The sequence below is a fragment of the Dermacentor andersoni genome, chromosome 6 (genome assembly GCF_023375885.2).
Source record: "Dermacentor andersoni chromosome 6, qqDerAnde1_hic_scaffold, whole genome shotgun sequence".
NCBI lineage: Eukaryota > Metazoa > Arthropoda > Arachnida > Ixodida > Ixodidae > Dermacentor > Dermacentor andersoni.
The window spans coordinates 121,259,739-121,403,917 of NC_092819.1; the positions used below are offsets into that span (position 1 = coordinate 121,259,739).

The 144,179-nt window shown below is 46.2% G+C and overlaps 1 long non-coding RNA gene across 1 annotated transcript; it reads right to left on the reverse strand.

The window, feature by feature from the left end:
- Positions 1-41,888: 41,888 nt before the first annotated feature.
- LOC129382337 (uncharacterized) lies at positions 41,889-93,946 on the reverse strand. The gene is made up of 3 exons (XR_008610418.1): positions 93,858-93,946; positions 67,270-67,348; positions 41,889-42,160 (listed from the first exon to the last, which is right to left on the reverse strand). It is a non-coding gene; the product is annotated as an uncharacterized lncRNA (long non-coding RNA).
- Positions 93,947-144,179: the final 50,233 nt, after the last annotated feature.

Consider the following 144,179-nt stretch of genomic DNA (forward strand, 5'->3'; position numbering starts at 1 on the left):
TGCCGTTCGGGATCACATCCGTACCAGAAATTTTTCAAAGAAAGTTTTCGCAGGTCGTCGAAGGCCTAGACAGCGTACTGAACTACATAGACGACATTCTGGTGTACGACAAGAACAAAGTGGAACATGACAACCGCCTTTGTAACGTGCTCGACCGACTGGAACAAACAGGAGTAACCCTTAGCAAGGAAAATGTTGTTTCGCTATTGAGCGAGTAGCATTCCTGGGCATGATCTTTGGCGCCAATGGTGTACGCCAAGATCCTGAGAAGATCAGAGCAATCAAGGAGTTGCCTCGACCCTAAAACGTCGCTGAGGTTCATTCCTTATTAGGCATGATGAACCACCTCGCAAGGTTTCTTCCTGATGCTGCGTCTGAGAGGCCTCACGTTTTTATTTGATACAGACCACAAGCCCCTCCTTCGCTATGGGGTCGCGATCCTATCGATTCTCTTCCACCAAGAATCCAAAGGTTCAGAATGCATCTTATGCGGTACTCGTTCACGCTCCCGCACGGCCCGGGTAAACCCATCGCTACAGCGGACACCCTTTCTCGAGCCAGAATGATGACCATGGGACTGTCTATCGGGGAATTGTCTGAAGCTGACGTGTCGGCTCACGTGGATGGAGTCGTTCGATATGCGCTCTCAGATGACATGCTCGACTGCATACGCTCAGAGCAGGCAACGGACCCCGAGTGTGCATCGTTACTCGAAGCTTGCATGCAAGGTTGGCCCGCAAAGGATTGGCTACCGCAAGTTCTCAAACCATTCTGAGCGCATGGTGGCAACATCACGGCTTGCAAGCAGTTGCTTCTAAAAGACGCCAGACTAGTAATCCCATGATCTCTGCGGAAAGAAATGCTTCATAGAATCCACGAAGGGCATCAAGGCATTGCCCGCTGCCGCGCAACCGCTGGGGAATCAGTCTGGTGGCCAGAAATTAGCCAGGAAATTGCAACAACCGTAGCCAACTGCCAAATTTGTGCTGCAGGTCGCACCCAATATTCCGAACAGATGATGCCATCTGAAACAACTGAGCTTCCATGGGAGAAAGTCGGAATTGATTTATTTGAGATGAAAGGAGCTGTCTAACTTGTTGTTGTCGACTACCATTCCAGGTATGCTGAGCTGGCCCTACTGGATCAAGGAACATCGCCACAGGTGGTCATCCAGCACCTGAAAAGCATCTTCGCCAGGCATGGGATACCGACAACGGTAATATCAGACAACGGACCATAGTTCATCTCATTTGCTTTCATTGTTTTGCAAGAAAATATGGCTTCAAGCACATCACAACGAGCCCTCGTTACCCACAAGCTAGCGGGCAAGTTGAGCGCATTGTAGGGACCCTCAAAAGACTACTGAAGACAGCGCCGGACCCATACATTGCCTTGCTGAATTATAGAAACGCTCCGGGTCTAACCATCTATAGCCCAGCGCAACTGCTAATGAGCCGTCACTTGCGCTCACGAGTGCCATGCATGCCATCCGCGTTAAAACCGCGAGTGGTAACCGTTTCTTGGAAAAAGCAGGACGTAAAATACAGACGGAAACAAAAGATGTATTTTGACAGACGTCATGCTCCGAGACCTCTTCCCAGTTTATCCGCAGGCAACAAAATATGGCTGAGAGACAGATGCGCCGAGGGCACAGTCCTTCGTCCTTCCTCAACACCAAGTCCCTACTTGGTCCAGAGTGCAGGGGGGACCGTACGCAAAAACAGACGCCTTCTTTTCCTGCTCCCAAACGGAGGCGAAACCTGTCCTGTCCCGGCCGAACAGCCTCAACAAAGCAGCCTGCCAACGGACACGACCGACAACGCGGATATCGTGGCTAAGCAATCGTCCGACACAAAAGAGACCCTTCCGCTGAACGAAACTTCGAGACTAAAGCAAAGAACGACGCGATATAGGCGCGTCTTAAGAGCGCCCAGAAGACTCGGCATTGATGACTGATTTGTAGAGTGCTTTCCTTTCTTGGTAGGCACACAGTGCTTGTAAAACGGGGAAGATGTGACGTCATCCTGATACACACTGTATGTGCCTTAGCCACAGACACGCGCTGAGATAAGCGCTATGCTTTCATTCCCTTTAAACAGTTCTCACACAAGTCATGTGACCATTTCGGCTGTATGTATTTCACGACGGTGCATTAAAAGGGATTCATTCTCGGATTCATTTCTGGGACGACGAGCGTCTGTCTGACTGTCTGACAATCGGGACGTCTAACTTCCATTTCTCTGCCCCTCCGTAGTCCGGGAGAGATTCACGTCCAGCGGGAGGGATGTACCAGTTCCTAACTTCTTCTAAGAGTTCCTTCTTAGTGTGTTATAAATTATAGCTCCGTTATTTCCAGCTGTTATGACGCTGACTATGCTATCCGAATCTAAGAGGTGGCGAAGAATTTTTTACATCCCCGCAGTATTCATATTTCTCTCCATCTAATCACAGACGTTCCCCCAATTTTTCTTTGTGAGAGCGATTGCGTGCTCTTTTATTCGCATCTTTAAAGCTGCTATCTCTTTCCCTATATTCGGAGCCCGTCTTGTCTGTCGAAGACGGTTCTCCAACTCTTTATTTTCCTCCAGAGATTTCATATTCTCCCGTCTACATCTAAGTTGTCCCCTTCGGTTTCCACCACTTCGCTGGCCTTATTAATGGTCCCCCCACCCCATCGCACCCTTCCGATATGTCAGAGATGGAAGCTAGGCCATGCCTGTGTGCTGTGAGTTTACGGCCTACCGCCTCCATTACCGAAAAGTGGCCGGACCCCCTTCTACCACCATTTCTATGAACTTGTTATCCCTGCCTAGGTCCTCGTTTGTAGGCGAGGTTGTGTGTAGTGTCACCTGCGACACTAGTTCCTTCCTCGTGGGCTGCGTCCCGTCGTTTATTAGATGAAAGTTATTGAAAGTTGTTGAAAGTTTATTTAACATAATTAACGTATACAATTGCAAAGTACAACTTTTTGGACCCAACAAATTTCTTAAAGGCTTCCTACCATTTGTTATTAGGAAAAAACACTTCTATGCAGCTGTTTATATACTGTAAAATCACATAAAACTGAAAAAGCTGAAATTAGTAAAACAAGAAAATACAGTAGTATGGAAAATTTCACAAATGTGATACATTTTTCTGACAATTTTTTATATCATCAAGATCATCGGCACAGGAAAAGAAAAAAAAACTAAAGTGAGGACATGTGCAAACATGCGCCGTGTTATGCATTGTCAATAAGTGAGTGTTTTATTATTTAGGAGATGTATGCAATGTTCTTATAGTGGTCAGGTCACTATCAAGCTTCTTCCAGAGTGAGGCGGCTGTAAACTGTAATGCAGAGCGACCGCAATTAGTATTTACCTTAGGCGGTAAAAAACGACAGCGAGATGCGTCCCCAACATTGTGAAGTGAGGGATGGAGCGAGAATGTTGTCAAGGCTAGTTTTTCATTAACTATTTGATGCATGATGGAGGCGATGTTGCATGTTGTCAAATCGTAATTGTGGAGGATGCTTGGGGTTCTGAATACATTTTCACTCTTAATATGCATATTGTGTGTGCTATAATGCGAATAGCTCTTTTTTAAAGTGTAAACACCGGTGACAGATGAGTTTTGTATGTGCAAGCCCAGATCGCTTAGCAGTAATTAATGTCAGATTGAAGAAATGCGTAGTAAAGATTGGAAAGTCTGTGGGGAGGGAAATAGTTTCGACATTTCGACAGCACATGCAAGCCATTGAACCTTATGAACCTTATGAACTACAGAACGCACATGAATGCGGAATTTTAAATGGTTATTGATAATAACACCAAGAATTTTTGTCTCACTAGATTGTTTTATGGGATATTCATTGTAAACGATATCTCAATGAATAGTCATTTTCTTTTTTCAGAGTTAAATAAGATAAAAACTGTCTTCGATGGTTTAAGGTGAAGGGAAATCCGTGTATACCAACGGTGAAAAACTTCTAATGCAGAGTTAAGCTTATTAATTAGGTTGCATTCATCATGATCAGCTATTATAAGGTTAGTATCGTCTGCATATAGTACAGGCGTAGCACACACAACCTGTGAAGGCAAGTCATTCATATAGAGTAAAAAAAAATAATAAGGGTCCATGCATGGATCCCTGGGGAACGCCAAGGTTAATAACGGCGCTGTTGGACTGAAAGTCACCTAGTTGAACAATTCGTTGCCGATTTTCTAAGTAACTGCGAATGAACGTCAGAGGTATTCCATTAATTCCGTAACGAAGCAATTTATCGTTGAATATAAAATGATTGAGAGAATCGGAAGCATTCGCAAGATCTATGAACAATCCGGCGACTAGATAATCATGGTCTATTGATCTTCTAATTAGGTCTGTAAATGTTGAGACTGCAGTTCGTGTGGAAAGGCTGTTTCTAAAACCAAATTGGTGCCGAGAAACAATGTTGTGCTTGTACTAGCAGTCATTAAGGCGCCTCGCGAATATTTTCTCAGTTATTTTGCTGAAATGGGACCGTAGACAGGCAGACAGACAGACAGACAGACAGACAGACAGACAGACAGACAGACAGACAGACAGACAGACAGACAGACAGACAACGAACTTTATTTAGTCCTGAGGAGCTACTGTCAGGACCTCCTAACGGGAGGCCACTGTAGCCGCTGGCCGTGATCACGTAAAGGACAGAACGCCGTGACGCTCCGCTCTTTCCTGGGCCCACTGGATAGCCTGGGCTTGCTTTCGGAGTACCGTGCTTCTGATGGCCTCCTCCCATTCGGCCTCGCTGGAGAGGAAGTCGTTAGGCAACGCAGGACATCGCCAGAGCATGTAAGCCATTGAGCAAAAGGTTTCAGTGCAGTCGGGACAACTAGGGTTCACATCCGAGTACATCCTACTGAGGAATCCCCGCAACGGGAATGATCCCGTCTACAGCATTCTAAGTGTAGCTGACTGACCTCTACTGAGCTTCGGGTGAGGCAGAGGATAAATTCTCCGACCAAGCTGGTAATGTTTATTAATTTCATTAAATGTGAGGAGTGGATCGTTCTGCTGAGTCCCTTCCTGCCCCTCCGGAGCCTCCAGACCATCGCGGCGCGTGAGTTCTCGCGCACGGTCGTGGGCAAGCTCGTTGAGGTTTGGGAATCCCTCGAGAACGTTCATCCCCATATGTGCGGGGAACCACGTGATTTAATGAAAACCGGGGCAAGCCTTTTTTCTAAAATAGAGGCCGCTTCTCGTGCGAGGTTACCCGACTCGAAAGCTCTGATTGCGTCTCTCGAGTCGGTGTAAATGTAAGAACGCTCTGGATCACCCAAGGCCAGCGCAACCGCAATTTGCTCTGCTATACTCGCGGTGGCCACTCTGACCGAGGCCGACGACCGAAGCGCCCCCCGCCCGTCTACAACCGATAACACGAACACTCTCCTGTTCCCGTACTGCGCCGCATCGACAAAGACCGCGGAGTCTCTGTCATCTCTAACTTTCTTCAGTATGGCTCGTGCACGGGCTTTACGTCTACCCTCGTTGTGCTGCGGATGTACGTTCCGCGGGAAGGGCCTCATTAGGTAGGTCGCCCTCGTTCCTCGTGTCAATGTTATACGCCGGTCCTCCAATATCCTAGGAGCCATGCCGACCTCGTTGAGAATTCGCCTGCCAGCTTGGGTCGACGATAGCCTAACCACCTGGGCAGTGACCTGTGCCTCTATGATCTCGTCTATGCTATTGTGCATACCGAGTTGATCTAGCCTGTCGGAGCTCGTGGCAATAGGCAAGCCTAGCACTTTCTTGATGCTCTTGCGCATGAGTGTACTTAATTTGGTCTTTTCCGTTTTTGTTCACACTAGAGCTGACGCCACATAGTTAATATGGCTCATGAGGAACGCGTTGCACATCCGAAGGAGGTTGCCTTCACCTAACCCCTTCTTTCGGTTAGACACCCTAGCAATTAGCCACAACATATTCTCCGTTTTTGCTGTAACGTGGGTAATTATTCTGGCATTACAGCCCATCGCGTCTATAAGCAGGCCTAGGATTTTAACTGAGTCGATTCTAGGAATTTTCTGCCCATTATTCGCGTATAATGCCTCGGGTAGCTGGTTGAGGGGTGTCAGACCCCGAACCCCTTGCCTTGCGGGTCTGTAAAGCAACATCTCCCATTTACTCGTAGACAGCTTGAGACCCGTGTCCGCGAGGTAAGCCTCCGTCTCCTCCAAGGCCACTTGTAGAGCTTGCTCCATTTCAGCTAGGGAGCCCCTTGGGCACCAGATCGTGATGTCATCTGCGTAAAGTGCGTGACTTATGCCCTGGAGGCCGCCCAGCTTATCTGATAGACCTTCATGACTATATTGAAGAGCAGTGGCGAGATGACTGATCCCTGAGGCGTACCCCGAGTACCCCAATCCGCACACGCTCTACCGAATCTGCCCCACCCGAATAGTAGCAGTTCTATTCATGAGAAACGACCTGACAAAGGCCTGGAATTTGACTCCCAGGCCTATCCCGGCCGTGGCTTGCAGAATGTATCTAGGAAACACTGTGTCGAGCGCCTTAGTGAGATCCAGGGCGAGAATCCCTCTCACGCCTCGGGTGCCGCTATCAAAGATTTGCTTCCTTAGGATTAGCATAACCTCCTGCCTCGATAGGCCGGGCCAAAAACCAACCATATTATGTGGGAAGAGGTTTCTGCGCTCTATGTACACGGAAACCCTGTTCAAGATCGCGTGCTCCGCTACCTTGCCTATGCACGAGGTTAGTGATATTGGCCTCATGTTGTCCAAATGAAGGGGTTTTCCTGGTTTAGGGATGAGTGTCACTATAGCCTACCTCCATCCGTCAGGCACCTGTCCTGTCTCCCATACCCTGTTGACCTCCTTAGTAAGTAGTTCCACTGCTTTATCGTCCAGGTTTCCTAATAGCCTGTTAGAAACTTTATCCGGACCCGGAGCCGATCTGCTGTTTAAATTGTAGATCACCACCCTGATCTCTGATTCCGTGAAAGGCGCGTCCAGTTCCTCTACCGTCGCACACTCGATCTGCGGATAATCCTCTTCCTGCGTCGGCCCTATAGGAAGGTATCTATCCGCGATCGCATTCAAAAGTGACTCTTCAGTACCTCCCTCCTGTTTGTGCCGGTGTATGACTTTACTAAGTGTTTGCCTTTGATTATGCTTTGTCTGCGCGTCACCCAGGAGGTGCTTGAGGAGGTTACACTTCCCTCCTGAGCGCATGGACCCGTCTACTGCCGCGCAGACCTCGTCCCATTGTAGCCTATTGAGCTCCACACAATATCTCTGAATCTCTCTATTAGGCTCCGCAACCTTTTTCCTCAGCCTACGATTTAACCTTTGTCTTTTCCACCTCATCAGAATTGACGATTTCGCCTCCAACAGATGCTCTAGGTGCGGATCCATTCTTAGGACCTCCGCTTCTGTTTGTACTACCTTACTAGCCCTCTCGGCGTCCTCCGTTAGCGATTCGATAGCCTCGTCAAACGAGGAAAATGAGCTCGTTCGCTCCTTCCTAAGTTTCCTGAACTCCTCCCAGTCCGTGACTCGAAATACCCTGGCCGGTCGGGCTTCCACCTTTAATGTTACCGCTACTATGAAGTGGTCACTGCCCAGGTTCTCCTGCTTATTGGCCCACGTTACGTTACCTACGTTCCTTACACAGGCCAAATCAGGCGTTGTATCTCGCGCAACTGACGTGCCCAGCCTAGCGGGGAACCCTGGGTCAGTAATTACCGAAAACGCAAGATCATCCAGGATCCTCGCCAGGTTCTCTCCTTTTACAGTCCGTCTGACGGAGCCCCATGCATTATGAGGGGCGTTAAAGTCCCCAGCAACTATCAGAGGAGATTGTTTGGCTATCGAAGTCCCCTTCCTAAGCAGGGAGTTAAACGTCTGTCTCTGGTCCGACGGCGGGCTATAGACATTAAGCAAAAAGACGCTCTGCTTGAGACGCCCGTGCGGTATAATCTCCACGAAAAGGGCCTCCATCTTACCCCGTCCCGATTGGATTGAATGTTCAATAAAGGCTAGATTTTTTTTTGATCATCGTAGCTAGTCTCTGCCTCCCTCGTTCCTGACCGACACAGTGTTGAAGCCAGAGAGGGTAGGATCGTCACTTTGTGTCTCCTGTAATAACAATATCTGCGGTTTTTCCACCTCATTCGCCAAAAGTTGTCGTAGCGGAGCCTTGCGCCTTTGAAAACTAACGCAGTTCCACTGCCATATTACCAGCTCTTTGTGATCGCCCGCCATGATGCTACAACAACATACCTTGCTCCACAGCCGGAGCAACCTCGGAGTGATTCATTGCCTTGCTTTGCGCTCGGACCTTGGCTTTGGCCTTAATCGCCGCCTTTTTTTCTAGTACGGTCACTCTTTGGACCAAAAGCTTTACGCTTTCCTGATTTTTTCTACTTATCCTAAGTAGTTCCTCCAACATCTTTCTTTGCTGGACCTCTCCCTCAGACGTTTCCGAGTCGCTCTCGTCGTTAGGAAGGGGGGCCTTACGCTTTGCTTTAGTGAGCCCTACGCGGGGTATATGTTCGACTACCTGTGGCGTCTGGCCGCTCGCCTCTATTTCAATGGACTTTGGATTTGCCTTGGCGGCTTTTACTCGGCGTACCTCCTCTCTAAGCTCCTTAACTTCCTTAAGTAATGTGTCCACGTGCGACCTACTACCATGCTCTGGCGAAACCGACCGCGTTACTTCCGTGGGTGTCTGTAGCTCCTTCTTTTTCTTCCCTTTGACACGATCCGCCCAGGTAGGCTCCTCCTGGATCCGCACGCTGGACACCGAGCGCCCTCTTGATCTGGAGCGCTGCCTGATTGCACCGCGCTTCTGCGCAGCTGGCGTGCGAGAGCGGCTTCTTCCGGTGCTGCGCTCCTGCACAGCTGGCTCACGCGAGCGGCTCCTGCCGCCCGCCGTGATGACGTCGGTTCTCAGCTTCAGCTGCTCGGCGCGTCGACGCCGCTGCCGCCGTCTACTTCTGACAATATATGGAACTTGAAATTTGTCCCTACACTCTTTGGCCGCAGTGGGGTGCGGGCCACCGCACAACGTGCATTGCGGATCGCACTGGTTCGCACTGGTGATCTTCCGCCGGCGATCGTTTGCCGCAGGGGCGACACCACTTGCTTCCCGGGTTGGGACACACGTCAGCCCGGTGTCCCAGTCCTCCGCAACCGTACCAGACTTCCGTGTGGCGTTGGTACAGCGAGCAGCGAAACATGCTCGCGCCGCATGCCACGTAGTTGGGCACCCTCATTCCCTCGAAAAGTACCACCACCGCTGTAGTGTTCTTGATCAGCCTGGCCTCCAAAGCGCCCGGATTCCGATTATTTACAATTCTCTCTCTGAGTTGAGCCTAGCTGACTTCCACGTCGACTCCTCTTATGACTCCTCTACACGTATTCTCGGGTGGGGCCAGGTACGCCGCCACCCCAAACGTGCCTTCACCGAGCCTGACTTGCTGCACTCGGGCGTACACGTCCGCGCTTTTCTCCAAGAGGACACAATCCAAGAGGACACATCGTGTCCTCTTGGATTGCGGCCATGGCCAAGCATGCCGGCATGGCCAAGGCTTGCTCAAAGCGTATTTTACTGACCTTGTTGACATTCAGGCCGTCGCGTGGTCTGACAATAATGCGAAAAGTGTCGCTCGGCAGTCTAGGCAGCCTGGAAGCAGCGGTGACGCGTCGTATCGCGTCACTTGGTGCGGCGGTGCGGCCGCCGTCCCTCCGTCTGCCACTTGTATTTCCACCGTCTTGACCCGAAGAATATTCTTCCCTGCGCCTGCCGGGCCGGCGGCCATACGCCACCTTCCATCCCGCGTCGCATGCCTCTTTTTGAGTAATCTCTGCTCTATCCACAACGTCCATCCTGGATTCAAAGTCCCACATGCGCGGGCGTAGGCCTAAGCCTACCCTCGCCATGTTTTAAACACTCGCAGAACGGCAAAATGTCCTCCCACCGACAAAAATCCGGTATCGGTAGAGTCCTCTTGACATGCCACATCGATTAAGGCATAACTCGCCCGGTTTCGCAGGGAGACCCACAAGAAAATATTGATGAAAGCTGGAGCCGATGTAAAAGCGTCCGCACTAGTCGACTTCTCCCGAAATGGGACCGTAGTTGTCGATTTTATGCTTGTGCTTTAACTTGTAAAGTGGCAGCTCCTTGGTAATTTTCATCCGTTCTGGAAACAGCCGTGACAAATTTAGTATTGACGATATGCGCGAGAACTTGTGACACGATGTCAGTTACAACTTAAACAACATGCGCCGAAACATTGTCAATTCCAAAGGCTGTCTTTCGCAAATTAGAATTAACTGGAGCCACTTCAAACTCATCTGTAGGGCAAAGGTAAAAAGAAGCATTTCTACTTGGAATATACCTTGCATCAAAATCCTTACCAGTTGAGTTATTGTGGTATAAAAAATAGGCACTGAAAGCATTACAGATACTTTCGGGTGTAGTGTACACAACTTCATTGTATATTTTTTTTTCTGGGGGATGATGTTTTACGTCTCGCCTTAGAAACTGGTTGAGAAGTAACCAGCTCTTTTTTCTTTCGAATCCTTCCAGTTCTGTTTAGTGCAATCGCTAAAATAAGTTTGCTGCATAAAGTGTCGTAATAAAAGTTTGCGAATACGTAGAGTATCGTTCCTTCAAGAAAGTGTTATAAGGTTGCCTTTTTAATTGCCTATACATGGTATATATCGTTTTAATAGAACGCAAGGCTTGGAGAGGATTGTTTCGGGTGAGCGAAATGCTGCTCCAATGTTCTTTGTTGACGACTACTGTGGCTGTTGTGGCTGCGCGCCTGGGGCAAGACCCCGCATCCGTGTAGGATATAGAGGGTTAAGTCCCGTAATGCTTGTGTATGGCCAGCGCCCGGGCCTCCCTTCGCTGTGCGTGTTGCACTGGGTGCATGTTGCGAGGTAGAGGACGTGCGGTGATATTGCTCAGGATGACATGGCATGGGGTAAGCTCACAGTCTGAGGCGGCGGGTGGCTGAGAGGGGTAGAGAGCCCCAGGCGTGGAAGGATGGACCTCCCCGCTTCCGTTGCCGCCCGCCTTGTTCGCTGACTGGATAAACGTGCCTCGATCAGCTCCTCGGCCGTGTTGTGCACTCCTAGACGTAGTACGCGTTCTGTGGACGTACTGGTCGGCAGGCTCATCGCCTGCTTATATGCCTTTCTGATCATTGTGTGGATTTTTTGAATTCCGTCGCGTTGAGTAGTGTGTATGGAATAGCGCAAGTTGTTTGAGACACGACGAAGGCTTGGACAAGTCGAAGCGTGTCCGCCTCACCCATGCCTCTTGTCTTGGTTGTTATTAACCGGATCATGTGGGTAACTTGTACTCTTGTATTGTTAAGCTTGTGAAATAACATTGTGTTGGTGCGATCCGACTGGAAAACCATTCCCAATATCTTTACGCTCCGAGACGGAACGATGGTGTGTCCCTCCAGTTGTATGTTGATAGTGGGCGAGGCGGATACGTGCTTATTTCGCGGTGCGACCAGAAGTAGCTCCGACTTTTGGGGGGCGCAGCTGAGGCCGTACGACTCAGCATAGTCACTCACCACGTCTGGCGCTTCCTGCAAGCGGCTCTACATTGCTCCGATTGACCCTGTGGACAACCAGATGGTAATGTAGTCGGCATATAGGCCATGCCGCATCCGCGGGATATTATCGAGGAGCGACGGAAGGCCTACTAGGGCGATATTGAAAAGGAGGGGGGACACCACAGCGCATTGTGGTGCGCCGCGCCCGCCCATTAGGAAGAGGTTTGTGGCTTGGTTCCCGACCTTTAGGATGGCTTTTCTATCCGAGAAGAAATCTCTGATATAGGAATACGTCCCAGCGTGTTTAGCCTGTGTGAGATTGATGTCTGCTTGAGGTTATCGACATTGGCAGTGATGGCGATGGCGTGCGGACGCACGCCATCGCCTCAACTCAAGCGCATTTATTTCAAGCGCATTTATTTCGACCATACTCAAGCGAATTTATTTTTCCAGTTGGCGGCCTGGTTTTTCCTTTCTGTAGTGCTCGAAGAGGCCTTCTTTCACGCCTGCGACGCATCCTCCATTTCCTCACCTTTGAGGCGACACTGCATTCGCACCGCTTTCAATATTGTCAGTGACGCCATCTGATAGAAGAGTTAAGAAAAGTGGAATCGCCGGGAAGAGTGGGCGTTGTTTTCGTGCGGCGAGCATCACTTTGGCCGTCACGGCGATGGCGTGCGGACGCTGAATACTCAAGCGTATTTATTTTTGCAGTTGGTGGCCTGGCTTCTCCTTTCTGGAGTGCTGGAAGAGGCCTTCTTTCGCGCCTGCGACGCATCCTCGATTTCCTGGCCAGTGAGGCGATACTTTATTCGCACCGCTTCCAGCATGGTCAGTGACGGCATCTGATACAAGAGTTAAGAAACTTGGAATTGCCGCGACGAGTGGGCGCTGTATTCGTGCGGCGAGCATCACTTTGTCAGTGAGGGCGATGGCGTGCGGGTGCTGAATACTCAAGCGCATTTATTTTGCAGCTTGGTTGTTATTTCTTTGTCTTCTTGTAAACGGCGTCATCGCATTGCCGTCGTTATTGCTGCCGAGTGCATTATGGTTTGCTGGTTGTAGTTGGAATTGGGCTGTCGTTCGACTGTCCTGGCCGAGTTACTAAGCGCTGAAATGGGGGACCGTAACATGGGACTGCTAAATGAGGTCACTAAGGCTCTTACAGAGAAACCCCCGAGTAGTATCAAAGAAGTTGTGAAAGTACTAAATGAACTAGTAACTAAGCTGGATGCGTTTGCCTCTGGTTGATGACTAACGTAGAAAAAATGGGGAGCTCCAATACAGAAATTTGCGCTGAACTCACAGGCATAGAGCAATCGATCGATTTCATGAATGAAGGGTTCGAGTGTTTCAAGGGTGATGTTAAAACCTTTCGTGGTGAGCTTGCTGAGGTGAAAGCGCAAAATGTTCAGTGTCAAAACACAAATGAACTGCTCCGCACAGAACTGCAGGAAGCTAAGAAAGAAATCCTGCAATTAAAACAGTTCGGTCGGAACTCAAACCTTGAGATCAAGGGGCTCCCTGTTGTTCAGCGTGAGGACCTTTTAAATGCTGTGCAGAAAGCGACTACTTCCGTGGACGTTGAGATTGCCGAATCCGATATTGACATTGTGCATAGAGTTCGCTCTAAAGATAAAGCCAAGCCAAATGTTGGGGTCAAGTTTGCAACCAAGTCAGCCCGGGACAGGGTGCTCAATGCCGCTAAAAAGACTCAACTGAACGTGGGCCCCCATGGTTTCAACGGGGAACAGCCACTGTATGTCAATGAGCATCTATGCGTTGAAACTAAGGCACTCCTCACTAAAGCGAAGCAAGCGAAGCGGGACAAAGGATGGAAGTTTGTTTAGATGAGGCAGGGGAACGTTTTCATGCGCAGAACAGAAAATTCCGCTATATTACACGTCACATGTGAGGCTGATCTGATGAATGTTGTGCGAGTCTTGTTTTCCCATTTTTTTTTTGTGATGTGGAATGTGCTTGTCCTTCGCCGTGGCTTATTCATTTTCTGAAGTTGATGAATTGATGAGCGATAATAACTTCTTTTCAGATTTTCATTGCAAGATACGCAGCGTTAGAAAAAACCTAAATGATTTGGTTGCGCATTTGTCAAGGTACGAATCCTCTTTTGATGTCATTGCATTGAGTGAAACGTGACTCAAGGATGATGAATCAGTCTGTCTTCTGGGTTATAAATTCTAGTCTCGACCTCGTGAATCACACACCAGAGGAGGCGGCGTTGGACTCTTTGTGAAAGATAACCTTGTATGCGAATGTTGACAGTGGCATCTCTTTGTGATAATTGTATTGAAATACTTTTTATAAAGCTTTCTAGTGGACTTATAGTTGGGGTATTATACCAGCAACCTAACTCATTGACAACGGTCTTGAAAAATTTGAAACTATCCTTGCAGAAATATTTGGTGGGAAATGCATCGTATTCATTGTGGGAGATGTTAATATTGATCAATCATCTGGCACAGAGAATAACTATACCCTTCTCCTCGAATGATTCACATTGCGTATTCTCATCTCAGAGCCAACCCATATAACGAGCACGTCATGCACTTTAATAGATCATGCCCTATGCAACATTAACACAGGTGTGAAAGCTGGTACTTGCGCTGATATGATTGCTGACCACCTGCCAATTTATGTCGTATTCGAAACAGGGCTACGTAAGCAAAAACAGACATCACTCAGAAAAATGCGTACTAAAATTAATTACGTTTTACTACGCAAAATGCTTAAACAAACCAATTTTACTTCTGCCTATGACAAGGATGTTAATGTTGAGTGCGCACAATTGCTAGCTCTTCTGAAAACCGCTATTACCCCGAGCTCTTCGGTGGCCAATAAAAAATATAGCCAGCCAACATGTCCCTGGATGACAACTGAGATCCTAAACATACTGAAGGAAAAGGACAAATGGTACCATAAATGGAAGCAACTAAGAACGAACAACTATTATCTAAACCAGTTTAAACGCTACCGCAACCTATCTGTGCCTGTCATGAGGGAGAGGAAAAAAGAATATTTTTCGTCACTTGTACAGGAGACTCGGGGTATTACGAAAAAAATTTGACATAGTTAATGATGCAATTGGCCTTCATTTAAGAGTGAATGTGTCGCCTGAATCAGCTAGCGAAGACAAGGCTCAATTATTTAATGCCCATTTTACCTCCATAGTACCTTCGCTGGCTTCACGGATTAATATTGCTGTAGCCTCGTTAAGAATTTGGAAAGATTAGTTGCGCTTTCTAGACGATCACAAGGAAGAAGACAGGACAGGCGCAAACTAATAACTGAGGTTTATTCGAGGAAAACACTTAAATATCAGACCATGCCAGCTCAGGCGCATCAGGGTATCAGCAGCAGAAAAGTAGAAAAAACAAAATCAGAAAAAACCAATGGCGTGGCTCAGCTAAACATATTATCTAGGAAACGTGGCTCCCTATTGTAAAGCATGACCGATGTGCCACTGATGCATGCTTGTCCCTTCTTTTTTATATGATATGCCTCTAGAAGTTTTCGTGCGTTTTCGTTATTGCACTGGCGCAGGATCTTAACCTGGTTGAGCAGAGGCCTGCATTTATGATCTAAGCAATGCATGGGTAAATGACGTTGCTCCCCGTTTAGAATTGATCTTTCGTGTTCGCGGATTCGCACGTTCCAACAACGGCCCATCTGGCCTATGTAGGTTTTCCCGCATGTCAGGGGAATCTGATAAACAACGCCAACTTGACAATGTAAATAGGGGTTCTTGTGTTTCGTGCCGCAGCCACCTTGCTTTTTTCTGGCGTGAAGTCTCCCAATGCGGGCGCAAAGGTGACTCAGCTTGCAGGGAGCCGAGAAAACGAGTGGGACACCTTGCTTGGTTGCTATCTTCTTCAGATTGTGTGCAGTTCTGTGAACATATGGAATTACGGCTGGCTTTGAAGCTTTGTTGGCAACATCTGAGTTTACTTTTTGGGGCGCCTTTAGCCTCTTTTCGAGCGTTTCAACCACTGCCAACACAGCCACATGAGGGAAGCCAGCCTCTTTCAGCCTAGAAATTTGCATGTCGAAGCTGGCCTGCATGGCATGGGTACATGACTTCTTCAACGATTGCTCAATAATCTGTTTAGCAATGGCCCTTTTGGTGATTTTAGAGTGAGCTGAATCATATGGTAATAGTTGTTTTTGTGTGCGAAGGCAGAAACAGCAACAAACGTGCTCTTTTCCAAAGTTAGGTTTGAGGTCAAGGATCTGCAGAATGTTATTGACAGGGAGCTCATGTGCAAAGGTTAGACCTAAGGCATTATTCTCAAAGAGATTTAAAATGTCTGCAATGGCATCTTCATGCATAAAATCATTTCGTTCTTTCAGCAGCAGAAGAAAATCGTCAACATACCTGAAAACGTGTGCTACTTGGTCATTGTCAAGTACACCAAACAAGGTGCGGTCAATACACGATAAAAAGATATTGCATAAAACTCGTGCTACGCACGACCCAACGCCCACTCCCTGTCGCTGCAAAAAGGTTTGGTTGTTAAAGGTGATAAAAGTAGCTCTGAGATAAAATTCTAAAAGAGCCAGTAAACTATCTACCGAAATGCCTGCTGAATTTTGGAAACCAATGACACCGTTAGCTTCAATGCAGCTACGCACTGATTCAAAAAGTGGCTGGTGAAGTATGGAGTAGAATAAATCTACATCAACGGAGAACCCAAGACTGGTTACAAGAAAGACCCAACAAGCTTTGTTTACGACTTCTTCGTAAGGAATGGCCTCCAGCTCGTCGAATCTGACAAAGAAGGTGGCTTCGTCGTTCTGCCCTCCGGACTTTTCAACGAAAAAGCAACTGCAGCTGTGCTCAAGAACTTTAAAAAGGTACCCGTGAAGCGTACTCGCGCAAAGCAAGCCGCAATCTCTTTATGCGATAACCTAGAGCTAGCCAAACTGTCTCATGTTGTTACCAATAGAAGAACGATAGCTTGCCTGTGTTCTTTTTCCGCTAAAACGCACAAGGCTGATGTACCCTTCAGAGCCATTGTAAGCGAGAAAGGCACATGGCAACACGAAATTAGCATCTTTCTGCAGAATCATTTGAACATGTTGCATATTGATGATCCTTTTGCCACGAAGAATTCTGAAGATGTTATTTCCCTTCTGCAGACAGTTGACTCAATCGGATTTGGGTTCTCCGTTGATGTAGAAGATTTATTCTACTCCATACCTCACCAGCCACTTTTTGAATCAGTGCGTAGCTGCATTGAAGCTAACGGTGTCATTGGTTTCCAAAACTCAGCAGGCATTTCGGTAGACAGTTTCCTGGCTCTTTTAGAATTTTATCTCAGTGCTACTTTTATCACCTTTGACAACCAAACACTTTTGCACCGACAGGGAGTGCGCATTGGGTCGTGCGTAGCACCAGTTTTAAGCAATATCTTTTTATCGAGTATTGACCGCACCTTGTTTGGTGTACTTGACAATGACAAAGTAGCACACGTTTTCAGGTATGTTGACGATTTTTTTGTGCTGCTGAAAGAACGAAATAATTTTATATATGACGATGCCATCGCAGACATTTTAAATCTCCTTGAGAATAATGCCTTAGGTCTTACCTTTACACATGAGCTCCCTGTCAATAACATTCTGCAGTTCCTTGACCTCAAACTTACTTTTGGAAAAGAGCACGTTTTTTGCTGTTTCTGCCCTCGCACACAAAAGCAACTATTACCATATGACCCAGCTCACTCTAATATCACGAAAAGGGCCATTGCTTAACAGATTATTGAGCAATCTTTGAAGAAGTCGTGTACGCATGCCATGCAGGCGAGCTTCGACATGCTAATTTCTAGGCTGAAAGAGGCTGGCTTCCCTGATGTGGTTGTTATGGCAGTGGTTGAAACACTCGAAAAGAGGCTAAAAGCGCCCCAAAAAGTAAACTCTGATGTTGCCAACAAAGCTTCAAACCCAGTCGTAATTTCATATGTTCACAGAACTGCCCACAATCTGAAGAAGATAGCAACCAAGCATGGTGTCCCACTCGTTTTCTCGGCTCCCTGCAAGCTGAGTCACCTTTGCGCCCGCATTGGGAGACTTCAAGCCAGAAAGAAGCAAGGTGGCTGCAGCGTGAAACACAAGAACCCCTATTTAGATTGCCAAGTTGGCGTTGTTTATCAGATTCCCCTGACATGCGGCAAAACCTACGTAGGCCAGACGGGCCGTTGTTTGAACGTGCGAATCCGCGAACACGAAAGATCAATTATAAACCGGGAGCAACGTCATTTACCATTGCATTGCTTAGATCACAAATGCAGGCCTCTGCTCAACCAGGTTAAGATCCTGCGCAAGTGCAATAACGAAAAAGCACGAGAACTTCTAGAGGCATATTATATAAAAAAGAAGGGACAAGCATGCATCAGTGACACATCGGTCATGCTTTACAATAGGGAGGCACGTTTCCTAGATAATATGTTTAGCTGAGCCCCGCCATTGGCTTTTTCTGATTTTGTGTTTTTTCTACTTTTCTGCTGCTGATACCCTGATGCGCCTGCGCTGGGATGGTCTGATATTTAAGTGCTTTCCTCGAATAAACCTCAGTTGTTAGTTTGCGCCTGTCCTGTCTTCTTCCTTGTCATCGTCTAGAAAGCGCAACCAATCTTTCCAAATACAATGAACCAACTTGCCCAACAACGCATTCTGTTAAACTTCGTTAAGAATTCCTGAGCGTGTTCACAATACTTTCGCATTGCCTGACTTATCAATAGAGGAAGTGACAGCGGCAGTAAGCAGTCTCTCAATAGGCAAAGCAGCAGGCCTAGACGTAATACCTGAGACTTATAAAAAACAATATTGATATTCCAGGTACCCATTTGTTGCATCTTTTTAACAATTCCCTGAGAAGTGGAGTGTATCCTCATAAGCTCAAAGCCGCTAAGGTCACGCCTGTCTTTAGAGGTGGTGAGCGGTCCATTCAATCAAACCATAGGCCAATATCGGTATTAAGAGTAATTAATACAGTATTCGAAAAGGTGCTCTGCAAGCGAATACTCATATTTTTAACTAAGTACAATGGCCTCTGTCCAAATCAGCATGGTTTCCGACCCCAAAAATCCACTTCCTCGGCAGTTCTGGTCCTTATACAGCTGATAAATACCGCTTTAAATAGCAACAAACTGGCCGTAGTTGTTTACTTAGACATGTAAAAAGCCTTTAATACGGTTGACCATTCGATATTACTACAGAAAATAGAGACTTATGGTTTAAGGGGGGAAATTTATGATTTAATTAGGAGTTACTTTTCTGGTCGAGAGCAATGCGTTGTTACTAGAGACTGTATCGCCGCTCCTAAAAAAATCACGCTTGGCATGCCACAGGGCTCTGTACTCGGGCACCTTCTTTTTTCTATATACATCAATGACTTTCCATTGTTTCTGACCTATTCTGAAGCTGTTATATACGCTGATAACACTGGGCCATTTTTTACGGGAGATACATTAGATGATCTGGAGGGCAAAATTAGCGAGGAACTGAGTAAAATTTCTCAATGGTTCGTAAATAATCGATTCATACTTAACACCGAGAAAACAACGTATACTTTATTTCACTCAAGAATAAAGAATATTAGCTGTGATAATTTATTTTTAACCTTAAACGGTACATATTTGCCTAATGCCCCTCACACCAAGTACTTGGGTGTAGTCTTTGAGTGGGACATGCATTGGAAGCAACAAATTAAAAATGTTTGCTCTAAATTAACTTATGGCTGTGATATTTTTTCGAAAATCATTCTCATGTGAATCACAATTATTAATATTTACTCACAAACTACACCAAATACTTGACTGTTCTCTTGCCGATTGCATCTTTTTAGATTTTTCGGAAGTCTTTGACAAAGTGTGTCATAAACTTTTACTTAATAAACTAAGCAAGTTAAGCCTCGATCATAACGTTCTCAAATGGATTGAGTCATTTCTCGCTAATCGTTCTTAGTTCGTAACAGCTAATGCCCATGACTCACTTCATAGCGACGTTCAGTCCGGTGTGCCACAAGGCTCCGTCCTGGAACATCTATTATTCCTTATCTATGTTAATGACTTACCTTCAGCAATAACCTCCGACGTACATTTATTTGCAGACGACTGCGTAATCCTCAGAGAAATAACTAATGAACACGACATCACCCTGCTTCAGGCCGATCTTAATAATGTCAGCAAATGGCGCCGATTGTGGCCAATGAAACTCTACATTAACAAGTGCAAATTTCTGAGAGTGTCCCGATGTAACGATAATCTGCCTGTATACTACTTAAATACCGTTGCTTTAGAATCGACTAACACATATAAGTACCTAGGCCTGCATGTAACATCTAAATTCACATGGAATCAACATGTCGAATATATAATTAATCAAGCCAACCGCTTCCTGGGATACTGAAGCCCTAACTTTTCTCATGCTCCCTCTCCTTTAAATTTACTACTTTATAAAACACTGATACGAACAAAATTAGAATACGCTGCAGCTACATGGGACCCTTTCTACGAAAACCTAATACATTCCCTTGAACCAATCCAAAACAACGCCACTCGTTTTATTCTTTCGAATTACTACCGTGGTGCGGGCGTTTCTTTAATGAAATCGAATGTGGGTCTTGAACCGCTAGCAACACGTCGAAGACTTTCCCGCCTTTCATTTTTTCATAAGCTGTATAACCACCCTACACTACATCCAAAACTCATTTCGCTACCATATTACTTACCTCACCGTACTGATCACCATTATTATGTTAGAATAGGTGAATGTAACACGACACACTTTTTACACTCATTTTTGCCACGTACGTCGAAAGACTGGAATGAACGTCCTTATGGCATTGTTTCCATTAATAACAATGATAATTTTCGAAAAGCACTTGCTAACAATGTATAATAGCAAAGATTTGTACGAACTGCTCTTGGTGTTTTCCTTTTTCTTGTTTAATGTTACTTCATTTAATGTTGGTGTTTAATGGTGTCATGTTCTATTACTGCATTTATCATACTTTCAGCTAACATTGTATAATTAGCAAATATTGCGTATAAGCTCATGATTTATTTCCTTTTTATTTGTTGTATAACACACTCCCCTCTCTAATGCCGAAAGGCCCTGAGGGTAAATAAATAAATAAATAAATAATATTTTCTTAGGGGCGAGGGAATGTTTTCGTGTACCAATTTTACGCATATTGACACGTGTACTTATCTGGCGACCACGTTTCGCCACCTAACAAATGTAATCGCACAGCGCGGGGCGCGCCTGCATGTATCCGAAGTTTCTGGAAAGTTATCGATGCTTCTACCCGGCTGTCTGTTGTCGCCGAACGTTGTGTTATCTGATTTCATCGCGTGACGCGATTGGTGTAGAACATTGTGGAAGGCGCGCGGGTCCGAGCGATTAGTCTGGAACATTCGACGCCTGCTGTATAAAAGCCGACGCGCTTGCCTCGCTGATCAGATTTCCGACGATCGCCGACTGTGTTCGCTGCTTTCGTTGTGCTATAAGTGTAGCCTGTTTTGTGGGCACAGGTTCGCCCAATAAAATCTAGTTTTGCCTTTCACAGTATTGCTACTGTGTTCTTAACGTCACCACCACGTGACAATATTGTACTTCGCGTTTGTCCATAGTCATTTATGTTACTGCCTAGAGACATGGGGCGGTACTTATAAAACGTATTTAGAATCAATTTTACGCTTGCAGAAACGCGCTGTTCGTACCCTAACCTTCGCAAAGACAACCGACCCTAGTCGACCACTCTTTCAAGAACTGAGAATATTACCGGTATCAGTTGCATACAAACTAAAGATAGCTCAAATAATAAACACAGGAATAAGAACTAATGATCCAATTCCTCTTACGCTGTTTCTATCGCCACTGAGACAAACAAGAGCCGCCGCTAATAATAGATTTAACCTACCGCCTTGTCATAACACTTACAGTCAAAGGCTATTAAAGTATAATGGTGCTCAGATATGGAATGAGATTCTTGATGACATCAAATTCAAACATAATTTTCGGCCCTATTGAAAAACATTTTTCTTGTATGTCCAGAACTGTGGGACTAAATACCTTTGTTTTTGGTTTTGTATTGTCATAAAGCCATTTTTTGTTGTTCTTCAGAATATGTATGCGCTTTACGTATTTTCAATCCCGCTATTTTAGTATCTCACGTCTTTTTGTGCATGTAGTTTGAATGTCTGCCATTTCTTTAGTGAATATATGGTATTTGGACCTTTCACTAGCCGAGCTAGCTATGGGTCCAAGTATGTTTTGTTGTAATGGCTTCATAAAATAAAATGATGTTGATGATGATGATCAACGTCCCTTTAAAATCTAAGGCGAGGATAGCCGTGAGGGAGTTGCGTGTCGCTGGTACAATCACCTCCTCTTTCAACTGAAGTAGAATGTCTTGAGTTGAGAGGTGTAGACAGAATCCTATCATCTGTTGTTGGGTGTTTCTCCGAGTCCTCCAGGAATGATTAATGCCGGTTCAGAACGATGTGCTCTTGGAGCTTTCGAAGTGAGGGAGATAGGTCGTAGGTTCTCAATGGCTGGTGGCTTGCCTGGCTTTGGTATCAGACGTACCTCGGCCATTTTCTACTCCTCGGCAAGGCTTCCTTCCCTCCATACTTTGTTAAGATGAGCGCTAAGCTCTAGTAGCGAGGGGTTGCCAAGATTGACAAGTACCTTATTGGTAATTTGGTCCATTCCCGGGGCTGTGTGGCGTCTCAAGCCAATTACCGCCGCTCTTAATACATGTAGATGAATGTCCTCATTTAGAAGCTCGTTTGGGCTTCCCGCGTAGGGTGGCAGAGGCTCCGATGGCTGTGTGGGGAAGTACTTGGCTTTGAGAGTCAAAAGGAGGTCCGCCTCATTTCCTGGAAATTGGTGGATTACGTGGGCCATATTGTGAGGGGATTCCGTTTTGCAGCTGGCCGGGTTGATTAAATACCTCAAGAACTCCCCACATCTGGGAGCACTCAGTCTTTCTCTCACGCTATCGCAGAGGGATAGACAATTTTCTCGGCGTAGCGTGGTAGCGTATTCCGCAGCCCCTTGTATGAGTAGTGTGATTCGCCTCTTCAGCTTGCGATTTAATCTTTGCCCTTTCAAAAGCTACGGCAGGCTACGCCGGGCTTCCCACAGGTGGAGCAAGCGAGCGTCGATGTTCGGAGTGGGGTCGGATGTTTCAAGCATTTTGGTGTGCGCCTTCACATCCTCGTGAAGCTGAGTGATCCAGTCCTTATTTGACTGAAGCTGTTGGCTCTGTTCGTTTGTAGCTCTTTGTTCTCTAATCCCCCGCAGCTTGGTCCCATCCGTGAGGCGAGCAGTGCCTATCCTGGCTTTGTATTCGAGCCAATGGAGAGTGGTGGCTAGCAGCGCGTAGTCGCTGCCTAGGTACTCCTCCACATTGGTCTAGCAAGATTGGGGGATACTTCTGGTGAAGGTTAAGTTGGGGTTCTTGTCTCTTGTAACACTTGTGCCGAGCCTCATGCTATTCCTTGGATCGTTGACGAGTGTGAGATCAATGTCCTCAATAACTTTGTGAAGCAGCTTTGCCCTGGGGTTGGTGTACGTATAACCCCAGAGGGGGTGGCCTGCATTGAAGTCGCCCACTATTAGGAGCGGATGGTTTCCTGGTGCGTGCGTGGCTTGCTCCAAAACCTGTTTGAGAACTGATGGCGCGTTTTTCGGCCGACAGTAGAGTTTAAAACGAACATCGGACCCTTCTTTGTGGCCTACAGGATAATTTCAAGCAGAATGGCAAGCGGTTCGGATTGTTGGAGATGGTGTTGAACGGCCACTAGCTTCTTACTGACCAGGGTGGGAAGGCTGTCAGCTGTATCGGTGCCATACTTGACGCATCCGGGTAGGCGGACGTGTGTGTTCGCTTCTTGCAGTGGGATGGTTTCAGGTGGTCTTGTTGATGCACCAATGTATTGTATAAGTGATCCATACTTATTCGAGCCCCGGCAATTGCACTGCCCCACCGTGGTTTCGGCTCCGTAACCCCCCCGCTTACTGCTTATATGTTGAGGAGAAGCCATCTTGGTTATTAAGGGTTGGTGTTGCGTGCACAAGATGGGGTTCTGGTGAGCCTAGAGAATTTGGCAAATCTGGTAAGGTCTGATGAGCTGTTTTCTTGAGGCCCCGGCTTTGACGAGCTTCCAGTGCTAGTACGCGTTCCTCTAGGCTCATGATGTGTTCCACCATCTGAGTGCTAGAGTATTGTTGAGTTGGGAAATTTAGTTGCGCCACTGACTGTTCTATAGCTGTGAGTTGTCGCATAGTAGCTTGTAGGGATGTCTAAAGGCTCTTAATTGCCTTTGCTATTGTCTCTTCTACCTTCTGAAGAGTGGCATCTTGGACGGGCATGACTTTGTGCTACAGTGGGCTGCGCGGCTGCTCGTTGCGGTGTCAGATTTTGGAGTGACTGTGTGCGCTGGCTGCTCTCCCTGTTTCCGCTTTTCCTGGGGTGGGGTTGAAGTGTTTTGGGTAGGGGTAGTGCTATTTCTTCCATACAATTTATCTTTAAGTGCTACGAACTCTCCGTGTACGTTAGTGATTCCTGCTTTTAGCGTTGCGTTCTCTTTAGTGAGACGCCTAATGTGGGCATATGCGTGTAATAGCTCTGTGTCAACAGGGAGGAGACGAGCTTTGGGAGAAACAACCTGTGCCCAGCTCAACTGCTGCGTGACCTGCACTGCCCCCTTGCTTCCTCTCCTGCTACTTGCGGAACGACCACGCAACGAGGTTGACGTCCGTCATCGCAATGAGGTCCTGCGTCTGGAACCGGAACCGGAACGTGGCCTGGAACTGCTCCTCTCCAGGACAGCTCCGCGTCGTTTCGGAGACCGCGACTTGCCGGATGCTGAGCGCTCGCCACGTGGCCTCGGAGACGAGGAGCCTGCTCTCTAGGTCTGCTGCGGTTTCCGGCGAACGACGGGCGGCTGGAATTTGCTGGCGCAGGTTTTGGCTGTCGTCGGGTGATTCCCGCTGCACAGAGAGCACTCAGGATGGCTCTCGCGCTGCTCCGTTGCTTCCACCCTGTGAAGGTGGATGACTAGCGAAGGTGTTTAGCACACGGCAAAGCGGTAATATAGGAGTTTTAACAAAGGTACGAACACATTTATTCCGTTCATCGATGGTCATCGTGACTAAAGGCACGCATAGTGACCCACAAAAGTTTATTTGTGCAATTTATTCATTCTATTCCTTTTGCAGCGCCTTTGTTTGATAAGGACGCCACAAAATGACTTGTGTGCTCATCTACCATGTAGAAGCATGCGTGACCAATTAACTTTCTTACGCCGCTCACCCTCTCACCAATTGACAACCGCCCTGGGGAATGTGTCAAACACCTGAACACAACAAGTGATGAGGGGAGTGACCCCGCGAATTCATCATGAATGCCCCAGTTACCGAGGAGTGAAGCTCCTAGCCCTGGGAGTTTCCTTCTTCACATTTCCGTTTTTACGCATTCTATTCAATTTGATAGAGACACGACAAGATGGCGTGCTAGTGTTGGTAATATCGATGAATAATTAATCAATTGATCGATTAAATGGGTGCCACAAAACGATCAAACTTCATCAATATCTCCCAAGTATTTACAGACTTATTCTATTGCACCTGTTCAATGAATTGTTTTCGTGAATTTGACAGGAATGCCCCGAAAATTTTCATATCATACTGGAATGGCGACGCACGAGAAATGACTGCGGCTGTGGCAGAGCCACTGAGCCCAGCACTTCCCCTCTCTTCCGCCACCTCGCCGCCCGAAGCTGGAGGCTTGAAATGCCCACTCAATTCAAAGCACACTGTAGCCCCTCAGTCTTCGATCGTCGTGCCAATTCCAGTCCTTTAAAGCCGTCGCAACGCATGCGCGCTGATTGGAGCATGTATTTCGCACAGCCATGGAGTTCATGTCGATTCCAGCAATTCTGCAGCGTGGGAGCATCTATTCTAGCGTGCTGGTTGTGGGGCCTTTCAAAGAAGGTGTCAGTAATGTTCCTTTTCACTGTGCATATTGCAATTTATTGCATATTTCAAATTAACGTCAAATTTAATTTTAGCCAATTTTCTCATTTCTTTTTTGAAATGTATTGTGCAGATACACACTAGCACCATGTATCTTTATTTCTGCGCTAAGAGGCATGTTATAACATATATTGCTTATATTTTCAAAAGCCACTAGCACCAACTATATTTAGTCTTTAAGGGGCAGCGCAAAAAGACAAAGACAGAAGGCAGGATGAAGACACAGGACAGCGCTGTCCTGTGTGTTCCTGCCTTCTGTCTTCGTCTTTCTGCGCTGCCCCTTCAAGACGTTCAACGAGTGCCAGCTTGGCCAAATGCCGATCCTTCTACTCTATATTTAGTGTTTAACAAGTTGAAGGTTATCTTCTATCAAACGTTTACAAAATTGTGTTTGAAACATTTTTCCGCCTCTCAAACATTAAAATATGGTCCACAAAAGTCGATAACTGTGTTTGAGCCTTTTAGAGGTCCCCGGCAAAAATTTTGGTTCATCAATTATTGGATGAAAAACCCTGCATCTAAAGCCATCAATTGATTAAAGGCTAAATGATGAATGATTGTACGTTAAACGAACAAAAAATTAATTGACCATCTCTATCGTGTACGAGTTCGTCGATCACACACGGGTAATGGCGCACGTAATGGGTACCATGCCAACGGCCCGTACGCAGCCAATCAAGAGAGGAGGGACGAATGCGCTGTGAAAAACCTGTGTAGTGTACATTACTCCTAGAGCCTCGCGGTAGAAGAAGAAGGGACTTATTGTTTAACTGTCACTGGAATCGCTCCCGTTGCCCTCAAGTTGTTTTCGGTCAAAAACTATTGGACCAATGAAACGTTCCCCTATGCTAGGTGGTCTTACTAAATTCCTCGGTTCAAGATGCTAAAATTGAATTTGATGACATTTTTTTCAAGTAATGCTAAACATCTGCCATATCACTATCTAAATAGTATTCAGGAAGACCACCTTGCACACCTAGGTACAAACACTGTTATTGGAACTAATGCTTCCGTCTGTGAAGAAAAGGCATGGTGGGCATTGTATCACATCTCAATTCGTCTTTTTCGATTCGGCTACCTGACTTCACGTCTATTTATCGGGCGGAATTATTGGCAATTGTCTTAGCATTACGGAAATTACCACATCCATGTCATCAGCCATAATCTTAACTGATTGCCTTTCTGTCTGCTCTTCACCAACTACACTCAAATTGTCAGAGTCGTTAAAAACTTTCTATTCTCTTCTCCCAGGACACCTACGTCTCGTCTGTTTATTGTGCATGTTAGGTCGCAAAGGCCTAGCATTAAACGAACATGCAGATACACTCGAAGTAGCATCCTACGATTGTCCTATAATCCCCATTTTACTTTCGTCAGCTTTCATCACTGAGGCGCGGCTGAGAAATTATACTGCTACAAATAAGTTCGCGCAATCATCATTGCGAAGGTCTGATTTTTCGCATCTCAGTTTTCTTTGGAATAACAAATGATGTTCCTCTAGAAAAACTGAAGTGATAATTACAAAATAACGGTGCCGGATCTCCCCACATAACGTTTACCTCCGCAGGTGTGGTCTGGCGATATCGCCCTTGTGCCCGTTATGCAATGAGAGTGAATCTCTGGAACACTGTATTTTGACATGCCGCTGTTTCATTGTTCAAAGGAAACGATTTTTAGAACCCATCCGAAAGCTTGGCTTCAATTTGAATCTTCTTATAACTCTTTCCTCTGGGACTGCCCAACTGGGAGCCACAGGAATGTTTGTGCAGCCCTCTGCATCTTTCTGCCTGAGACAGAACTAACTGCACGTTAGAATTCTTCAAAATTCTTATAACGTTCACAAAATACACAAAAATATCTACATAAGTGATTATTCATACTTGTAACAGTAGATATCTTCAATCCCAATTAAAAGGTACATAATTCATTTCACCCTCATTTATTCAGAAAAAGAAATGTTAACGCTACCTTCACCACCCGATTCATGCCGATCCCCCAGAGTGGGTGGCCCCATTTCACTAGGGAAGAAAAACAAGAAGAATATAGGCCCGACGATGGTAGCCGCGACATCAAAGCAGTTATCCGTTTAATAAATGGCTATTCTTTGTGGGCGTTCTCTTCCTACAATTTGGTGAACCGGACGTGATACCACATTACAACTGTATGCGTCTACCGAGTTTCCTTTCAGCGCCATGGAACCGGCCGCCGAATAACGACGTCTAGAAGAAAACAGAACGTCTTCCATTGCCGCACTGAACCTACCCGATTTCCGGACCTCGGACTGCGAACTGTGGTTCATCAACATAGAGGCGCAATTTAGCCGTCACCAAGTCACATCTCAGGCGGCCAAGTACAACAATGTCGTGCGTTCGCTTAACCTGGCCACGACATCGGTCAGCGGCATTTTGCTAGCTCCTGCGCCTGATGATACTCTTAAGCGGGTGTTACTACGGCGCACTACAGACTCTGAGTCGCGACGGATTCAATAGGTTGTGTCACCAGAGGAACGTAGCGACAAAAAACCGACTCAGCTGCTTCGCCGCATGACACAACTCCTGGGAACCAGTCCATCATCAATAGACTGTAAAATATTTCGGGATTTCTTCTTTCAGTGTCTACCGAACCAGGTACGCATGATTTTATGCGCCTCACCTACTACGGCATCTGTCGAGGCCTTAGCGACGATGGTAAACCAGATTATGAATTCTCTCCATCCTATGATATCCACCGTTGATCGTTGTTGTGCACCCGTTGCGATACAACCCAAGTAACAGCCGCACTTTGACGAACCCGACCGTTCAAGCACGCACCTTGCTGCTCAAGTAGATGAGCTAACAAGTCGGCTGTCTTACGCTTTCCGGCGAATAACCATCAGCAGCGGTATCGCCCTCATGACCAAAACCTGTCACACCCTCCGTCTCCCTTCATTTTTCGGTATCACGTCAGATATGGCACTCGCGCATGGCAGTGCCGTCCGCCTTGCAACTTTCAGGGAAACGGTCGGGCCGGTTACTGGTGACGGCTACTGCTATTGGCTCTACATTAGGCAGTCTCTTTTACGTCACCGACCATGCCACGAAAGTTTGCTTTCTTGTAGACACTGGTGGGGAAATTTGTGTCATTCCCCTTGCTTTTTAAGACAGCAGGAGACATTGTCATGACACGTCTTTTGTCACTACCGTCAACGGTTCCAACATTAAAACGTACGGCAAGAATTCTGTCACTCTTGAGCTTTGTCTGTGACACCCTTTTCGATGGCTATTCACTGTGGCTGACGTCCGCAGGCCGGTCATCGGCACTGATTTTTTGTGGAAATTTAACCTTCTGGTCGACCTTCACAACTGCCGCCTTCTTGACTCATCAACAAACCTGTCCGCAAAAGGTATCACCACGTCTGCACAACCTTTGCGTCTCGTACAAGCACAAACCCAGGTGCCGAAGCCGTAGTCTACTTTACTGCTGAAATTTTCAGAGCTGTTCGATCCGTCCTCACCAGATCGTCCAAAAGTGCACAACGCCATGCACCCCATTGTGACTAAGGGACCAGCAGTATACGCTTGACTTCGCTGCTTAGCACCAGAACGTCTCAAGATTGCAAAGCAAGAAATCCATCACATGCTCGAGTTGGGCTTTGTTCGTGCTTCCGCTAACACTTGGTGACATAAGTTAGACATAGTGCCCAAGAACACGGGTGATTGGCGACCGTGTGACCATTAGCGCACCTTAAACAAAGTGACGATTCCCGTTAGGCATCCTTTATCTCACATCCACGAGTTCACCTCATGGTTTCATGGGTGCTGCATATTTATCAAAGTCCATCTTAGATTGTCCTTGCTAACTTTCCTGCTTCTTGCCTACCCTGGCATTGAAGCCGCCCGTCAGTAGAGTGTATTTTGTTTTGACATTACCCATCCCTCATTCCACGTCTTCATAGAAGCTTTCGACTTGCTGGTGATCATGACTGGATGTAGGCGCGTAGGCCTGTACGACCTTCAATTTGTACCTCTTAGTAAGTTTCACAACAACACCTGCCACCCTCTCGTTAATCCTATAGTGTTCCTGTATGTTACGAGCTATATCCTTACCAATCAGGAATCAGACTCCTAGTTCTCGTCTCTCTGCTAAGCTCCGGTAGCAAACGACGTGGCCGCTTTTTACCGCTGTATATGGTTCATTGGTCCTCCTAACCTCACTGAGCCCCATTATGCTTCATTTAATGGCCGGTAATTCCTCCCATAGCACTTCTAGTCTCGTCTCACTCGACAACGTTCTACCGTTAAGCGTTCCAAGGTTCAGATTTCAATAGCGGCGTGTCCGGATCCACAGATACTTAGCACCTTCTGCTGCGTCACAGGTCTGACCTCCACTGTTGTCAGTTGCTTCGCAGCTGCTGGGGACTGAGCCGGGTTTGATTGTTGTACTTATATAGGAGGTAGTGGCCAAGTACTGCACCAGGGTGGCCAATCCTACTCTGGTGAGGGAGTGCATTACTTTTTCCGGTTACTGGGATCAGGCCACACTCCAGGTCTGTTTATTTTATTTTATCAACACATGTACTTTATTCAGTCCGTTGGAAAATTGCGCGGCACCGGGATTCGAACCGCTATCCTCTTGCACGCGAGGAGGACGCTCTACCTCTCACCGACCAGAAACCACCCATTTATAATATTACCTCTAACAGTTTCGCGCACTCCTCGCGAAATTCGCCAGCTTGCATACATCTCCGAATTCACTACTGATAGTCGGCATACCAGTGGTGCCGATAATCACGTTGCTGACGCTCTGCCACGTATTCCTATAAATGCAAGCCTAGTAAATCGTTCTTGCATTGACTCCGTCCGCTTCGCCACCACTCAACGCACAGACCGTGAAGTTCAAACTTTAAGGACTACCAACGATTCTCTGTGCTTCGAAGATAGCTTACTGCCTGGCTAAAATGTCACAGTGATATGTGACATGTCTACGGGTCATCCTGAACCGTATGTTCCACAACAATCTCGACAGAAAGTTTTGACGCACCTCACCCTTATCGTACCATGAAAGGCGTGTCACACAACTTCTGGTCACTTCCCGCTATCTGTGGCCGCGTATGAATGCTGAGGTTCCTTGCTGGGCTAGAGTATGCATACAGTGTCAGCGCGCCAAGTTCAGTCGACACACTAAAAGCGCGCCTGGTCATTTTTCCTCACCAGACATTCGTTTGGGCCACGTTCACATCGATATCGTTGGTCTGCCACCATCGTCCTGGAACCAACGATACATATTCACTTGTAACGACCGCTTCACACGCTGGCCTGAAGCAATGCCACTCTCCCACATTGCTGCCCATGGCCCAGGCCATCTTAAATACCTGGACTTCTCGTTACGGCGTATCGGACCATAATAACAGACGGAGGAAGACAATTTGACTCGTCCCTCTTTCAAGCTTTCTCCCGTCTTCTGGGTGTAAAGCACATGCGAAGCACACCTTATCCCCCAAGTTACAAAGGCATGGTAGAACGCTTCAATTGTCAACTAAAAGCAGCACTTCGTGGCAATGACTCCATGACTCCGTGGTTACATGGACAGTACACCTGCCTTTGGTTCCACTAGGTCTTCGCACAATTCTGAAAGCAGATGAACAATGTTCCTCATGAGAACTCGATTTCGCCGCGACACTTCGCCTACCCTGAGAATTCTTCGCCTAGGAACCGTCACCTGTTGACCTACAATCCTATACCGACCACCTTCGCATTACAGTGGTCACTGTTGTACCACGGCCGCTTCGTAACCACCGCAGAAATGTTTATACCAGCCCACATTTGCTTCATAGTAGCCACGTATTCATCTGTCACGAAGCTACTCACGCTCCTTTAGAAGCTCCTTACGGCGGTCCCTTCATTGTCTTCAAGGGGTTACCCCAAGTTATTCACACTTCTTGTCCACGGACGCAAAGAAAACATTTCTATTGGCCGCTTGAAGCTAGCTCATCTAGACTCTGGCAGTGCCGTCTCCACAACTTAAACCACTCGACGGCAGTACCTTCATTTCTGAGGGTCACCCATGTAGTGGACAGTATTCATAGAGCCCCGCGGTGGAAGAAGAGACTGGACTAGCGCATCACGCATATACGCTCAACGATTGTAGCCGCGATACCAGCGCAGTCATTCATTTTATTAAATGGCAATTTTTTGTGGGCCTTCTGTTTCTACACCTCGTTACCAAAGAGCCATCTCTTTGGCTTTAGGCTCTCTTCCTCATGCCTTTTACTTTTTTTCTGTCTTTTGTTTTGTCATTTCATTTTTTAGTGTCTGTATAAAGAGACTGTTGCGAGACTTTCTCGGTTGAAAAAATGTTGCTGTTGGGTAAGTAAGCCAAGGATAACCGCAAATTTGTGTTCCTCATCTCTCTTTCTCTCTCTCTATCTCTCCCTATCCACATAATCACCACCACTAGCCTATTTTATGTCCACTGCGGGACGAAGGCCTCTCCCTGTAATCTGCACATTACCCCTGTCCTGCGCAAACCAATTCCAACTAACGCTTGCAAAGTTCTTAATTTCATCACCCCACCTAGTCTTCTGCTATCCTCGACTGCACTTCCCTTCTGTTGGCACGCATCTGCAACCCTAATGGTCCACAGGTTATCTAACTAACGCATTACACGACCTACCCAGCGCCCTTTCTTTCTGTTAATGTCAATTAGAATATCGGCTATCTCTTTTTGCTCTCTGATGCACAGCGCTCTCTTCCTGTCTCATACCGCTACGCCTAACATTCATCGTTCCATCGTTCTTTGCGCAATCCTTAACTTGTTTTCGAGCTTCTTTGTCAGTCTCCATGTTTCTGCCCCATATCTCAGCAACGGTAGAATGCATTCATTGTGCACCTTTCTTTTTAATGACAATGGTAAGCTTTCAGTCAGGATCTCACACTGTCTGCCGAATACGGTCCAACTCATTTTTATTCTTCTGTAAATTTGCTTCTTATGGGACCAGGGTCCCCTGTGAGTAATTTACCTCGGCAGACGTACTCCTTCACAGACTCTAGAGGCTCACTGGCAATCCTAAAGATGATCATTACCTGTGTCTTCTGCATATTTATCTTCAACCCCGCTTTTATATTTTCTCTGTTCAAGTATTCAACCATTTGTTGTAACTCGTCCCCAGTGTTGCTGAAAAGGACAATGTCAACTGCAAATTTAAAGTTGCTGAGATATTCGCCGTTGATGCTTACTCCTAAGTCTTCAGTTTAATATCTTGAATACTTCTTCCAAGCATGCGGTGAATAGCATTGGAGAAATTGTGTCTCCTTGTCTGACCCATTTCTTTATAGGTATTTTCGTACGTTTCTTGTGCAGAATTAAGGTAGCTGTGAAATATCTCTAGATACTTTCCAAGATATTTACGTAAGCGACCTGTACTCCTTGCTTACGTAATGCCTGTATGACTACTGCTATCTCGACTGAATCAAATGCCTTTTCGTAGTCTATGAAAGCCATGTGGAGAGGCTGATTGTACTCTGCGGATTTCTACATTACGTGATTGATGACATGGGTGTGACCCACTATAGAGTATCCCTTCCTGAAACCTGACTTTTCCCTTGGTTGACTCAAGTGCTGTGTTCCTCAAGTTCTATTTAAATTATCTTGGTCAATATTTCACATAATATTTGAAGTGGGCTGATTGGCCTGTAATTTTTTCAGTTTTTTAAGGTCTCCCTTCTTGTGTATTAGTGTAATGTTGGCATTCTTGCAATTATCTGGGACGCTTCAAGTCGATAGGCAGCTCATATCAAGGGCCACTAGGTTTCCAAGCATTACGTCTCCACCATCTTTGTGTAAATCGACTGGTAGCCCATTTTCTCCTGCCACTTTTGCCCGTTTCATGTCTTCCAAGGCCCTTCTAACTTCATCGATAGATATAGAAGGAGCCTCTCTAACTTGTTCATTACTACTTTGAATGAACCTATCGTTTCTGCTTTGGGTACTGTACAGGTCAGTATAGAATTCTTCTGCTGTTTTTACTATATCTTCGAGAATGCTGAAGATATAACCCTGTACATCTTTCTGGACATACATTTTGGTTTGTCCGATGCCTAGTTTTCTTCTCGCTGTTTTCAGGCTGCGTCCCCTTTTTACTGCTTCCTCAGTCTTTCTTAAGATATAATTTCGAATATCCTGTATTTTCTCCTTCTTGATTAGTTTTCACAGTTCCGCGAATTCTATCTGATCTCTTGAGTTGGACACATTCATTGTTTGTCGTTTCATTGATAGGTCCTTTTGTAATTCGGAGAGCTTACCTACTGGTTCCCTTGGGGCCTTGCCTCTCACTTCAAATGCTGCTTCTGAGCCAGCCTAGTTATGGTTTCATTCACTACCTATACGTCATCTTCATCTCTCTGTTCTAAGGCTGCAAATTCGTTTGAAAGTGCCAAACTGAATTGGTCTGCTCTTGCCTGTGGGAGGAAGGGGGGGCTCTCACTTAAAAGTCAGCGTGAGGAATATCAGTAGAGTCAGTTTATGTAAATTTCGTATATCTCAAATGCCTGAGAACATGCTTGAATTATGCGTGGTATACGGGTTGCCCTGGTCGCAGTACGTGGCACGGCATAGTATAACTGGTGGTTCTAACATGGTGGTTTAGTAGTCTCCCATATGCATGCGGCCATGCGGACACGATATATTTTAGGCAAATCTGAACAGCACCTAAAGGAAATGTGGAAAAAAAGAAAATGAGAAGGATAAAGAACTTTTAGCGCCTACCGGGAATTCACTAGTCCTGCATGGAGGGAGGTATAGCAAACAGCTCACGGTCTCGGCTGCCTACCTCAGGGATCCGGGAAAACTTTCCGAACGAGACGGAAAAGATACTGAAGCGGCTCCCAAGGCTGAGGCGTCGGATGAGAGGAGGATGCATTGGCCGAGACTTTCGCCCGAAAGGCAAATCCTCAGAGTGGCAATACGGGCCTCTGAGCCGCGCATAAAACAGGCGATCTTGGAAGCGGCCTGGCTCTATGGTGGGAAAGCGCTGATACGACGCATATATATATATATATATATATATATATATATATATATATATATATATATATATATATATATATATATATATATATATATATATATATATATATATATCAAGGAAAGCTTCTGGACGCTGAGTGCATAGCTAGTTGAGGAAACAAAGCGACAGATTTACGAAAGACAGGTTTAATGGTTGGAACTGTTGGCCGTGGCGCGGCCTTCGTCAGAATGAACACCGACACAGGCGCGCAGCCGCTTTTATGGGCATGCGCATGTGGGCATAGTCAGCAGTACATGCGTGCGTACATTTCCAAACTAATAATAGAAGAAAGTGTCAAAATGAAATGTCATAATGAAATATGGTGTGGCGATGATTGTACATGAAGTTACAGAGTGATATCGATTGCGACATGGCAAAACTAGGGATCAATATAATTGCCATGCTTTATCAATTCTGTACAAGAAGATATGCATCAAGATATGACAGAAAGGCTCGACATTTTTTTCTACGCTCTCGATGATACCAGAAGACACTGTGTTAAATTTAATAATGAGTGAAGATTCTCGCACTTCTCGACTGTGGTGCGATTTAAAACCTCGTTGTATTACTGTTGCACTAATGTTGTCAAACACATGACCTGGCAGTCGAACATGTTTAGATAATGGCAAGTGCAGGAAGATGTTAGCGGGCGCTTCGTGGTTGTTAATTCGTACGAAAAGATGTTTCACTCTGGCCGATATACTGCATTTGGTATACTTACCATTCAAGCAGATAGATGATGGGACAACTGTCAAAAGCATAGTGGCCATTGAAGATTGGATGGTGTGCTTCTAGCAGTCTTTGATGTCATCATTTGCGTACAAACTTTACAACGGAGTTTACTACAAGGATGACAACCAGCAGAAGCAATCGCTGTAGTCTTGGAAGAGGTTACTAGGCTGCGCAGATTCCTAGAGCGACGGTAGACTACTTTTGGCGATTCCGTGAAAATGTTTCTAACACGGTCGCTCAGTCCCAGTTAGCTTTAATGCTTCCTGAGAATGTGCGACATGTTGGGAATAGAGGCAGAGCGTGTTAGGATAAGGTTAGTTCATGAATTTGGCTCCGATCCCTTGTCCGTGCAGATTAGATCCTTCGGGTCGAAACAGTCGGCCCGTTTAAGGGCATCGTCAATTATTTGTGAAGGGAATTTCTGTACGGTTAGTTCGTCCCGAAGCTGCTTACAGTTGCGGGCGAATTCACTGTCGTCCGAACAAAGTATTTTGAACCGAGTAGCGCGGCTTTAGGGAATGCTCGTTTTGGAATGTCTGACATGGCTGCTTCCGAAGTGCAGATATCGTTCTTTCGGTGGGCTTTTTGTAAAGAGTGGTCGTCCAGTTACCACTGCACAGAGATACCGAGGCGTCAAGAAAATTTATGCTGCACGATGAATAACGATGGGAAAAGGAAATAGATCGTTCTGCGCTGTGAAAGTCGGTAATGAAGGAAAGTAATGCAGCTTCACCATGGTGCGAAATTAAGAAAATGTCATCAATAAAGCCTGTGCAATAGAATGGTTTCAGCTGACTAGTAGCCACTAAATTATTTTATAGCATGCGCAGAAAAATATTAGCATAAATGTGACCTATTATTGTGTTCTAGTTTGAACGTAATGTTCGCCGTCGAATTCAACGTTGTTAACTTCGAGCATTAGTGGTAGAATTATGCCACGGGTTGAATCGTCAGTGGGTCTGTCGTCTACATAGCCGTTAGACGCACAGATTGAATCACATCTGTATGGTGAATGTTCGTGTGCAGCGACGCCACGTCGAGAGTGACAAGAAGAGAATTGCTTGGAACATGCAAATCAGCGATATCAGAGAAGCGGTTAGAATCTTATATATGAAGAAAACATAGGAGAGATTGAACTCATCAGATTATCTACATAACGCGACAAATTCTGTGTGACGGTACCTACTTCTGAAACTATTGGGCGGCCTTGGTTGTTTTCTTGAGGAATTTTAGGAAGCGGAAAGATTTTTACCAGCTGCCGGGCTTAAGGGCTAATGATTTGAGTGCAGATTTTCCAATTTTATTTGCTTTGACTAGGTCTTCCATAGTTTCCTCTATCGTGGTCTTGGACTGTTCGGCACGATCGTAGCTCAGGTGCCTGCAGAATGATTGATCATTCTGTTCTCTGTGAGTCTCACGTAGGTAATTGACTTTACCCGTAATTACGACTGTACTACCCTTATCAGCTGCTTTAATGATGATGTTGTCACGGATGGCCAATCTTTCAATTGCGCCGCTTTCTCTACCGCTTACGTTTCGATGGAATGGTAAATGCATTGTGTAATCTAAAGTAATGTAACGAATGTATCGTGACTGGGAAGGGTTTGCCCTTCATCCTCTCATCATCATCATCATCAGCCTGGTTACGCCCACAGCAGGGCAAAGGCCTCTCCCATACTTCTCCAACTACCCCGGTCATGTAATAATTGTGGCCATGTTATCCCTGCAAGCTTCTTAATCTCATCCGTCCACCTAACTTTCTGCCCCCCCCCCCCCTGCAACGCTTTCCTTTCCTCTGGAATCCAGTCCGTAACCCTTAATGATCATCGGTTATCTTCCCTCCTCATTACATGTCCTGCCCATGCCCATTTCTGTTTTTTGATTTCTTGACTTCTGATTTTAGATGGCGCAAACGCATTGAATATATAACCACCAAAGCATCCAAAACCCTCCGTTTCATTAGGCGTAACTTGTACTTTGCAAATCAGGCAACCAAACTCTTAGCATACACAACTTTAGTCAGATCTCAACTAGAATATGCCAGTTTCATCTGGTACCCGCATCAAGCTTATCTTGCCGATAAACTGGAATCACTTCAAAATAAGGCTTCTAGATTTATGACAAGGAAATACGCTCGCTACTCCAGCATCACAGATAATAAATCATCTCTAAATTTATGTTCACTTCAAAAGCGAAGTGACACCCTGCTGTGTCACTTCCACAAGCTTTATCACAATCCTTCAACGTTCACAGAATCTCATATCAAACCAGCACATCGCATTTTCTCCCGATTAGACCACTGCCTCAAAGTGCAACCCCAGATAGCTCACACCAAACTTATGCGTCATTCACCATTGTTCCTTGCCATTTATCATTGGAATATACAATCTGCAGAAATCGTTTCCGAAAATAATTACGACGCATTTGTGAACAAACTGAAGTGCCTGCTCTGTGCTGGTCCTTAATAGATTATTATCAGGAGTGTATTTTTTTTTACATTGTCTTGAGAATTGTGGTCCACATGTGTGCGTGTTCTCAAACACTTGTTTTTATACACTGCAGTTATGTTCCCTGTTTTCCTGAGCGCATGTTTGTTTATGCTTTTCTAATTGTTCACTGTGTTATGCAATATGACCACTTTATTGTATTTTTAACCCCCTATGTAATGCCTGTAAAGGGCTTTTAGGGTATGTGAATAAAAAAAAACTAAGTTGTCATTAACTCGCGTTTGTTCCCTCACCCAATCTGCTCCTTTCTTATCCCTTAACATTACACCCAGCATTCTTCTTTCCAAAGCTCGTTGCGTCGTCCTCAATTTAAGTAGAACCCTTTTCGTGCGCCTCCAGATTTCTGCGCCGTACGTGAGTACTGGTAAGACACAGCTGTTATACACTTTTCTCTAGAGGGATAATGGCAACCTGCTGCTCATGATCTGAGAACGCCTGCCAAACGCAACCGAGCCCATTCTAATTCTTCTGATTGTTAGTCTCATGATCCGGATCCGTGGTTACTACCTGCCCTAAGTAGATATATTCCCTTACCACTTCCAGTGCCTCGCTACCTATCGTAAACTGCTGTGTTCTTCCGAGACTGTTCAACATTACTTTAGTTTTGTGCAGATAAATTTTTGGACGCGCCCTTCTGCTTTGCCTCTCCAGGTCAGTGAGCATGCATTGTAATTGGTCCCCTGAGTTACTAAGCAAGACAATATAATCAGCGAATTGCAAGTTACTAAGGTATTCTCCATTAACTCTTATCACCAATTCTTCCCAATCCAGGGCTCTGAATACCTCCTGTAAACACGCTGTGAATAGCATCGGCGAGATCGTATCTCCTTGCCTGACGCCTTTCTTTATTGAGATTTTATTGCTTTCTTTATGGAGGACTACGGTGGCTGTGGAGCCGCTATACATATCTTTCAGTATTTTTACATACGGCTCGTCTACACCCTGATTCTGTAATGCCCCCACGACTGCTGAGGTTTCGACTGAACCATACGCTTTCTCGTAATCAATGAAAGCTACATATAAGGGTTGGTTATTTTCCGCCCATTCCTCTATCACCTGATTGACAGTGTGACTATGGTCTATTGTTCAGTAGCCTTTACGGAATCCTCCTGGTCTTTTGGTTGACAGAAGTCTAAGGTGTTCCTGATTCTATTTGCGATTACCTTAGTAAATACTTTGTAGGCAACGGATAATAAGCTGACTGGTCTATAATGTTTTAAATCTCTGGCGTCCCCTTTCTTACAGATTAGGAATATGCTAGCGTTCTTCCAAGGTTCCGGTACGCTCGAGGTCATGAGGCATTGCGTATACAGGGTGGCCAGTTTTTCTAGAACAATCTGCCCACCATATTTCAACAAGTCTGCTGTTACCTGATACTCCCCAACTGCCTTCCCCCTTTGCATAGGTCGCAAGGCTTTCTTTAGTTCTTCCGGCGTTACTTGTGGGATTTCAAATTCCTCTAGACTATTCCCTCTTCCATTATCGTCGTGGGTATCACTGGTACTGCATAAATCTCTATAGAACTCCTCAGCCACATGAACTATCTTATCCATATTTGTAATGATATTGCCGGCATTGTCTCTTAAATCATACATCTGATACTTGCGTATTCCTAGTATCTTCGTCACTAATTTTAGGCCTCCTCCGTTCCTGAGAGCATGTTCAATTCTATCCATTTTATACTTCCTTATGTCAGCTGTCTTACGCTTGTTGATTAACTTGCAAAGTTCTGCCGGTTTTATTCTAGCTGTAGGGTTAGCGGCTTTCATACATTGGTGTTTCTTGATCAGATCTTTCGTCTCCTGCGATAGCTTACTTGTATCCTGTCTAACGGAGTTACCACCGACTTCTATTGCACACTCCTTAATGTTACCCATAAGATTGTCGTTCATTGTTTCAACACTATGGTCCTCTTCGTGAGTGAAAGCCGAATATCTGTTCTTTAGCTTGATCCGGAATTCCTCTATTTTCCTTCTTAGCGCTAACTCATTGATCGGCTTCTTATGTACCAGTTTCTGCCGTTCCCTCCTCAAGTCTAGGCTAATTCGAGTTCTTACCATCCTATGGCAAGAACTCGAATCCTCTTTAGCATATGCTAAAGTGACGGTAACCTTTTTTTCTGCTGACTTCTGTTTTTCGTCCAACTACCACGTTGACATAATCGTTGAACAGTGGTTCAATTTGCATAGCGTCTCGGCGGTATTAACTTTTTTTGTGGAAAGTGGGGAATACTTTACATGCCCCAAGAGATGCCTTTAGTTATGGACATTATAATAATAATAATATTTGGGGTTTTACGTGCCAAAACCACTTTCTGATTATGAGGCACGCCGTAGTGAAGGACTCCGGAAATTTCGACCACCTGGGGTTCTTTAACGTGCACCTAAATCTAAGTACACGGGTGTTTTCGCATTTCGCCCCCATCGAAATGCGGCCGCCGTGGCAGGGATCCGATCCCGCGACCTCGTGCTCAGCAGCCCAACACCATAACCACTGAGCAACCACGGCGGGTCAGTTATGAACATTATGTAGTCCATCACTCCACAATCGCATCAAGCCATGCCTTGCCCAGTTTCCTGTAACTATTTATAAAAACAACGTTTCTTGCATTTATTACGGGATTGACATGCTAGAGAACGTCCTTTGATCAACGTTCCGCCCTAATTTTGTGCTCTTGAATCAGTCGCAGTGCCATAGCAGTCATAATAATCATAAAGTCATGCCTCGCAAAAGTCTCGCGCTAATTACCAGACAAAGAATGCACCAGGCTCTAAAATAGGATTGTAGCAGTACACTGAAGCAAATTCAAATGTAAAAATAATACAATTATTCCTAGTGATATATAAAATAGAACATCATTGAGTAAATTAAAATTCAATCGTAGTTAGGTTGATTTCATTTTATGCATGTAAGGTAGCGGGGGTGATAGGCATCCGAAAAATGAGAAGAGCATCCACTGATCACAGAGCATCACAGAACATTTATGGCTTAGATATTCATGTAAATGAATTGACAGAACGCAATACATATCGGCCTGTTTGGTTACATTTTCATGGAAACAAACTCAGTTGAGAAACGTAGGCGTTTGTGCTTCTATATCATTAAGAAGTTAACGCTGCAATGTATTTGGCGCCTAGCGGCCTACTCCGAGAAACACTCGTGAAAAATATTGTAAGCTGCTCGGCACCATATATAGGTCAAGGGTAGCACAACTGAAAATGATCCGCCGGCATTCTAGCCTCTGAAAATACATGTACAGCAAAGGTGTTGGCGACGTTAGAGGACGGTACACAAGCACCACCACCACAAACGACGTTCATTACGCACGCTCACCCATGTGCTGATGTGCAGTATACATCTTTTCTTGTAGGCCATCCGCCAAGCGCAAGTGAAACATTTGACTTATTATCTGTTTAAAAGTAAAATACGTTCGAAAATTTGTAAAGGGCGACTTACGCGTCACCTGCAGACATGATCGCATCAGTTTGTAATTCGTACGTACGAGAAAACATAATTCTGTGACACGGAAACTGAAACTCTAAGCCTTGCAGCTGCCGTTTTTTATGGGGGGGAGGGGGTGAGAAGGGGCCACAGCGTATCCCCAGTAGAGGCTAACACATTCGCTGTAAAAGTTCGTGTACTCGTTGTTTAGTCCTTAGAGAGCAGCGCCCTGAAAAACCTTCCCCGGGAGGCTGCTCCCCTAACTTGCAGCAATACGCGCGGAACTTCGATAATAGAGTAATTATGTTACTATTGTTATTATGTGCACGCAAGAAGGCGACAAAGGTCGCCTTCTAGTGTGCCGTGTGATGCTTGGTCATTGAGAAGTAGCTGTGTTAATAGAGAAATAAATTTCAGGAGGGCCTGTCGAATAACAGCACTAAACGCTTCATCTTTTTGTATATAAAGCTATAACAGGCGATCTCATTTGTGCAGAGCTGTTCATTTTGTCTGAAGCACTATTTGCAGCCACTGAATGTTTCACACAATAAGAAATATCACTTTATTCACAGGGTATTCACAATATTTGAAAATTGAAACAGGATGTAATTTAGCAAACTTTTAAGACATATTCGATGAAACAATTCATCAACATGATTTTTTCGGAAAGCATGGTGGCGCTGTTTGCACCATTTCTCTTCTTCTTATCCAATAAGCTGTTTCGTTGTAGGCGCATGCTCCGGCGCAGCCTGCTTGGAATCCGTAACAAAAGTCACAGGGATATGGGCATCTATTTTCCGACCAGCAGCCCTGTAAAAAGAGGGCCACTCACAGTTTCATACAGTGCGACAATGCACTTTCTCCGTACGATACTGTTCTAGGTCATTTATTACTAGTTATCTGCAAAAAGTTCACTCATTTGCGCAATTGAATCATGGCAAAAACATAATGGATCAGCAACAAACTTAGTACCCATATTATACGAGACAACTTTCACCTACTCGGCTGGACGAAACACAATCATGAATATTCTATAAGTATTGCGGCCTAATTGATAATAGAATACAGTAGTGTTACCGCTAACACGTTTGCTTGACTATAAAACCAAGGACATCAGACTGATGATGAAGCTGCCTTAGGTTTTAATCACTGCTGATGACTTGATTGCTCAACATCCACAATAGTGAAAATTGGAAATGGACTTACGGTTAAGATATATGCTTGATTTTCAGTGGTGTTTATGTAAGCGATACCTATGCTAGACATGTGTTGGATCAAGACCTCTGCTCTCATTACAATGCTTTTTTTCCAATTCCTTGACAGTGTGAATTGACAGCATTTGCATGTATTTACAGTTTGTCTCAATTTGTGTCAACGACACTGTCCTGCCATTTTCAGAATAGTCTTCATCGTTGACCGCTTTAGCATGTACTTTAACCGCAAAGTTCTGGCCCTGCTAGCGTGAGACACCACTCTACAGTGACACCTTCGACCATGCCATGGTCCCTGAGAGCGAGACGCAAACCATTTTCTGAGATTGGTGGCAACAAAGGAAAATAACATGCATTTCGAGGTACCGAACGGAGAATTTTGAAAATATTTATAAATTACATCTTGATAATTCACTTATTGCCAACATAAAATCATTCCCAGAAGCAGAAACAAAAGATGTTTCTTTTGGGGAAGCTTGCAAAAGATAGGTTGATCCCTCTTTCATAGGAATCGGTAGAACACGAAAGTGAAACGTGTCTTCGCCGAAGCTGTCGCGGAAGGGACATCAGGCGTAGTTGTGGTAACTGCTATATCAGTGCGAGCACTTTTCTCCGACATCGAACATGCCTACTCTTCCTGAAAATGGAAAAGTCAGGGGTCACCGGAAATTGCTCGAGACAGAGGGCACAAATAAACGTGTGCGTAGCTTGACGGCGGTCAGTAGATTGCCTCTATTCTAAAACGATATTTACGCCAAGAAGCGGAGCAATGTCATGTGCGCATAGGGAAAGCATACGAAAAGGATGGTGGCAGCAGGAAAAGGCCAAAAGCAAGGGTTTGCCTTAAGGCAAACATTAGAGTGGTAGTCTATGTAAGCGCAATAGGTGGCTGCCAGGCACTTAGGACGACCCGCCTATGTCGCTAAACATACGGGCACGGTCATTTTTATTTATTTTATTTTCACATACTGCCATCTTGCATAGCAAGATATTGCAGGAGTGAGTACATACATATGTCAATCAATTGAAGAATACATTTGAGTGGCGAAAAGAAACAAACAATAGAAAAAATAATATCAGGAAGAGCTAGTTTGTTAATGAACATAATTAGGTAATAGGTTGGCAAATACTTGATAACTCGCGCAAGGACCCCTCAAGGCCATTCCAAATCGCAATTGTATGCGGAAAAAAGGAAAACCTAAAACAGTCAATCGTTGCGTTCAAAGGAACGATGTTAAGACGATGACTTCTTCTGGTGGGCCGAGAAGAAGGGTTAGCGAAAACAATAGTTGCATTGACATAAGTTTTCCCATGAGCAATTTGATGTAGCAGAACAAGACGGTCACAAGTACGTCTGTGGGCCAGAGGCTTTAGTAGCAGCATGTGATGTCGGTGAGAAACGGTGGTCATAACGATTATATATAAACCTCGTGGCTTTTTTCTGACTAGACTTAAGCATGTCTGTGTCTTTGGAATGATGAGGCGACCACACTACCGACGCGTATTCAAGTAGAGGCCTTAATAGTAATCTGTATGCCGTTAATTTACATTCTTTAGTTGCATCTCGCAAGTTTCTTTTAAGAAAACCCAATTTTCTCAACGCCTTGTTGGTTATACAGTTAATGTGAGCATGCCATTTCAGATCAGGCGAGAAGGTAACACCAAGGCATTTGAACGTGTGGACGCTTGCCAGCTTGTGCGCTTCATTAAAATATGTAAATTGTAACGGTTGTTCTTTATTTCAAAAAGTCAATTAAGTGACATTTGCCATGTTCTGCTGCATTCGGAAAAACGGTCGAAGACTTCATTCAGCTCCAACTGATCATGATTACTACTTATAGTAGAATAAAGGACGCAGTCATCAGCGTATAGTGTTATTTTGACAGAAGTGCCCGCAGTTAATTCAACGACATCATTTACATAGACAACAAACAGCAAAGGACCCAAGACAGACCGCTGTGGTACACCGGGTGTAACATTGACACGAGATGAGTGAACATGGTTAAATGCAACAAACTGGGTTCTTGTACTTAGGTAGTCCTGTATCCAACCTAGTAGTTTATAATCATGAATTAGAGGCTTGAGTTTAATGAGAAGCTTTTTATGACACACTGTGTCAAAGGCTTTACTGTAATCGATAAAAATGGCATCAAGCTGTCCTCTAAGGTTAAGTGTGGACTCAATATTATGGGGGAGAATTCTAGAGGTTGTGTTACCGTCGAGAATACGGAACGGAAGCCATGTTGAGCCTGCGAAAGAACATTATGTTCAGATAAGTACACAATGATATATTTATGAATAATGTGTACCAATAGTTTGCAAGATGTTGATATTAAAGAAATAGGTCTGTAGTTAGACATTTCCTGCTTATTACCGCCTTTCTGAATGGGAACAACCTTAGCACAATTTCAGAGTATTGGAACAGTGGATGATTCTACAGATTTCGAAAAAATTAGGGATAAGTACCGAGAGCTCCATTCAGAATATCGCCTTAAAACATATCTGGTATATTATCTGGCCCAGTACTTTTCATAGTATCGACATTGAGTATAAGATTATGTACACCAGGTGAAGTGATTACCATACTAGGAAAAGGTGATGACGAAAGAGCAGTGCAAAACGTGGGGGTGCGACCATCATCACAGGTGAACACTGATTTAAAGTAATTATTAAAGGCTTTAGTAATGCTAAGATTATCTGAGCCTGGTTGATTGGCAATAATGAATGAAGAAGAGCTCTGACTTGGTGGACTAACCTGGTTCGCCAGAACTGTGATGGTTTGTTTTTAATGAAGTATGACAGGGTGCTATTCAAATAGAAACTTCTCGCATTTGACATAGCAGATTTTAAGTTGTTTTTAGGTGTGGACAATACTGAAGCTTTCATTGGATTGTTTGCATACGGTTGCTTGCGCAGACGCCTGATGCGACGAATTAGGTGTTTAATTTCACGTGTGTACCAAGGGTGCTTGGGATCGCGCTCTATGCACTTGGTTGGAATGTAACCAGTTATACATTGATTAACAATTGAGCAAAAACTGTTCACTAACACGTTAACAGAGGAATGGCTCACGCAACTCGGAAACTCATCAAGAGCATGCGAGTAACTCACTTATGGAGTTGTCATCAGCGCGTTCAAAGTTCAATACTGTCTGATGTGAAGGAAGCTTAGGCATAGTTGCTAATTTCAAATAAACAATGACCCCCTTATGGTCCGACAGGCCTTCAACAATATTACAATCGTAACTATTTTGTCTAAGTTGCTCATTTATGAAAACAAGATTTAAATTGAGCTTTCGCGGGTTGCGGAATTCAATATTTTCGCCAGATCGAAAGAAATAGTCATGTTAATCAAGTAATCATAAATGACTTTGTGACGGCCACTAGCAGATAGCATTGGCCAATCTATGCCAGGGGTGTTGAAATCACCAGCAAGTTACATTTTACAGCAGTTAAGCTTATGTTTGGTTATATAATCGGTAAGATCGGAAAAGACACCATGATGCGTGTCAGGGGGTCGATAAACAGCCCCTACAGCCAAAGTGAATCCATAAAGCCTTATTTTGCACCATACAGGCTCGCAGTTAGGAACGTCAGGCAATAATGTAAACTCAATGTCTTGGCTTACAAAGAGTGCCACACCGCCACCACGTCGGCCACATCTATCTTTCCTGAGGACGCTGTAACCTGGTGGCAAAATTTCAGAATCTAAGATGTGTTCACCAAGCGACGTTTCAGTCACGCAAATCACAGAGGGATGATAAAATGCAACGAAGTGACGAAAGTCTTGAATTTTGTTAAGAGGAAGCTTTAGCTCGGGCCCAACTCCGACGCGGCCTATTCAAATACATGTAAAAACGCAAAAACGTTTTTATGAGATAACCCCTGGACCGATTTTGATGAAATTTGTTGCATTTGAAAGAGAAAGTTAAATTCTAGTGACTGTTTGAAGCGGAATTTCGATTTAGGGCTTGAATTTTCTTAAAACGATTTTCAAATATTTGATCGTTTGAAAAAAATAGAAGCACGAAGTTTACAAATTCATAGCTCTGCATCAAGAACCGATATTGCGGTTCTGTAAACGGCATCCATTAGATCGTTCAAAGCGGACAAATTCAATATGTCATTTTACATCTTACGTGAATTTGTTACGTTGGTTACAACGGTTTTGCAAAAGTTGTATTTCTCTATGATTAAATTTTTTTATATTCATGTGTAACATATCAATTTTGTCCGCTTTAGATGTACTATTAGATGCAATTCACAGAATTGTATTATCATTTTTAGTGGTTGAGTTACAGAATTGTAAACTTGATAGTTTCGTTTTTTGAAAATTTTTAATTTTTGCCAATTTTTAATAAAAAATTTACGACCTAACTCAAAAATTCGAAACCAACAGTCACTAGATTTTAAGTTTTTCTTTTAAATGCAGCAAACCCCGTCAAATTTGGTGCAGTGGTTGCCGAGAAAAACGAATTCTCCTTTTACATGTATTTAGATAGGAGCACCCGAGCTAAAGCTTCCTCTTAAGAAGACTGCGGGCATTAACGTTTACTAGCGAGAAATTAGTATCGGAATGCAGTCAAGTTTTATGTGCTGCAGAGGTTTGCTTTTTGGTTTTAATCATTGAATCGCCTGATTCATTCAGCACATAGCGTACATTGTCTATCAGCAAGGAATCATATTGCAGACGAACCGCAGATGCATTTTAAATTTGATTTACAGAAAGTACCCAAAGAGCTTTGCGTATCTTTCGAACCCGTTCAGAGAAGTCCTCATTTATATATATTTCTGTACCTTTAAGCTTTCGGGCATTCATTAATATTGCAAGCTTTGACCTGTAGTCCGAAAATTTGAAGATAGCAGGACGTGGTTTATCCCCTCTACGCACCCCAAGCCTGTGCCAACGTTCAATGTCTGCACACTGAACACCAAGTTTATCAGATATTAAGTTTGTGAACGCATCAAGTAGTTGCCCGGTGGGCTCAGAATGCGGTTAAGGTAATCCATAGACATCAAGGTTATTTCTGCGGGACCTGTTTTCAAGGTCGTCAGACTGACTTTCCAGCTTCAATACCCCGTTTGTAAGATGAGCGACAGTTTTTTCAAGTTCCTGAACGCGCGGAATCACTTCCGTGACTGGTAGTATAGACGTCTCAACCCTATTCGGCCTTTCTTCAATGGAAGCAAACTTGGCTGTCCAAGAAGATAATTTGGAACGTATTATTTCCTGCCCTGCGAGCAAGTGCAATAGCGTTTCTTTTAACTTATCAGGGGAGAAAGTAGGATAGCTACATAGGATAGCTACAAAGTGTCTGAATTATAAACCTTGTCGAGAATGTCGGCCTGTGAAATTTGACGAACGAGACAGAAATATTGCTCGTTTCCTCCTGCGCACGCGAACTCTTACGGCATATTTTCTTCAATTCAAAGCGATTTAGGAGCGATCAGACCGATTTGTCTTCAAGCGCAACCACTTCATTCGAAGCACCAATTTTATTATACGAATAAGAGAACTGCCAAACATGAAGTAAATCTTTATCGTTTCACGGGGCTATCATATCTCCGATGAAAATATATCCGTCAGTCTCTTGGGAAATATTGTTACGTGAAGCTGAAGCCGAATACTATTTACAATTTATTTACAGGGAAGCTCACGGAGGCCACAATGGCGACGCTATATCAAGCCGGCACACACGTCGTCTTCGTCCTCCTCAGTGCAGCCACACTGTGGCGGCTGTTCCGTAGCATCACCCCCGGCTGTAGAAGCACCGTCCCGGTGCTTAATCTACACAACCGCGGTGAAAGGTGTGTGGTATGGTTTTAGTCTTGCCACGTGAACGATGTCACTTGCAGCTGATGATGGCGCTGAGAGATCGGCGGGGTTGATTTCATACGTGACATCGGTCACTTGTCGTACCACACGGTAAGGGCCAGTGTAGCGCGACAGCAGCTTTCCGGAAAGGCCCACACGTCGAACGGGTGACCAGAGAAGCACCAGAGAACCCGGAGAAAACTGCACGTCACGATGGTGGCAATCATAGAGGCGTCTCTGATGCTCCTGTGAGGCTTCGAGACGGGTGCGGGCGAGCTGGCGCACGTGGTCGGCGTGTGCGATCGCGTCGTGAGCGTATTCAGTGGCGGAACGTGTGGCCGAGGGCAGCAAAGTGTCCAAGGGCAACGCGGGTTCTCGGCCATATAGGATATAGAATGGTGAATAGCCGGTGGTGTCGTGACGCGATGAATTATAGGCGAACGTCACATATGGTAAGTGAAGATCCCAGTCGTGGTGGTCGGTCGCAACGTACTTCGAAAGCACGTCGGTGATGGTCCGGTTGAGGCGCTCCGTGAAGCAGTTGGTCTGTGGGTGGTAGGACGTGCTGAACTTGTGCTTTGTCGAGCAGGAGTGGAGGATCTCCTCGACGACTGCCGACAGAAAGCTGCGACCACGGTCAGTGATGAATTGGTGCGGAGCACCGTGCACTAAAATGATGTCATAGAGCAGAAAGTCAGCAACGTCCGTAACGCAACTTGTCGGGAGGGCTCTGGTGATCGCGTAGGCGTAGCATAACGATTGCGTAGGCGTAGCATTTCCGGAGCCCGAGAGAGGAAATGGTCCAAGAAGGTCTAGACCAACACGGAACAAGGGTTCGGGTGGGATGTCGATTGGCTGGAGACATCCAGCTGGAGGTGTGGAGGGCTTCTTCCGGCGCTGACAGGGCTCACAAGGAGAAATTAAGGAGAAACATCCGGAGAGAGGCGTCGCCAGGAGTTGACTCCGGACGGTCGATGAGGGCTCGTAATGAAGGATCGCGCCGTTGCTCGCTGCCGATTTGAAGAAACTGGGACACAGAGAAAACGCAAGCGATGGCGTCCGAATCAGCCGGTTCGTCGACGGGGTAGCGGGACAAACAATCAGCATCCTGGTGCAAGCGTCCCGTCTTATATACCACGGAGAAGGTATATTCTTGCAGGCGTAACGCCCAGCGAGCGAGTCGTCCAGTGAGGTCCTTGAGCGAGGCTAGCCAGCAGAGAGCGTGGTGATCAGTGATGACACAGAAGGGGCGTCCGTACAAGTAGAGACGGAATTTCGCAACAGCTCACACAAGAGCGAGGCACTCGCGCTCTGTGATTGAATAATTAAGCTCGGCGGGTGATAGAAGCCGGCTGGCATAGGCTATAACGCGATCATGTCCACACTGGCGCTGTGCTAACACTGCTCCTATGCCATGACCACTGGCAACAGTTCGAACTTCCGTTGAGGCAGACGGGTCAAACTGGGCCAAAATTGGAGGCGTGGTAAGGAGAGTAGTCAGCTGCGAAAAAGATGCGGCATGGCCAGGACCCCAAGAAAAAGGAGCGTCTTTCTTCAAGAGGTCGGTAAGGGGACGTGCGATGATCGCAAAATCCTTCACAAAACGTCGGAAATAAGAGCACAGCCCTACGAAAAAACGAACGTCCTTGGTAGACTTTGGAATAGGAAAATTCGTAACGGCGCGAATTTTGTCCGGATCGGGTCGCACGCCTCTGGCGTCTACGAGGTGTCCAAGGACGGCGATTTGGCGGCCAGCGAAATGACATTTTGACCAGCGCAACTGGAGACCGGCGCGGAGGAACACGCCAAGAATCGCTGAAAGACGGTCTAGATGCGTGTCGAATGAGGGCGAATAAACGATGACGTCGTCCAGATAGCACAAACAGGTGGACCACTTGAACCCCTGAAGCGAAGAGTCCATCATTCGTTCGAAGGTGGCGGGCGCGTTACAGAGACCGAAAGGCATCACCTTGAACTGATAAAGGCCATCAGGGGTAGCAAATGCAGTCTTCTCTCGGTCGATGTCATCGACGGATATCTGCCAGTAGCCGGACCGTAAGTCGACAGATGCAAAATAGGTGGCACCGTAAAGGCAGTCTAGAGCGTCATCAATACGTGGCAAAGGGTACACGTCCTTTTTTGTGATTTTGTTCAGGTGGCGATAATCTACACAAAAGCGCCACGTTCCATCCTTCTTTTTCACAAGTACGACGGGAGATGCCCAGGGACTACAGGAAGGCTCGATAATGTCCTTTGCAAGCATCTTTTTGACTTCCTGTTGGATAACAGCTCGTTCCGACGCAGAAACACGATATGGACGTCGGTGAATAGGGTTCGCATCGCCAGTATTTATGCGATGGGTCACGACGGACGTTGGACCTAAGGGTATATTGTCAAAGTCAAAAATGTTGCGATAGCCTTCAAGAACGCGGCAAAGAGCTTCAGCTTGAGCAGGTGTAAGAAGGTCAGAGGAGACCATCTTCTTAATGCCGACGTCAGTACCATGCGATGACGTCACGGTATTGGCTGAGCTGTAATCATCTTCCACTGTGAATGGCTTGACCTCATCATCCTGAAAAGTGCTAATTATAGCCAAGGAGATCTCCTGAGGCAGAACTTGCTCGGTTAGCGCGAAATTGACAAGTGGAAGGCAGGTGCGGTTGCCAGTAATTTTCATCACAGTGTGCGGCACGGTAAAACCATGTGTAAGCATAACGGCCTGAATTGGTGCGGCCACGTAATTGCCGTCAGGTACAGCTGGTGAGGACAACAAGTCGACGTGTGTCACAGAGTGAGGCGGTAGGCGAATAAAATCCATGCAGCTCAGATGGCTTGGAGGCGGGTCCACAGGGTCGGCAAGAAGGGGCAAGTCAAGGCGAAGTGAGCCGGCCGAACAGTCAATGAGAGCAGAATGATTGAAAAGAAAATCCAGACCGAGAATAAGTTCGCGAGGGCAATGCTCGATGACGGTGAAGAGAACGACGGTGTGCCTCTCAGCAATGGTGAGTCGGGCAGAACACATGCCAACAATAGCGACAGACCCTCCATCGGCGACTTGTACAACTCGGTTCGGGGCAGGCGTCAGAACTTTCTTGAGCCACGGCGAAGAGCAGCACTCATAATGGACACACGCGCCCCGGTGTCAATAAGCGCACACACAGGAACATTCTCGACGAGAACGTCCAAAAAATTCTTGTTCGTAAGTAAGGTGAAGCGAGAATTTCGTGCCAATGTCGTCAATGCAGCTTCACCTCCAGAAGCTGCACTGTCTAGTTTTCCGGTCGGGCGTGCGGCGAGTAGGTCGGAGAAGGGGCACTGCGTGACGGGGGCGAGCGGGATTGGCGGCGGGAGGGAGAAGGAGAGCGGCAACAGCGGGGTCGTGTCAAAGGTGTCGCAGGGTCAGATGATGGAGCGTGCATAGAAGGGGCGAAGGAAAAGGATGCGCTAGAGGGGCGAGGGGGGTAATCAGCAAAGTAGCGCGTCGGAGAAGTCCAGCGGCTGCGGTAGTGGCGAGCGACATGTCCAATGCGTCGGCAGTTAAAACAGATCGGCTTGTCGTCCACGGTTCGCCATTCGGAAGGGTTGCGCTGTCCATAAGAGGAGTAAGAAGAGCGCGGTGGGGACGTGCGGGGGGACAAAGGTTGCGAGCGTACGGAACGAATGGATTGCATGCCGACGTTGGACAACTCTTGAGGGACGACGGCCTGGATCAAGGAGATTGTCACCGGAGAATGATCAGGTAACGGGAATGAAGGGGCCGCCGGTTCTGCCGCTTCGACCTCACGACGAATGATGCGGGTCAAGTTGTCACATGGCGACGGCAAGTGAAAGAGGTCGTCACAGGATGGCGTAGCAGCTGTGTTGGGAAGTCGCGTGATGTGCTGGGATACCCGGCGGCTTTTAGCATGCTCGAGACGGCGGCACTCCTTGAGGATGGTATCGATGCTGGTGACGTTCGTAAACACCGGTAAATTGAAGGCGTCATCAGCAATGCCTTTGAGGACGTGATTAACCTTATCGTTCTCAGTCATGTTCGGGTAAGCCTTGGCACTGTGGCGGCTGTTCCGTGGCAATATGATCTGCGGTTTATGCAAGCAACTCCGCTGCGCTACCATCGTCTCATTTGCATTACTCACCACTTCTAATGTCGAGAAAGAGATATAGCTGAGGCCTTCAGTTTGCAGCAGATGATCCGCGTTCACCGCACGTGTTTGTAATAACTCTACGATCGAGCGACGACCCGTACCTACAATACGTTTGTCTACGAAGAAGCTGCAAGCGCCACTGCAGTGTGCGTTCCATCCTAGGGACCTTGTATTATTCGTCATTTCTAGGCAAGTGAGCCAGGTTGCGTTTTTGTGGAAGTAAATAGCTTCATAAACGTGACAGATGACTACCTGAAATTCGCCTTATCACATGTCCCTGCACTCAATTTTCTTGGATAGATCTTCCGGAAAAAATTCAGTAGGACCAATGAAAGAGCTCAAATAAAGAGCGGCGCATACCTTTCGACGCACGTACAGTGGCACATGCTCAATGCCCCAAGTTTGTGATAAAAATGTTCAATGAATCGTGGCACAAACGCCGCTGCGCATAGCCAGAGACCATAATTGACACCAAAGAGGGTCATTGAAGTGTGGCACATACCTAGTTTCACATATGGAGTAAAGTTAGGTTGGTATAGGCGAAGTTTATTTCAGAGAGGCAGCAAAGTAGTCGTAGGCATCCAGTGTAAAAGAAGTATTGATGAAGTTTGGCAGAGTTAAAAGTGCATCTAATCAACGCTTTTACAGATTACTGGCGGGCTTGTAGTGGTCGATGAGAAGTTTCTAATTTCGAACAGTATGAAGCAGATTTATAAAATGCAGTAGACATTATTCAGAAATACAACAACAGTATAAAATCTAGGGCAGGCGAATTAGATGACAGAGCGCCGTGCAAAAATTTTGTTTACTGCGTCACTGCAAATTCCCATGAAACATGGAGGCAAACAGAAGAGCAAGTAACGAGACTTCTTTCGCTGTACCTCAGTGGCCAGCTCACCTCACATGATGTTGAAAGGGCTCATTGTATAGACCGGTTCTCAAACTCGAGATGCTGACCAGTAATTGTTATATTTTCCAGCTTGAAGAATGGAAAATTTAAGAATTAGCAACTCAAGGCAAGTTGTAAGAACTAGTTGTACAAATGTCCGATGCTGTTTTGCCGGAAACACGTCTCCTACGTAGAAAGGGAGCAAATTCGAAAAAGTGCCCCCGAACTCGTCATTTTTTTATTTGAAATACAAGTTATTGGCAAACAAATGCTGGCATACGTTTCACCCGGTTAGAAACAAAGTGATTGAACGGGTCAAGTGCAATCACTACGATACACCCTGTCGCATTCACAGAAAAGTTATTACAGCTGCATATCGACCACAGTTTTTATCATACACAGGCGGCTATTTTAATCACAAGCATTAGAAGCGTTATGCGAAAGAGCACAGAGCTCCCATCCACTACATATCATTGTAGTTAAAACATTCTCCTACTAACAGAAATATGGCTTAGTCGGAAAATACGTTAGTGCAAAATATTTGATTCATCGCTTCAGTATTACTTCTACAGATGTGACCATGAGGCAATGAGAGGGGGCGGTGTACTCATTGCTAATAACAAACAAACAAAATCTTACGCTCTTAAGATTGAATCAAACCTGGAAATTGTGGGGGTCACCTTGAAGCACAGTCTCCGCTGACTAATCCTTGATGCTTGTTACTGTCCTGGAACTTTGCAATCCAATTTGACCGCGAGTGCAATCACTCTTGCTGACAGCCATGCCACAAACGTTACGCGCATTGCAAAAATGCTGCGATTTCTGGTATAGAGCAGATCCCCGCTACAACACCTCGCCTCTCGTACACTAGGCACACAAACCACCGACACAATAATTGTGTTTCGGCGTATATTGGCACGTTCCGTGGTTTATCTTTTTTGGGTGACTGCTTTTTCTCCGGCTAACAAAGGTAGGCGTTGCTCAGCGCAGGACGCGTCTGCATGTATCGGAAGTTTCTGGAATGTTATCGATGGTTCTATTCGTTCTCTGTTGTCGCCGAACCTTCTGTAATCTGATTGCATGTGCGGCACGATTTGTGTAGAACATTCCGGAAGACAAGCGGGCCCCAGCGATCATTCTCCAACCTTCGATGACACAGGCATAAAAGTCGACGCGCTGGCTCCGCAGATGAGATTTTGACGATCGCCGACTGTGTTCGCCGCAATCGTTGTGCTTTGAATGTACCTTGGTTTTGTGGGCATAAGTTGCCTCAATAAAAAATTAGTTTCGCCATACAGAGTTTCACGACTACTTTCTTTATGTTCACTACTCTCTCCCCCTTTCACTCCCCATTCCCCTCCCCACGTGTAGGGTAGCAAACTGGACTCAGTCTAGTTAACCTCCCTGCCTTTCTGTCTTCCCTTCTCTCTCTCTCTCTCTCTCTCTACACGTGACATCCATTGGAGGTATCTTTGCGTTGGTGTACCGGACGCCTACGTCAACTCCACTCGCCGAAGGCAACACCAACGTCGCCTTGGACCATCGAGCAAGCCTCAGGCTACAAAATCTACCCCGGAGCACGGACTTCTACTATAGACGACAGGAAAAATTGTGGCCAAGTCACCAACCACCATGGGCGCCCCAGCCTCAGCTATCGTGCTTCAACAGCCCAAAGACCTTCCGCGGATCATCGTTTGACGACGTTGAAAACTGGCTGGAAACGCATGAGAGGATCGCTAGATTGAACAACTTGAATTGCGACGGCAAGCAGCGCCATGCCTTCTTCTCACCGGTAGATGTCGCCAGGACATAGGGCGAGAATCGAAGAACCACCTTAACAATGTGGGCCCTATTTCGTCGCGACTTCTTACAGACTTTCACGAGCGTCATGTGCAAAAAGCGAGTGCAAGCTCTGCTGGAAATCAAACGAAAACTTCCCAATGAAACCATCACCATCTTCACGGAAGAGATGACCCGTTCCTTCCGACACGCAGACCCGGAAATATCCTAGGGAAAAAAGTCCGCTTTCCCATGCGGGGCGTAACGGAAGAATTTTTGCGGACTGTTCCTCAACCACCGAATACCATAGCTGAGTTTTTGATAGCGGCAGCGAGGATTGAGAAGACGCTGGAAATGCGCACCCGCCAAGGCAACTGCCAAGTGCTTTTGCCGAAGAGGGAAATTCAAGGACTAGGCTTCGCGAGCTCAGACCGACCATTAGAGCTGTCGTACGCGAAGAACTTCGCATGGTGTTCCGAATCGCCGTGGTTTCAGCCAGAAGTGATGACCTACGCTGCCATAGCGCGCCATACCCTTCTCCTCCGCTTTCGTCCTCGCGCTCTCATCGCTATCGCACTATTTCATCTCCCGCTGCGCTCCGCGTTTGCTTTCATCCTTCGTTGTGTTCGTTCGCTCGGTTACGAGGGACAACGCCGACGCTCGACGCAAGCCTAAGAGCTGCACTCAAAGAAGACGCATCACGTTCACAAGCGCATTATTTACGCGATGTAATAGAACACAGCATGAAACTAAGTACAGGAAAAAGTTGGCAAGAGAAAATATTAGAAGAAAACAAAAGATAATAAACGAAAGCGAGTAGGCGTACAAACCTTGCCACATGAGTTGCTGAATCACCACGTTGCAGCGAGCAAGAACGAAATAAACAATATGAAGCAAACATAACTAAAGTTTGCCCTCTGCGATAGGCTACCACTTCAAGAAAAATGAATCGTGCCTCGACGCAGACATAATTTGCTTAGAATAATGAAGAATCAATATAGCATAAGCAAGAACTATAGATACACGAAAATAATTGCATGACGACATAGAAAGCTACAGGCAAGAATAAAGGCAGAAAACCATCAAACGGTTGAAACGGCAAAATAATCGATGCAGAGCGCCTGGCTGAGCTTCAAAAATTACTTCGTATATGCACTGCGGAATGCCTTCAGAAAACGTTAAAAGAGGCAATGCACACGTCGAGGTATCGTGTGTTCTGCTTTGTGTGGCCATTTACATGGGTGTGGAGCGTATACAGTCTTGGCGAGCCGAGAACTTATGATTTCTTGTGTGTTTGTGTTGTTTTCGCTCACTTCGCGTTAAAGCAAGAGACAGCAGGAAGGGAAACTCCAGCGCTGCGGCCGCTGCTATTCCTCATGTCAGCATTTCGACAGCGAGTGTTTCCGGTTATCAAGTGTGTTCATGTCTGCGTGGGCGCACGCGACATGACGCTTGTTCATTTAGATTACATGACCGATAAAACTACTCTCATTATTGGCAGTAGCTGTCGAATTATTTGGTATCGCAATCAATCTTAGAAAGCGATTCTTTTTTATACAACACCACAAAACAAACCGCGAAGCCAAGGCCGGCACTGCACTTAGCTTTTACGGAGATAATAGCAAACCCTGCAGTCTTCTAGCTGTCTAGACCTCGCGGCTGTTTTTATGCAGCGTTAGTAGCATCTTGTCCGTTCTCTCTCTTAATACCCTCCCTTTCATTGATGTGGCTGTCAGGGCTTCATGGCTCCCGTTACCTTCTGCCAATGCACCAGGTAACAGTAACATCGCGTGCTAAAGGCTCACTTGGAAAATCACAACGCTTTATACGTGAGAATTACTTGTGCCGCAAGGTAAATTACACCTTAAGGTATCAGGCTGTTAAAACTCATTTTAATCATATCTTCAATACCGTAAATGATGTGCATTTGATTAGAGATCATATTGCCACAAATTTATTGTAGCGCTCGCTGACCCCGCAACGCCGGGACGTTATGGTCGGCGCTCTCAACCGGCTCCTTGGTTCCGGCTGCTAAGAGAAAAAAAAATTATGCAGATAGCACGCACTGCGGGAAATGAAGTAAGTGAAGCTTTCTCTGCTGTTTGCTTTCATTGATAACAGTTAGCAGTAATGTTGACGGTGAAACCAAGTTTTTACAACGTTTAGTCCAACTTGAGAGTAGTGAGTTCATGTTATACGTTGCCTTGCGTGCACCACTACCCTTTGTATGCGTAGTACACCGAACACACAAGTAGAGGGGTCAGCTTGAGAAGTTGTTCCGCTCCATGTTCCGTAACCTCTGAGAGGGTTGAGCATTGTCATGGCCTCACATGGTATATCGCATCTTGGCAGAAGTATTAAACTTCAATTGGATTATGCCCCTGTACGCGCCAAAACCACAACCTGATTATGCGACACGCCGTAGTGGCGGACTCCGCATCATATTGACACCGTGATCTTCTTCAACGTATCACAAAATCTAAGTGCACGCGCGTTTTCTATTTCGCCTCCGTTGAAATGCGGTTGCCGCAGTCACGATCAAATCAATGGCCTCTAGCTATGCCATAGCCGCAAAGCTACCGCGGTGGGCGCAGATGTTTTGCTATTGACATGTGAACTTCTTATATTTTACAGCTGAGCGCTTTTCACCGTCAAAGAAATGTTATCGCTCAGCGCAGGACGCGCTTGGTTGTCTCGGATGTTTCTGGAATTTTATCGATAGTTCTATCCGCTGTCTCTTGTCGCCGAACTTTGTGTTATCTGATTGCATGAGTCCGCAACGCGAATGGTGTAGAACTTTCTGGAAGACACGCGGGCACCAGCGATTACTCGGAACGTTTGATGGCTCACGTATAAAAGCTGACGTGCTTGACCCGCTGATCATGTTTCGACGTTCGCCGACTGTGTTCGCAGCAGTCGTTGTGCTTTAAGTGTAGCCTGTTTTTGTGGGCACCGGTTCGCTCATAAAAGTTTGTTTCTTCATTCACAGTGTCGCCACTCTATTCGTTGCCGTCACAACTACGGGAAGATATGACGGTCGACCGCTTTCGTAATGTCCCCTGGACCCGGCGTCGCGCTTTAATTTGGGCGGCTCTGCTTCTGCACGCCCTGCGTAATTTGTGCGCTTGAGGTACTTACATGGCGTTTATTTGTCACAAATGGCAGGAACGTACTATACCTTGAGTTGAACTTAAGCTTACTCAGTGTACCTGCAACCGCTGTCCTATAGTAGAAGGATTTCCTTGGCTTCTCACATCACCCTCCCCCATCATCATCATCATTTATTAACACTTAAGGACCCTTACCAGGGCATTGCATAAAGGGGGGGCGGGGACAGTATTGAAATACCATATTAGGGCACGAATGCTATTCAACAATGAACCAACCACGTTGCAAGTAGAGAGCGCAAACACACACACAAAAAGAAAGGGTACGGTAAAGAGCAATGGAAAACACAAGGCAAAAACGGTAAAACACAAGGATGGGATGGAGCAAGCAAATAGCAATAAGCTAACAAACGAAGAGATTCATTATAATAAGAGATTGATACCCAACCGGACATTGAAATACAAGTCAAAGAATACAAAGCATAATGTAAATCAATATATTCTATAGGACAACGCCTGTAAAGTAAGAATGGTGCGAGAAAACAAAGAAATGCGTAGTTCAATTTATTTAACAAAGAGCTCAGTCAAGGACTGCCTGAATTTTTCGGCATTTCTCTCAAGACGAACTGCTTCGGGAAGGCAATTCCAGTCTTCAATGGCTGCGGGAAGAAACAATTTGTTTAATGCACGAGTCGAACCATGAAGGCGTTGGACGCTGTTGGAGTGGAACAGGCGGCGAGAAGTTCGAGCGGGGGGCAGTAACAGTGCACCATGCAGGTTAGAAAAGTTGTGATATACCTTATGGAACAGGCTGAGCCGTGAGATACTGCGTCTTACTGCTAAGGGGGTAGTTCAGAAGTTGATTTATAGTGGGTTAGGCTTAAGTGTGTATTATAATTTGATGAAATAAATCGCGAAGCACGATTTCGGACCGACTCGAGAGAGGTAATTAAATAATCCTGGTAGGGGCTACAAATGGGAGAAGCATATTCGAGTTTGCTCCTAACGAATGTTTCGTAGGCTTTTTTTCTGATTTTCGGGGAGGGGGGAGGGGGGAACAGACGTAGTGTTCTTTTTAAGTAAACTAGCGACCTAGCGGTATCAGTCACAACATTCGAGATATGCTCAGTTTACTGTTAATGAGGACGCCTCGGTATCGGCAGAGCTAGCATGTGATAAAGCTGTAGAATTAAGGGAATACTGAAAGAACAGGTCAGTTTTTTTTGCGTGAAACAACCACGCATTTGCACTTTGAGGTATTAGGCTCCATCAATCAGCGCGAGCACCACGTTTCGATTTGGTTTAGGTCGCGTTGTAGTAATGATTTATCACTACTGTTTGAGATTCGACGATATACAACGCAATCATCAGCAAACAGGCGAATAGATGACGTTATTCCAGATGGCAAGTCGTTTATGAAGATAAGAAAGAGAATCGGGCCAAGAACTGATCCCTGGGGGACGCCAGATACTACTTGTGCTGCTGTTGAAAGCTTACCGCCAATGACTGTGAGCAGAGATGCTCCTGTTAGAAAGCTTTTGATCCATGACAAGGTAAGCGGGTCAAGATTAAGACAACTGAGTTTGGCCATGAGACGACGATGAGCTACGCAATAAAATGCCTTTGAAAAAGTCAATGTAAATGACATCGGTCTGAAAAGACGAATCGAAGTTCAACTTAAGGTCTGTAGTTAATTCGAATAATTGAGTTTCACCTGATAACCCCGGGTGAAAGCCGCGCTGCTTGCGGAAAAAGAATTATTATCGAGATGACTGGTGACGTGGGCGCGGAAAAAGAATTATTATCGAGATTACTGGTGACGTGGGAATATATGATGTGTTCCATTAGTTTGTATGCAACGCATGTCAGCGATATAGGCCGATAATTTGACAGGTCTGAGCGGCTGCCCTCTTTGAAAACCGGGGTTACTTTCGCAGTCTTCCAGTCGTGCGGAATTTCACCTTTTAAATGGGACTACGCAAAGTTATCTGCAACATGTGACTCGACACCTCCTTAGAAAAGACGGGGAATCCGGGAGATGGCAATTCAAGGCGATGAGCAAAACGTGAACAAGGGGAATGCAGGAGCCAACGTTTCGACAAGTGGACTTGTCTTCTTCAAGGCGACATATGCTTTCCTCGCCACAGTATATATAGGTGGGGTTCCTCGCCACCTATATATACTGTGGCGAGGAAAGCATATGTCGCCTTGAAGAAGTCAAGTCCACTTGTCGAAACGTTGGCTTCTGCATTCACCTTGTTCACGTTTTGCTCATCGACACCTCCTTAGTATTTTTAAGGAATTTTGCAGGAATATTATCAGGTCCCGGAGCACTCGAAATTTTTAATTTGTGAATGAGGCACAAAATGTCTTCAACTGTGATGACGGCTGGTGGCATTGCACCAAAATTTGCTCTAGGCAGCGCCGCTACATCATGAAAAGGTTCGGAGGTGAAAACAGACGAGAAATAGGAATTCATGACATTAGCCCGCTGATCAAATGGAACATCAGAGCCATCTGGATAAACAAGCGCAATGTTATGGGACTGATTCTTTGGTGTTAAAATGCTACGAAATTTTTCGGGGTTAGCACAAATGATATTTTTTTAGATCCTCATGATGAACATTGCGCTTCGATGGCCTCAAAAGACAGGCATATTCGCACAGGCAATCCGAGTATTTCTTCCATTTAGATGCCGAAGACGATTTCTGAGCGACACGATACAATCTTTTTTTCTTGCGCGATAGTCTCTTTAGCGAGTTGGAATACCAGGGCTTGTCTGCATCGCCTCGAATGCGAATCGAGGGACGTGTTTGTCAATTAGATTTTGAATTCGCTGTTTGAACAGCAACCAGTTATTGTTAACTGATCGTGAAGAAGCAGATTGACCAAAACATTCATAGAAAGATTCTAGTTCGGAGTTAATCGCAGAAATGTTGGCCTTGTTGAAGCTCCTGATATATATATATTTATTGGCTGTTTTTTTAATGGGAAAAGATAGCTGGAATGTTACGGCTTTGTGATCCCTTAGTTCCATGACAAGGGACACTGATGAAACTAATTGAGGGTTTGAGACCGAAACAAGATCGAGTATGTTAGAGCCCCGAGTGGGCGAGTGGACAGCCTGAGGAAGGTTGAACAATAGGGTTAACTGAAGGGAGTCTTTGGATAATCTTGAGGGCGTGGTTGAGTTCTCCCAGTCAATATCAGGGAAGTTGAAATCGCCACAAAGGATGTAATTGGCGTTGGGGAACCGGGAAGTCAGATTAACTAGAACCGAGTGCAAGTCATTAGTGAAGGTGTGGTCACAGTCCGGAGGGCGATAACATGCTATAAATATATTCGTACATGTTTCGAGGGACAGTTTAAAGCTGACAATCTCTAGGTTGCAGTTAATCACAACGGAACATGAGGCTATATTGGATCGAACAAAGACCAATACAGCACCGCCCCTACGTGAAGTCTTATCGTATATATAAGTAATGAATGAGGTAGCAACCTGCAATAGTTCGTCGCTTTTGATGTCCAGTGTTAGCCATGATTCGGTAAAGATGGCAAAGTCGGTGTCACTATCCTGAAGAAGAGCTTCCACAATATCCTTTTTTTGTTAAGTAACTACGGACGTTCGAAAACACACCCTGCATAAGGTGATAATTTACATTAAAGACAGGAGTTGGAGAGTCAAGGGCGAAGGATGAAAATGGGTGAATGCAAGCAGGTGTTGGTGTATGTGATTCGAATTCGATAGCAGAGTTAGTCTGAGCATTGTAAACAAAATTCTTATTACCTATGATAAGTTTATCGAACCTAATCTTAAAAGGAAGCCTTCTCTCCTGCGCGTAAATATAAAGTTTTTTCCTAGCCAGGCGTGCTCGTGCGGAGTAAGCTTCCCGTATAGCAAACAATGTGCCTTTTAACTTCCCGCCATGGGAGAGAATTTGAGATTTCTCTTTAAACCGCGCAAACTTCACGATAATAGGGCGGTTCTTCTTTTCTTGAAATCGACCTAGTCCATGGGCCCGTTCAATGTTATTAGTATCGACTGACACGTCCAGTTTGTCACTGCAGAATGAAATAATCTGGACCTCGGATTGCTCCCAAGATACGCCAAGCACATCACGGAGCCTAAAAAAGACCAAGTTGCCACACCCAAGTTTATTCTCCGAGTCGTCGCATTTTTCAGTTAACGCTTGCATTTCCGACGAAAGCTTGGAAATAATAGAACCAGTCTCAGTGCCTTGAATAGGATGGCAAGTTTTATTTGCTTCAACGGTTTGCTCTAACTTGTCGACGCGGGCTGCAAGCCGTCCAACTAAGCTATCTGTATTTGACTGCGCAGCACGTATTAACGCGAGTTCAATCATGACGGAATTCTGGGTCATTTCGAGGCGAGAAATAGCGTTATAGATTGTTTCGAGCGCTGGATTAGGGTTCCGCTGCATCCCCCTTATATAGCACTGCCTCTTCTCCCTCCTGTCTACAGTTCTATCTACGTACCCTCTGGACTCGCACGTTAATAGAAAGGGAAGCGCTGCAGCTAGTGCACTGCATTTGATGGAGGTCACAGATAATTACAGCTGCGAGAGGCTAATGTGGCGATCTCTAGGGAGCTCCATAGGGCATTGTGCACATTCGACGCGATGGGTTCCAAACAAGTTTCTCCCGCCACCTTTCCTCACTGACTCGTTCCCCTCCTGTATACACACCCTCTGAACCACCCCCGTCGCAGGTAACAAAAGTCTAAGGAAGAGGCAAAGAAACATTCGCTTTAGTAAAGTTGTGTGGCGCGCGCTCGATTCGCATGCTTGGCTCCTATAATGTTGTTACGGAAGCCTACCACATTCGCCGCGTTTGCCTGTCTGGCCAAATAAATGTAGGCACGATGGTACGGCACGTGAGCCGCCGTCACGACGTCCTACAGTGGTGGCTATGGAGAACGCGCCTTGCACCGAGTGACACGCTGCCATGACTTGAGCCACAGTTCAGCCCACCACAACCACCGTTCCGGTCCCGCTACATCCGCTCACGGTTAGCCCATTTTGAGGCGGTTATGAAGCTGAACTACATCACGATCCAGGAGTTCACAAACGAGGTGCTCCTCTCCATCATGCCACTTTACTCCGCCTGCACGTTCTCTCGCCTGGCCTGTGCCCCTAGGACGAGCTACGGCAAGCTGTGCTGCATTCTACAGCGCTAGGTACTACCCTATTGCTGACGCTCACCGCACGGCACGCGACACAGCTCGGCCGACACTCTGAACACGAGCACCCAGCGCGCCTCCTCCTGTGCCCGCGTAAGCCATCGTCATCAGGCCAGCCTCTTTCCTTCGGCGAGCCACGATACCGCTTCATCGATTGTACAGTTTCGTCGATCGTACACTCCGCAGCCTGAGTCTTTCATCGGGGTCTCTCTCATGCAAGTGTGCGCACACTATGTAGTACCCTGGGTCGCCATTGGCGACGGTACGTGACAGTGGTGCCATCGCCTACCAAACTCTGGCTCCCGCGCCGCACGCCACAGACGACATTGTCCCTCCAACTCGGGACCTGACTGACCCCCTACCCGATCCGTCCACGCCATCTGCTGAGAAGCCGGTGCGCGAGCACCGTACCTTGACGACTCTGCTGCCTCCGACCTTACTGGCTATCAACACCGCGGACACGGGCCACGATCTTCTGCGATCCCATAGATCGAATGAGCCATACCTCCAACGATCATTGCAGCCTCAGCGCTTTTGGCACAGGTCACTCTGCCTACCGAGCCCTTCCAGGACTTCACCTGTGCTGCTTTCGTAGACGCCCGTGCCTCGTCGCTACGCACCTCACTGACTCGACCCGTTCCCGGCTTCTTGGATGTTCCAATGCCGGTTGCGCTGCATGCCCCTTCGGGCGTCCTAAGCGAACCACCCGACACTCCTACGGGCCTTGACTTCACTTTTCTCTGCCAGCCTATTGCTTGAAAATGATGCGCTCCTTCTCCACATCCACCGGATTGTTTTCGCCTCCCAACAGGGTGTGTCACGTTTACATGCAGTGCCCAAGTCGTAGCCCATCCAGCGGTTCGACTTAACTGCTCCAGCACACACCCTGCACGCCGTGCAATAGAGCGGTTCGTAATGGGCCGCCGGCAACGCTCGCGCGGGCGCCGTGGACACATCGTTCGCCTTGCGGGTTTCACCGTTCCTCCGTCCTCGGGAAGAATGTACCGAATGTCGTCTCGTCAAGTTGGCACGTTCGTCTAACCAGCGTGCGCTCATCGGGTCCCTCACCCGTTAGGTAACACCCAGTGCCGGCAGGCTGAGCTCTGTGGCAGTGACTCGATGCATTTCACGCTGACTACCTAGACTGACCATGGACCCTTCTGGAACGCAGTTTCACTTGCTCGCTTTGTCGCCGTTCTGTCTGGGAGGGGGCTGTGAATCGACTGCCGACAACAGTCAATTCACGGCTGGCCCCACACCCAGACGGTACGGTCGGCGCTCACAGCAGCCGCCTTCGTGTTGGCTGCTACAAAAGAGAAAAATAAAGTTGGGCAGCGGCTGCTCGAGGTGCAAGCTTGGCACGCGCAGTGTTCTGGAAGAGAGAGAGTGCGCCATTGTGAAGAGTAAGAGGCGCTATTTTCTGCTGCCCTTCGAGGCATGCTATGCTGGGCGCCGCAGCAGCAGCTCCGCTAGCCGCTTTCGCCCTTCTGCTGAAATAGGCGTAAATGTAGCGACGACAGCACGGCTAGTGGCCGCCGTCTCGGCATCCTACGGTTATGTTCTTACTTTGTGCATTTGAAAAGATACACTGAAGCCTGTAGCCGATGGCACTGCATGAGAAATGAAACCTGAAGATACGGCTGTCATGTGAAACATAAAAATGTCAGATTTCTATCGTATGTTGTTGGTGTTAAGATTGTTATTAGCTCTTTTTCAATAAAAAGGCTTTAAATGTATTCTCAACTTGTTGCTACCGGTAATACCTATATTCTTTGACAAAAGGGACGCATAATGTTTGATACGCATTGTTTACATTATGCAGACTTTTCGAGTGTCGAGCTTCAGGGATGTCGTATACCTCATCGATGCTTGTAGTAGACGTATAGCAAAATTTTCAGTTACATATAGAAAAAAGATATTCGCCGGAAATTAACACAATACAGTTGCCTTTGCTTCGTGTTGTCGACAAATTCGGCTTCACCCTTCCATCTGCTAGCCGCCATGTTAGCACAGATGATAGACCGCCTGCCCCGAAAAGGCGGTGGTCGCAGGTTCGAGTACCAGACCAGGGCGAATTTTTCTTCAACTGTGAGGCTTTTTTTTCGAGGAATCCGTATGGTTTTCCTTTGTAGCAATTGCTACGAACGGGTGGATGTCTGATTTCCCCCCTTTATTGATTACTTCTCTCCACCTCGCGGGTTTCCGCAGAACTACTACGTCAAAAACAAAGTATCAGTGCCCAAAAGACTTGATTAAGGGAGTGCTTCAGGTAGTGTATTGAAGTGGGGTTCTTGGCAGAGTGCCTACAATATTTGGGAGTCAATCTCTACACTGGATGGAGAAAATAATAAATGTTGCTATTCTGGGCAGCGTAGTCGTACCTCGTAGTATCTAAGTAGTAGAAAAGACAAAGGGCGACAAAAGATGCCTACATTAGCATTCCGACTTCAAGCTTTCTCCTCTAAGACGTCTGTCATTGCAGCAACAACAATTTCGGTTATCCTGAAACTAAATTATAAAAAATATAGCGTTTAGTTATTCAAAACTTGTTGGACAAATTACCCAGCTTTAAAATGAGTAGACCCACCGTTGCGGTACTAGTGCAGCAAAACAAGCATTACACATGCGGCAGAATCCATCCGGTATGCATATGTTTTCTGTTAGAGCACAGAGCTGCTTTTCTTATAGAAAAGGATTCCAAACCAACCACTTGTCATATTTATTTATTTTGTTTATATCTAGTACCTACTAGTGAGATACCGGGTTTCAGGTTGGCGTAAGTGGCCCAAATTTGAAAAAAAAAAATAATAACGCCAAGCGGAGAGTGGGAATTGGGAAGAGCTAAAGAAAGCTGTCCTTCAAAATGTTTTTCCTGACCCACTGCTAAGGTACTAGTGCTGCAAATCATGGTTAAACGAAGGCGACAGAACCCATTAGCCATGCATCTGTAATTTAATGGTTATTGCATTGAGTTCATTGAGTTGCTTTGCTGGGGGGGGGGTCATGGTTTGACACCAACCATCGGTAATATTTATTTGCTTAATTTATGTCTTCTCACTACTATTGACACATAGGGTCCCAAGTTGGACATAACTGCCCTGAAACTAACAAAGTGCCAAGCGGGGCGGAGAAACAGAGACACGTCTTGCTTGAATGTTTTCCCTACTGTTGATCTCCTACCTTAATCTCTATGTATGACTGCAGGTAGGCCGAGCTCTGTCATGGAGTCGAATAGGCTACGGAGGTTACAATCTAGCATAGCGATAAGGTGTGTACGTGCTAGGGCAGTAAATAGTATCTTCACAGTCTGTGAAGTGCACATACGTGCGTAGTGCACATTATCGGAAGTGGGAAGTGCTTCGCTGGCCTCGCTTCAATGCATTTTGCGAAACGCATGTGGCAACTACGTAGACATTGTCCAGTATCTGAAGTGATCTGCTCCCCTATATACAGCGGGTGCCCGTCATCTACGTTGAACGTGCCCCGGGACAAAGACAATTCCTGAAAGCGTGCTCAAAAGTGTAAAATTGAACTGTGATCAAGCTGAAGACTATGAGAGATCTACTATGGACAATACATTTTATAATTCATTGTTGCAGTATCGCTATAAAACGAGCCTGCGTGCTTGGTATTAACCTCTATTATGACGTCATTTCACGTGGCAAGCCTAGCACAATAAAAAAATAACTTTGTAAATACAGATGTTTTAAGTGGAGGAGTTGCTGGCAAACGAGCATCATGAAATGGTCAGTTTAAAAGTGTATAATAACATACCCAGCGTTGTCCTTCACTGTTGTAACAATACTTGCAGTCACTTGGTAGGTGGTCTTTATCGGGGCAGCTGGATTCCGCACTGAAAAAGGGGACAGATAGGTTTCATGGCCAGATGTATGTGTTTACATATACAGGACGATGTATTAGTGTAAATAGAAGCGAATTCCTAAAAGAAACTAAACGATACAAGACATTACTGCCCAATGCCACTTTTTTCTTTAAATAATGGTGCATAGGGATTGCGAACATTATAAGGATACAACTGACCTCCTACCACTAGGTTTAATATGTCACACGCCGTATTCGACCCGAGTAAATCCTTACACCAAATACCAACTTTCTAGATTTGTCGCTATATGTACCACACAGTTTACGACCTCCAGCTTTATGTAAAATTTAAATTCGCAGCATTATTTGCAAGCTTCACCCGCAGCGAATATATATATATATATATAACCCCCTACGTCGTCATGCCATCGTGGCATTTTCTACAACTGCGTACGTACGCGTATATGAGTAGGCATGGGGGCAGGGGCATGTTATACATGCAAATATAAAAGGAATGGCATACCTTGACATCACTCGCATGGTACATTGCTTAGGGCATTTATGTCATGACATAAGTGGCATGAATGCCATGATTCCGTCGTAGCTGTTTCATTAACGCAGTGTATATCAAGGTATGAATTACATGCACGTATGAGTTTATGCACGTATGCACGTTTATGCACGTATAAGCTGACATAAAAAGTTAAAATGTGGGGTTTGACGCGACAGACCACTTTCTCATTATGAGGCACGTGGTAGTGGAGGACTCCGGAAATTTAGACCAGCTGGCGTTCTTTAACGTGCCCCTAAATCTAAGTACACGGGTGTTTTCGCCCCCAGCGAAATGCGGCCGCCGTGGTCGGGATTCGATCCCGCGACCTCGTGCTCATCAGCCCAGCGCCATAGCCACTCAGCAGCCACTGCGGGTCTGAGCTGATATGGATGATATGGCATGAGTGAAATGCGTGTTATGCATTGGTTAGCTATTGAATCAATATAGCTAGATACCGTATTGCTACCGTCGAAACGAGTTATGCATGATGCGTGTACTGCAGCGGCAGGCCTCTTTCACTCACGTAAGAACTCTGGGCGTGATGAAGTGCTGCCAACGCGAAACCTACACGTGGCATCCGAAATGCATGTGCGGGCGAACGCTTACAAAGGGGTAATGCGGCAGTGGGGCTTCTCCGGCGTGCTTCTTTCTGGACACGCTGCGCCTACAGGTGGCATTGCCGAGAACTCCGTGCATGGCCTCCGAGACGCCACACCGAGTGTGCTGGTGCCTGCGAACACTGAAAATTACTTCCTCCTTCCCTGCGCACTCAGTGGCGCATACTCAGGAGCCCAAGTTGGCGAGGGGTTCATGGAAGAGCGCGACATGCTCTGTAAGTTCTCGGTAACAGCTCGTTAAAGTGATGGCGTGAAATGCGAATAAAACTGCACATACACGGTACACTTGTGGCGCAGCCTGCCAATTCATTTGTTTGCAGTTCTTGAGGGACCCTCGTGAAGTGGATTCGATAACGCTTAGCATAGGATGCATTTAAAGTGCCTTTTTCGTCACAGCAAAGCGGCACATTCGTTGTGACACACACCTAGTTACTGAAGTTGAAGTGGAACACTTTCATTGAAGAGTGGCACACAATTACTGTTACACACCCAGTAACCAAACTTGGTATCGAAGATGTTCTTCGAAGAACAGCGAAGGTCGAGCGGCACATACTCAATTGTCCAAGTCGGTGTCAAAGAGGTTCATTCAACAGCGGCACCACCCCGGTCCCGCATGCAAGGAGACAGACGTGTACAAATTCACTCATACTCAGTAACCCAAGATGGGCAGGTGGTTGCTTTCAAACCCCATTCCCTCAGCGCACAGCCCGACGCGCTGCTCATTCAACTACAGACTACCCAGTGAATCAGTGCGGACATCGGTGAGCTAGAAAAATCCATAGATACATATATAGCACAGGAAAATACGTGCAGTACCCAAGAAATGCTAACTCCCTAATAATACCACGAAGAGAGCTCATGCAGTTCAGGAGTATGCCAATATTATGCCACTGATTATCATTACATCCACCACTACATATTGCTCCTGCTCACGAAGAAGTCCGGGATTTCGTCTCACGCAAGTTTTCGCTCTTCTCTTTTTTTGTGTGAGCAGCCGCCGTAGCCCAATGCCCTGTAGAGCTCAGAACAAGGTAGCAAAGTTGGTCTCAATTGTCGTGGGCCCCATTTTAGTGGGGGCCTACCGCAAGAACTCCGCTGTACACATTCTAAGTGGGAAGGCACGGACGAAGAGCTATATGCAAGCATATTTACAAGTGAATACGCTGCACTTGTTGAAAAGGAAACAGCCCGCGCTAGCCACTAATCGTCGTCGTCGTCTTTTCACCGCTGGCCTGTTCTTCATCGTAGCTACTGGCCCGTAGCACCACTGCCGACCTTAAAAGCACCGTTCTGGTGCAACTAAAAGCCGGGCTTGGAAGCAGTGCGGTAGGCCTTGAGCCTATTGACGTGCACATCATCGAATGACTGAGTAGTACATGAGGTAGAGCTGAGGGGAGCAATTTCGTTAAACACCCTGAGTGAAATCAAAGGCAGTGACCTTCCTCCCGGCTGGTCCACTCCTTCCCCTTGTCTCCTTGCCGCTCTCCCTTTGCCTCGTCGCTCGCCCTGGCATGTCGGGCGTTCACTCTGTGGAGCGCCGGCTTCGCCCATTAGCGGCAACAATTTCGAGTGGTGCCCTCTCGCAAGTGACGTCAATGCCAGGACGCAGCTTGCTCCGCCTGCCTCGGCTGCCGCACGTGCTCGTTGCCTACATATATGCTTGACGTATTCGCGGCTCGAGCCGTGCTTAGCGAAGACCTATTTCAGATTATTTCTGCTGCCATGCCTGAACCGCTGTTTTTTCTTCAAAACCGCACGAGTCAAGAAAATTTGCGACTTGGATATCACAAGCTATGTAGCGTTGGAAAGGTCTACTTGTCTTGCAATGCATATATGCGCCGTGTCTCTCCATAAGTTTTGCTTAAAAAGAATGTCTACAAGTTGAACACGCGAAATTATGTGTGATGCTCTTCTAAGCGCTTAACATTCTCTGAGTACTTGGGTATGAGAGACATCGTATTTTACATACAAGAAACCCTTGATATTTGTTGTCAACATTATCAATCCCTGTTACAAGGAGGCCGCCCAGCGAAGCTTTCATCATGATTCTTATTACTCTGATGAGTTGTTTTATTCAAATGTGGCAACTGCATGAAGGTCTAAAAGGAAGCTTTAGGCGCGTATGTTTTGTGAAAAGGTTTGGTAGTACTTTCACCGTTCTCTGAAACAGGCACCCAGTAATGCATTGGTTGTTAACACGACGGCGCATCATGTATAGTATGTATATACTTCACTAATACCATAACAGCAATCACATGAAAGAATATTTCGGTGTTAAGATCGAAAACCAATCAACTGCAAGCGATGAAATGCGTCATAGTGGCCCACACTAGCTTTTATCGACAATATGGCACACCACTCCTGCAACGGAAGCAACCTGTTACGTAATGGCGAGGCACGCATTGTTCGCGAAACTCATCAGATCACTACAACTTCGAAATGAAACCATGAAGTAGCTCTTTGCAGCCCCAATTACAATACCTATATATACCCGAGGCACTACAGCTCAGGCTGCATTGAAGTGGCAAATTGAAACACATTTTGCTTTACCATGTCTTCGTCCTGCGTTGTCTAATTATAAAAAAATGAAAACTGTTAGCTTTGTCCGTACATGAAAGACAACCTCGCATACCCGCCTCATAAAAAAGACACCACAATCCTCGCATGAAATCACTTGACTTTTGACCTCCACTGGGGAACAATGACATCTTCATTACGTGCCACACTACTAATGAATGAGGCTTCGGCTTCTTGCTGGCTGCATTGAAATGGTCCAAAAAGCCTATTTCACTAAAATATTTGGCCTGAGCAGTCTGTGTCAGGTGTCCAAACAGATTCATCATGTCTGCGTCTCAAGAAAGACGCACCAGTAAATTGTTTAAGTGAGTTGAACATCTAGCACTGCAAGGGAATAAATATTTGTACATTTCTTTCCGTGTGATGAAAACATCTGTATGCCTCAATAATATTTACTTCAAATTATCGCCACTCAAATTTAACTGCTGCAGAACGGCCTAATTTTTGAGAAGCAGTTAAAAACGCAAGTGGTGCTGGCAGAATCTAAACGGCAGTGTTAGTTATATCCTCGTGATACTGCCGAGCGTTTCCGTGAAGAAATAGAACACTTCAATATTATACCGTGAAGTACTCGTTGTGAGCAAACTTGTTTTAGAGGGTTAAAATCAGGATAAATGTTGTAGAAGTCATATTTAGCCCGCGTTTAATTGTGACACGCATGTTGCACCATGGCTGCTGTGGAATCCTAACTGGCTTCTTAGGTGCTGTGAATTTTTGTCTATGCTTTTAATATTCACGTGAGCAACCACTGCAACTCCGAAAAAGCCGTAATGAGCTGGTCTGAGCTCTCTCTGGTGGCACTATAGCGTTGCCTTTGAGAACAATATTGTCCTCTAGGAAATAAGCTACTTGATTACATTGTCGCGAACGAAGACGTCGCAAAAGACGTCATAAGCATACAATCTTAGGGAATGAGAGGTAAAAAACAGAAACGCTGCAGAAGGCGCCCACACACCGCCCGAACACCGCCCGAACTGCAGCAGACGACAGGTGCGAGTCCGTGCCTTGACGTCACGCGGACAATACTCTCAGCGCCCCTCTAGGTCGTTCTCGCTGCTAATAGGGTTATGCGAAGCGAGACATTAAAAGTTGTCGTCAGTTGTTTACGCATGGGCGCATGGGCATGACCGTATTTAAGACATGCTTATTGTTTGCTGCGCTAGGAGCGATGATGGAAGCCTATGAAAATGGCAGAAGTGGATCTTTATTGTGCATTCTCGGCACCGTAATTGCGTACTTCTTTAGCCGCTTCGTTTTGGTTGCCTGCTCGTAGTTAGAAGCCTTCGGAGGCTAGTTTAGGGGACAAATTCCTTTTAGTGCAGATTTGTAGCGCAAAGAACAGAGCTCCTTGTTTGGTCTTCTCTATGTATACCTATGTACACGACGTATATACACGGTATTTCTTTAGCTGCACCCATTTTCTTTAATTTACCTATGACAGATAGCACATTACTTGTACGAGGAATTAAACTTTTCATTTCAATAATTAACATTGTTACGGTAATTAACTTTCAAATAAATACTTTCCACCACATATCTTATTTTCAAATTATAGCCGCGCAGGTCCCATGACATATCCACTTGGAACAAATTCTATGAACAGCACTATTTCCGAGATAATAAATTTCCAAGTGTGCGACAAATGCATTGGTGTTAAAGCAACTTTTTAAAGAAACTGCTTTTTATGCATTCAAACACAAATGTAGCTAGAACATCAATGCATTTTGACAAATAATTTGAAAATAATTATCTCGGAACTGGTGCTTTCGAGCGAATTCGTTCCAAGTGGATACACCGTGCGAACTCAGCGGCTCTAACCCGTGGATTTAAATATGTGACATACAGTAATCAATTGAAAAATTAATTACCGTAATTACGCTAAATATTCAGTTCAACATTTTGATTTCTCGTAGAAAGGCCGCCTCTTCGAGTAATATTTATCAAGAGTTAAAATTGTCCTACCTGTCCTAGGAAATCTTTGAAAAAAATTATTGCAGTTAAACAACAGCCTGTATAGGTACCAGAGCTTTATTTGTGTGCTATTTAGTCCATGACCAGTGTATATCTAGGCAAAAACACTGTCGCCGCTTGCACGGATCAAGCCACTTCGTGAGTCATTTTTGATGGATTGGTCAGTTTCTTAATAATGTGTTCTAAAGAAACTTGACTGGCGTGAAATAGCTGCGATGAAATCAAGTTATCCAAAGTACACGCGAAAAGAGGCGCGCTTGCGTGTGCGCAGGCTGCGTAGCTGCTGATTCAACAAATCGATATGTTCGCTCTGCTCGAAGTGCGTACTTGTGCACTTGCGTGGACCCAATCGACTGCGATGTGTCGAGGTTGTGGAGCTTCATAATTTATACATCTTAAGAGCACGATGCCGAACATTAGTCACGTGATTTATCCCCCTGATAACGCGAACGTTACGTAGAAGCGTGCGCGGTCAACGGGGAGCATCTAAACTGTCCTCGTCGTTTCGTCATGACGCTTGCATCTCTGCACATGCAGTGAAACTGGTCCTATGCCATTATGACAAATTGGTGCCGCTGGCTATCAAGCGCAAGCATCACACTGGAACCCGTACTTTATTTGTAAACAAAGCATATGCAAGGACGAAAGTTACACATAGAAATGGTTTCTATCAATGAGTACCTTCCCCCTTTTCTTTGCGCAGCTTCCAAGTCAATGTTAGCAAACCAACTCCTGCGCCACTTAATTCTGTCGAAACGGCAAATCATGTGCACTTGTCAATGAACAGCTCGTCATCGAGAAATACATTTTGAGCGCCTACCAAAAGCATGGACTGAAAAAGCTACGACTCCCATCAGTACGACAACGTTGCAATTTACGTTTTTAGCCCGATATACGACAGCACGAATCCTGCACACTCCATAGCTTCATACAGTTATTCGCGATAGCGTAATCAGGAAAAAAAAAACCTTAACGAGCACCCAGAATGGCACCCGCGCACAAGCTTTCCCATGTTTGAGCTCCCCAACCGTCAACAAAGAAACAAATTCCGTTCTCACACGTTTGTACCTTCAGTACTCTCAAAATCAATCCTAAAGAGAAAACAAAACACAGAGTTCTTCAAAGACGCGGGTAGCATCGAAACTTAGCCAAAACATGTGAAATTCCTTGCGAATGCCTCGACGCGGCAACTCGACGACCAACTGTCCTAGTAATGAGTGCGTCGAGACGCGGCAAAGAAAAAAAAAGTAAAGGAAAGGATGCGAAAAAAAATGACGTGACGGCGCTCGACCACTTTGCAGATATTAGAACTTCTCTACTGCTTCTACTCATGCTCCTAGTCGGAGCTGCGGCGGCAGATAAAAGTAGGTCACTGGCATCACTAGGCGGATCATGTGCTAGGGAACCGTGCACCGGGAAAGAAGCTTCCCTGGAAATTCAGCATAACGAGAGGCTGATGACAGGAGCACGTGCGCACCAGGCGAACACTGTGCGTCATGGTAGCGGGCGTTGTACAGACACTCTTGAGTGGTTTACGACACCGTCATTAGAGTACGGGCAAGCTGACGTGCATGATCCGCCAGGGCGATGGCAGCGCGCGCATTCTCGCTTGTTGAGGTCGCAGGAGCAAATGCAGTATCAACGAGCAAGGCTGGTGCAATAGTTGAAATGGCGAAAATCCGGATGTGTCTTGCCGAGGAAAGTTATAGGCAAATGTGACGTAAGGAAGAGGAACGTCCAAGCCATGGTGGTTCTTCAAAACGCACATGAACAACGTATCTGTGAACCTATGGTTCAACCACTCCGTTAGTTTATTTGTTTGAGGTTAGGGAAGTGGTCAGCTTGTGCTGAGCGGAGCAGGAACACATGATGTCTGCAATAAATTTCAACAAATAGTTACTGCCACGACCAGTAAGCAGTTCACGCTATGCGCCATCAAGCAAGACAATGTCATGCAAAAAGTACTCTGCGTCGTCATTGACGCAACCGGCTATGAGAGCCCGTAATGCCTTGCGACGGAAACCCATTTGTTCCCAGAGTATGACGTGGGAAAGGGGCCGATGGCATATAATCCAGCGCCGAAGAATCCTGCCACAGGTGCAGTGAGCAGCTGGAGAGGACCGGCATGTAGCACCTCAGGCATTTTCTGACGCTGGCATCAATATAAAGCAGTAATATAGCGTCGTACGGAGTGAGCGCGACCGGGCCAATAGAAGCGGCAGCGGACACGGTTGTAGTACAAGAAACCCCAAGGTGTCCAGCATAGGGTGCATCACTGAGCTGACGGGGCACAATCCGTCATAGATGTTTGGGAACCACGAGAAGAAGACCATACCCGCCAGGGAGGAAGTTACTTCGGTAGAGAATGCCCCCCTGGATGATATATTGGTGAACAGACACGCCTTTGATTAAGAGTGCAGACGCTCGATGAGTGCTCACGGCGATAGGTCCTTGTACAGGTTATCGGTGATATTAGCGGATGCAGATAGACAAAAAGCCGTTTGTGGTGCTGCGGCTGGCATCGTCGCCTCGTCGACCGAGTAGCGAGAGAGGCAGTCAACATCCTTGGCGCCAGATTTGTAAATTACAAAATACGAATATTTATGTAGGCGTAACACCCAGCGACGAAGTCATCCTGTAGAGTATTTTGGTAAGCACAATCAGCAAAGTACGCGATGGGTTGTGACAACTGAAGAGGGTCGGACATATACGGAACTCCACAATCGCCCAAACTAGAACCGAGCACTCACGCTAAATTATGGAATTGTCGCCCTCGAAGGTTGAGAGTACCCTGCCAGCGTTAGCGATAAGACGGTTGTTTCCGCGCTGGCGTTGTGCTAGCACTCTTCAGATTAATTATGCTGCCGCTGACATTGGTACGGACTTCCATAGGGGCAGAAAGACCAAGCTGGCGAGGACGAGCGCCGTTGTGAGAAGCGTGATTAAGTGCGAGAACACCGATGTCTCGTTATCCCCCCTTTTGAAAACGGCGCCTTTCTTCATAAACTCTATTAGTGGTCGTACTAAGGCAGCGAAGTTGTTCGCAAAGTGGCGGAAGTACGAGTAAAGGCCGATGAAGCTGTGCGCATCTTTCATACACTTCTGAACAGGTAAGTGTGTGAGCGCAAGAATTTTTACTGGGTCCTGCTGCACTCCGTTCGCATCAACGAGATGTCCACGCACGGTAATATGGCGACGGCCAAAGTGGAACTGGAGTGCGTTAAGTTGCAGAGAGGCTCGACGAAAAACGTTCGGGACTGCTGAGAGGCGCTCGATGTGCTTCGCGAATGTTGTGGAGAATACCATAACGTCGTCCAAGTAGCACATACATGTTGACCATTTGAAGCCAGGAAGAATAGAATCCATCGTGCACTCAAATCTGTTTGGAGCGTTACATTGACCAAATGGCATCTATTTGAGTTGATAAAGACAGCCCAGTACAACAAAGGCGGTCTTCACGTGGTCTAGATCACCCAAGGCCATTTTCTAATAGCCTGAGTAAAAGTCATAAGGTGATAGCCAGCACCGTGGAGGCAGTAAAAGGCGCCATCAGTGCGAGGTAGGGAATGTTTCCCTCACAACGCAATGCCTCACAATCATATTGTGCTATACCATGAGAAACCCCACAACTTTCATTTTTGTTTTATTGCATAATTAATATAGCCCATGAACTGGAAAATCCGGCGAGCGTCCGGGTTTAACGTCTGAGGGCCCAGAAGCCCGCGTGACCAAGTAATGACGTCACATTACCGGCCCTTGATATACTGCGGCTCGCACTGCGAATACCCACGGCGAATAGCCAAGGCGTCGGACGGACGCTGTGGCTCACACACAAAAAACTTTACTGCCAATTTTCCAAATTCAATTGGCTCAACTTGAAAGCGGAACTAGCACAAAACGAAAATTCACTTCGCTGAACTGGAAAATTGAGATTTCTCACGTTCGAAACCGATCTGGCCCACTCTCGAAATTGGCTCGGCCCACCCTAAAGGTTATCTTTGTCCAATTATATAATTAAGTATACCCACCCGGAAAATCGACCAGATGGACTCCCGTTATTGAGTTAGCCGACCCCCAAAGATTGAGCAGCCTACCTCCGAAATTCCCTTTGTCCAATTAGAAAATTGAGTTCGTCGATAATGAAAATCTACTTTGCCCACTCTCTAAATTCAATTGGCCCGCCCTCAAAATTGACTTTGCCCTTTTTGAGCGCATGACCAAGGGAAAAGTATATTGCGTTCACATTCTGTCATAGTGATACTGATACGCATTTGATCATAATCCTACTGCTGTATCCTTCAATTCACGTAAGGAGTCAGATGCCTCTGAAACTTGTTTTCCTGTTGAGTCGAAACGCTATGAGGTGGTTAGGGTTGAATTTAACCTAAGCTTTAAGTTACGTGGGAAAGGAATAGGAGGACATCATCATGATAAAACGCTCTTCTATGCAACTTGTATATGGTATATATCACATGTTTTTTATTCTACACCGTAAGCAACCTTCATTTTTTTTATTTTCTGCCTAATTGCAAAGGCAGGCAGGAAAAATTAAGCAATTCGGTTAGCGATAAACTTGGGGCAAGATGTCCAATAAAAAAGTTTGTAGGGCGTTTTTGGAAACAACTAATTCAGCAGGTCCTAACCTACTACAGCATTGAAGAGTTGAGCATGCATAATATTGAATCGTCAGAAATCGTTCGTTGTGAAAAAAGCTTGCTGGCAAATGAGCAATACACATTAGCCACACAGACCTCACTGAACCCCACACATATCCCGACCTTCCGCGAATACTCTTCCCAGTTAACGGAAACAGCTTCCGATGAAAACACTACAGCAGCAACGCATCGTGTGCGCGGATGCCCCGGTGGATTGCAATGTATTCAATCCACAGCGTGCAGTCCTACGAACGAGACAACGAGAAGATCCGGCTCTTATTGAGGCTTGTGAACTGATATACTTAGCTATACATGCCTACGACGCCCTCGCTGCTATCGCCAACTTTGCCTTTGTGCAATTAATATTCAGCAAAAGCTTTGGGTAAACAAGCATGTCAATGCGAGTACAATCTGTAATCATTTCGAGTATACGCAGCCGACAGAGGCACAGATGTTCTCGAGAAAGTTTTACGTGACGTGGCCTGTGTCGAGTACAGTAGAACGTTTCCCTGCGCGAAGAAGCGGGAAGTCTCATCAATCCATGAAATGATTTTGTAGGAGTCGCATAATGCGTTGTGATCTAGTCAGCCGCAAGCTGTTATCGTTGCCAAGGTGGCAGGTGGGCCCGTGGAATCTAAGCATTCATGGCGGTACTAACAGACCACATACTTCTCAAGTCAAATTTTAATGAAAGCACGAAAACATCTGACCATTGCCATCGGTAGTTTTCTACCTGCTCTTCAGTGCCCTCTCAAAACTATTTGAAACAAAGCGACATCTGCCTAGATGTTCATCTCAACCCTCTGTATTTATACTATGCAGCTGGCCCGGCATCACGACGGCCCTTCTGTTTGGTTTGCGGAAAGTCTATCTCGAAATGCCGACGTCCAAGGCACTCAAACACTTCCAACACATTTAGCGGTACTAGGCGGAAGGTTGGGACGCAGAATACACCAGCTCTCGTTATGGGTGCAAACCACTACTACATCACTCTTGCCCTAAAGCTTCCGTTAGAACATCTTGAAATGTTTAGGTGAAAGCGATAGCGATTTTTTTCCCGCCCACCTTCCTCAGGAGCGACGCATTCATGAAGACTTCACACGACGTCATTACGCATATGCAATGCAATGAGGAAGCTGGAAAGTGCTGACAAGACAAGAAGCTGCGAAGCCACACACGGGAGAACTGTGACGTCTCATGAATTATGCAAAGAAAAGGTGAGGCGCTCAGACAGGACAAAAAAGAAGTGGACAACACGAACGCCGACTATCAGCTGAATGGAGCACTGAGGCGCAAAAAAGCAAGAAGACACGAAACTCATGCGCGGAAGCTCTGGAATGGTATCACCACGTGTCAATCCGTTACATGTGTCGGTCTACGTTAGAGATAACTGTTAAGGCACTTAATCTCTTCCTTATGTAATGTAATCGAAGGTTGACTCCCGCATGCACTTCCACTATTATAGATATGTCAACCCTCTACCATAAGACGCATATCCACTCTTGTGCCTGTTTCTTTGCATAATGAATCCCTACCAACCAGATCAGCTTTCTGTCGTTCTAAGTCTCACGAATGGCATTCAACGATGTAGTGCGTCACCTGTATCAGACAGCGCAACGCAAGCAGGAGTTATTCTCATCTGTATGGAAATGCCCAACGAAACGTATGAATCACAACGCTACGACAGGGACCTTACGCTGCGATGCACATGAGGTAGAACAGTTCAAATAGTCAAACCACAGCGCTACAATTTATGTAGATGTGGTTGTCGTTTGACTTAGAGTAAGAGCTCTAGTCAACATGGGAGCCGAATACTAGCTATTCAGATGTACGTTGCTGCCAACATGAAAAAGTAACAGCTGACTAGGAAGTCTTACTCCTTAGCCGACGGGCAGCCATCAATTAATGTTTATTTGCGTGTGTGCCTGCATGAACACAATTAGTGACCATGCGTAACCATCAGACCATTTGAAAGAAAAAAAAATGCTTTGCAAGGGTGGTATTGGCTAAACAGCCTCTTTGAGCACAATAGTATTCAGCGCCCTAAAATTTAGAGGTACAGCTACATCCTTACTATATGTGTAAATGATATATTTCAATTTGCCCATCAAGGGTAGCTGCTTATTTAAAGAAAGGATTGGTGCTTCTACATATGTCAGCATACTAGCAACAGGGTCCGACAAGTGGCATATGCCTCTCAACTACGGCCAATGCACATTCCTGTCGTTTCACCAGAAATAACAAGACGTCCAGCCATCTAAACAGTGTAGGTACATCCCTCATAGCAACACATGAACAGACCATGCTCTACCGTCTGTGGGTAGGCGTTGCCTTTACGAACTCGTATGATTTCCTCATTGGAATGGCCAACAGCCCCACCTGCGACACCTGCAACATTGACGAGACGCTTGCACATATTATCTGTGTCTGCCTGCGATATAGTGCTCAGAGCCAAGTGATGTGCAGAGTACTGGACCAGTTGGACAATCGTCCACAATCAGAATTAAAGCTTTAAGCCGATGCTCCGAAACAACATCCGCGATGAAGGCCTTACTCGCGTTAATAAGGTTCCTGCGGTCTATGGGGCTTCAGGACAGACTAAGAATGCCGCCCCCACCTCTCTGTAGTGTACGAGCTTTGTTCGTCCTTGTCTTTCCTTCTTTCGATTTCACCCTTCCACTCTGTTTCTCTTTTTATTCCCCTTAACCGTTCCCCTGCGCCGGGTAGCCAACCGGAACTACCTCTGGTTAACCTCCCTGCCTTTCTCTGCATTACTTTCTCTCTCTTTCTCTCTCTCTCTCATAGCAACACGAGTTCATACAAGTGCCTGGGCCTCCACATAACACCTTTGTACACGTGGCTCTTACGTATTAAAACTATTTGCGCAGAATAATTTTGGATACTAGGCTGTCAATGACATACCTTGAAATTTGTTTCAGCTCAGATTAATAAACGATCTGATCAGACGTACATCAGACTCACACTTGAGTTTGCTTCCTGCATTTTCCATCCATCACCGGTATGTTTACCTACAAGCTTTGATACTGTTCAAAATTACACAACACGTTGTGTAAATTTGGAATACTGACCAAAAACCAACGTTTTAAAGTTAAAACGGACGTTGTCGCTCCCGATCTCGGACGCTGTCAATCCATTTCACGTCTCGCTCTTTTACATTTCTACTACCACCAGCGAGACCAAAACTTGCACTTATGAAAACGCCACTCCGGCCTTCCCCACGCCTAACTCATGGTCAGGCCATCTCAAACATTGGTGGCCAGAATTAGCATTTAGGTGCTACTTCCTCCTTAGGTATATTGTCGTCCAGAAGAAGCTATTCATTATCACTGTCTAAAGCACACACCGCACAATATTTCCCGTAAAACTGCTTCACCTTTCATAAGACAAGCTGAAGGTAAGCGCATCGCCCATTGAGCACAAACCACATAAAGCCCATTCCATCTACTTATTTTCTGTGTGTTTCCTTTTCATGTTTGCCACTTTTTACAATGTCGACACAACGTAACGGTTTTGCAACTTCCCTCGAAAGCACCCTTGCACCTCTCTTTCTGAACGTCGTTGTCACCTGGTGCTGCTGTCTCTCCGAACAGCTCGCACTTTATGATGATGTTGATTATGACTCATTCATATTCTCTTTCAAAGAGGACGGCGACAAGTAGTCACCTAGACAGCTTGAGTTCCTCAGGTATGGTATGCTTGCTTTTCATTCTAGAATTTTTCTATATATCTCTTTATTCCTTTCTCTTTTTCTCAGAAACTTCTCTACAAAACTTCTAGTTCTATACCTTGTACCATTAAATATGCTTCTAAGGCATCAATCTTTTTCCTGATTTTTCTCCACCGATACATTAAACATTTCTTGCATATCCCAACTGCTGACTGATTGATGCTTTCGTCCAATTTAAATGCGAACTCTTCTGGAAGACGTAGCCTATCAACGGATCACACTGAGTGAATTCCTTCGTATTTCATTACTATGTGCTGAGTGGTTTCCGGATTGTTCCTGCAGCATACACATGCCTCAGCTAGTTGCGAATATTTGCTCTGGTATGCCTTTGCCCTTACGTAAGCGACTCGAGCCCCAACTAGCAAGCCACTACCCTTGGTGCGGACCTACATATTTTCCCTTTTAATTACTTTCTTCACGATCCTGTAAAGGTATGTGTTCGGTTTTGTCTGCATTCTTGTGCAACCAGTCCACTGTCTTTCTTTCTCTCAGTTGCTTTTTCATGACCCCTGAATGTCTATTTACACTTTGAATAACCCTGTATTTAGTTGCAAATTCCCTCTTCCTCCTTTCTGGGTTTACGCATTTAGGTTACGGTTTCTTGTACACTTTAGGAGCCAATTTATTGTTGTCCATGCTCGTGAGTACCAAAAACTAATTTTTCTCGGCGTTTCTGATTAACAAAGCGCCATTTGACCCTGTAATGCCTCATTTGTGCTTTTATCATTGGCTACCAAAGGAAACCAGTCTACCGATCTTTGGTTAACTTTCATGCCCAACATGTTGAATTTAATACACAAAATAGCACTTGAGCACGTTAATTCTGGCACCATTACACCATTGCAGATTCCTCTAATGACCTCATAATTATTGTGACCCAAAAGTGCTCTCTGCTTCATGACTGCTGCATTCCACTTCCCCTTTATTTTAGGAATATGTTGATGGGTGCTTCTGTCCTCCCTTCGCTTAGGTATACGCCGAGGTAGTTGACTATGGGCATGACGTGGTGTGGAAATGACACCACGTAATTACTAATCTCATCATTAAAGGTCCTAATTTCCGATTACTCTGAGCTAAATTGAAGACATTGATTAGTCGCTGCGTTGCCACACATATTAGGAAGGGTATTTGTATCCCTTGTAGTCTCCGCTAGTAGCCCTAAGTGGTCCGCATACATCAGTCTGGGGACCTTCTGTTGTGATACATTTGTCCATTAAGCACGTATTTTCAATCAAACCCAAATTCACTGTTTTCCATTCGTTTTTCAGTGCCCTCAAATAAAGAGGACATTCTTGCTGCAATAGTTGAAGTTGCACCATTAAATTATATTTTCGCCTTTCCCATATCATATGTGGTCGGTTTTCTCTGTATATCTCCCTCAGCAGTTTCATGAAATCGTTATCTGTGCCTTCCTGCTTAACAATATCCCATAAGAATTTCATGCGTGCGTTGTTGCAGGCTCCCTTAATGTCAAGAAATGCTTTACATAAAAGAATATTCTGAGCTATGGAAAGTTATATGCACTGAGTTAGTACAAACATATTATCCTCTAAGTGTAGACGTTGTTTGAAGATATTCTGTATTTGCCCCAGCACGTCATTTTTTTCCACCAACGTCGAAAGTTCAAGTTTTATGGCTCGCAGCGTCATTCTATATATAAGCGATGTTACTTTAACTGCCCTGTATGAGCTTCTCCTATCTTCATCACCTTTGCCATTGTAGATGAGCTTCATCGTACTTCCACGCTATCCAACCGGAATTTTCTTCTTTTCAATTCCTTGCTCAATGCCATTAGTCAGCAGAGCCTTGCTCAGAGAGCATGGCGCTGCTGACGTTATTAGCTGCCGTAGGATTACATCAAGTCCTACGGCGGTCTTATTGGGGACATCTGCTTTTTTTCAGAAGAAGTTGCCTATGTAAAACAGGCGATCCTTTTTCGCCTCGTTGGGAACAGCGGCTCAGCAGACCGGGATCGAACCCGGCCTGCTGGACGGGAGTCAGCTACTAAACAACTTAGCCACGTCAGTGCTTCCTAGCGTACAGCGGAAAAAAATTGCTTCGAAAGGTGCCCTAACGCTCGAGGAGACAAGCGATGTGCTATGCGTGCCGAGTAGCATCGATACCTGCTCATGTTGCACGGAAGTTATTGTTACATCAGCTGGCATGCCAAGTAGAAGATGCACAGGTAGCGGTAGAACGTAGTAGAGAAGGTTTGAGGAAGAGAAAGATAGTTTAAGGGGATGCAAAAAAACTAGAGAAAAATATATATTGTGCACTTTATCAAACGAATCTGTCACCGCGCATCAAAGGGGATGCCAGTAAATCATTATTATCACCATTGGCATCGTTGACACTACTTGCGATGTGAGATGCGTGCCGCGAACCATCTATACGGGCTCGCTTTGCATTGCAGTTTCATATTAATACACCAGGTCGTACGGCATGTAGCAGTGGCGTGGATAGCGTTACAAGGTAGACAAAGAAGTCTTGAAGACGAGAAAGGCCATTATGGAGAGGTATAAGTATTGGCATAATTAAAACACGTATGGCATGCCTGAATAAATCAAGCAGGCTAGTTTGCTGTTTCACACCGTTTTGTTTGAAAGGTGTTGCCAATACCTCTTCATCATAATCATAATGTTCATTGGCATCGTCTTGTGCCACTTGACCGGCGATAGGAAATGGGTGCCACGTAGCGTCGTTACATGCACAATTTCTATTGTAATTGTATATTATTGCATCAGGTGGCAAGCCATGGAGAACTTGCGTAGGTAGTTGTAGAAAGTGGATAGAGAAGGTGTCAGGAAGATTATGCGTGTGTATGCAAAAATGCTAGAGCGGAAAACATGTATATCAACCTCACGAAATTAATCAGGCTAGGTGACTGTTTGTCACCCGTTGAAACAGAATCCCGCGTTAAAGAGAATACATTTGAATCATCATCATTGTTAGCATCATATCTTGGCATTTGTCACACGATGTGGCATGCGCGTCGCGTAGCGTTGATACGTAGCAGTTGCGCAGCAATTGTATGTAACTGGACCGGGTTAAGTCCAGCAGCTTAGGTGACTATCTGTTACCACCCCGTTTCGAAGAGGATGCCAGTAAATCTCCATTCTCACCAACAGTATGCTATCGTGCCATGGGTCAAGGGACATCCGCTCCATGTATTCTGGATACCTATGCTTACTTTTCGGTTCACGTTATGGCTCCTCCTCGGTAGGTACAAAGCTCTACTAAAGAAGAAAATCTTTGAGCTACTAGCATGCCTGCTGCGAGGCCAGCTAGGGTTCAACAGATCGCTGTGCAGAGAACAGCCCAAGCCGCAGCTCTCCGTTGACGCAGGGCAGAATCTTCAGGTCGTTCTCGTGAAAACGACGCGATGGCACTTCTCCGAGGAGATACTCTAGTGCATCCTGCCAAAAATGTAGCTGCTATCCTATTCCACGCCACGTCTTTTTGCCTTCCCATGTGTCACTAATCCATTATTCCACCTCAGATGCCTTTCTTGGGCTTTGCCACATCCTACTTTGCTTAAATAGCAAGTATACGCCTCCTTCTATCCCTCATCAAGTCATTCTACTTTACCCCTCTAGTAGGAAATTGTCAATAACAGGTAAATGCTCCAAATGTCATAAATCCCTATCGGTCAACGCGTACACGCTAATAGCTTCGTCATACTGCTGCGTTTGAGTTTCCAGCTGTGATTCGTGCTTGCGACCATCTTGAATATTTGTGTAGCCAAATTTACCGTCCCTTCTCTCATCCTTTGTATGTCTTTTCTGAACTTTCCCGGTCTGATTCTGCCATTTTCTCGTGTATCGCTACGTCCAGTACTTAGCCTTTCTTTATGATTGGCGGCGCTCGCCTTGAAAACATACTTCCCCTGCTTTGAATTGACGTCCGACAGGTGTTTCTACATGACGAAGAAATACGTACAGCGAACAAATAAAGCTTTTGAAAAACAAAGCCTGCCGGCTTCGAAGCCTTGTTCACAACGAGGCGAAAAAGGATGAAGTGCCTGTTTAAATAGGTTTTAGCACGTGGCGCAAGCGCCGCGCGTAAGACGGTGTGAGGGTTTCTTCATTTATATTGAGCGCCTGTCCTGCTGAATATGAGCAAAACGAGAACAAGGGGAAAGCAAAAGCCAGCGTTTCAACAAGTGGACTTATATTCTTCAAGTCGACATATCCTCTCCTCGCCGCTGTATTGTTGCGCAAGAAACGTTTATTTACAAATGTTTACAAGTAAGGCGAGCAGCATAGGAGTCACAGCAGCCGATATGGCGAGGAACCACCTCTACGTCTTCATAGACGCTGGCCTAATGCGACAGGCTTCTTCTGTCTCTTCTTCTGCTAGAGTACAGCATCAACGAACGGGTTATGCAGCTTTAGCCGAGCAACGTGAATTACGTCGATCTAGGCCGGCGTAGATGGCAGCATAGGCTTGCTGGTGCAATCTCGTACTTCACGTCGGTAACTTGGCACAGAACGCGATAAGGACCATGGTAACGTGGTAGAAGCGTCGCTGATAGCCGAAGTCGTCGAGTTGGTCACCAAAGGAGCACTAAGGATACTGGAGCGCAATATACATCCTTATGACGAGAGTCGTGACAGTCGTGATGCCTGCGACATCATAAGGTGGTCATGCCCCATATGACATACAGTGTTCGCCCTTGCAAAGGCATCTTGTGCGTACTCCGATGAAATTTGTGGAGTGGATGGGAGTAATGTATCCATAGAGAGTGTCAGTTCACGGCCAAAAAGAAGACAAAACGGAGAAGAGCCTGCAGTACCGTGGTATGACGTATTATTGTTGAAGGTAACAAAGGTTAATGTAACATCCCAGTCGCGGTGGTTGGTTCCAACGTGCAGTGAGTGAATGCGGGTTTTGGTGCGATTCAGTCATTCGATGAGACTGTTTGTCTGAGGATGAGAGGCGGTGGTGACCTTGTGTTTTGTGGGAGATGAGCGGAGGAGGTCATCGATGACACGCGACAAGAATAAGTAAGGACCGCGATCGGTGAGCAGCTGGCGTATAGCTCCATGATGCAGAATCACATCGCGGAGGAGGAAGTCGGCAACATAGGTACCAGAGCTGGTTGGAAGCGCACGTGTAATAGTATAGCGCGCGGTATAGTCTGTCGCGACAGCAACCCATTTGTTCTCTGATGCTGATGTAGGGAAATGTCCCATCAGATCGAGGCCGACACGGTAGAACAGCTCTACTGGGACATCGATAGGCTGATGAAGACTAGCAGGAAAGGTTGGTGGCCTCTTGCGTTGTTGACACAGCTCGCAGCTGCCAACATACCTCTGCACGTAGCGATAAAGCGCACCCCAAAAGAAACGACGCTGCACACGATCATAAGTGCGCGTTACAGTGTGGTGACATGCTGTGGGTTCGTCCTGAAGCTGCCGGAGGACAGTGCAACGACTGTGGTAGGGTACCACCCGCAAATGCTCAGGGCCTTCGGGCTATACATTGTGGCAGTATACAGTTCCACTATGTAAGATAATCATCCGGAATGACTCGTCAGAAGCCCCGGAGCTGAGACGGTCGATGATGGAACGTAACGTCGGATCACGCCGTAGTTCATCGCCGACATGAAGAAAGTCTGAGATGGAAAGAACACAAGCATCGGTGTCAAGCTTGGTGTTGTCAGGCGGATCAGTGGGATATCGGGACAGGCATTCCGCGTCCTGATGTATTTGGCCCGACTTGTGCACGACAGAAAACGAGTACTCTTGCAACCGCAAACGCCAGAGTCCAAGACGGCCTGTAGGACCTTTCAGCGAGGAAAGCCAGCAGAGCGCATGGTGGTCAGTCACTACCGTGAATGGACGGCCAAAGAGGTACGGCCGAATTCTGGAGATGGCCCAAGCAAGGGCAAGGCATTGACGCTCGGTAATTGAAAGATTGCGCTCTGGGGTAGACAGCAGGCGCCTACCGTACGCTATGACGCAAGGGCAAGGACGGCTCCAATTCCGTATCATCTGGTGTCCGTCTGAACGTCGTTAGGAGCAGAAGGGTCGAAGTGCGCCAACAGAGGAGAAGTCGTGAGAAGGTTTATAAGTGCATAAAATGCATGGGTTTCGCTACAGCCTCATGAGAAAGGCGTATCTTTCTTGAGAAGTTCAGTTAGTGGGCAGGCAATGTCAGCGAAATGTTTGAGAAAACGATGGAAGTAAGAACATAAGCCAGTCATGGAGGGAACGTCTTATGTAGAGGAAGATACGGGGAAAGGCTTCACGGCGCGAATTTTTTCAGAGTCAGATCGGATTTTTACACCACAAACAAGGTGTCTCAGCACTCTTGTTTCGCCGCGATCAAAGTGGCACTTGGATGAGTTCAACTGAAGACTGGCGCGGCGGAACACTTCGAGAATGGACGACAGGCGCAGAATATTACTGGAAAATGTCGTTGAAATAACAGTAACGTTATTCCCACCAGAGCTTAGGTGTTTATTGAAGCGACTCTTGTGTTGTGCGTATGTATGTCGCAGCACGCATGAACTTTTATTAATGTTACCGGGGGATGGGCTGGGGGGTGGGGGGTGGAGTGAACTCTTCCTCTTATGAGTAAGTCGGAGGCTGACGCATTCGCGCTTGCCCTTAATGAAATACATGACCTAAGGTCACGAAGCTTTACTTTCTAAACATGCTACCACCGAGATCGAAATTAAACAGCTGAAGCGCAAAACAGAAATGCGTGAAAAAGCCAATGTTGTACGTTTTGCAGACGGGGCGGTACGGGTGCTCACACCCTTCGGGTCATGTCTGACAAATTGAAAGGGGGTGACAAGGAAATTAAAAGTTTAAGTACCAACGTGAATTCCCTGGAAAAAATCAACGCTTCTCTGTCTGTCACCGCACCTTCTGGTTCGGCTGACGTTTTAGGTGATATGACAAACCAGCTGTCAGAAATTACGAATAGGTGCGATGATGTGGAAAATAGGCTGCGTTAGTCTAACCTTCACTTTTTTGCCCTAAATGAAGACTTTAATGGGAATTGCCCAGTCTCAAAAGATAAGGTAGTGAAATTTTGTTCCCATCACCTAGGCATTTCCGTAGCAAGTTCACAAATGGATCGAGTGCACAGGCTGGACACGCTTACCAAGGATAAACAAAGTCCTGTCATTGCCAAGTTTACCTTCTTCAATGACAACGAACAATTTTTGTCAAACCAACGTACGCTTAAGGGATCCGCTTTTTACATACGCGAAGATTTTTCGGTGAAAATGCGACAAGCGCGCCGAAAGCTTCTGGAATACGCAAAGCTCCAAACCAAACCCTTCAAGCTATCCGTGGATAGGCTTCGCGTTAATGCTAATACCTACGTTTCTGATAATTCTAACAACACAATTGTGCTGTTTGCGAGATAGGGTGAGGCTAACAGGAGCACGCGTAAGCGGAGTCATTTAAAGTCGCCATCCTTATCTGTATTTTCCATACATTGGAAGTGTGTTGCCCAATAGGAATGAGTTGTGTTCTTATTTCGATGATAGTGATGCTGACATATTAATACTCACCGAAACCTGGCTCTACCATGACGTAACTATTGAAGAACTCATCCAGATAAGCACAACTATAAGATATATCGGTGTGACCGTGTTGGTAAAAGAGGAGGTGGCGTGGTACTAGCAGCGAAAAAAGAATCTTATCGTTTCCCCTTGATACTAACACTACTATAGAAATAACTTGGGCTGCATGCGTTACATCTTAGGCTAAAATACCTTTAGGATCATGCTTTGCCCACCGGACGCGGATTCTCCTTTTTCTAGGGAACTACGTGATAACATAGAGCGAGCTACACAACTCTATTCAGCTGACGTAACATACCTTTCTTGGCAATTTCATTTATCCGCGCATTGATTGTTCTACCATGTCTACCACATGTAGGGCCTCATCAATTCTTCTCGTGTGAACTCTTCACTTGAACACAAGTTGTTAAGCAATTTAGCCGGGATACTAACTTATTGGACCTGATTATAACGACTGCACCAGAGAATACTGGTCCGATTTCTTACATTGAAGGATTTAGTGACAACAAACTCCATAATTTCCAAATCATTCTACATTTACCTTTCACAGCTTCAGCGACTAAAACTATTTTGTATTATAACCGTGGTAATTACGATAGTTTCAACACCGAACTAGAAGCTTTTCATAACGAACCTTTTCTGCCGTCGTTTGGCTCATGGAGCACAAGCACGCTATGCTCGCAGACTTTATGGCTATGAAGGGAACCCAGGAGCACGTGGCAGCTGCACATGTATGATCGCGTCAAATGGCCTGGCAGCGTTTGAGAGCGATTTTCGCTGATCGGAAGAGACGCTGAATCGACGCAGCCTCCACGTGCGACGGTTTCGCGTTTCTCCTGACGCGAAAAAGAAATTTTGGCATTGGCTGAGCTTCAAGATCAGACTGAGGGAACCAGGCGTTTTCTCGTTTTGTAGCTGGAGTAGTAGAGCTATCGCTGCAAAAAATCGCACTTTAGTAAACGCAACATACTTAACTGCTTTTGATGGTGGCAAAACCTTGTGGGGCTATATTCATTCAATACTAACGTATTACCGACGACAGTTATCGCCGATGCGTCTTTCGGCCTCTCTTAAAAAACGCTTCGCCGCCGCGATGCCTGCATGTGGACTCTGAAATGGACGCCGCGCCAGTGCACAAGAACCGAACTTCTCTGTCGAGCGTTTTCTGTACATGTTGCACCAGCTTGTGGCACTGCCGCGGAGGGCGCGCAAAAGCTCCTAGGCGAGAAGGAGGGCGGTCTGCCGCCAGCAAGAGCTCTGAGAACTACTTCTCTACATAACTACACAAACAGAACTACTTTCTGATTATGAGGCATGCCGTAGTGGAAGACTCCAGGAATTTTGACCACCTTTAACGTGTTCTTTAACGGTATCTTTAACGTGTACCTAAATTTATGTACACGGGTGTTTTCTCATTTCGCACACATGGAAATGCGGCCCCCATGAGCGGGATACGATCCCGCAACCCCGTCAATATCCATTGATACAGGGAAAGTTATTGACGTATAAGGCATGTCAAGTAAGTGTAGGGCATGCAATTCGAAAAGCAAGTTGAACCCCTCAAACACTAAATTTCTGGAGTGGACGGGAAATGATACCCAGTGCCAAGCCAACTACACCGGTAGTGCTGGTGGTATGGAGGCAGTAGGGGTCTATCGTGTGTTCAAGCGTACAGAAAGAAGTCGTGGTTTAAAATATGTAGACTTCTATGGAGATGGCGACTCCAAGAGCCACGTGGCTATAAAGGACACATATGGCGCAAATAGTGTGCGCCAACTGGAGTGCATTGGGCATGTACAGAAGCGTGTAGGATGCCGGCTACGAAAGTTGAAAAAGAAGTGTTCGTGGGCTTGCAGGCAAGGTAAAGTTAATGGATGTCCTGGTCGACCGGCTGCAGAACTATTCAGGTATTGCCATCAGAGCGAATGTGCGAGACCTGCAAGCCATGAGGCAAGCTGCATTGGCAAGCCTGTTTCACTGCAGTTCAAGAGATGAAACACCAAGGCATGGTCTGTGCCCTCTTGGCACTGACATTTGGTGCGGATTTAACCGACCGAGTGCACTTGGTGGTAGATGCTACAAGCACAAGGGAGGCCTTTCCAATCAGGCACTCAGCAAAGTGAAGCCAGTGTATACTGACCTTTGTACGGATGAGCACTTAAAGAAGTGCCTACATGGGAAAACCCAAAATGCCAACGAGAGTTTCAACAGTATGATTTGGCAATGGGTTCCCATAGACGTCCACGTGAGCCTGCCCATCCTACTCTATGGCTTATGTGATGCTGTGTGCCACTTCAATAATGGAAACAGAAGTGCAGCAGATATTTTGAGGGAAGCAGGCATCGAACCTGGCCACCACACCACACTCTCGCAGCATGTTGCACCAGTGACCAGTACCGTGTGAAGAAGGCCCAGCGTCAATACACGGGTGAGGTAAAACATCTCCGCAAGAAAATACGGGCAGCAACATGAGCCAAAAGAGAGCTTGTGGCAGCTAAGGAGGGCCCTAGCTATGAACGTGGTGGATTTGAACTTCCTAGGGAACGATGATCTTGTTTCTACAAGGATTGAAAAACTTTATTCTTGTTTTTCTCACAATTTGATTTCTTGAACTTTCTTGTCGCGAAAACAGTTATAACTTCGAAATGAATAAATATTTTTCTATAAATATTGCACGCTCGTTCCTATGTTATTAGCCTGTGCGATGAACGAGGATGAATGAAATCGAATGGTAAGTTTTGACGTAATCATGTTTTATGTCAAGAAATGCAGGCAAAAATGACAATTTTTTTTCTTTTGTATTTTTGCTATAACTTGATTCCCATTTTTTGGATGGCAAAGATCCTAGTTAGTTGCACAGTCTGGTTAGTTGGCTGACTCTGTGCCAGTAAGTTGACTATTCCTCCTCTCTATTGCCCCTCCATCCACGCGCCACCGCCGGTTTCTTAAGTAGCGACAATAAGCAAGATCGTACGACAGGATCAGTCAACTGAAACCTGTGACAGATCCGAGAGAGAGAGAGATCTGAATGGCATCTATTGGCAAGAATTAGCACACGTTGCGGTTTCCTGGAGACTAGGCAACGAGCGCTCCTCGTGAATGCCCGCCAATTTGAATCGAATAAACGAGCTTTTTTTATAATAAATTGTAAAGTACAGCAGGCCTTTCCAAATCAAAAACATCCAGCCCAGGTAACAAATGTCGCAGTAATACTATCGTGAACTGTAATGTTCCTTTGCAGGTCGTAATTTTTAGGCGTATAGCACGGAAACACAGCTCCCCATAAGCTAACAGTAGCACGGATTTTTACGTCTTTTTCTTATGACGAGGAATGAATTTGCATGTTAAAACAGCAATAAAATATTGATTTATTCTCTGCCATTATTACTTGACTGTAAAGCGGTTTTTTTAATGGTTTCCGTTGCTTCAACTCCACCATCGCGATACATTCGCATAACGCCAAAATTTAGGATTTTGAAAGAAATATTCGAAATTTCATGGTGTTTAACTTTACGTTTGGAACCTGCACCTTTACGTATAGATTCAATCCATAGACTAGTTATGAAAGTTCGCGTAAGAGCCAAGTTTGGGCAATTTTCTGTCAACAACAAACGCCAGCATCGTTTTTTCAATCTTTTTTTCTCTTTTGATTATCATATAAGACGGTGCTTTATAAGGTCAACGTGAAGTAAAAATTAAATGGCCAAAATATAAAAAAAAATTGAAAGAGGTGGTGGCATTCCTTGAGCCACTCACACCAAGAATGCTTCGCTATACGCAGATATAAGCTGCAGTTCAGTCTGGCTGTTTTTTATGCAGCGGCCGTGTCAAACACGTCACTGATGAAATCGCTGCGAACAGCTTCTCTACGTGTTCCGCTGCGACAACCAATTATAATAATTATATTGTCCTCGTCATGATCTCAAATCATACGAGTATAACAATGCCACCTAATTTTTACTCCCGAGAGAAGATCATCATTAGACTTTGTTCCCGTACTTTGAGGGTAATGCTAATGGGTAGGTCGCCCGATCACTTGAGAGACCTGATCTATGACATTGTCGTTGTGGTACGCACAAAGACCAAGCGGCTACGCAACTTCGTGCATGAATGTGGGAGGCCAACGCAGGGTGTGCCACGTCATGCGAGCAGACGCTAGTGGGGTGAATGGCGTCTGGATGCAGAGCTAAATTTCCGGGATGAAAGAAGGTACTTCAATCCAAAGGCGCGGGCGTGAGACCAGCCTAAATGCGATAACTTCGCCGAGAGACTACTCTCAATGGTGGTGTGCGTTCATATACTGGAAATGCGGAACGGGGGGGGGGGGGGGGGGGCACGTCATGCGGTTCTAAAGAGAGGGAGGGAATACGCTGCTATGAGATGGGGAGTAGGATGAGTAGGTATTAATGAAGAGAAAGCAGTAGATGTCGGCCTGGAGAGCAGGAAGATGTGCTGGAAGGTCCTGGTGCTTCTTGGCAGAACCCCGTATTGGATATGTTCCATAGCACGGAAAATGTTCGCGCTTGATCGAGGTGAGCGCATTCGTGATTGTGATCGAATTGGTAAAATATTGGACTGCTGCGCTGGGAGATAGAGGTTTGAATGCAGTCTGTGGATGGGCTTCTGTATTTTTTTGAAGCGCAGAAGGAATGTACTCGGCGAGAACGTGGATGACCGACCGGCCGAGAAACACAGAAACAAACAGACGGAGAGACCCTGACAAAACCACGGATGGTTCGCAAGAAAGGTTTGCATTAAAGAAGAAGTGGCAAAGAAACGAAAAAAAAGCTTTTTCTTATTTTCAGCTTTCTCCAGCCATGGCATTGTTCTTCTTTCGGCTACTGGAATACACATATCGCATACATTTTGTACTTACCTTAGGGAGAAGAGGAAAAGATACAGCAGCATGGGAAGCAGGGCACTATACAAACGACACATTCCAGATGCTTGACTTCCACAGGTCTTGACTTTCTAGCAAAGATATATAAGCAAGATCGTATGACAGGATGAGTCAAATGAAACCTGTGATAGATCCGAGAGAGAGATCTGAATGGCATCTATTGGCAAGAATTAGCACACGTAGCGGTTTCCGGGACACTAGGCAATCAACGCTCCTCGTGAATGCCCGCCAATTTGACTAGGAGAAACGAGCTGTTTTTATAATAAATGGTAAAGAACAGCAGGCCTTTCCAAATAAAAAAAATCCAGCCCAGGTAACAAATGTCGCAGTGCTACCATCGTGAACTGTAATTTTCCTTTCCAGGTCCAAATTTTTTTAGCGTATAGCACGGTAACACAGCTCCCCACAAGCTAACAGTAGCACGGATTTTTACGGCTTTTTCTTGTGACGAGGAATGAATTTGCATGGTAAAACAACAATAAAATATTGATTCATCATCTGCCATAATTACTTGGTTGTAAAGCGGGGTTTTTTAAATGGTTTCCGTCGCTTCAACTCCACCATCGCGATACATTCACATAACACAAAAATTTAGGATTCTGAAAGAAATATTCGAAATTCCATGGTGTTTAATTTTACGTTTGGAACCTGCACCTTTACGTATAGATTCAATCCATAGACAAGTCGACCGAAGTCACAGGGTTATGTCGACTACGAGCGTTCGCTATGATGGGCCAGTTTGGGATACGCGTCATTTTGGTGGCCAACTGGCAGGGAAACTTCGTTGGGGCTCGGCGGCTCGACGTCAATCACTTAACGAATTTCGAAATACGGGTCCTCGACTTCGAAGGGCCTCGTAGTGGCCTGCGACTGTGCCCGACGGCAATGGTTGTGCGGTCTTTTATAAAGTATTTTATCTAAAATGAACTCGACAGCACAGGGGACTTGAATCTCCGGCTATCACTGGGACATAGTTTCGCGTTCGCGAAACTTGAAACGTTTCCGCACCGAACTCCTCCCAGTATTCGGCGGACAGCGCTCTTGGCATTCATAACGAGCTTGGCGCGGCGCCAGAAACGTTTGTCAGGGGCGCTTTCAGTGAAGAGTCACGCGAACTTTCGCGGATGTTAAGCTTTCTCCTAACGTGATTTCCCGAGAATATCGACCAACCGAAGCTCCGTCTCCTTCTCCAACGCTGATGATTAGCCAAGAGAACTATTTTCTGAATTGATTCCTTGCATAAAGGTACCATTTCTCTTTGCGTTCATGTCGCGTTAGATTCGCAGTTTAATTATTTTTTCTTTGGCGGACTGAAAAGTTCACCCTGACGTTACATTGGAATAGATACGGTAGTTTGTAAAGTATCTATTCGTAATTGGTTCGCTTAACTATTTATCACTGGGAAAGTCGCTCCGGCATGTCAGACGTGTTACTCGAACCTATGCGCTTGGTAACTTTTGCTTAAATCAAAATTTCCAGCTACCAAAATAACGCAGAATTTAAGATGCATTGTGCATTACAGGGTTACACATTATAAAACACAGTCATAGACCGTGTCTTCGTTTTGAAGGGATAAACAACGCATGTGAAAAAAATGATATAAATTTGATGATTTCGTGGAAATACACGTCGTATATGCCAACTGAGCTTTTCTTATATATATTTATCCTTCTATAACTAGAAAACTCCTCCTAAAGTTTAGTTTCTGTTTACAGGAAATCAGAGTTTTAGGCCATAGTGCGTTTCTTATGTTTCTCAACAAAAGAGAGAATTCAACAACAGCAATGTATATACAATGTTAATTTATTGGTTTGCAGTAACAAAATCTAAACGATGTGTGAACAACTTTCCCTTACAAAATGAACGCGCAATTTTTAGTTCAGAACCCAACTGCTAGTCACAGGTTTGTTTTTTCGTCGAAAGGTCTAAAAACGCAGCAATGTGGTGAGCGTTAATTCATTATTAGCGTTCTCAGCAGTCGTCAGTTCCTTTTTTTTTCGTTTTCACTGTCTGGGTGGATCTTGTTTTCAATACTCGGAAATAAACTGATGCGGGGAAAGAACTCTCTGCGCTGCTTGAAAGCGCGTAGGCGCCGTAACCCGCATCGAACGTGCGCAAACATAGTGCAAGCACCAAATAAAATAAGGCGGCAGATCCCGCACCCGGCGGGGGTTCACGTTACGCTAAGCAGTGTGCGGAGAGCCTACCGAGTAAACTAAACGGCCATGAGGAGGGAAGAGGAAATAAAGAGAGAAGGCAGGGATGGTAACCAGAAATGCGCCTGGTTGGCTGCCCTACACCGGGGGACGGGAAAGAGGGAATAGAAAGATTGGACAGAGGGAGGGAGGAGAGGGGGAGGAAAAACGAGGTGAGCTCGTGCACCGAGGTGGAGGGCCTGAGCGAGTCAAAGACGCTCACAGTGACCAGTCGCCCTGAAGAAAGACAAAAGCCCGAAAGACAAACATTATATATCCCGTTGTGACGACTGGACTGGCTGTTGTCTGTGCATGTGCTGCATGAAGACTTCCCCTTCGCTCGTCGACGTCACAAAGCTATGAAACGACCATGAGAGCAGCAAGACGTAGGTGGCTGCTTCATGACCTAGATGACACGAATCGAGTGACATTCACGTTATTACCTGTCATTTATGTTTGTCGTACACTCTAGCCGCATTACGCGAATTTTGTTACACGGCAAGTTAACACAACGACCATACAAAACGACGTACGCGGCCAAACAGATAGATACTGTCAAAGTGGCACAGTTTCACAAGAAATGCTTTGCATTTAAAAAAAACAGTGCCCTTCCAATCTTTAACGAAGGATAGCCAGCGAAGCTGTGAATGCGGGACCCTAATGGCGAAATGCACTTCCGCTGCGGGTCGGCCCACTATGTATTATCTTCAGGATCGGCCCACGTATCGGGAGTGCTCTAACGCCTGCTTCACCTCCGCCGCAGATCGGCCTGATATTGCAATATTTTCAGGATCGGCCCACATATGGGGATGGCTTAATGCCTGCTTAACGCCGCGGGCCGGCCCTGCAGTGCACTATGTTTGAGGTTTGCCCAGATATGAAAAATTGTTTGTCTATGCCCGCGGAAATTGGATCCATTAGAACCAAGCCATAAACAGCTTCGCCGTAAAAAAAGCTTTCCTGTAAGCGAGAGTAAATGTCAACGTGAAATGGCAAAGCAGATTGGTTGGAGACAAGGAGGTATCAAACTTATTTCCTTCCCTGGAGATATCGTCACAAACAAATTTAACAAGAGGTGAGACTCGACAAACACTGGCAACAGGAAACGCGTCACGCCTAGTGCTAATCCCATCCGCTAGGGGACGTGAGTGTGGGAAAAAACGGTGATATGAACTCAGACAATGTTTTCTGTTTTTCGCAATTAAGCTATAATAAATGAACCTATCCCTATCGACTTATGTTGCTTGAGTTACGTAGCAACCAGCTAGCGCACGTCAGATGAGCCATATGCATACTTCACTAGGCAGTCATGCCACCGAAGGCTCCGAGGCCAGCTGCGCATGTGAAATTCGCTTACTCGCTGACCGGTCTCATTTGGATGTAGTGTGTTTGTTGGGTTGCCTACCTATTCTAGCGTTCCTTCTACATTTCGACATGGCGCCACTGGACTGTTGGACTAATGGACTATCGGATTGTACTACTGACAAAGTGACATATTTTGTTTAACAGTCTGCGACGCATTTCAATCAAATTAGTTTTTTATGGCATGGAACCAAGACTTGTGACGCAGTTAACGAAAATCAGCTCGGCCGTCCAGGCGTAGTTATATTGAGTTAATGACTCGTGCTGTGAGATGTTTGCGACACTTTCTGGGAGCCCCTGTATTTTTACTTTTTTCGGTAGCTTTTAGGCAAGCTCGCCGCAGCCGACTTTGTGACGCAGTTAGTTATCGTGTGCTGAATATCTCTGGGGCAAGTTCAGACGCTTTCTTTGACCCGCAACATTACTGTGACTAAAGTTATTATTTTTGGGGGTACCCTTGATGCACACTGGCTGCGTCCGGCATCGCGACGCAGTTAGAGAAAAGCAGCTCGGCCGAGTGACGCAGTTAGTTTCGCGTGTACTGAATCTTGCTGGGACAGGTTCGTGACTCCTTTTGTTACCCCCAGGATTATAGTAATTTCCTTACTCACTGTTTGGCATGCTCTTGTGGTACGCTCACTGCGCCTTGCGTTGTGACGCAGTTAGCGAAACGCAGGTTTGTGTTGATGAGAAAGTAAATTTGGCGTGCACTGAATCTCAGTGGGACATATTTGTGACGCTTTCTGTGGCCGCGCAAGAGCGTATACCTTCTTGCGGTATCCACACTCGCGAAAAATACGACGAGCGATGGCCAGGAGTGATAACACTACCGTGTGTTGCTTGTGCCGTTAGAACGCGCCAAAGATAACGCCGAGCTACAACAAAACCAAGAACTTGAATACTGGGTCTTCTGAATGAATGGAAATAGGCTTTGCACCCACACATTTGTCCATAGTGTGAGTAGAAGGTATTCTGCCAGCGTATAGATCGTCTGACTGAGAACCTGTTCTGGCCACTTCTGTGTATGTAGCTTCCAATCGCGTCGGCTGAAAATACACATGCTGTCGCGCCTGTTTTTGTGCTCCTAAACTGTTGGAAATATTAACTGGGAATGGGGAATGTTTGTCAATCAAATCATTTGATATTTTTATGGCATTGTTTGAGATAGATCGCGTGTTTTCTACGCCATGTGTATGTAAAGGCCAATTGATTTGGTTTGTAATGCCGCCTATTCACGACTTTGCACGCTTCGCCCCTACAAGCAGTATTTCTAGAGGGTCTAAGCATCAAAATGACACATGATTGTAATGTTTTCAGCAGATGCCGTCCGGTGGAGATTCGTACGAGGACTACTGCTGCTTACTTCGCGCCACAACGTTGGATCAAAGCACAAAAAGCCCGGAACGAGCATTTATATAGAGGAAAAACACATTTCTTCATTAACAAGGCGTTTTGCGACTACTTTAAAAAAATGGCACGTTGCACACTTTCGATGGAGGCTAGCAAATATTGTTCGCACTCATTTCTACGAAATAAAACAATTCCGTACAAAAAAGAATAATTCCGCACAATAAAATATTTCCGTACAATTCATCCGCCAGTCTCTATGGGAGCGTCCGCTCCTGTTGAATGTATTTCCCCAGGATGCCGTCTCAAATGTGAAGCCAAACCGCCGGCACCTTACGACAGCCTAGAAGTAGCTTTAACAAATTCCCGGTAATGTGCGAAGTGCTGTCTTCATCGCTAGCCAGAGGCAGCAACAAGAACCCGACTTGAGTGCAACCTCACGGCTGTACAACAACTGCAAATTCGTAGATGCTCAATTACGCTCTGTACAAGGTGCTGCTACTCCGGAAATCTGTTTATTTATCTATTTATCCTCCTACACCAACACAGTATCCCAAGTTCTATATCGAGTTGGATCACTAGCAATGCGGTCCTAATAATGATGCCTTCGTGGTCGTTTCATTGTCACCATTCCAGGTTTGTATACAAAATGCTCGTCATGCCTTTGTCGTTACGCCTTCTACCTCTACTGAGTGGTCCGAGTTGCCTAATAGGTTGGGTTGGGTTGAGCTTCGCGATCATTCCATCATCCTCCAACTGGTTATGCACGGTCGTCATACAGTTTTCGCCATACCATCGTCGTCATGCTACTGCTTCACCATTGCGATCACTTTAGTATCGTCACGCTATTGTCCTCATGCCGTTGTTGCCTTACCACATTGGTGGATCCAGCGATATCAAGTCTTACTCTTCATTCAATCGATAATATGTTGTCCTCATTCAATCATGATGATCCCCCCGTTGTCCCGCGATCGTCTTCATTCCGTCATTGTCGCATAGACGTTATCGTGTGTCCTTTGTCGTACAGTCGTTGTCAAGCCGACTTGGTCGTGAAATCACCGCCATTCTAGCTTTATTATTCGGTTGGTTTCATAGGATCGTGATCGTACTATCATGATCACTCCAATTTGCGATTCGACTCTCATCATGCAGTTGGCGTCGCGCCATCGTCTTCGGACAGTTTTCGTGATACAGACATCATGTCGTTTTCATCATACACTCGTTGTCCTCCTATATTCGTAATGCCATTGTCATGTCGTCGCCGCCACTTAATCCTCGTCATGCATTTGTTTTCATACCGTCGTTGAGATAACATTGCGGTTGTTCCATGGTCGTCATTCTAATTTCGACATCCTCCTATCGTCACGACATTGTAATACCGTTATCACCCGCCGTGGTTGCTCAGTGGCTATGGTGTTAGGCTGCTGAGCACAAGGTCGCGGGATCGAATCCCGGCCACGGCGGCCGCATTTCGATGGGGGCGAAATGCGAAAACACCCGTGTACTTAGGTTTAGGTGCACGTTAAAGAACCCCAGGTGGTCGAAATTTCCGGAGTCCTCCACTACGGTGTGCCTCATAATCAGAAAGTGGTTTTGGCACGTAAAACCCCAAAATTTAATTCAATTTTTTTCAATACCTTTATCGCCATGCCTGCGTACTCACACTGTCGTTTCACCACTTCAGTATTGTCATACCATTGTCGGCAGCGCGTAGTCGTCGTGGCACGTTTTTCTTGCATACACCCTTGATTGCATACACCCTTGTATGCAATCTTTATTTGCACTGCGGTCAAGTAGACGGTAAGTAAATGCTGTCAAGTCCTATCTCCAGGCTTTTTGTCCGCTGTCTGAAGCATCACAATCTGTCGCTGTTGATCTTGAAGTAAACTGAACTTTAAATTGAACCTATACGCCTTTGCCGTTCCGTCAATATCATTCTTCTTGACTTGAATGTCACTGAGTCGCCATTGTACAGTTGTCGTCGTGCCTCCATGATCATGGGCTCGCTTTGCAGGGTAGTGCCATAGGAAAGTGGGAAGACATCGGGGTTTCAGGCACATGCCCGAAGCTATGAAAGTTTCAAAATAGGACAGTGTAAAAATTACACGGGTTTAATGAACGTGACTTAAGAAATTTGGTCTGTTGTCGTAGATTGCTAGATTGCTATTGTAAGCCCCGCTACGGGCGGCTGCGAAACAAACCCAAATGGACGGCGCGGGCCATCTGGGCAGGGGGCATGCGTCTTGACGAGATTCTGTCCACACTTGAGTAATGGCTGTCAACGGTTGACCCAGAGCGGGGCCTTGCAAGCAAGCAGAGCAACCACGCCGTCGGCACCCAGAGCTGCCGCATAGTTCGGGGAGCGGAGAAGACCATCAGCGCCACATTAGCGGTCGCGCATCACAGTAAAAAAAGGGAGCTTCGGACCCCCGTCACATTGTGCTTCCTGGCAATCCCCACAGGCGTTTCCCTTGCGCGCGGCCGGCTGGCGGGGGTAAACTCCTTCCCAGCTGGGGTCTCCCCGACTGGGCGTCAAACGCCGTAACGGGCGGGCGCGTCTGACTTCCGCGGTGCCCTCATCGGCGCCCTTGAAGAATGCTTGGTTCGGGTCTGGCCGCGGGCAATGGAGATAGCGCGGCCTCAAGCAGGCGCGCCAGCCTCATTGCCTTTTATGGCTTTGCACCGCGCGCTGACCGGCGTAGGGATTCTTTGAGCCGCAAAAGAGCCTGCGGTTTTGTCTCGGTTCCGAGGCGCCGTGGGAACGTCTTCTTCGGCTTACGGCCCGGACACGAAGCCGACCTCGGCGGGTGGACAATTATCCCGGGCTCCTCTGTGACAGTTTGGCTTGCAAACAATTGCTTGTTTATGGCGCCGCATGGCCTGCGGGTTCTTGGAATCCGGTCGCGTCGCGCACGTGTTCGAGCACTGGAAAACATGGTCCCGACGTTCCCAGGCTTTTGGGTTTTGTGAATGTATTTTGTTCGTCAGTGCTTGTTGCGCCGGCTGTGCTCGAGAGCCGTTGCTCGGAACTTGCGATGTGTACAGTTGGCATGACCCTCACCCCTTTGTTGTTGCATATTGTGTATTTCGGGTGAGGATTCTACACCGTGAACTGTACTAAAAAAAAAGATGTTCTTTGACTTTTGGTTGTTCGACTGGCCAATCCCGCACGCAAGTTCTGCTGAACGCAGTGATTGGTGAATGGATTGTCCAGTTGAGACGCAACCCGGCGGCAATTCGCCAGCAAAGATTGTGGGCGGAGCGTTGCGTCTACAAAATGCGGCCGCGGCGCTCCGAAGGGCAGTTCTGGACCTGGCTTTGGTGTTAAGCACCATCGGCTCTGCCGAAATAGGGTCGCCCTATGTGGTCCAAACCAGGGTAACCATTTGTAACCGATGTACTGTTGAAACTATGCACTTTTGTAACCAAACTTTGTAATCTTATCTGTAAATACAAGTTGTTGTTCGTTGTTACTGCAGCGCATTTGTCTTTCGAGCCTAAGTCACCCATTGAGCCACCTGGGCAGACCGTCTCAGACGGTGCGTCTCGGACGTCGACGGTGGGGGTGAATTTCAACGAACCATTCGATCGATCGTTTGGCATCGAATTCTTACTGGCGCAGTCGACAGGATAGGTTCGGAAGACAAGCTAAACGCTATCAAGACAGCGGTACATCTGCTAGAGCGGCATCCCAAGAGAAAGCAGCACCTCCGGTGTCTGCAATTGGCTCAAGCCTTGGAGGAGGAAGCCCAACAGCGAGACATCGCTAGGCGACACACCTCAGCGAGTAAGACGTCGAGGCGCCGACTGAACCCCGGCAAGGAAGCAGCCCGAGCGAGAACGACGCAGGGAAATCTGGACCCTCGTCCACCAGTGATCCTCGTCTGAGACGTGAGTTTCCTTTCCTCTTACTGTTCAGTCACTGCGGGGCTTCGAAGCTAATCATGATGCAGAACGGCAGGGACGATGAGGATGGTCAGAGGGAGAGGGGTAGCAGTGATAGTGAAAGCGAGCCCTTTCTGTCTGAGCGGGTGATGGAGTTTAGACTAAAAATGGCTCAGGAACGTCGCCAGAGTCTTGCCCTTGAACTGGAGCTCGCCAGGGCACGTACAGCGTCACCGTCGAGTGGTCGGGACGGCAGTGGCAGAGCGCTTGAGAATGACAGAAACGCGGAATGGCGTAAATATTCAAAATTATTAGTTGGTGCTTTTCCCAAGTTTCCCACAGACGCCGAAGTTCCCATTTGGTTCGAATCTGTAGAGCACACCTTGGAGGCCTACGAGGTGCCGCGAAGCTGTTGGGGTCAGATAGTTTTTCCGCTCCTAGCGGAGCGCATTGAGTACCTGTCAACACGTCTGACTCCCGCACAGCACCGTGATTATGAAGCTTTAAAGGAAGTCGTCCTTGATGAGCTGCAGTTGTCTCCACTTGAATATCAAAAAAGGTTCTTTGGGGTACGGAAGCGGAAGACCGAGACGTGGAAGAGTTTCACGACTCGTCTTGCCAGCTACCTAAATTTTTATGTGACATCAAGGGATGTGTCCAATTTTGCGGAGCTGCTAGAACTCTTGGTGGCCGACCAGCTGAAGACAGTGTTGTCGGAAGAGGCGCTCAGGTACGTCGGGCTGCGAGAAGGTGCAGGGTGGTACAAGGCGTCCGAAATTGCTAGACTTTTGCAAACTTTTGAGGACGCTCACGGCCGCGTGGACCTACCTAAGGGGCAACCCCGGTGCGGCAGCAGTAAGGGCCCAGAAATTACACCTGAGAACCGCAGCAGCAGTGGTTGGGTTTCGAACCAAAATCAAGGACAAAACCAAAATCCCCAAAGGACAACCAAAACCAAAGGACAAAACCAAAATCCCCGTGTCCACCCGCAGGACAGCAGAGGCCAACAATTTGCTTTCAGTGCGGGTCGGCCGGGCACATTAGACCAAAGTGTCCGCGCATCCGCGAAAGGCTGGCGCAGACGGCCGCCCAGCAGGAACAGGCGGAGAGGCTCGCCGCTCGGGTCGCGCTAGAGAACCCAGCCGCGGGTGACCGCTTGTTGTGTGTAGACCTCAATTGTAGGGGCCGAACGATGAAGGCAATAGTGGATACGGGCGCAGAAATAACTGTAGTTCGCGAAAGCGCTGTACCACTGGAATTAGCCCAGTCGCACGGTAGCGTAAACCTCCGTGCAGCATTTGGTGAACGGGTCGAAGCCAAACTCGTAGCGCTACCGCTGACGCTAAAACAGGGCCAACCCACGGTTTCCAAAGTGAAGGAGGCGACACCAGTGTTGTGCGCACTCACTGATAGGCTGAGCGTGAGCGCGGACTGCCTGCTCTCAGCGGAAGATTGGAGCCTGCTCCAGAAGGGTCGGGACGAGGCTTGCGAGCTGTCCCCTAACAAACTCCCGCCGAGCAGCAGCGCAGAGCTGATGACAGGCGTAGGACTAGACGGGGAACGGGTTAATCCCAAACAGCCGGTTACCGGTGCGAGCAGGGCCGATACGCTGCATCCGAACGATGAAAGGGCAGAGGAAGAATCCCGCAGTAGCTCCGATAAAGTAAGGGTTGATGCCGGGATGTTAGGGGAGGAACAAAAAAGTGACGCGACGGTCAGCAGCGTTCTCGGCAGTAGGGCGCTCCCGCCCGCAGAGGGTATATCACATTTCGAACCACCGGAGCGAGCGTTAGTGAACGAGGTGTTCGGGACACATGCCGCCTTGTTTACCACCGAAATGGGGATAGCGCGAGTGAGCGAGCGCCGCATAGAACTGATGGAAGGAGCCGCGCCAAAGCGTTGCCACCCCAATCGCATTCCGTCGTCTCCTGAGGCCAGCGAGGCATTCGAAGGTCTCGAGAGTGCTCTGTGCAGTGCCGTCGAGCTAGCGACTCCAGACTCAAGCAAGCCGTTTTGGCTATTCACCGATTCCTCTGCAATTGCTGGGGGCGCATGTCTAGCTCAGATGACTGACAATGGCACAGAGTGCCACATGGCTTTTGCCAGCCACCGCTTCACGCCCACACAGATGCTGTGGTCTACGATTGAACGCGAGGCGTTTGGCGTCATTTCGGTTCTCAAAAAGTTCGACATGTGGGTCTTTGGCATGAACATGAAAATATTGGTATCCGACCATAATCCTGTGACGTGCATCACTCAGTCCACGCCTCAGAAAGCAAAATTGACACGCTGGGCTTTAGCGATGCAGCGCTGTGATATAGTGGTGCGACACAGAAGGGGAATCATACATACTAACGCCGACGCACTTTCGCGTCTGACGAACCATTGTTGGGAAAAGGATGTAAAAGACAGGGAACCCGCAGTGACGGACAGTGGAGGCGAGGGAACAAGTGTGGTGTGATGCGATATGACTGCGGTAACCACACAGACGACCTTGGACGATGAACTCATGCTTCCGTATTCTTTTAGTGTGTTTGTTTTGGCGAGTGTCGTCGTCTAAGCTCAGTGATGTATGTTTGCATGTTTTCATCCCAAACTAGAGGCTGACAGTGTCCTTCCGGCTCATATTTGTACGATACTGCATACTATAGTTTCACGAAGCGAGCCCTGTTGCATCAGGGAAGCCTTACTATTTGTTTCGTTTGTGTATTTGCGTTGTGTGTGTCTTGGTTGTACTTTTTTTTTACGATGAAACTTATTTTTGTGTTAACACTCTCTAGGGAATGTGCCACATACAGCGCCCATCATAAAGCGCTGGCATTTAGTTGTGTTGTTTCAGTAAGCGAGCCAGCGCTGTACATTGTTCTTCGTTGCTTACTGACATGAGCAAGGCGTGGCTCACGCATTTCCTACGTGTGCGAACTCATCGGTAAAACGCGCTGCCTAAGCTTGGCTGGTAACTTTTATTTGTCATGTCCAGAGGCGGCGTATGTACAAGTTTACACGCAGCATGCTTTTGTTTTGGTTTCTGCTTCGACAACACTGTAAGCGAGTTGTTGTCTCGTTTTGGGTGGGGTGTGTAAGCCCCGCTACGGGCGGCTGCGAAACAAACCCAAATGGACGGCGCGGGCCATCTGGGCAGGGGGCATGCGTCTTGACGAGATTCTGTCCACACTTGAGTAATGGCTGTCAACGGTTGACCCAGAGCGGGGCCTTGCAAGCAAGCAGAGCAACCACGCCGTCGGCACCCAGAGCTGCCGCACAGTTCGGGGAGCGGAGAAGACCATCAGCGCCACATTAGCGGTCGCGCATCACAGTAAAAAAAGGGAGCTTCGGACCCCCGTCACATTGTGCTTCCTGGCAATCCCCACAGGCGTTTCCCTTGCGCGCGGCCGGCTGGCGGGGGTAAACTCCTTCCCAGCTGGGGTCTCCCCGACTGGGCGTCAAACGCCGTAACGGGCGGGCGCGTCTGACTTCCGCGGTGCCCTCATCGGCGCCCTTGAAGAATGCTTGGTTCGGGTCTGGCCGCGGGCAATGGAGATAGCGCGGCCTCAAGCAGGCGCGCCAGCCTCATTGCCTTTTATGGCTTTGCACCGCGCGCTGACCGGCGTAGGGATTCTTTGAGCCGCAAAAGAGCCTGCGGTTTTGTCTCGGTTCCGAGGCGCCGTGGGAACGTCTTCTTCGGCTTACGGCCCGGACACGACGCCGACCTCGGCGGGTGGACAATTATCCCGGGCTCCTCTGTGACAGTTTGGCTTGCAAACAATTGCTTGTTTATGGCGCCGCATGGCCTGCGGGTTCTTGGAATCCGGTCGCGTCGCGCACGTGTTCGAGCACTGGAAAACATGGTCCCGACGTTCCCAGGCTTTTGGGTTTTGTGAATGTATTTTGTTCGTCAGTGCTTGTTGCGCCGGCTGTGCTCGAGAGCCGTTGCTCGGAACTTGCGATGTGTACAGTTGGCATGACCCTCACCCCTTTGTTGTTGCATATTGTGTATTTCGGGTGAGGATTCTACACCGTGAACTGTACTAAAAAAAAAGATGTTCTTTGACTTTTGGTTGTTCGACTGGCCAATCCCGCACGCAAGTTCTGCTGAACGCAGTGATTGGTGAATGGATTGTCCAGTTGAGACGCAACCCGGCGGCAATTCGCCAGCAAAGATTGTGGGCGGAGCGTTGCGTCTACAAAATGCGGCCGCGGCGCTCCGAAGGGCAGTTCTGGACCTGGCTTTGGTGTTAAGCACCATCGGCTCTGCCGAAATAGGGTCGCCCTATGTGGTCCAAACCAGTGTAACCATTTGTAACCGATGTACTGTTGAAACTATGCACTTTTGTAACCAAACTTTGTAATCTTATCTGTAAATACAAGTTGTTGTTCGTTGTTACTGCAGCGCATTTGTCTTTCGAGCCTAAGTCACCCATTGAGCCACCTGGGCAGACCGTCTCAGACGGTGCGTCTCGGACGTCGACGGTGGGGGTGAATTTCAACGAACCATTCGATCGATCGTTTGGCATCGAATTCTTACTGCTATTCTCATTACCATCGACCGTCAGCCTGATACTAGCTCTTCCGCCGTTTTTTTTCCTGTTGCTGCCGGTGGAGCGTACGCCCCTCTTGTGGGTGGCCTTAAGGGAAAAGGGGAGAAGAGATTATAGTTAGAAGCCGACTGTGCCTGGTTTCCACGCTGTTTAGATCTCTTTGGTCCAGACGGCGCATGGAATGGTCGGAGGTATCGATAAAGAGAGCCGTTGGCAGGCCCATTTAGCGCCAAATTGCGAAGCTGCTATCCTCTTCGGCAGCTGTACTAGCCGCCGTAAACGCCACCATGTAGTCGCTTACAGGCTTACATGCGAAACAGGAGCAACACACCGCACGCGCACTGCAGTACAATGTACGCGCACATATTCAAGCCACAGCAGTGTAGTCAGACGGCCCAATGCCAGACCGCTGAAAATGCTTACCGCTCAGTCTAATGTGTATATATCGTTTGCAAACGCATCTAGAGAACTTTTCCTAATTGCTTAGCAGTGAACAAAAAATAGTAAAACAAACTCCTTTAAATTTTTTTTTGTTAGGAAAAAATAGTTCTCCGTCTCTGTGCCTGACTTCGTCGACCAGCACGAACTCGTCGCCCGGGCCCGGAGGGCGATCCCAACCAGAGGGTTCCTGGAATAAGGGACTCTCGGACCTCGACTGACAAGTCACTGCTTCAAATAAAGGTTCATTGTGTGGGTCGAGTCAGGCAACGCTTATAGCAAGGCGTTGAACGCACAGCCAAATATGCCTTTTTATTTTGCTCCACGTAGCCAAGCCAGAGAACAATGGGCGTCGTAGTGCCACGTGTAGTTCTGCCGTGCGATGTTCCCCGTGAAAGTTCGCGTCATGTAGCCCAGGCTTTATGCGGTCTTTCTCATTCCGTCATGCTCTTCGGTGGCGTTGGAAAATGAGCGTGATAGGAAACCCGGAGAATTCCGGAGTACGTCGCATAAATAGAAGCTTCGAAGCTTCAGAATCAAAGTACAGATGATATAGAGGGTGTCCCAGCTAAATTTAGCCAGAGCTTAAAATATGCCTATGCACTCTAAGACGACGCGACCAAGTGTTTGTTGTTAATTATTGTATGTAGTAAGCCACACCATTTTTCTGTTCCGCTTAATTGAATATTTAGTCAAGTATAATTACCCTCCTTTGGCAGCAACCAAGCCCGGCAAGAAATTCCAATTAGAAAGTTCTAGAACGATTTGCAAGATGTCCGAATAAACTGCTGATAACTTTCTATGTGTTAAGAAGTAGTCTTTTCCTCCTCCTAGTGCAAATGCACGCGAAATACCAAAAAATTACCACGTGACACGCCCGCTCGCGTGCCGTGATTGCAGAGTTCCCAAACCTTCCACGTACAAGTGAACATATCATTTATCAGGATGTGCTGACTCGAAAGGGCACCGACGCAGGTGTTCGCTGTGCGACTGACACCAACAACCGCTTGTGCTGCGAGTACGGTTGCTGCATTGCCTTTTAACGCTATAGCGTTAAGCGCCCCGTGTCGCCAAAAAATCGGGCCGTTGACGTCCAGCGCCGCCCGTTGTTTCTGCAAAAAGAATTTCGAAACACGGATACCCGACCAGACAATCTCTCCATGTGGCCCAAGGGTGTTACTGGAAATGTTGAATTGCTCAAGCTAAAATACACAGAAAAATTGTAAAGCAGAACTTAGAACCTACATACATTATAGTGTCAGTTTGTAAGTTGCATATAGAAGAAAACATAATTCTGTTACGCAAAAACTAAAAAAAATATTTCGGGCCAGACTCTTAATATGGCGGCCGATTAGCCAGCGAAGCTTCTTCTGCCGCTTGGACGCAAGACTAATTACCTATCTTGACGCTTACGAATGGCCTCCAGCACCCGATCAGCGTCAGCAGCTTCCAGTCGACGCGGACGATTAGACTCTCGCATCTGCTCAGTGGCCGCATTCTCAGTTATCGCACGGCCATGTTGTCGTTGGTTATGCTAGCGTCTCTGCTGTCGAAGCCTCTCTTCGTACTCGGCTTGTTCTTCGGCCGTGTGTACAGGGCGCGGTTGGAGTTTCAACGGTTGCCGTGATCTAGCTCTGCAACGCACAATCCGGTTCTTACAAAGCGCGGCGGTTCTGCCGCGCACATCCCCGTGTGCTCCCCCCCCCCCCCCCCCCCCACAGAAGCTGCGCAGTTGTACAGGGCAGACTACAGCACACGCTGCCGGCAGCAACGTCAGCGATCGCGGGTTCGCTTACCCACACCGCTTGCGAGGCACGCTGGGAAATCACTCGTGCTTTCTCTGCGCTGCACTATCGTTCCTTATCTTTTTTCTTCAATTTACAGATGTTAGCAAGCCCAGATGCCCCCTCTACGAGACCACGCGCAGCTTCGATGTCAAAAAACAAAAGAAACACACAAACCCCTTTCCAGCGTTTCTACTATGCATAGAGCGGCCAAGGTCTCCCAGATTTGTGTGCACAAATCTCAAAGGCCATAAAACGGCGCGCTCGCTTCGTCGCAACGCCTCCAGATGGCACTGGCCTTCGCCACGTCGAGGCCCACGCAAGAGGCCGCGCTTTTACCAGGAGGCTAGCCTTCATGCATAGCGTTCGCCGCCAGCGTTTCCCTACAAACATTACGGTAGCATTGGAAGCAGTTTCCGGGATGTGTGAGAACCAGTCATGGATTTTTAAGTGCTATCGCGTTCCACTCTTAAAGGCGGAGCTTAAGCGTACTAAGTGGCAGCAGAACCGGCTAAATGCTGTGTGCGTTGGTGATCGAAACGTTTGGGAGCACTGTAAAGCGGGCGAGGGGGGCAAGAGCGTCTTCAACGTTGCATTTACATTGCCGCAAGCGGGAAAAAGCTACTACCTAATACATAGAAAGTTAGAAACTGTTTAACCGGATGTTTTGCAAGCCATTCTACAACTTCCTAATTGGAACTGTTGCCGAACTTCGTTCTAAAAAATTGGGTAATTAATCTTGGCTAATTACGGACTTAAGCAAAGATACAAATAATAGTGTTACTATATACAATATTCAGCATCGTGCATTTGGTCACGTCTACTCCGAGCACACAGGCATATTTTTAAACTCTGGATAAAATTAGCTGGGACATCCTACATAAACGTCACTTGAGAAATTCGCTTGGTCGCTACATTTACCGTATCCTAATCATATTAACATCGACAGTCATTGTGGTAACATGAGGAATGGTGGTGTGCCCCAAAATATTTGACTAGCATAACCTCAAATGCGATCAATGTTGTCATCATAAAGTGTGAAAAACTACTATGGCACTTGGTAAGTGTAAAACACGACAGATAAAAATACTTACTCAAGAACTGCTCAATCAGTAGTGCAGTTTAGAAGTTCTTACTCGGCCACAATTACAGTAACCCACACAAGATAATAATTCGCACCACAAATAGATAGCAAACGCTCCTAAATCGTTCTGCTATAAAGCTGTCTCATTTATTCATTCAACACTGGCTGTTTATATAGCTTTCCATTCAGCTCACGGAGACCACCAATAGCGAACATTTCCCCTTACTGGCAGATCAGCAAACCAACCACAAGCCGTTCCCTTACTCTCGTCGGCCCTCAATGTATAAACATAACTTTCTATGACATTTTTGCTTGCTTGCGCAGCTGCCGACCGGGAGAGTCTTCCATACTCATCGCCCTTTGTTCTTTCAAACTTCATTCAAGTAATATGGGCGTTTCTTCGACGTAGGCAGTGTCATGAATGAGAACTCCGACACCTGATATTTTAAATTCAAGATAAATCATCATGAGCAAATAAACTGAACCTCATCGTAAAAAGCAGATACTTCATGGTGTTGGGCAGCTAAGGTTATAATTGAAATAAATACGAGAACATTATTATTAGTGCAGTTGTTGCGCAATAGCGGTTATTGGGAATACATATCTGATAACAGTGCCCGCGCCCGACATCACTGTTACGGTGAACACTTAAGACTGCTGTATGTTGTCATGCACAGCGATTGCCAACGCTCTCCTATTGAGGGTTCCAATCGGCACGAATCGGCTTCGCTATATTTCGCACAATGAAAACAGAACTCCACTGCGCTTTCTCGACGCTACACTGACGGGTTAACGCGCCATTGGTTAGCTTTGCCCAAGTACCCTGGTAAACTGGTTATTTCGCCTCTTATTTTCTCCTCAAGCCTTTAACAGAACATTGCTTTGTAATTTTCGTGATCTCGTGTGGCAGACTGGCTGCTAGGTTGCTTTTGGGTCGGTTGCTATCTTGCCGGATACATTCAAAACCAAGCTTTCTTTTCCTACTTACGTGGGTTTAGAGTTACTACTTGGTTCGCGGCTGCATTCAGCTGTTCGATTGCAAAACGAAGTTTATTAGACGAAAAGTACAAATAAATCTGAATATAATGCAATTGACATTTTTCTACAGGAATAAAACCTCCACGGCTACAAACAGAATGCTCAAGACATTCAATAAAGAACGTTGTTGGTATGCAGTACAGCAGTCAGACTAATATTGAAGCTTAAGCACGGACACACGATAATTTTCAATTATCACAAAGCCTGTTGACCAACGGGGAAAATAACCTTTTCTGCCGAGAACCCCCCCCCCCCCCCCCTGTTCTACTATTTAATTACATTCGTACGTAGCCGACGCAGCAAGGGGTACCTGGCCCTTTGTGGCACGCCTCTCAAAGCTTCAGAACCACGCCTTTTCCTCGTGACGTTTGTATGATAACCACGGTTTCAGGGCTATAAGATGACGATTTATAAATGATGACAGGAGTAAAACGACGACACCTTGACGACGACGACGACATTAGCAAGATACGACGATGGCTTCCCAAAACCGCTGTGTCGACAACCGGATGACGAAGCTGAAACGACGATACCACGACTGCGACGTCATCACGACGGTATGAGCACGTATTCCTAATAGGGACTATCTGAAGATGACCCAACGGCGACGAAATCATTACAACAGCTACATAACCACAATTGAATGACAACGGTGTGTTTAGGATGAAATGAAAAAGAAGGAAATACTCAACAAATTAGACAAGTCGTTTTGACGACGATAGCGGCTTTCCAACGATGGCGTGACGGTAATGCTAAACGACTGCTTTGTGAGGACGATGTCTGACGAGAACGGCATGAGCAGACACACATCTCTAAGTTAGATGGACGGTGATAACATGACCGCGGTGGCACCAAGGTGACAGTTACAAGGAATCCGTGACGGCGACAGTATGACGATGATGCAACAAGCATAATAGCTTTGAAATTATGGCATAAAAATGCTATGACAACGCATGTCTGACGAATATTTCCTGACGAATACTACATCCTGAAGCCTGTTTGACGACGATTGCGTGGCGACAACGCCATCACGAGAGTCAAAGGATGAAGCTGAAATGACACACGATTGCAAAATCATGAAGGCATGACATCGGTGATGTAACACGATTCATTCACATTCATATATTACGTTTGTGTACAGAATTATTAGGCGCGGGGAACGCTAAAATAAAATGATGCATTATGCCAAACTGGTTCGAACACCAATCATATTTCGCAATGTTCTTCTCTTTATTGCTCTATTACGATCTAGCTTTGGGCACCACAAACAAAGAGGACAGGCTGCCGGTGTAGAAAGAGATACAATTTATTTGAGCCCTCTCTACGTGAGAGCACACATTGTGCTACATTGTGAACTTCGAAAATGTTGCAAATGGTATACACGCGGTTATAAGTTAAATGGAACCACCTAACTTGCATCATATCGCCGCTGACACCCTGTGTGTGCATTAGGAGCTGACGGATAAGTTAGAAATATAGTTGATGTATTTGGTGGCAGCCGGGTAATTACCAGATACCTCATCAATTAACACTTACTCATCCATAGTCGACTTAACCCTTAAAATTTAAGTTGTTCTTGTTAGCATGCCGATTAGATGCATTCCCTGGGAGAGTGAAATAGTAAATACCTGAAGGTGTGTTTGGAATTTTTATTTTGATATGCTCGCTTTCTCCTTCAGGTATTCTGTAGTTTACCATGTTATTGTTTGGGCTCATTCCCTGTGGACTGCTTGTAATTTCTTTTACAATGTTTCCACTAAAATTTACGGTAGCAATATATTGTATCGTATGATTCACATAGGACTATAAACTGTCTACAGTGATATGTGTTCTCTTTAGTGGCGAGGCAGAGTGAGGGGTCTGCATTTTGCCTCGTCATCATCATCATCAGCCTGGTTTTAGTGCGCCTATTTAAGGGGCCCCGCAATGTACTTTTTCAATTCATTCATTCTCTTCTTCTTATCCTTCACCATCATCATAATCATCAGCCTGGATACGCCCGCTGCAGGGCAAAGGCCTCTCCCATACTTCTCCAACAACACCGGTCTTGTACTAATTGTGGCCATGTCGTCCCTGGAAACTTCCTAATCTAATCCGCCCACCTATCCTTCTGTCGCCCCCTGCTACGCTTGCCATCCCTTGGAATCCAGTCCACAACCCTTAATGAGCATCGGTTATCTTTCCTCCTCATTACATGTCCTGCCCAACTCCATTTCTTTTTCTTGACTTCAACTAAGATGTCATTAACTCGCGTTTGTTCCCTCACCCAATCTGCTCTTTTCTTATCCCTTAACGTTACACCCATCACTCTTCTTTCCATAGCTCGTTGCGTCGTCCTCAATTTAGGTAGAACCCTTTTCGTAAGCCTCCAGGTTTCTGCCCCGTACGCGAGTACTGGTAAAACCCAGCTGTTGTACACTTTTCTCTTGAGGGATAATGCCTGCCAAACGCACCCCAGTCCATCCTTATTCTTCTGATTATTTCAGGCTCATGCTCCGGATCCGCCGTCACTACCTGCCCTGAGTGGATGTATTCCCTTACCACTTGCAGTGCTTCGCTACCTATTGTAAATCGCTGTTCTCTTCTGAGACTGTTAAACATTAGTTTTCCGCAGATTAATTTTTAGACCCACTCTTCTGCTTTGCCTCTCTAGGTCAGTGAGCATGCATTGCAAGTGGTCCCCTGAGTTACTAAGCAAGGCAATATCATTAGCGAATCGCAAGTTACTAAGGTATTCTCCGTTACCTAGTTCTTCCCAATCCTTCCCAATCCCAATCCCAATTTCCCCCAATCCAGGTCTCTGAATACCAACTGTAACAACTCCTGCCTCGAATTTTCTGGTAAAAAAACTACTTATGTAATGTGTATTTCTGTCTAAAATATGTCTAATAATGTACAATAGGAAATTTATACGCGGCGTAACTAAATAAATCAAATTAAAATAAAAAACTGACAACACCATGATTACGATTGGACGACCGAGAAGGATTTTCGACAAGTTTTCAAAGCGCAAGAGACGCGGACTGATGGAAGAACGCAACAGAGGCGCTTACTTCAACTGATATTCATTTGCCCAATCGCCAGAACTACATACATGAGTAAAAGTAATCAAAGAACAACATTGGCCTTACTTCACACGGGAACCCCTATTGCATCACAGCCAGATACTTGATTTTGGTTTTTGTGTGAATGCAAAAGAAGGCATGCTGATGCAAAGGTCGCCCAGACGCTTTATCTTGTCAGCCGCTTTGATTTCACGCATACGCTGTTATCGGTGCTTCGAAATTATCAGATAGTTTTCAAATTCAGGCTCACAAACGCAGTCTCTGCAGTGAATGCCAAGATGACATCGCACGGCGGTATAAACATTGTAAAAATGATCTTTCAATCGCTCATTTAAGCATCTGCCTGTTTGGCCATATGTGAATATAAAGAATACCGTGCGAGTATTACTTCAGAATAGACATTCTATAGGTGACATTAGCACAATGTGATTTTATCTGTGAGGTGTGTTTCCTTTGGGCATAGCATGCGCGCTATTTCTAATTTTCTCCGACGCGATGTAGGAGGGAAAATGATGATAACCAACGTTGGTTATAAGCCTTGGCTACAGGTTCCATCAAATGCAAAGCAGGACCACAGAGGAAACTTTCTGCTGTTATGACACGCAGAAACGCTTGTGCGAGAAACTTTTTGCCCGCAGAAACTGCCACGCATCTCACAACACGAAGCGCATAGCCACAGTAGTAGCACACTAAACAGCACCGCCGAAATGAATCCTGGAGACAAAGCAGAAGGGAAACGAGAAAGGCCAGGTGTGAAGAAAGATGCTATTGCAGCGCCCCTAGTTCGAGCGACTACAACTTCGGCCATCTCTAGAGGGAAACTAGGAAGCTGAACTGTGCCTAACAACGTTGACAAGGCTAATGCCAACATCTCTTAGATGTAACGAATGCCCTGCTCGCTCTCCGAGTGACCTCACTCGCGGTGGTTATAGCAGTCCGGCAATAGGCGACGAGGCACCGGCGCGGAGGAACACGTTTCTGGGTGATTGTTCATGTTGTGCCTGTGGGCTGTGCGCATTTGAGCTACTGCGCGACTGTGCTAGTGCTCTGTGAAACGAGAAGAGCTGCTGGGCACGTAAGTGTTGTGTGCCCGGGTGCAGCGCAAACTAACCCAACGAAGTGCATATACCCTTGTACGCCTTTGCGAAGGGTGAAAGCTGCCGTCTTGATTAGCGATCGGCAAGTAGAGTGAAGTACTAGAAAGATATCAGCTGTTCATACGTAGGTGAAGTTATTTGGATAACTCCTAAATACGTAACGGAGCAATGGTTAAAAAAAAGCAATACTCGTATGCTGCTCTTCGCAGACAACAACATTGCAAGTTTTCTCGAGAACAATCTCGAAATGCTTTTTTTTCGGCACTTGTTCACTAGTAAATAAAGAGTGGCGATCCTCTTCGGAGCACCTTTCTGAAAAATGCCTGACTGCTGAACTTCAATAGACGCTACCCATAACTTTAGTAGTTCCTGCGCACACTACGTTAAATACAAATATTTTTTATTTCAATGCAATGTATTGTACGCTGTAAAAATGAGGACTCGTCAGCTCATATCCTGCTGTAAATTGCAAGCCGCATTCCTTTGGGAGAAAATGAAGCGAGTGCGGTATAGGTGATGATAAACCGCGAGGCCAATAACTTCAAGTTTTCGCTGATTTGCCTTCGACATTTCAAAAATTCATCATGCGAATCTCTTCTCATGACCCTTTGTCATGCCCCCTCATTTTATATTTTGCTGCAGTGACTTGACCTCCGAAGAATGAAGTAAAGCATACGAGGATTCTAAAGCTACTTCTGACGTACGCGCTAACAAGCCAGTGTGTCACGTCTAAGATATAGCGAAATGTCGCATGCATGAACTAGAACAACGCTCTTTCGCCATCGCATTCCGCGAAACTTCGCACTACCTTCAGAATATAGAGGCAAAGAGCCACTAAACCAGCTCCGACATTTTCTTTAAATATTTCAAGAAAACGCGCGCTTCGGACTAAGAATGCCATCAAGATGAACGATGCCAAACGCAGCAACGCTATGCACTGCGGGCTCGCCACAACCTTAAAAAACAATCTCGTTCTACTCTCCGGGCCTTTCCGGTATCAGGAACACCTGTCGTAACATCGCCAGGGTTCACTAGGAGCAGACGGCATCGGTTGGTCGAACAAAAATTTGCCACTTCCGGACAGTATCTTTCCCTCGCTGTGTTGCCCACTCGAGCGCGCTTGCGAATTGGTAACGACGGTTTGCAACGGAAGAGCAAAATCACTCGTGTTCCAACAGGCTCGTGCATAGCACTCCAATTAGCTGCGCGAACAGAGTCCGACGGTGTTTGCAACAGCCTGAAGGCATCCGTGTGCGGGGCTTGGCTGCAAGAGCGCGATTGGGAAAACGAAACGACGCGACACCGGCCGTATCGTGATGACGCCCTGCGCAATGCCTGGCGGGCAAGACGGGTGCGCGCAAGGCAGGGTACATAGCGGCACGCTTCGAACGAGCACGGGCTGACACGGTAGCAGCAGCAGGTGGCCGATAAAGGTCGAATCGCGGTAACAGGAGGTAGACCACGTTTAGAAAAGTGCGTTGCCGTGGGCGTTTGTCACGTGACATTTGCAGAAGCAGACGGCGAGGAGGAGAGTCCAGCCGACGGAGCGTAGCGAAGGAATGAGCAAAACGAGCGAGGGCCGCGCTTCGATCACTGAGCGCGTGTAACTCCGGTAATATGGCACCATTCCAAAAACATTATCGCGGCTACGTGTTCGTTCGGAACCCGAGCACATCAGCAACACTACAACCAAATTTCTTTTTTTTTTCAGGGTAGCTCAGGGGCCCTTTAAAGTACGTACAGAGCTGCTTATCCTACAGTCATGCCTTCTCCTTATGACGTGTAAGAGCAGGACGCTTTACAAACACATGGGAGGAGTAGGTGGCGTTCCAGCGTCAACCTGCGCTAACGTGGAGGAGGGCTAGCTATTCTAACAGAGGAGGAGTTTAAAGGAGGTGCTAGGTGCTAAATACGTTAGTGGACAAGAGGTTTAAGAAGAATGTCGATAAAGCACACAAGAATGGGCCTTCAAAACGCTGAAATCAGCCAACATAATACGACAAATTCCTTAACAGTTTTGAGGTGGCGGTTTATACGACAGCTGCAATAGCAATGCTGCATAAGTGGTCAGATTGAGTAGTGTCTCTGCCTCTCACGCTGCATTCTATGGTTCTATTTGCCGTGGGAACAGATTTTTTTCACTGTTTCATTTTTTGGTCACTTGATTTATTTACACAATACTGCGGACTCATGGTCGAAGCAGGGTGGTCGTTACAAATAGAAAAGAAACAGCAACGAAAAAAAAAAACTACAATATTACAGGCTCAGAAAGGTTACTTTACAGTTTGATCACTTGCTTTGATAAGTCAGTTCCATATACTAATGGTTATCGGGACATGAAAAAACCTAAATATGGCGAAAAAAAGCAAAATAAAAAAAAGCAAAATATGGCGTTAGAGCATTTTCATTGTGGTGTCGCGTGGGCCTGCTAGTTAAGGGTGACAAACATGTTCATGCATCTAGCGTTAGTTTGTTTTCCAAGAATTGGGGAAGAAATTGTGATCTCATCTGATATCTTAAATCTGATATTGGCAATTGACAGCACGCCACGCACCCTCATGACCCCTCTACCGCGACATCTAATTATCAGTCGGCTTAGGCATAGAACTACTTTTATGAAGCTGTTTGGAGACCTGTTTGATGACTCATGCAAGAACGGTGCAAGAAGCCTAAACACTTGACTAAACACCCCAATGGGTGCGTCACTGCATACGGCAGCAATAATGACGCACTGCTTCCTGCGGTCTTGCCTTTTGTCAGATACAAAACTTGAGAAGGCTTCAGCCACATCAGGCGATAAACCGCAGACGAAAAAAGCAACAAGATCAGAAAAAAATGTTAATTCATTTCGATTACAAGTACCAGCGGCAGAAACACGACATTCTACCCCAGCATTAACAAAAAAGAAAAATACAGCCGACGTGCGATACTTTTCCCACTCGTAATAGTAATCGCTGACTGTAAATTGTTCAGCTTTCTGCAGCATAACTTTTCTTGATCGGACACTTGTAATGAACGATATCTTGTTTTTATGCACATTCTGACCTAACCGTTATTCTAATTCTATACCATACTGAAATCAAACAGACACCGCGCAATTCTCTTAGAAAAGTGAGCAATGAGTCGCGTAGGCATGGGTTACCATCGAAGAGAGCTAGTGCTCGTGTTTGCACAGAACCAAATTTATAAAGCATAACCCGTCTGATAAAGATGCATCGAAGAATAAGTGCGCATGTTTTACTCATACGACAGAAAATGCGGCGACCAACATCACCACCGGGGAAATGAAGACGATAATAAGACGACAATGTCAGCCGGAGGAATGCAGCGATAAATAGGTTCTAACGGCAAAACCCTAGTGAAGTCTTTACATTGGCGCAGTCGAAAACAGGAACCTGTGGAGAACAAGATGAACGTCGCGTTCACCGAACGACGAACCACTATGGAAGGCTACACAGCAAGTGACGAACAACATGCCGGGCCACTGGAGGATGTCCCCACGCCTGATGTTCTATGGAGCACTGCATGCGCCTCCGTGTTTACAGCTGACGACACCATCACCAAAGTTACCGTTCCTGCCTCCAATGAACAAGACGAGTCTGAAACTTGTTTTAAAGGACCCATCTTAACTCATGAAACACAGCTAGCTGTAACGCCGCGAGACAGTGGCATAACTCTTCTCAAGGCCCTGCTTGACCTTATGAAATGCCTGATGAAGCAACAGCAGCAGCCGTTCGATCTTGTTACGCTGTCAAGATCTGGAAACAAGAGAGAACAGCCTTTCCTGAAACCAGAATAATTTGATGGCAATTGGTCCGGTGTACATACTTGCTTCGTTTGAATGAGTATGCTTGCTCCACGAACCAATGGTTCAGTGACGCGGACCGCATACAAAACGTGCGGGAATTTCTGTGTGGCAACGCACGGAAATGGTACGATCTTCGGGTAAGTTAACAATTGCATGAACCATGGAATGAGGGGAAGGACAGTTTCACAAGAGCATTCAAAAAGAATCCCGTCGAACTTTGGAATAACACCATATTCTACAGAGAGAAAGGAATAAACATCAGAGAGTATGTGTTGGAAAAGTGGCATTTAATTTGTATAGCCGAGGTGAAACTTCCAGAATCGTCAGGTATCGCCCTCATTATACACGGTATGGCAAGGGAGTGCCAGAAACAAGTTCTAGCTAGGTTTCCACGCGCAATGGACAAACTGCTTCAGTCACTGGCATACGCCATGATGAGAGATATTAATGTGCTATCAAAACAGGACGAAAGTCACAACTCGACCGAGCGACAAATCCACGCGAGGCTAGGTGCTTTACAAGCAGCCATACCTGCAAAAGTCCAGGCACTACAGAATAACAAAAATATGCTGAAGAAACGCAGTTGCTTTTTTAATCAGGCTTTCTGACAGCGCCGATGCTCTAAACAACTCAAACATTTCAGCATTGGTTGTCATTGGTGCTTCTGTGTAACTAATACATGAAACAAATAGTGGAGTCAACCATCATCATATCCGGATAACCTATTCGTGTGTGTACCTGCGATGGTTCATCTCAGCATTACCGTAATTGGACAACAGCAGGTCTTGAGTTTGAAGGTCAGAAGTTCAAGGAGCAAGCGCTCGTCGTGTCAGCGGTGAACTTCGCCTTTTTTATAACGACGTGACATGAGGATCATGAAGATCAACATAATATTGAATGACAAGATGACTTGAAAAATATGAGGAAGATATGTGTTTGATGGAAAAACGCGAAGAACGAAATACATCATGAGCAGAAGACGTGCCGCTGAAGTTCCCCGAGTTAATCTGCATTGGGACGTATGCAGAAGCCACAACCACGATTGAGGTGCCGTTCTTGCTGCGTGAGAGCGCATTCGTCAGAAAAAAGTCGTATAGTCTCAGCCATGAAAAGAAAGTATGGCTCAGACAAGAACTGCAAGGCATGTTAGACGCAGGGATCATTAGGCCATCGACATCCTGTCTTGCTTCACCTACTAGTAGTGTACGAAAGAAGATGGATCATTCCAACTGTGCACTCATTACCGAATGACAAACAACGCGACCGAACTTTTTACACATCCGATGCCTAGGATAGATGACATCGATGAGTCTGTAGGATGCAAATGGTTTTCACGTATAGACTTATTAAGGAGTACTGGCAAGTACCATTGAAGAAAGAGACTAAGTAGTTTACAACATTTTTCACACCATTCCTTATTTACGAGTATAATTGGTTACAAGTTGCCTGGAAGAATTCACGGTCGTGGGTCCAGAAAATGATGAATGAAATGCAAAGCAAATTTATTGGAAAATGTTGAAATGTATATGTGGATGATATCATTGTCTTCTCCGGTAGAAGGGAAAATCACGAGGAATATTTGTGTAAAGTGCTTGAGGCCCTAAGCACCGCACGACTTAAAGTTAACAAGAAGAAAAGTGTGTTTTTTTCCAATAAGGTGGTTTTCCTCGGAAGTGTGTTATGGTGAAACGAAAGACACCAAGGAAAAGAATGTTCAACGTATCAATGAAATTGTGAAACCGTATGATGTTCATTCGCTCCGAGTGGTTTGGGGACTGGCGGGCCCTTTCTGTGCATACATAAGGGACTTTACCAGAAAAACCGAACGCTTCACCGCATCGACTCAAAAGGGCGGGCTATTCATGTGGTCAGAAGAGTGTGAGAATAGCTACACTGAGCTTGTCTGCATCATTTCATTGGACCCTGAACTAACACTCCCCGACTTCAAGCTGCCCTTTGAGCTCTATACCGACGCATGTTATTACGGAGTAGGTGCCGTACTCTATAAGTGTGATGCTACAAAGTACCAAGGAAAGGAGCTGAGGATAGTAAGCTTCCACTCTTCCACTTTTGCGAAGACACAAGAAAATTATGCAACTACGGAGAAGGAAGCACTGGCGGTGGTGTTAGCCTTGCGATATTTCAGAAGCTACCTGGACCTGGAAGGCACCCACTTCACGCTGTTTACAGATATCCCAGCATTGACGTGCTTGTTAGAGCTATCACAGCCGAAGGGTAGAATAGCTCGATGGGTTAGCGAAGTACAACAATTTAGCTTGGACGTCATACATCGCCCGGGACAGAAAAATCGAGGTGTCGATGCCCTATCTCGACTCCACGTGGCGCATGAAGTCAGGAAGTCCAAAGTCAGCAGGATATGATGGATTCTTGAAGACATACCATAAGATAGCCCAGCGCTTCGATTGGAAGAACATGAAAGAAGACATCACAAATAATGTGAAAACTTGTCATCACTGTCACTTGTTAAGGCCAAGTACATGCCTAGAGGCAACAGGACGATGTTGCCAGGGCATTGCGTTATCCCCTTCAAGGATATGCATCTTGATTTCGCTGAAATGAAAAAAAGAAGAGGGAGGGAGTTGGGAGGACAGAAGCATTTCTTGAAACCGTGGACGAATTCACAGGTTGTGTATTTGCTACAGTTGGAAAGGAGGACGGGAACTGCGTGGTATCATTACTGGAACGAGAGCTCTTTAAGAACGCCAGAGTAATCGTCGCAGATAATGGCCCAGCCTTCAAAAGCGAAAAACTGCGACTTTGGGCTGCGAAAAGAAATACCACCCTGCCCTTACCAGCACGTTACCATCCGGAAGCGAATTCTCTTGCCAAGCGAGTTAAAAGGAACTTGGAGATGCACATACGATTATACCCCGAATTCAAAGGCGGCTGCAAATGCGCCTCGCAAGCCGCTGTTGCGCATCGCAGCAGATCATATATAGCAGGCCTACGATGCAGCCCACATTTTGCGGCATTTGGAACGAGCTCATGGATGCCAGCGGACCATTAATTAGGCTTAGTGAAACAAATTGATCTAAGGGAACATTCCAAGACTTCTCATCAACGACAGAAATATAGAGCGACAATGAAAGAGACTTTCGTCCGCCGACACGGTACAAAGATGCCTTACATATAACCAGATACACGGATCCTTGTCCAAAAGTGACTTGATTCGAAAACGCCGTTTACATGACCTTACTACGTTATCAAGATAGCTGGACAACAAAGAGTGCTGAAGGCAATATACTGCCAAGGACCCAGTGGAAAAGCTGAAAAGGCTGCAATTGGGAACGTGCTACCGTATTCTCATCGTGGGGGCCAGGACAGCCGATTGGGATTGTGTGGCGATCCACATCACCAGCGGGGTAATGAAGAAGAGAAGAAGACAAGGTCAGCTGGAGGAATGTACGTAACAATAAATGGTTTCTAGCGGCAGTACCCGGCTTACGCGCTAAAACAGCGACCTAATTATGAGGCACCTCAAAAAATTTTAAATAGTCTGCACCGCCCAGGTTCTTTAAGGTGCCCGCAACTCACGGGACTAGGGCATTGTTGCATTTCGCCTCCATCGATATGAGGCGCCCGCGGCCGTGATTTGCTCCCGCGACCTCGGTATCAGCAACACAAAACCATAGCCCGCATTTCACTGCGGTGGCTGCGACGGACAAATGTGTTTCGCTGTTGAGCGTGCTTATGCCCGAGCTGTACTACGTGAGTCAAAGAAAAATGTAGGAGAAGTGCCCGACATAGACGGACGTCTACTCTTAGGGTGAACACGGCTCAGCGTGTCATCGCTCCACAGAGCGCCAGCGTGTCCGGCACTGCCGCGCATGGAAGCGATGCGGTGCAGGCGCATTGCGTCCAAGCGGAGGTGCTTAACATCGTCTGCTACCGATTTGGAGCGCGCCACTCGGTCCTTGCTGCGAGTACATTTCACGAAGCGCGGGTGATCGAAGTGGCCTCGCGGGAAAGCGCACTTTACCCACTGGAACATTTTCCGGCTGGTTTTGTCTACAGCTTGCGAACAGCCTGCTTTCGCAATATGTATGAACAGAAACAAGCTTCCCAGCGCATAGACTTCTTCGTATTTTTTCTTCTAAGTGATTAGGGTAAAAGAAAAAAAAAGTTTTTTTTTTGCACCGTCGTTATTAGAATGGGGCCAATTTGTTTTACTCCCACAGCTAATTGCGCAGCGCATCCGGAGGTACCCATCCGGCGGACATTCCATGATTGGGGTAATGACGTGATGACACTAGCGTGCTGTTTCGCGCATCTATTGATACCAAAACGAAATCGGGTAATATACTGAGGAAAATGGCCAGCGCCCGCCATAAATTTCAAAGAAAATTAGAGAGGGATTGTTCAATCGTACATATGCTTGCTCATGTTTGTCATCGATTCTACCATTAAGAAAGGCAAAAAAGGAGTACTTCGACAGTAACTCAGGAGTGACATACGCTGCTCCGCGGCTCTCTCATTGCCGTGTTAATGTCGCTCGTAACTGCACGTCGATTGCTTAGGGTGGTGTGGGAAACTGCTCTGCCCAACAACTGATTTGGCTGTGATGTTACATCCCATTTTCGCCTTTCTAACGCCAAGAAAAAGATGCAGCTCACTTTGTTTTTGTCATGGTTCATGTAAGATTGCCGACGAGGGGCCGGTCATTGTCGCATACGTATCGCGGGAAGAGGCATTCTCATTTTGAGAATCGTCGATCAATCTTAAGGTAACATCATAGGCTGATGTGAAATATGTGGCACAATTCCAGTCTCTGCAGTGAATGCCAACATTAACTTGCACGGCGGTATAAACATTGTAACATTATCTTTCAATCGCTCATTTAAACATCTGCCTGTTTGTGCAACATATTTCTTTCCGCAAGTCAAGTTTCTGACGCTGAAAATATATTAAAGAAAATCAAGCTGGGATACAAAGCACCAGCTGATAGCGGGGCCAGAGACAATAAGCCAGTCGAGGTGCTCGCTTATTTGCACAAGATTTCGCATAGCTTGAGAAAGATAGGCAGTGAACTAGATAATAAAGTTGTTTTATTTTTCGGCCCCGGAAAAATTTACAGTGCTCTGTATGCGTCTGATTCACTTGACTTGCGGAGAGAAATTTGGTAGCCAAACAGGCAGATGTTTAAATGAGCGAATGAAAGAGCATTTTCACAATGGTTATACTGCCGTTCAAGGTCCACCTTGGCATTCACCGCAGAGACTTCAAGTGTGATCCTGAATTTAAAAACTGTGTCATGATTTCCAAAGACCGGGAACAGCTTACACTTGAAACCAGAGGCTGATAGGATACAGTGGCTGGGCGACATTTCCATCAGCATGCCGGCGATTGCCCTCACAAAAAAACGAAATGAAGTACCTGGCTTTGATTATTCTGGCTGTGTGACTTCATGCAAAGTAGTTTATTGAACACTTTTGCTCATGTATGTAGTTCTGGCGATTTTGCAAATAAAGGTATGTTGAAGTCATCGCCTGTGTAGTGTTCTTCCTTCAGTCCTCGTCTTTTGCGCTTTGCAAACATGTGGATATAGAACCACCAACACGCCCAAGCTTCCACCCTATCGAGAATGATAGAGGTCGATGCAACGATGAAGACGGTGCGCGGTGACGATGGCATGGTGACAATCGGATGACTAAGGGATGAGGATGATTATACGGCATCGTGACGATGTAGGCTCGACTGGGACTGTCAAGACAATGGTGTGTCGAAGACGAAACGGGGTAAGTCAGATGATGAAGTTAGAATGACGACAATAGAGTGACCGCGACAGCATCACGATTAGGCTGTGAAAACGTACGCATGACGATGACATATCAAGGACAACGACATGTCAATAGTATCAGGTAACCGCATGACAACGAAGGAAGGGCAACAATAAAATGACGACTTTTCACGAAGCCTGTACGACGACGATGATTGGATGACGAGGGCATGAGGACAGTCAGTGAAGACTATGAAATGATCATGATCTCTGTCCTACAAGGAATGCATAACGGCTATATGACAACACTGGGTTAACGACGAGGGGATGACGAGTGTGACATACGAAATGTGGAATGACCACGATGTCAGTATCTCAACAGCGTGACGTCCACGAGCCCAGGCGCCCAATACACTAGACAACTTGCGCCACTTTGTCCGTGTAGAAGGGGTGACAACTGCATGACGCTGTACAGATCAGGAACCTAGAAGGATAATAGCACGAAAACAGCGTTATCGCGACCTCCCATATTGACCTAGTGACCTAAGCGCTAGACAAATTGGAAAGAGAGAGAGATGCAAATGAGAGAAAGGCAGGGAGGTTAACCAGACTTAAAACCTCCGGTTTTCTACCCTGCACTAGGGGAAGGGAAAGGGGAAGTAAAGACGCAAAGAAGAGCGTGACAAAAATAAAAGCGTGACAAAAAATATGAAAGGGGATGAAATGAGGTCACTATATTTTTTCTAATAGGCCACTGTCACGTAGAAAAGTCAACAAAGCATTGACTGACTTTTGCTGCGACGACAGTTCACGTCGGCATTCCAAAACTGACTGTTCTGAAAGTGGCCTGTCGTCAAGGCGTGCCAACGCGGTAGCTAGTGACAACCGGTGCGCGCTGTCTTGAGGACAGTGGCAAAGCACGTGTTCAATGGGCTCCTCGACGCCGCAGTGTCTACAAGCCGCACTGTCGTCCATACCGACTCGGAAGGCGAAGGATCTTGTGTAGGCGACACCAAGCCACAGTCGGCAAAGTACTGCTGCTTCGAGTCGAGAGAGTCCAGATTGGGTTCAAAGTCGAAGGATGGGTCCAGTCCGTTTAGACGGGCGTGCTTTAAGCTTGGTGTGTTACATAAAGTTTTGATGGCTTCATTTGCAAGCAAACGAATTTTCGTTGCCGCGTCTGTTCTTGAGAATGGAATGGAGTCTTGCAAGCCCTCCTCATGTGCAGATCGTGCGGCTGCGTCGGCATGTTCATTGCCCATTATGTCCAGTGGCTTGGAATTCACTGCAACGTGATGTCGTGTCCTTGCTCGACGAGGTGGTGAAGCAGCAGTCTGATTTCTAGAACTAGTTGTTCGTGGGGTCCTCGGCGTAAGACAGAAACAAACAGTGAAGAGCAGCCTTGGAGTCAGTGAACACGCACCATTTCTTGGGTAGTTCTTCAGAAATTACACGAAGTGCACAACGAATAGCAGCAAGCTCCGCGGCAGTCGATGTAGTCTGGTGAGAGAGTCGAATCTTTATGGTGGAAGGTTTTGCAGGAAAGATCACCTATCCTGCAGACCCATTCACGGTGGTTGAAGCGTCAGTATACAGATGATGATGCTCGTTGTAGGTCTCGTACAGCAAGAGCAGTGAAAGCTGATTGAGTGCTGCAGACGAGAGTTGGGCTTTTGTTCTTATTCCTGGTACTATTAGTCGAACCTTTGCTTGAGCCAAGCACCATGGTGGAAACGAACCTGTCGCTGGAGCTGTATAACCTGATGGAAGGTATGCACGATAGGGCAGGACTGTTTCACAAAAGGAAGCACGTGGTCGATCCTCTGGCAGTGAGGCTAGATGATGGGCAGGGGCTCGAACAAGGTGTCTTACGTGTGCTCTGAGCGCTTCCATGACTATATGGGTCTTGGCTGGGAAATCGTGTGCAATGGCAATGGTTTCAGCCGTTGGCGAACACCGCGGCAATTCAAGACACACTCTAAGTGCCTGGGCCTGGACGCGTTCGAGTGTACGGATATTACTTCCGCAGGTGTTGGTTAGCACAGGCAAGCTTTATCGCAAATACCCAAGATAGAGCGTCCTGTAAAGTTGCATTATTGCATGTACTGAAGTACCCCAGACATTTCGTCCAAGAAACTTAAACACATTAGAGATATCCATCAGGCGCATCTTTAGGTAGGCCACATGAGGACTCCAATAGAGGTCGCGATCAATGATTACGCCTAAGAATCGGTGCGTCCTGACATAAGCTATGTTTTGACCGTCGTTAGAAACGTAAGATCTCATTGGCTTTCGGCTAAACGCGACCAATGCGCATTTTTCAGGTGTGATCTTGAGGCCTTGTTCATTTAAGTACGCCGATGTTGACGTGGCAGCTTTTTGAAGCCTGGCGCGTACTTGCGGCCGTGTCACACCAGATGCTCAGACTCAGATCTCATCGGCATACATTAATATTTTAACTGTGTTCGGAAGTCGTTCCACGAGACCAATGAGTACAAGATTGAAAAGCGTGGGACTCAAGACACCGCCTTGTGGAACTCCATGGTGCGTATAATATTGCGAGGTTGGGCCAGCTTCAGTGTTAAGAAATAGAGACCGCCTATGTAAATGACTGCGAGTCCAACGATGTAGCATTGGGCCAGGGGATTGGCGTAATAGGCAAGGCATATGTGTATATATATATACATATATGTATTGATACATAGGTATACTCACATCAGGTTCGTTAGGCGAAGCACGCTCATCGCAATGAACTGAGAAACGGTGAGTATGAACTTTTGTTGGTCACCGAATAGTGCCCCGCGTATACAAACTAGAATACATGCAAGATAATCTGATTTTATTAATTTTTCACGTGGGTGTGTGACCATGTTTTGTGACCACCATCACAATACGCTCTTTATTGCTTTCTGATATAAACCACACTCGCATGTACAAATATGTCGCAATGGTGGACCACACAGTGTATTCAGCTTCGATTGTTGCAGCACGCATTATGTTTGGCATCTCAACTTACCCGCGAACCACAAACCAGAGATGCCCACCCGGTAAAAAATTATGGCTTCAGATCGAACTTGCATTTTGTTTATTAAACTATTTGCGTACGCATTGTGTTCTGTAATGGTTTCGTTTATTCACTATAAAATGTGCTATTTATTCGCGGCTTATTCCACATTTCCCTGTATGGTACGCACTATTCCAACCTGATGCAGTAACTAGCAGCAGCTGCGAATGAGTACCAAAGCAATTTATCGATAACGACCTAGGTGTATTTGTGTACTATTACATATATCGGACTTGCAGCAAACTGTTGGTGAGCATGCAAAGACGTAAGGTCCTAAAATAGGCTTGATTTCGTATCTTCGCTTTTTGTAATGTCAAGCAATGAGAAGACTGCCCGCTGTGGTCCATAATATCAGAGCGAGCGCGCAGCGCAGTGGCACATGAAAGGAGAGTGGGGGAGGGTAGACGGCCTGGGCATTCGAGGCCACAAGAACCGCTCACGCCGTCGCACCTTCGTGCGCGTGATACCCAGATGTGTCTCGTGCGCGAGGCTGATGATCTGAGCCGTGAGGAAGGACGGAACAACGAGGCGTTCTCCACGCAGTAGTAGGTTATCGACCACAGAAAGTTCTTCCCGAATGGGGCAGAATGGTTTCGCCTCTTCTGGTATGGACTTCTTTGGCGGCCAGGAACTCACCACGAATGACTAAATGGTTTCTAGGCAACTGTCCTCGAGGGTGGCCTGCCTGGGCTTCTTTGTCATGCAGACTGTGTCAATGAACGAGAAAATTTCTTCCTCCTTAGCAATCTCGGCCTCCAAGGTATTTAGGTACTGGCAGCCGAGAAAGCGCATCTGCTACAGTGTTTGTGGACCCCTTGAGGTATTCAACAGTGAAATTGTAGCAAAGTAGTCGTGCACTCTCCAGCGTGCGATTCGGAGTGGGCGTGTTCCATATCCTTGTGACGACAGCAAGGACACTAGTGCCTGGTGGTCTGTTCAAATTGTGAAATGGCGACCCCAAAGTACGTGTTCCATCGCTCACATGCCCAAATATATGCAAAAGATTCTGGTTCACCGACTGAATATTTTCTCGCCGAAGGCGAGACTGTAAGAGATGCGAAAGTGACTGTACGGAGCTCGTGGCCACTTTGCTGCTGCAGGACTTCTCCCAGCCCACAGTCGGACGCCTCGGTCGACACAATGACTGCCAGTGACGGATCGACCATCTGGAGTACTGTACTCGACGAAAGCATTTGCTGGACCATCCTGAAACTGCTGTCTGCTTCGGCAGACCACATGAATTGCTCATTTTCGCCAAGTAAGGCTCTCATAGGGTCAATCACTTGTGTCAAGTGTGGAACAAACTTGGAGTAGCATTCTACGAGACTGACGAACGAACGAACGGTGGCAACATAAGTTGGCACTGGGGTGTTAACTATGGAGTCTACCTTCTCTGGAAGTGACGAGATACCACGTGCGGTGACCTTGTGCCCTAGAAATGCAGGTTCTGGAACGTCGAATAGACATTTGTTGTTCAGTTTCACACCTGCGTTTTTGATCTTTTGCAGCACGGTCTTCAAGTTTAAAACGTGTTCTTCTGCGGTCTTGCCAAAATGAAGACATCATCAATGTAGAACAACACACCAGGGCAGCGATCAAGTATTGTCGCCATCATCTTCTGAAATGCCGCTGGGGCAGAAACCAACCCAAAGCAAACTGTTAAAACGGAAAAGGCCGTCATGAGTGATGAAAGCTGTCATACCCCTGCTGTCAGGATGCAAGAGAACCTGATGGAAAACGGAAGCCAAGTAAAGTTTTGAGAAGTGTGTAGCGCGTACAAAAGTGTGAAGGAGCTCCTCTGTGTGGGGCAACGGAAAACTGTCTGGAACAATAGCTTCGCTCGGCTCTCGAAAGCGTACACATATACTGATGCTACCAGCTTGTCAAGAGCAACGATGGCGGACACCCATTCAGAAGCATCGGTGCTCTCGATGATGTCAAGGCTCAGCAACCTCTGAAACTCATTTGATACTGGTGACGGGAGAGAATATGGCTGACGGCGGAGCTTTGAAGTTACAGGCTGCACGCCTTGCCGCGTCTTGATTGGATGCGTGAACCCCTTAGCAAGACCCAACTCGGCACTGAAAAGTGAACTGAACTCCTGTGCTAAGGCTGGCGGAAGATTTTTGTTCGGGGCTGCGCACTTGACGGTGTGGAGATCGAAAAGGATAGCAGCTCAACCGCAGACGGCAGCGGAGCAACGGACGTGGAGCAACGGACGTGCATAAGCACTTGAGAGCAGAACCATCAATGAGAAAATTCAAGGCTTCAATTCAGTCAAGACCGATCAGACAAGTTCCTTGGTGAACAACATGAAAACGTAGTGACGCTGGGCGGCCTTTAAATCGAACGTCTGCCTGGAAACAACCTAGCACGGAAATCGGCCGTTGAGAGTAGTCAAACAGAGTTTGAGTTTGAGTTTATTCAACCACATGGCAGGTACATAAAAGTGCACATGGACGTGGTTAGGTGTGATGGGAATAAAGCTGCGTTGAGCAGCTTGATTTGCCCCATCACCCGGAAAACAACGTTTCATTACAAAAGTACAGGCAGCGGAGTGCGAAAATACAAAAGGAACGCACATGTGGCCCGTCACAACAAAGCGCAAAATAAAACTCTGAAATATATAAAAAATACATTAAACAACAAAGCAATAGATAATGCATGAAATTATTTAACTATCACGAAAGTGACCTAATATAACAAGAAGGGGACATTCAGGACATTCTGTGTAATATATCAGTATTGGACAAATTAGGTAAACTTTCAATTGTTAATTTCCATTTGTTCAGTACACTCGGCAGGCCGAAATGTAGTGTTTGCAGTCCATAATTAGTACGAGGACATGGTACATACCAATTCTCTGTATGTCGGGTAAGGCGACTGGCCGGATTTGGTTGCAAATCGGCCAACGTATGTAAAAGGGTACTTCCTCTGCGTATTTCTGATTTAAAAGTTGACAAGAGCTTATATTCGTAATAAATGTTCACTCTTAAAATTCTATACTTTATGAATAATGAAGCAGTGTGTGCGTTATGCGATACACCTTCAATACACCTCAGGGCATATTTTTGCAGCACGACCAGATTATTTAATGATCCTTTAGAGCCTGTGGACCAAACCAGATGACAATAGTGTAAGTGCGAAGAAAAAAGAGCGTTATATAATAATAGTTTTTGTTTTACAGGTAATATATTGTGACACCGACGCAGCACACCCAAAACTCCACAAAGTTCTGGCTTATGTATTCTGTATGGTGATTCCATGCCATATGTTCATGGAAGAGAACACGGAGAGTTTTAACAGTTTGGCAAAATTCAATTTCGTTATTATTAAGGGTTAGCTTGAGAGTGGTTTCGTATAATTTGGATTTCGCACGGAACAGTACAGCCTTGGTTTTAGAGCAGGTAATGTGTAGTGAATTTGCTATATTCCATGCATACATTTTATTTAGCACTTCATTTGCAGACACGATGAGGTCATCAGCCATTTCATCAGAAAAAAATAGACTGGTATCAACCGCGTAGGTAACATGCGGAGCAGGCAGGAGCGGAACGCTTTGAAAATATCGACTAAATTCTTGCTCCGACAGTCAAAGTGACATTCGCGACTTGCACTTGAATATGAATTCCGCTACGCGCGGAACGTTGCAGACTCAAAACTTGCTCAGTACTGGTAGATGACGACACATCTTCATGAAATTCAGCTTCACGAACTCGGCCTTGCATTCGAGTCCGTTTGCCGGTGCATACCCTGCGAAAGTGGCCCTTGCGACCGCAAAACCAACAAGTTTTGCCATGCGCTGGGCACTGCGGCGCTGACGCGATGCGGTCCCGTGAGCCGCCCCGGAAACAATGTGGCGAACCGGAGCGGCTATTCTGTTTTCGTTTCCGCTCAGGAGGGTGGTTCCTCTGCGGCCCACGTAAGCCGCCCGCGCTCCTCGGTAAATACTGCTGAAAGGTGGTTGCTGGCTGTGAATTTCCTTTTTGAGAAGAAGGCCAAGATGGTTTACGAAGCTGCCGCAATGAAATTGCATCAACCGAAGAAGAAAGCTTCTTTAGCTCTTCAGCCGCCTGCTCAAACTGAAGTGCAAATCGAACTGAATTCTCGAATGAAAGTGTGGAACCCTCGAGCAGCAAATGCTCATGTACGCGATAGGAAGCTACGCCGGCAATGAATTGATCCCGCAGAGCATCATCTTGTGAGGCAAACGAACAATGTGACGCTACCTCCCATAGACCGCCAACAAGTCATGAACGGACTCCCCTGTGTTTTGGCTGTGGCGGTGAAAGCGATGGCGCTCGATGATAACGTTGCGCGACGTCGAAAACTGCTGCCGTAATGCGGCGAGTGCGGAGTCGTATTCGTCAGGAGGGGCCACGACAGACTAGTCATCGGCGAGTTCTGCGGCAGTTGGCTCTGCCGGTCCTGCATGTAGTGTCTGATAAGTACGCTGGCCCTGCGCCCCCAAACAATGCAAACGAATAGCATTGAGTTGCTCCGGCTTGAATGCCGCGGCTCCGGAAGCCAGCAAGTACACGTTGAACATCTGCTCCCACTGCTCCCATGACAATGACGAACGGCCGGGCGTCGGAAGGAAGAACGGTGGCGGCTCAAGCCCGGTGAAGCTCATGATGGGCGGATGCAGATGGCGCTGCGGGGCTGGGGGTATGTTCGCATCCTCGTCGCCAATGTGGTATTTTCGAAGGTGGGAGCCAGACTGCAGACTTTTTCGGTTATTTGTTTACATCTGAACGGAAGGTATCAGAGTGGTCTGCCAACTGGTAAGATGAACCAATAAGGCAATTAGAACGACTTGACACGTATACCTTAATTATTTGATCTTCTGGTGACGGCAACGAATTATTGCAAAATGCACTTTTATTAACAATCGAACACTACCCCCTTACTACCAGAGCTGTGTTTTCGAGCGATAATGAAATTATACGAGCCAGCAAGTTTATCATTGTCTATAATTCCAAAATGCAGCCACATTTGACTTTGAGTAATTATTCGCTATGATTGTTATCAAGACACGAGCAGAGCTTGATGCGGCTGGGAAGAATACTGCGTGTGTTTGTGAATGACAGCGTAAGTAGTGTGATTTTACTGATATCACGTGATTGGTTGGTATCGGTTACCCTTGCCGCCAGTCAATGCGCTAACTATGGCGAAGATACTACAGTTGTGTCAGAGGCAATGCCATACAAATAAACCGAAGTATATACTTTGCGCCATATCTACAACGAGATTGAAAATAATATTGTTTGTCTTCACAAAGCAAGCACGTTTCTGCACTGTAAACAAAAAAACATCCACATGGGCATTTTTTGCTTGTCCTCTAGCGCATTCCCTTTTGTATATCTTTTTGCCCCCTTTGAAAGGGTGTACGATTAAACTACCATTCAAGTGGGCATTATTTGGGCACACAACGGAAGTACCGTTATACGCCCCCTTTCACCCGCATTTCACAGGGAGGTACAATGGGAGTTTTGTGAAGGAATTAAAGGCATCTTAGTTTAGATGCGGCAAGAACGTAGCGAAATGCTTGGTGGCGCGGGTGACGCGTTTACACAGCACCAGACAGAACACCGCAGGCTGAAATACCGAACGCCGGCGATCATGGCTCAAGGAAACACCGATCTGGTCTGGCAATATCCCCATTGTGCCATTTTTGCAATGCATTAGAGACGATTGAGCACTACTTATTGGAATGCCGGCGTTTCTCCTCCGTGAGGAAAATGAGATTAGAAATTACAGTGCGACAGCTTGGCCTGCCATTGAACACTCCGGTACTACTGTCTTTCGGAGTCTCTGTGCTTGGGCACTCACACAGGAATGTGTACTTCGCCTTAGAAAAATTTAATATTGAATCAAACCGATTTCATTGATGACCGTATTATTCTTTTCATTCCTCCTCTATTGCATCATTGATATATTATATATAATTATTATTTTTCCTCTTCGTAGCACGACAGTCTACTGAACCGTTTCGATTTTCCCTCGCCTAAATTCATGTAACAAAACTTTAGATTTTTACCTCCATCTTCTGAACACATAAGCAAAGTCTGCCCGACTCTTGGCCAATCCCCGCGAGCGGGTAAGCGCCAAACTCATCAAGGACATCATCATCACCATCAACTCGGCCGTCCGTGAGCTGCCACCCGAGCTGGCGTTGTGCCTGCTCGGAGCGAACGCCAGCGTCCGACACTTTGAAAGCACATTTGAAAGCACAAATGAAAGCACATTTTGCCTCAGTAAAGCAATTCTCTGGATTTAAAAAAAGTTTCGTATTGAACTCTAATTAGAGCCACGTGCTTGAATTGTTACTTCGTACTGACACTCCATAATTTTGCGCAGACTATATATTTGCTTCAGAGACTAATTTGCTTCACAGACATTCCTTTCCTTCCTTCTTCTCCACCCTTAAACTGGCTCTCTTAAGTACTACACGCAGAGACAAAGTAACAGCGCGCGCATTATATCTCATAGATGAGATGAAAATTTACAATTATTATTAGGGTTACAATTATATTCGGGTTCTGATTGCTGTGCTATCGTTTGTTAACGAAGCTTTCCCTCAAGTCTAAATATTTTAAGGCAGTTTGTCGGGTGCGTATCATGGCCACGGACGCTTATATCGCCTTCCGTTTCTCTACCACGGTTGTGCTTTAAAACCACGGCGCTGCAGTTTTGCTTCAGAGACCTTCCTTTCCTTCCTTCTTCTCCGCCCTTAAACTGGCTCTCTCAACTACTACACGCAGAGACAAAGCAACAGCGCGCGCATTAGATCCCATAGATGAGATGAATATTTACAATTATTATTAGGGTTATAATTATATTCGAGTGCTGATGGCCGTGCTATCGTTTGTTAACGAAGCTTTCCCTCAAGTCTAAATATTTTAAGGCAGTTTGTCGTGTGCGTATCATGGCTACGCACGCTTATATTGCCTTCCGTTTCTCTACCACGGGTGCGCTTTAAAACCACGGTGCTGCAGTTTTGCTTTCCTTTCCTTCCTTCTTCTCCGCCCTTAAACTGGCTCTCTTAACTACTACACGCAGAGACAAAGCAACAGCGCGCGCAGGCGATCCCATAGATAAGATGAATATATATAGAAAACTATCAGTCATAGCTCTCGCAGTATAGCCCCCTGGGCCGTTTCCTTTTTTTTTTGCTTTCGAAAGTAGTCCTATTAGGGTTATTATAATTACACGAAGGTATTTCGTCCTCGTCAGCAGCAGTCCTTGAGATAGTTATTCTGGCGGCTAGCTTCCCACGCTATGCGTGCCGCCATCGCACCTGCTTAACCTTCTCCTAGACGCTAGAGTTATACTACGTCCGCGCAACCTTGAGCGATCGGAAAGCGCGTTTTCCCCTCTTGGTCGGCGGGGACGGGAGGCTTTGTTCCGGCCACAGAGCCCTCCACGTCTCAGTAAGGTGCCTGGTGGTAGTCTCGAGCGGACGATGCCCTCTCGGTGAGCACATATTTCCCCTCATCTTTTAAGAGGTTCAATACTTACAAGCATTTGTCTCGCAAACCATATTTATTTCAAGGAAATTTTCCACGTCTCAGTAATTTCTCTCGTCGTATTCGAGTGCTGATTGCCGTGTTATAGTTTCTTAACGAAGCTTTCCCTCAAGTCTAAATATTTTAAGGCAGTTTTCCTAGTCTCTAAGCCGCTCGAGTTCGCTCTTCTCCTCGGGCAGCCATTTTCCAAGAAAGTATGTTCACGTAAGTGTTAGGCTCGGAGCAGGAGCTGTGGCGCTTGAAAATAGCCTGGGGCCTGACGAACCAACCGACTGAGCTATCTTTCCAGGCAACATCCTAGGGTCACGAGTTCAAATCACCTGTTATGTTCCTTTTTTTTCCCCTCTTTCTTTCTTTTTTTTTCTTTCTTTTTAATGTCTTTTCCTTTATTTTATCACTCTAAGGGAACCCCCCTAAAATAAAAAAAAAGATATATGTCTTCAATTATGTATGGCCACACATGTGCAGGTCATAAATACCACGTTCTCTAGCCGAGTGCCATCCGTGCGGTATACCCGAGCTCAGATTGGTCCACCTTGACTGATCAAATAGGGCACCACTGTATGTTAAATGAGGCGTACAACTCCTGCGGGACACGCCGTGGTTACTCAGTGGCTATGGTGTTAGACTGCTGAGCACGAGGTTGCGGGATCGGATGCCGGCCACGGCGGCCGCATTTCGATGGGGGCGAAATGCGAAAACACCCGTGTACTTAGATTTAGGCGCACGTTAAAGAACCCCAGGTGGTCGACATTTCCGGAGTCCCCCACTACGGCGTGCCTCATAATCAGAAAGTGGTTTTGTCACGTAAAATCCCATAATTTAATTTTTAATTTAACTCCTGCGGGGATGGTAGAGTATCCGCCTCCCGTGCAAGAGGACCGTGATTCAAATCCCGGGCCGCACAATTCTCCACCGGAAAATACCAGAAAAAAACCGTGTGTTGAGAAAATTGCACAAACAGGCCTGGAGTGCGGCCTGATCCCGGTGACCAGAACCGGTAACGCGCTCTCTCACCAGAGCAGGATTGCCCACCCTGGTGCAGTACTTGGCCACAACCTCCTATATGAACACAACAATCAAACCCCGGCCCTCATTCTCCAGCCGCTACGAAGCAACTGACCACGGCGGCGGTCCGACCTGCGACGCTGCAGAGGGTGCTAAGAATCCCTGGCTCCGGACAGGCCGCCATTATAATATGAACCTGGCAACGTTTAACGCTAGAACGTTATCTAGTGAGGCGAGTCTAGCAGTGCTATTGGAGGAATTAGAGGGCAGTAAATGGGATATAATAGGGCTCAGTGAAGCTAGGAGGCCAAAAGAAGCATATACAGTGCTAAAAAGCGGGCACGTCCTGTGCTACCGGGGCTTAGCAGAGAGACGAGAACTGGGAGTCGGATTCCTGATTAATAAGAACATAGCTGGTAACGTACAGGAATTCTATAGCATTAACGAGAGGGTGGCATGTCTTGTTGTGAAACTAAATAAGAGGTACAAAATGAAGGTTGTACAGGTCTACGCGCCTACATCTAGTCATGATGACCAGGAAGTCGAAAGCTTCTATGAAGACGTGGAATCGGCGATGGGTAAAGTCAAAACGAAATACAGTATAATGATGGGCGATTTCAATGCCAGGGTAGGCAAGAAGCAGGCCGGAGACAAGTCAGTGGGGGAATATGGCATAGGCTCTAGGAATAGCAGAGGAGAGTTATTAGTAGAGTTTGCAGAACAGAATAATATGCGGATAATGAATACCTTTTTCCGCAAGCGGGTTAGCCGAAAGTGGACGTGGAGGAGCCCGAATGGTGAGACTAGAAATGAAATCGACTTCATACTCTGCGCGAACCGTGGCATCATACAAGATGTAGACGTGCTCAGCAAGGTGCGCTGCAGTGACCATAGGATGGTAAGAACTCGAATTAGCCTTGATTTGAAGAGGGAACGGAAGAAACTGGTACATAAGAAACCAATCAATGAGTTAGCGGTAAGAGGGAAACTAGAGGAATTCCGGATCAAGCGACAGAACAGGTATTCGGCTTTAACCCAGGAAGAGGACCATAGTGTTGAAGCAATGAATGACAATCTTATGGGCATCATTAAGGAGTGCGCAATAGAAGTCGGTGGTAACGCCGTTAAACAGGAAACCAGTAAGCTATCGCAGGAGACGAAAGATCTGATCAAGAAACGCCAATGTATGAAAGCCTCTAACCCTACAGCTAGAATAGAACTGGCAGAACTTTCTAAGTTAATCAACAAGCGTAAGACAGTGGACATAAGGAACTATAGCATGGCTAGAATTGAACAGGCTCTCAGGAACGGAGGAAGCCTAAAAGCAGTAAAGTAGACACTAGGAATAGGCAAGAATCAGATGTGTGCATTAAGAGACAAAGCCGGCAATATCGTTACTAACATGGATGAGATAGTTCAAGTGGCTGAAGAGTTTTATAGAGATTTATACAGTACCAGTAACACCCACGACGATAAGGAGAGAGAGAATAGTCTAGAGGAACTTGAAATCCCCCAAGTAACACCGGAAGAGGTAACGAACGCCTTGGGAGCTATGCAACGGAGGGAAGGCAGCTGGGGAGGATCAGGTTACAGCAGATTTGTTGAAGGATGGTGGGATCATCATCATCATCATCATCATCAGCCTGATTACGCCCACTGCAGGGCAAAGGCCTCTCCCATACTTCTCCAACTACCCCGGTCATGTACTAATTGTGGCCATGTTGACCCTCCAAACTTCCTAATCTCATCTGCCCACCTAACTTTCTGTCGCCCCCTGCTACGCTTCCCTTCCCTCGGAATCCAGTCCGTAACCCTTAATGACCATCGGTTATCTTCCCTCCTCATTACATGTCCTGCCCACGCCCATTTCTTTTTCTTGATTTCAACTAAGATGTCATTAACGCGCGTTTGTTCCCTCACCCAATCTGCTCTTTTCTTATCCCTTAACGTTACACCTATCATTTTTCTTTCCATAGCTCGTTGCGTCGTCCTCAATTTAAGTAGAACCCTTTTCGTAAGCCTCCAGGTTTCTGCCCCGTACGTGAGTACTGGTAAGACACAGCTGTTATACACTTTTCTCTTGAGGGATAATGGCAACCTGCTGTTCATGACCTGCGAATGCCTGCCAAACGCACCCCAGCCCATTCTTATTCTTCTGATTATTTCACTCTCATGATCTGGATCAGCAGTCACTACCTGTCCTAAGTAGATGTATTCTCTTACCACTTCCAGTGCCTCGCTACCTATCGTAAACTGCTGTTCCCTTCCGAGACTGTTAAACATTACTTTAGTTTTCTGCAGATTAATTTTTAGACCCACTCTTCTGCTTTGCCTCTCCAGGTCAGTGAGCATGCATTGCAATTGGTCCCCTGAGTTACTAAGCAAGGCAATATCATCAGCGAAGCGCAAGTTACTAAGGTATTCTCCATTTACTCTTATCCCCAATTCTTCCCAATCCAGGTCTCTGAATACCTCCTGTAAACACGCTGTGAATAGCATTGGAGAGATCGTATCTCCCTGCCTGACGCCTTTCTTTATTGGGATTTTGTTGCTTTCTTTATGGAGGAGTACAGTGGCTGTGGAGCCGCTATAGATATCTTTCAGTATTTTTACATACGGCTCGTCTACACCCTGATTCCGCAATGCCTCCATGATTGCTGAGGTTTCGACTGAATCAAACGCTTTCTCGTAATCAATGAAAGCTATATATAATGGTTGGTTATATTCCGCACATTTCTCTATCACCTGATTGATAGTGTGAATATGATCTATTGTTGAGTAGCCTTTACGGAATCCTGCCTGGTCCTTTGGTTGACGGAAGTCTAAGGTGTTCCGGATTCTATTTGCAATTACCTTAGTAAATACTTTGTAGGCAACGGACAGTAAGCTGATCGGTCTATAATTTTTCAAGTCTTTGGCGTCGCCTTTCTTATGCTTTAGGATTATGTTAGCGTTCTTCCAAGATTCCGGTACGCTCGAGGTCTTGAGGCATTGCGTATAGAGGCTGGCCAGTTTTTCTAGAACAATCTGCCCACCATCCTTCAGCAAATCTGCTGTTACCTGATCCTCCCCAGCTGCCTTCCCCCTTTGCATAGCTCCCAAGGCTTTCTTTACTTCTTCCGGCGTTACTTCTGGGATATCGAATTCCTCTAGATTATTCTCTCTTCCATTATCATCGTGGGTGCCACTCGTACTGTATAAATCTCTATAGAACTCCTCAGCCACTTGAACTATCTCATCCATATTAGTAATGATATTGCCGGCTTTGTCTCTTAGCGGTGGGATCACTGTCCTAGAAAGATTGGCCGCCCTATATACACAATGCCTCATGACCTTGAAAGTACCGGAATCTGGGAAGAACGCTAACATAATCCTAATCCATAAGAAAGGGGACGCCAAAGACTTGAAAAATCATAGACCGATCAGCTTACTGTCCGTTGCCTACAAAGTATTTACTAAGGTAATCGCAAATAGAATCAGGAATACCTTAGACTTCTGTCAACCAAAGGACCAGGTAGGATTCCATAAAGGCTACTCAACAATAGACCATATTCACACTATCAATCAGGTGATAGAGAAATGTGCGGAATATACCCAACCCTTATTAAAGCCTTCTTTGATTACGAAAAAGCACTTCATTCAGTCGAAACCTCAGCAGTCATGAAGGCACTACGAAATCAGGGTGTAGATGAGCCATATGTAAAAATACTGGAAGATATCTATAGCGGCTCCACAGCCACCACAATCCTTTACAAAGAAAACAACAAAATCCCAATAAAGAAAGGCGTCAGACAGGGAGATACGATATCTCCAATGCTATTCACAGCATGTTTACACGAGGTATTCAGAGACCTGGAGTGGGAAGAATTGGGGATAAAAGTGGATGGAGAATACCTTAGCAACTTGCTATTCGCTGATGATATTGCCTTGCTTAGTAACTCAGGAGACCAATTGCAATGCATGCTCACTGACCTGGAGAGGCAAAGCAGAAAGGTGGGTCTGAAAATTCATCTACAGAAAACTAAAGTTATGTTTAACAGTCTCGGAAGAGAACAGGAGTTTACGATAGGTAGCGAGGCACTGGAAGTGGTAAGGGAATACATCTACTTAGGGCAGGTAGTGACCACGGATCCGGATCATGAGACTGAAATAACCAGAAGAATAAGAATGGGCTGGGGTGCGTTTGGCAGGCATTCTCAAATCATGAAAAGCAGGTTGCCACTATCCCTCAAGAGGAAAGTGTATAACAGCTGTGTCTTACCAGTACTCACCTACGGGCCAGAAACCTGGAGGCTTACGAAAAGGGTTCTGCTGAAATTGAGGACGACGCAACGAGCTATGGAAAGAGGAATGATAGGTGTAACGTTAAGGGATAAGAAAAGAGCAGATTGGGTGAGCGAACAAACGCGGGTAAATGACATCTTAGTTGAAATCGAGAAAAAGAAATGTGCATGGGCCGGACATGTAATGAGGAGGGAAGATAACCGATGGTCATTAAGGGTTACGGAGCGGATTCCAAGGGAAGGGAAGCGTAGTAGGGGGCGGCAGAAAGTTAGGTGGGCGGATGACATCAAGACGTTTGCAGGGACAACATGGCCACAATTGGTACATGACCGGGGTAGTTGGAGAAGTATGGGAGAGGCCTTTGCCCTGCAGTGGGCGTAACTAGGCTGATGATGATGATGATGATATATTGAGCTTGCTTGACTAACTGTAAAACTTCATTTGGGCCTAGTTGGTACATCATTCTGAACTTAAACTTACAGCCCAAACACGTAAATAAAAATTTAGTAAAAAAAAATAGGATAGAGGAGCGCACCTTGGTGCACATATAAGCTCTTGCAACAAATGTGAGGCACGACTTGATGGGACGCCGATTCTTGGCAAAAGCAAGAATAAGCATGCGCGGTTTCTCTTAGAGGCCTTCCGCATAAAAACACGAGGTGATAATTGTGTTAGTGACACATCTTTGTCCCTGCGCTCAGCTGAATTTGACTTCCTACGTTTGCCTATGAGATAATTTGGCAGATATCTGTAATGTAATCTGTGCGCCTGCGCAGTTGTGCGACCCAGGGTTTATATTGCATCGACGACAATGAAATAAAGAAGTTGTTAGCTCCAGTGTGTGTCGTATCTTCCTTTTGTGGTACGTCTTAGGTGTTTGTGCTGTAAGTTTAGCTTGCTTGACTAAGCCACTCCAAATTAACAGTGGCTTGTTTAATGAGGCCGCTCAGCGGTGTTTTGCATCGACTAGCACACAAATATGACGACAAATATCAAAGTACTAAATTAGGAAATTGGGGCTCATCTCACAAGAAAGCTATATAAATTATTGTAGTTATTGCGCTGTATTTTAGAGCATACTACTAAAAATTCAATTATCGTATTTTACGAAGCAGAACCCACCATCTGAATATGAGACATGCCGTAGCGAGTAACCCCACATTAATTTGGGCAACCTGGGGTTCTTTGACATGCACCTAATTCTAAGTACACGGGTGTTTTTGCATTTCGCTCCCACTGAAATGCGGTTTTGTTTACGACTAGATTTGCGAAAGTTCCACACAAGATCCCCCTTATACTTTTACAGTGGACGCTCTTTAAATGGAACCTTAAGGGACCAGGGAAATCGGTTCCATTTACCAGGTGGTCTATTTACTGAGAGACATTGCAGAGAACCAACCAACCAACGAATAGGATGGTGTCCGGTTTAAGCAGCAGTTTTGCTTAAGCCCTTTTCATTTATCGAGATTGCACTGTAGCTTATAATAGTGGATGAGTTGTGTTCTGTATGGACACTTTAGCATAGCTAGCATGGTATTTTTATTATTTTACCAATTTACGATACTACCGCTCTCATCGGAAAGCCTAGCAGGCAGGCATGAACACTTTTTTTCCGTGCATAAATACACGTGCGAGCTACACAAAGAATGAAAAAGCAACGATATTCAACAAAATACAAAGGATAAGGCAGATAAGGTATACATTAGAACACTAAACAACGTAGAATAAAAAGAACAACAACCGGGCCACATCATGGACAAAGCAAAAACGTGACATATTTGGGTATAAACAAGTACTGTCAGTTTAACATAAAGAGAATAAAAAACAAAGATTAAAAGTCGGTAATAATCTCCTGTGATGAGCTCCAGCTGTGAAACGTACAGGGATAAAGAGTTTGTCGCTGTTAATGACGAGTTAAGTTCATTCGTTCTCTGATTACCCGTTTAGTTGAATATTCTGCAAGCAGCAACATTTCACTGTACCCAGTGCAATATATAAAGCCAGCAATGTAACATGTTGCAAATGCAGCCACGAACAAGTATCTTCCCTGATCATATCCAACAGCAGCATCTTTAGAGAAAATGAGTCGTGATTTCACACGTTTAAGTGCCTTGTTTTCAGAAATCAAATCCTCCTTATGACATTTGCCTCTAATCGTGTCGTCCCCTGAGCTGAGCTCATCTGAGATTTATATAATTGCACTTCAAATAGCATATCGGTCTTATTTAAAAAGCACATGGCAGCACAGTCACCACATAGATATAAAAATTTGAGCTGCAAAGCAGTAGCAGACATTCTGAGGTAGAAGCCTAACTATTCTTTTGAATTGGGATGCATACTCAGACACTTCTATACAATTAAATTATGGGGTTTTACGTGCGAAAACCTCTTTCTGATTATGAGGCACACCGTAGTGGAGGACTCCGGAAATTTTGACCAGCTGGGGCTCTTTAAGGTACCCTAAATCTAAGTGTTTAGCATTTCGCCCCCATCGTAATGCGGCCGCCGTGGCCGGGATACGATCCCGCGACCTTGTGCTCAGCAGCAGGGAGGAAAATCGGGGAGGAAGCGCGCCGTCTTCCGTCTTCGGCAATGCTCCAGGGGGAGGGTAAGAAGGGGGGGGGGTCTACTCTGGGAGGCCGGGCTGCTGCCTGCGACCGCCCCGGGCCACTGTACCTTGAAGGCCATCTGCGACAGGAACACAGCCCATCATGCTTTCTGTTTTCGTGGCATAGTTTGCATTTTTTCGAGAGGCTTCGCGCGAAGGTACTGCCGCGCTACCTCACTGCAGGGATTTCACAGGCTGTTTCCGTGGTATTCGAGTGAGATGTGTTCGTGTTTGCTTGTGCGCGTGTGACACCATGCGTGTTAATTTTGCTGGTATGTCTATGCTTACAAGTTCACAAGGCTGGTAAAACTACTATCCTGAGTTTGTATAGCTGCGCACTAATTTGCTATCGCAACAGATACTTCTCCTTTCCGGAGAAACTGCTACTTATTTTGCTTTGTTGATCTTATTTAAATTCTGCATTCGG